Source organism: Podarcis muralis, chromosome Z, assembly GCF_964188315.1.
Source record: "Podarcis muralis chromosome Z, rPodMur119.hap1.1, whole genome shotgun sequence".
NCBI lineage: Eukaryota > Metazoa > Chordata > Lepidosauria > Squamata > Lacertidae > Podarcis > Podarcis muralis.
In genome coordinates, this window is record NC_135673.1 from 931,746 (window position 1) to 1,073,859 (window position 142,114).

At 50.0% G+C, this 142,114-nt stretch overlaps 2 protein-coding genes, 2 long non-coding RNA genes and 1 pseudogene across 5 annotated transcripts; 3 read left to right on the forward strand and 2 right to left on the reverse strand.

Moving 5' to 3' along the window:
• The first annotated feature begins 411 nt into the window (after nt 1–411).
• Nucleotides 412–62,509, forward strand: NR6A1 (nuclear receptor subfamily 6 group A member 1). Of its 2 annotated transcripts, none has more exons than XM_077922498.1 (11): nt 412–829; nt 7,973–8,014; nt 8,170–8,226; nt 25,343–25,573; nt 29,452–29,507; nt 32,364–32,521; nt 47,672–47,902; nt 48,330–48,584; nt 53,769–53,890; nt 58,940–59,092; nt 59,590–62,509. In XM_077922498.1, exons 1-11 carry the CDS (start codon nt 427–429, stop codon nt 59,676–59,678), a joined length of 1,797 nt encoding a protein of 598 aa, XP_077778624.1. In that variant the 5' UTR covers nt 412–426; the 3' UTR covers nt 59,679–62,509. The 2 variants fall into 2 exon arrangements, with proteins under 2 accessions (XP_077778624.1, XP_077778625.1); XM_077922499.1 differs by having other exon boundaries at nt 47,675–47,902.
• Nucleotides 62,510–63,085: 576 nt separating this feature from the next.
• Nucleotides 63,086–64,679, reverse strand: LOC144326175 (uncharacterized). Its single transcript, XR_013391344.1, has 2 exons — nt 63,240–64,679; nt 63,086–63,184 (listed from the first exon to the last, which is right to left on the reverse strand). It is a non-coding gene; the product is annotated as an uncharacterized LOC144326175 (long non-coding RNA).
• Nucleotides 64,680–66,309: 1,630 nt separating this feature from the next.
• On the forward strand, nt 66,310–72,242 carry LOC144326176 (uncharacterized). The gene is made up of 2 exons (XR_013391345.1): nt 66,310–66,369; nt 67,677–72,242. It is a non-coding gene; the product is annotated as an uncharacterized LOC144326176 (long non-coding RNA).
• A 25,355-nt stretch (nt 72,243–97,597) lies between these two features.
• Nucleotides 97,598–142,030, forward strand: NR5A1 (nuclear receptor subfamily 5 group A member 1). The gene is made up of 6 exons (XM_028715357.2): nt 97,598–97,881; nt 103,431–103,572; nt 110,405–111,147; nt 129,973–130,092; nt 130,895–131,042; nt 139,189–142,030. Exons 1-6 carry the CDS (start codon nt 97,777–97,779, stop codon nt 139,434–139,436), a joined length of 1,506 nt encoding a protein of 501 aa, XP_028571190.2. The 5' UTR covers nt 97,598–97,776; the 3' UTR covers nt 139,437–142,030.
• Nucleotides 136,991–137,650, reverse strand: LOC114589184 (U6 snRNA-associated Sm-like protein LSm3 pseudogene; annotated as a pseudogene).
• Nucleotides 142,031–142,114: the final 84 nt, after the last annotated feature.

A 142,114-nucleotide genomic window follows, 5' to 3' on the forward strand; every position in this document is an offset into this window, starting at 1 on the left:
GCGTGCGCAGTCAGCCCGGCGAAGAGTTAATTTTGCGCGTGCGCAGCCAGTCCCTCTAGGAGGGCAGGCGAGGAGGTGGTTTTGCGCGCGCGCAGTCTGCTCGGCAAAGAGTTGATTTTGCGCGTGCGCAGTCAGCCTAGAGATGTTAATTTTGCGCGTGCGCAGCTAGTCCCTGTAGTAGGGCAGGCGAGGTGATTTTGCGCGTGTGCAGTCAGCCCGGCGATGTTAATTTTGCGCGTGCGCAGTGAGTTCCACTGGGCGGGCAGGCGAGGAGGTGGTTTGCGCGTGCGCATTCAGTCCCTCTAGGGGCAGGCGAGGTGATTTTGCGCGTGCGCAGTCAGTCCATCTAGCAGGGTCGGAGGGGAGGCGCTTCTGCGCGCGCGCCGATCCCCGGCGCGTGCGCATCGCCGCGTCCCTGGCCGGACAATGGGGTCGGTCGGGGCACGGAGGCGGAGCCGCGCGTGCGCCCTGGCGGGCCCCTCCTCCTCCGGCCAATCCGCGGCGCCGGCACCACCGAGGGGGCGGGACGGCGCGTGCGCAGTGCGGAGCGGCGCGCTGGGACGGGGCGTGGGCGCTCGCGGTCCCTCAGTCAGGTCGAGTCGCTCGGTCCTGTCAGGTCGCTCGGGGAGCGGCGGCGATGGGCGCCGGGCGCGCCGGGGCGCCGCGGCTGCTGCTTCCGCCTCCGCCTCCCACGCCCGCCTGAGAGACATGGACGACGAGCCGCCCCCGCCGCCCGGAGCAGGACGGAGGACGCCGGGAACCCCGAGGCCGCCCCCGCCCCCTCCGCCGCCTCCGCCTCCTCCGCCCGCGCCGCCGCCGCCTCAGAACGGTAATCCTGAGGGGAGAAGGAAAAGGGGGCGTGGGGGGAAAGGGAGGGGGATAAACAAAGGGGGGAGAAGAAGGAAAAGGGAATAAAGGGGGGAAATGGGGAAAGCGGGGGGGGGGAAGCAGAGGGAGGGAGAAAGAACAGGGGGGAGGGGAAAAATAACGGAAAAGGGGAAAGGAAAAAGGGAGAAGTAAAGGGGCAAAGGAGGGGGGGAGAAGGAAAAGGAAATAAAGGGGGAAAGGGGGGAAATGGGAAAAACAAGGGGGAAGAAGGAAAAGGGGGAGGGGAAGAAGGAAAGGGAAAAACAAGGGGGGAGGGGAAAGCAAGGGGAGGGGGAGAAAAGGGGGGGAGGGGAAAAGGGGAAAGAAAAAAGGGGTAAGCAAAGGGGGGAAAAGAAGAAAAAGAAAATCAAGGGGGGGACAAAAAGGGAAAAGGCGGAAAAGAAGGGGAAAAGAGAAAAAGGGGAAATCAAGGGGAGGAAAAGGGAATGGGTGGGAAGGGAATAAACAAGTGGGGGAAAGGGGAAAAAGAAGAAAAGAGAAAACAAGGGGAAAGGGGGAAAGAAGAAAGGGAAAAACAAGGGCGATAAAGGAAATAAAAGGGGGAAATGAAAAATGAATGAATGAAAGGGGGGAAGATAAAAGGGGGAAGGGAAAAACAAGGGGGAAATAATAAAGGGGGGATATAAAAAAAAAGGGGAAATGAAAAAATGGGAAGCTTTCATTTCAAGAAAAAGAGAAAAAGCGTTCCCCTTTGTTTCTAATCATCAATGGTAACAGTATCATAACATTATTATCTTGTTATTGTAACATTGTAATAATATTTGGTTGTTATAACATAATATTATTATTTCATTGTGAATTGTTTTATTTCTGCAGGCCGCAAGCCAAGTGACATGCGATGGGATGATATTGGGAAGGAGGGTATGGGAAGAATATTGTACAGTGGTACCTCGGGTTACATACGCTTCAGGTTACAGACTCCGCTAACCCAGAAATAGTGCTTCAGGTTAAGAACTTTGCTTCAGCATGAGAACAGAAATCGTGTTCCAGCGGCGCGGCGGCAGCAGGAGGCCCCATTAGCTAAAGTGGTGCTTCAGGTTAAGAACAGTTCAGGTTAAGAACAGACCTCCGGAATGAATTAAGTACTTAACCCGAGGTACCACTATAATAATAATACTTTATTATTTGTACCCCACCCATCTGGCTGGGTTTTCCCAGCCACTCTGGGTAGCTTCCAACAAAGACCAAACATACACTAAAATGTCACACCTTAAAAACTTCCCTGAACAATATAATATAATTATAATATGATAAGTAGAATTTGGAAATGTATAGAATTAGAATATCTTAACAGATTTGCCCCCCCACCCCAAAAAATTGGTCGGTGGGTGAAGAAAGGGGGACATTATAGTTACAACATCATAAAATTAATATGTTATTATTTTGTCATGATCCACTTCCATTCTATACCGCTATATAAAAATCTCAAATAATTGAAGTATCACAATATAATATAAAACTATCTATCTTATTATTATGTAATCTCTAATAATAGATAGATATTTTTGTATTATAATGTAATATAAAACTATCTTATTATTATATAATCTACAATAATAGATGCGGGAGGCAGTGGAAGACAGAAGTGCCTGGCGTGCTCTGGTCCATGGGGTCACGAAGAGTCGGACACGACTAAACGACTAAACACCACAACAATAATAGATAGATAGTTTTGTATTATATAATCTATAATAATAGATATTTTTATATTTCAATTTAATCAATATTTAAACTGTACGCTCTAGAATATCGTACTGCATAGATATGGCTCCCCCTTTATCATTAATAACGATACATAATTACAACACCCTAATTTTATTATTTTATTCCCGTTCGTTTCTAGACTGCTCTGTCTTCTTTTAATTAGAAATCTCAAGGTGGTTTACGGTGCATGGAAATGTTGATACTGCAAGAAGGTGTCAGTGTTCCTAATGAGAAATAATTATAATTTATAATTAATTATACAGAGAATGAGAATATCATAATAATAGATCTGGCTCCCGCATCAAGCAGCTCCATGTATAATTGTCATTTTATAAAATAGGCCTACATTTGTATATCTTCCATCCTTTCTCTTATGAAAATCGGGATGTCCTGTTCAATAATAATAATAATAATAATAATAATAATAATAAGTTTTATAAAATAAGTTTACTGCCACAGACCGTCCAGCCTTTCTCGGTTGAAAATCGGGACGTCCTGTTCCATAATAATAATAATAATTTCCATAAAATAAGTTTACTGCCACAGACCCTCCGACCGTTCTCTGATGAAAATTGGGGTGGCCTGTCCTTTTGTAGGACCAGACCCAGAAAAGGGGGGCACTTGGAGGGTCTTCCTTATGCCCCCTTCTTTCTTTACCCATATTTATATTTATGGGTAAAGAAATACACACACACAAATACACCCACCCATATATATATATATATATATATATATATACACACACACACGCTTGAAATCCACCGCATCTCCCCCTATTTCCTCTTCCTTCACTCCCCCCCATGTGTGTGTGTATACAGTCATACCTTGGGTTAAATATGCTTTGAGTTGAGCGCGTTCGAGTTGCGCTCCTTGGCAACCCGGAAGTAATGGAGCGCATTACGTCCGGGTTTCGCTGCTTGCGCATGCACAGACACTCAAAATGACGCCACACGCATGCGCAGAAGTGGCGAAAAGCAACGCGTGCATGTGCAGATGTGGCCGTCGCTAGTTAAATTTACCTCTAGATGTATACGGGGCTCCACAACGGATCCCGTTCGTATCTAGAGGTACCACTTTGTGTGTACACACACACCCCTCTCCGTGTGTGTGTCAATTCACTAGAAATCTACCGCATCTCCCCCTATTTTCCTTCACTCTTCCCGACCCCAAATATATATGTGTGTGTGTATATGTATGTGTGTGTATAAATCCACTTGAAATCTATCCCCTTCTCCCCCATTTTCTCAGCCTTCACTCTTCCCCCCAAATATATATATATATGTTGTTGTTTAGTCGTGTCCGCCTCTTCGTGACCCCATGGACCAGAGCACACCAGGCACCTCTGTCCTCCACTACCTCCCGCAGTTTGGTCAAACTCATGCTGGTAGCTTCGAGAACACTGTCCCACCATCTCATCCTCTGCTGTCCCCTTCTCCTTGTGCCCTCCATCTTTCCCAGCATCAGGGTCTTCTCCAGGGAGTCTTCTCTTCTCATGAGGTGGCCAAAGTACTGGAGCCTCAGCTTCACGAGATATATGTGTGTGTGTGTGTGTGTGTATATAAAAGTTTGTGTGTGTGTGTATAAATTCACTCGAAATCAACCCCATCTCCCCCCAATTTTCTCTTCCTTCACTCTTCCCCTCCCAAAACCGGCTGGCATCTCCCCCTTCCCCCCTTCCCAGGATGCCCCCCCCGACCATTCTCTTTTCTCCCCCCCCCCCATAAATCATGCAGGGCATGTTTGGACGGGGGGCCAATTCCACTATAAATGGTTCATTTTCCTTCCTTTGAAGGATCCTTCCTTCCTCCTCGGCCGCTTCCTTATTCCCCCCCCCCCGATCAATACCCCCCCCCCGAAGTTTCAGTGCCCGCCTTGAATATTTTACAACCCCCCAGATCAATCGAAAGAGCCCCATGCAAATGCAAAGCCGGCCTTTTATATTGCGGTGGGAAAACCCAAAACAAATAATACCCCCCCCCCATTGCAACCCCTTTATTCTCCTTTTTCTTCCTTCTATCCGGCTTCCCCCCCTCTCTCCGAAGGTCATTCGAAGGTCCTTCTTAATAATAATTATATTTTTTTTACTTATAGCCCACCCTCCCCAGCCGAAGCCCGGCTCAGAGCGACTGACAACAATAAAACAACATGAGATAGGCTTAGTATTTAAATTTGTAAGGATAGGAATTAAGATGTCTAAAGCCACATTAGAAAGAATGAAAGATGTTAAGTGATCAAGATAATTTGAGAAGATTGATTTTGGAAAACTGTTAAAATGATATATAAAACTGTTAAAATGATATATAATGAAATTCAACCAGGGGGGTTTGAGGAAGTCACTTAACAATGTTATCAAGATTGTTTTAATTACAAATAGGATGGATGTTTGTTTCAAAATTTTTTGGACATTTGATAATTTTTTTTGAAAAAAAACCCCCAAAACCATAAAATAACGCATCGTTCTAAAATCTGTTCATTCTAAAATCAGTTCAAAATCAAATTAATGGCAAACATTGGGCTAGAGTTCGGTGAGGTATTAAAGGAGGGGGTCAGGCTGTCCCTTGGCCAAATGTCGCAATTGCACCCAAACCAGATTTTTTGGGTTTGCAGCCCTCTTATCCCTTAGGAAGCGGGCGGCTGCAAAACTGGTCCCCCCCCCCTCCATGCAAGGAGCAAAGCAATCAGAATTGCTGCAAAAAAAAAGCCCCATTGCAAACCAGGCTGATCCTCCAAATTTTTTGCAAAAAAAAGAAGAGGAAAAAAAAGAGAGAACGGCGTTGGAGATTCTATCCCTTTGTAAATCGACATAGAATAATAATAATAACAATAACAACAACAATAACTCCTTTCTCTTCCTTCTATCCCGCTTCTCCCCTCTCCCCCACTTCCAAAGGTCATTCGAAGGTCCTTGAGTCGCAATTGCACCCAAACCGGATTTTTGGGTTTGCAGCCCTCTTATTATTCCCTTAGGAAGCGGGCGGCTGCAAAACTGGTCCCCCCCTCTGTGCAAGGAGCAAAGCAACGGAGTCACGTTTGCAATTGTTGCAACCCCCACCCATTGCAAACCATTTCAAGTTGAATTACTGAAAGAAAGGAACTTTTCAGTGGTATTCTAATTTTTCAAGTGTCACCTGTACTCCAAATTAGTCATGAAATTATTCTGTCCCTTTGCAAATTGACGTTTGCAGACCTTGAGACACAAGCAATCGGAATTGTTGCAAAAAAACCCCAAACCCCATTGTAAACCAGGCTCCAAATTTACGTGCTTTCTGTCGTTTGCATAAGAGAGAGAGAGAGAGAAACAGCGATGGAGATGCAGCCGCCATCGAAATGATTCTTTTTTAAAAAAAATAATTTTTGTTAAGTTTTCCATTTTAACAGTCCAATCTAATCACATGAAGTATTCCAAATTAGACCTGAAATTATTCTATCCCTTTGCAAATTGACATTCAATAATAATAATATTTGTTATGTGTACCCTGCCCTCCCCAGCCAAGAGTGGGCTCAGGGCGGCTAACGCCCGATAGAAAAACCAGTTGGTTGAAATGCAACTTAAAAACAAGATTAAAATACAACATTAAAATATCAAAACATTCAAATACGGCATCGTTTCAATGGAAACTCAAATCAAAAACAAGTACTGTAGAAATTCTTTTTTTTAAAAAATCATTTTTGTTCAGTTTTTCATTTTCGCAATCCAATCCAATCACATTAAGTATTCCAAGTTATACATGAAATTATTCTATCCCTTTGCAAATCGACGTTTGCAGACCTTGAGTGGTGTGTGTCCCCGTCCCCCCCCCACAACTCCCAAGTAGGGCCGGGGGAGGCCGGGCGGCTTGCGTTTCCGGCTGAATTTCACCCAATTTGTTTGTGTGTGTGGGGGGGGGAATTTCCGTTGCAACTTGACTGTCTCCACTCACTCGAACCCGGGACCCTGTGGTCATCTCGGGTCTCTCCTTTGGTCTCCTCTGCTAGTGGTCCAGACCGGGGGCGGGGGGAGACAGGAGAATGAAGCTGTTGTTGCGGCAACAGGAGAACAAGACTTTTTTTATTGTTGTGGCAATACTGAGCTTTTTCTCTTCTTCCTCCTCCTCTTCTTCTTCCTCTTCCTCCTCCTCCTCTTCTTCTTCCTCCTCCTCTTCTTCTTCCTCCTCCTCCTCCTCTTCTTCCTCCTCTTCTTCCTCCTCTTCTTCCTCCTCCTCTTCCTCCTCCTCCTCTTCTTCTTCTTCTCTTCATCTTTTTCTTCTTCTTCTTGCAGCAACGCGAGAACAAATCTTTTCTTTTACTGTTGTGGCAACACAAGAAGAAGACTTTTCTGTTGTTGTGGCAACTCCAAGCCTTTTCTCGTCCTCCTCTTCTTCTTTTTCTTCCTCCTTCTTCTCTTCCTCTTCCTCTAACACAAGAAGAAGCCTTTTCTTTTATTGTGGTTGTTGTTTTGCTGTTGTTATTTTACTTTCATTGCTTAAATTACTATTCCTGTTCTTGAATTTAAATACAGTGGTACCTCGGCTCACATACGCTTCAGGTTACATACACTTCAGGTTACAGCCTCCGCTAACCCAGAACTAGTGCTTCAGGTTAAGAACTTTGCATCAGGATGAGAACAGGAATCGTGCTCCAGTGGCACGGCAGCAGCGGGAGGCCCCATTAGCTAAAGTGGTGCTTCAAGTTAAGAACAGTTTCAGGTTAAGAACGGACCTTGGGAACGAATTAAGTACTTAACCCAAGGTACCACTGTACTGCCATATAGCAGGAGTTCTCAGGGCGCTTCACAGAAAACCCCCCCCCCCACAAAATACACAAAATATAAACAGCAACCCCCCCCCCAAAAAAAACCCCTCACATTTTAAAAGGACATGGGATGTGGGATGTTTTATATTGTCAACCCGCCTGTGATTATATTTCGGTAAGGGCGATAAGGAATTTTAATTAATTGTCATCATTGGGGCTTTTACCCCCCCTAGAAAAAGAGGTGAGGGGTTTTTTACGGGAAGTCGACAAATGTCGGAAGCGGGCAAGAATAATTGGGGATGCAACTTGGACAATGGGGGAGGGGATAATAATAATAGTAGTAGTAATAATAATAATAATAGTAATAATAATAATAAATTTAAGCAATGGTCTTCTCAGTAGGGCCTTCTCGGTGGTGGCTCCCGCCCTGCAGAACTCCCTCCCACCAGATGTCCAAGAGAAAAACAACTACCAGACTTTTAGAAGACATTTGAAGCCAGCCCTGTTTAGGGAAGCTTTGAATGTCTGACGGACTATTGTATTTTAATCTTTTGTTGGAAGCCGCCCAGTTGGACAGAGTATAAATTATTATTATTATTATCCTTGCTTATAGCACCAACCCATGACGCATCTCTTTCCTTACCCCCAGGTTTTTACCGGGAGCCACCTACTGAACACGACCCGCCTTCCAGTAAGTGCGGACACGTCTTATTTTAGGGGAAATGTTTAGGGAAGCTTTTAATGTTTGACGCATTACTGCGTTTTAATATTGTGTATAAATATATTGTTGTTATTATTACTATTATTGGACCAGCATTTCAAACCCTGCCTCCTTTCTCTCCCTAGCTACGGATGTTGAACCGATGAACTCTCCTTCCTCTGTGCTTCCCTTGAACGCCAGCAGTGAGTATATTCCTTTTTCTCTCTTGCCCAGGAGAACCAGGGATTTCCACACACAAACATACATATACACGTGTGTGTGTGTGTGTGTGTGTGTGTGGTACCTTGGGTTACATACACCTCAGGTTACAGACGCTTCAGGTTACAGACTCCGCTAACCCAGCAATATTACCACGGGTTAAGAACTTTGCTTCAGGATGAGAACAGAAATCGTGCTCCGGCGGCGCAGCAGCAGCAGGAGGCCCCATTAGCTAAAGTGGTGCTTCAGGTTAAGAACAGCTTAAGGTAAAGAACAGATCTCCGGAACGAATTAAGTACTTAACCAAGACAGTGAGCAGGATCCATCCCACTGGCTGTCTTGGCATCTGGCATAGCCGTGCGCAGCCTGAGCTTGTCGGGCCTTTAGGGGAAAGCCCGGGGTTTCCCCAGCCAGCCCCAAAGAGCGGCTCAGCGTAAATGAAAATAGGGGTGTCCTACATCTCTTGACATTTCTCCCATTGGAATATGGATGTTCAACTGTGGGGTATAATCCACAAGAAAAGGTCAACAACTTTGGGGTAAAATGGTAAAAAAAGTTCCACAACATCAATCCTAAAAAAAGGGCCTCACACACGTTCCCGTCATCAAATCTGGCCCTCTTGCAAAAAAGATTGGGGACCCCTGTTCTGGGACATTTCTCCCCTAAAAAAATGCACATCATCCCCTCCGATGTTTCTCCCGTGAAAATAGGGACGTTCTGCCATCCCCTCCGACGTTTCTCCCTTGAAAATAGGGACGTTCTGCCATCCCCTCCGATGTTTCTCCCTTGAAAATAGGGACGTTCTGCCATCCCCTCCGATGTTTCTCCCATGAAAATAGGGACGTTCTGCCATCCCCTCCAACATTTCTCCCTTGAAAATAGGGACGTTCTGCCATCCCCTCCGATGTTTCTCCCATGAAAATAGGGACGTTCTGCCATCCCCTCCGACGTTTCTCTCATGAAAATAGGGACGTTCTGCCATCCCCTCCGACGTTTCTCCCGTGAAAATAGGGACGTTCTGCCATCCCCTCCAACATTTCTCCCATGAAAATAGGGACGTTCTGCAATCCCCTCCAACATTTCTCCCATGAAAATAGGGACGTTCTGCCATCCCCTCCAACATTTCTCCCATGAAAATAGGGACGTTCTGCCATCCCCTCCAACATTTCTCCCGTGAAAATAGGGACATTCTGCCATCCCCTCCAACATTTCTCCCGTGAAAATAGGGACGTTCTGCCATCCCCTCCGACATTTCTCCCGTGAAAATAGGGACGTTCTGCCATCCCCTCCAACATTTCTCCCGTGAAAATAGGGATATTCTGCCATCCCCTCCAACATTTCTCCCGTGAAAATAGGGACGTTCTGCCATCCCTTCCGACGTTTCTCCCGTGAAAATAGGGACGTTCTGCCATCCCTTCCGATGTTTCTCCCATGAAAATAGGGACGTTCTGCCATCCCCTCCAACATTTCTCCCGTGAAAATAGGGACGTTCTGCCATCCCCTCCAACATTTCTCCCGTGAAAATAGGGACGTTCTGCCATCCCCTCCAACATTTCTCCCTCGAAAATAGGGACGTTCTGCCATCCCCTCCAACATTTCTCCCGTGAAAATAGGGACGTTCTGCCATCCCCTCCAATATTTCTCCCGTGAAAATAGGGACGTTCTGCCATCCCCTCCAAAATTTCTCCCTTGAAAAGAGGGACGGTCTGCCATCCCCTCCAACATTTCTCCCATGAAAATAGGGACGTTCTGCAATACCCTCCAACATTTCTCCCGTGAAAATAGGGACATTCTGCCATCCCCTCCAACATTTCTCCCTTGAAAATAGGGACGTTCTGCCATCCCCTCAAACATTTCTCCCATGAAAATAGGGACGTTCTGCCATCCCCTCCAACATTTCTCCCTTGAAAATAGGGACGTTCTGCCATCCCCTCAAACATTTCTCCCATGAAAATAGGGACGTTCTGCCATCCCCTCCAACATTTCTCCCATGAAAATAGGGACATTCTGCCACCCCCTCCAACATTTCTCCCATGAAAATAGGGACGTTCTGCCATCCCCTCCAACATTTCTTCCATGAAAATAGGGACGTTCTGCCATCCCCTCCAACATTTCTTCCATGAAAATAGGGACGTTCTGCCATCCCCTCCAACATTTCTCCCGTGAAAATAGGGACGTTCTGCCATCCCTTCCGATGTTTCTCCCATGAAAATAGGGACGTTCCGCCATCCCTTCCGATGTTTCTCCCATGAAAATAGGGACGTTCTGCCATCCCCCCCAACATTTCTCCCGTGAAAATAGGGACGTTCTGCCATCCCCTCCAACATTTCTCCCGTGAAAATAGGGACATTCTGCCATCCCCTCCAACATTTCTCCCTTGAAAATAGGGACGTTCTGCCATCCCCTCCAACATTTCTCCCTTGAAAATAGGGACGTTCTGCCATCCCCTCAAACATTTCTCCCATGAAAATAGGGACGTTCTGCCATCCCCTCAAACATTTCTCCCGTGAAAATAGGGACGTTCTGCCATCCCCTCCAACATTTCTCCCATGAAAATAGGGACGTTCTGCCATCCCTTCCGATGTTTCTCCCATGAAAATAGGGACGTTCTGCCATCCCTTCCGATGTTTCTCCCATGAAAATAGGGACGTTCTGCCATCCCCTCCAACATTTCTCCCGTGAAAATAGGGACGTTCTGCCATCCCTTCCGACGTTTCTCCCATGAAAATAGGGACGTTCTGCCATCCCTTCCGATGTTTCTCCCATGAAAATAGGGACGTTCTGCCATCCCCTCCAACATTTCTCCCGTGAAAATAGGGACGTTCTGCCATCCCCTCCAACATTTCTCCCGTGAAAATAGGGACGTTCTGCCATCCCCTCCAACATTTCTCCCGTGAAAATAGGGACGTTCTGCCATCCCCTCCAACATTTCTCCCGTGAAAATAGGGACGTTCTGCCATCCCCTCCAACATTTCTCCCTCGAAAATAGGGACGTTCTGCCATCCCCTCCAACATTTCTCCCTCGAAAATAGGGACGTTCTGCCATCCCCTCCGACGTTTCCCCCATGAATTTTCAGACACTGTCCCCTCCAACATTTCTCCCGTGAAAATAGGGACAATCTGCCATCCCCTCCAACATTTCTCCCGTGAAAATAGGGACAATCTGCCATCCCCTCCAACATTTCTCCCGTGAAAATAGGGGCATTCTGCCATCCCCTCCAACATTTCTCCCTTGAAAATAGGGACGTTCTGCCATCCCCTCCAACATTTCTCCCTTGAAAATAGGGACATTCTGCCATCCCCTCCAACATTTCTCCCGTGAAAATAGGGACGTTCTGCCATCCGCTCCAACATTTCTCCCTTGAAAATAGGGACAATCTGCCATCCCCTCCAACATTTCTCCCGTGAAAATAGGGACGTTCTGCCATCCCCTCCAACATTTCTCCTTTGAAAATAGGGACGTTCTGCCATCCCCTCCGACGTTTCCCCCATGAATATTCAGACACTGTCCCCTCTAACATTTCTCCCATGAAAAAAGGGACGTTCTGCAATCCCCTCCGACATTTCTCCCATGAAAATAGGGACGTTCTGCAATCCCCTCCAACATTTCTCCCGTGAAAATAGAGACATTCTGCCATCCCCTCCAACATTTCTCCCTTGAAAATAGGGACGTTCTGCCATCCCCTCAAACATTTCTCCCATGAAAATAGGGACGTTCTGCCATCCCCTCCAACATTTCTCCCATGAAAATAGGGACGTTCTGCCATCCCCTCCAACATTTCTCCCGTGAAAATAGGGACGTTCTGCAATCCCCTCCAACATTTCTCCCATGAAAATAGGGACGTTCTTCAATACCCTCCAACATTTCTCCCGTGAAAATAGGGACATTCTGCCATCCCCTCCAACATTTCTCCCTTGAAAATAGGGACGTTCTGCCATCCCCTCAAACATTTCACCCATGAAAATAGGGACATTCTGCCATCCCCTCCAACATTTCTCCCTTGAAAATAGGGACATTCTGCCATCCCCTCCAACATTTCTCCCGTGAAAATAGGGACGTTCTGCCATCCCTTCCGACGTTTCTCCCGTGAAAATAGGGACGTTCTGCCAACCCTTCCGATGTTTCTCCCATGAAAATAGGGACGTTCTGCCATCCCTTCCGATGTTTCTCCCATGAAAATAGGGACGTTCTGCCATCCCTTCCGATGTTTCTCCCGTGAAAATAGGGACGTTCTGCCATCCCCTCCAACATTTCTCCCGTGAAAATAGGGACGTTCTGCCATCCCCTCCAACATTTCTCCCGTGAAAATAGGGACGTTCTGCCATCCCCTCCGACGTTTCCCCCATGAATTTTCAGACACTGTCCCCTCCAACATTTCTCCCGTGAAAATAGGGACATTCTGCCATCCCCTCCAACATTTCTCCCGTGAAAATAGGGACATTCTGCAATCCCCTCCAACATTTCTCCCGTGAAAAAAGGGACATTCTGCCATCCCCTCCAACATTTCTCCCGTGAAAATAGGGACGTTCTGCCATCCCCTCCTACATTTCTCCCGTGAAAATAGGGACGTTCTGCCATCCCCTCCAACATTTCTCCCTTGAAAATAGGGACGTTCTGCCATCCCCTCCGACGTTTCCCCCATGAAAATAGGGACGTTCTGCCATCCCCTCCAACATTTCTCCCATGAAAATAGGGACGTTCTGCCATCCCCTCCAACATTTCTCCCGTGAAAAAAGGGACGTTCTGCAATCCCCTCCGACATTTCTCCCATGAAAATTGGGACGTTCTGCCATCCCCTCCAACATTTCTCCCATGAAAATAGGGACGTTCTGCAATCCCCTCCAACATTTCTCCCATGAAAATAGGGACGTTCTGCCATCCCCTCCAACATTTCTCCCGTGAAAATAGGGACGTTCTGCCATCCCCTCCAACATTTCTCCCATGAAAATAGGGACGTTCTGCCATCCCCTCCAACATTTCTCCCGTGAAAATAGGGACGTTCTGCCATCCCCTCCAACATTTCTCCCTCGAAAATAGGGACGTTCTGCCATCCCCTCCAACATTTCTCCCGTGAAAATAGGGACATTCTGCAATACTCTCCAACATTTCTCCCGTGCAAATAGGGACATTCTGCCATCCCCTCCAACATTTCTCCCGTGAAAATAGGGACGTTCTGCCATCCCCTCCAACATTTCTCCCTTGAAAATAGGGACGTTCTGCCATCCCCTCTGACGTTTCCCCCATGAATATTCAGACACTGTTCCCTCCAACATTTCTCCCGTGAAAAAAGGGACGTTCTGCAATCCCCTCCAACATTTCTCCCATGAAAATAGGGACGTTCTGCAATCCCCTCCAACATTTCTCCCGTGAAAATAGGGATGTTCTTCCATCCCCTCCAACATTTCTCCCGTGAAAATAGGGACATTCAGCCATCCCCTCCAACATTTCTCCCATGAAAATAGGGACGTTCTGCCATCCCCTCCAACATTTCTCCCATTAAAATAGGGACGTTCTGCAATCCCCTCCAACATTTCTCCCATGAAAATAGGGACGTTCTGCCATCCCCTCCAACATTTCTCCCTTGAAAATAGGGACGTTCTGCCATCCCCTCCGACGTTTCCCCCATGAAAATAGGGACGTTCTGCCATCCCCTCCAACATTTCTCCCATGAAAATAGGGACGTTCTGCCATCCCCTCCAACATTTCTCCCGTGAAAAAAGGGACGTTCTGCAATCCCCTCCGACATTTCTCCCATGAAAATTGGGACGTTCTGCCATCCCCTCCAACATTTCTCCCATGAAAATAGGGACGTTCTGCAATCCCCTCCAACATTTCTCCCATGAAAATAGGGACGTTCTGCCATCCCCTCCAACATTTCTCCCGTGAAAATAGGGACGTTCTGCCATCCCCTCCAACATTTCTCCCATGAAAATAGGGACGTTCTGCCATCCCCTCCAACATTTCTCCCGTGAAAATAGGGACGTTCTGCCATCCCCTCCAACATTTCTCCCTCGAAAATAGGGACGTTCTGCCATCCCCTCCAACATTTCTCCCGTGAAAATAGGGACATTCTGCAATACTCTCCAACATTTCTCCCGTGCAAATAGGGACATTCTGCCATCCCCTCCAACATTTCTCCCGTGAAAATAGGGACGTTCTGCCATCCCCTCCAACATTTCTCCCTTGAAAATAGGGACGTTCTGCCATCCCCTCTGACGTTTCCCCCATGAATATTCAGACACTGTTCCCTCCAACATTTCTCCCGTGAAAAAAGGGACGTTCTGCAATCCCCTCCAACATTTCTCCCATGAAAATAGGGACGTTCTGCAATCCCCTCCAACATTTCTCCCGTGAAAATAGGGATGTTCTTCCATCCCCTCCAACATTTCTCCCGTGAAAATAGGGACATTCAGCCATCCCCTCCAACATTTCTCCCATGAAAATAGGGACGTTCTGCCATCCCCTCCAACATTTCTCCCATTAAAATAGGGACGTTCTGCAATCCCCTCCAACATTTCTCCCATGAAAATAGGGACGTTCTGCCATCCCCTCCAACATTTCTCCCTTGAAAATAGGGACGTTCTGCCATCCCCTCCGACGTTTCCCAAATGAATATTCAGACACTGTCCCCTCCAACATTTCTCCCGTGAAAATAGGGACTTTCTGCTATCCCCTCCAACATTTCTACCGTGAAAATAGGGACGTTCTGCCATCCCCTCCGATGTTTCCCCCATGAATATTCAGACACTGTCCCCTCCGACGTTTCTCCCATGAAAATAGGGACGTTATGCCATCCCCTCCGATGTTTCTCCCATGAAAATAGGGACGTTCTGCCATCCCCTCGAACATTTCTCCCATGAAAATAGGGAAGTTCTGCAATCCCCCCCAACATTTCTCCCATGAAAATAGGGACGTTCCGCCATCCCCTCCAACATTTCTCCCATGAAAATAGGGACGTTTTGCAATCCCCTCCAACATTTCTCCCATGAAAATAGGGACGTTCTGCCATCCCCTCCTACATTTCTCCCATGAAAATAGGGATCTTCCGCCATCCCCTCCAACATTTCTCCCATTTAAATAGGGACGTTCTGCAATCCCCTCCAACATTTCTCCCGTGAAAGTAGGGACGTTCTGCCATCCCCTCCAACATTTCTCCCGTGAAAATAGGGACTTTCTGCCATCCCCTCCAACATTTCTCCCTTGAAAATAGGGACGTTCTGCCATCCTCTCCGACGTTTCCCCCATGAATATTCAGACACTGTCCCCTCCAACATTTCTCCCGTGAAAATAGGGACATTCTGCCACCCCCTCCAACATTTCTCCCGTGAAAATAGGGACATTCTGCAATCGAACATTTCTCCCGTGAAAATAGGGACGTTCTGCCATCCCCTCCAACATTTCTCCCTTGAAAATAGGGACGTTCTGCCATCCCCTCCAACATTTCTCCCATGAAAATAGGGACGTTTTGCCATCCCCTCCAACATTTCTCCCATGAAAATAGGGACATTCTGCCACCCCCTCCAACGTTTCTCCCATGAAAATAGGGACGTTCTTCCATCCCCTCCAACGTTTCTCCCATGAAAATAGGGACGTTCTGCCATCCCCTCCAACATTTCTCCCTCGAAAATAGGGACGTTCTGCCATCCCCTCCGATGTTTCCCCCATGAATATTCAGACACTGTCCCCTCCGACGTTTCTCCCATGAAAATAGGGACATTCTGCCACCCTCTCCAACATTTCTCCCGTGAAAATAGGGACATTCTGCAATCGAACATTTCTCCCGTGAAAATAGGGACATTCTGCCATCCCCTCCAACATTTCTCCCGTGAAAATAGGGACGTTCTGCCATCCCCTCCAACATTTCTCCCTTGAAATTGGGACGTTCTGCCATCCCCTCAAACATTTCTCCCATGAAAATAGGGACGTTTTGCCATCCCCTCCAACATTTCTCCCATGAAAATAGGGACATTCTGCCACCCCCTCCAACGTTTCTCCCATGAAAATAGGGACGTTCTTCCATCCCCTCCAACGTTTCTCCCATGAAAATAGGGACGTTCTGCAATCCCCTCCAACATTTCTCCCTCGAAAATAGGGACGTTCTGCCATCCCCTCCGATGTTTCCCCCATGAATATTCAGACACTGTCCCCTCCGACGTTTCTCCCATGAAAATAGGGACGTTATGCCATCCCCTCCCATGTTTCTCCCATGAAAATAGGGACGTTCTGCCATCCCCTCCAACATTTCTCCCATGAAAATAGGGACGTTCTGCAATCCCCTCCAACATTTCTCCCATGAAAATAGGGACGTTCCGCCATCTCCTCCAACATTTCTCCCATGAAAATAGGGACGTTCTGCCATCCCCTCCAACATTTCTCCCATGAAAATAGGGACGTTCCGCCATCCCCTCCAACATTTCTCCCATTTAAATAGGGACGTTCTGCAATCCCCTCCAACATTTCTCCCGTGAAAGTAGGGACGTTCTGCCATCCCCTCCAACATTTCTCCCGTGAAAATAGGGACTTTCTGCCATCCCCTCCAACATTTCTCCCATGAAAATAGGGACGTTCTGCCATCCCCTCCAACATTTCTTCCGTGAAAAAATGGACGTTCTGCCATCCCCTCCAACATTTCTCCCTTGAAAATAGGGACGTTCTGCCATCCTCTCCGACGTTTCCCCCATGAATATTCAGACACTGTCCCCTCCAACATTTCTCCCGTGAAAATAGGGACATTCTGCAATCGAACATTTCTCCCGTGAAAATAGGGACATTCTGCCATCCCCTCCAACATTTCTCCCGTGAAAATAGGGACGTTCTGCCATCCCCTCCAACATTTCTCCCTTGAAAATAGGGACGTTCTTCCATCCCCTCCAACATTTCTCCCATGAAAATAGGGACGTTTTGCCATCCCCTCCAACATTTCTCCCGTGAAAATAGGGACGTTCTGCCATCCGCTCCAACATTTCTCCCGTGAAAATAGGGACATTCTGCAATCCAACATTTCTCCCGTGATAATAGGGACATTCTGCCATCCCCTCCAACATTTCTCCCGTGAAAATAGGGACGTTCTGCAACGTTTCCCCCATGAATATTCAGACACTGCCCCCTCCTACGTTTCTCCCATGAAAATAGGGACGTTCTGCCACCCCTTCCGATGTTTCTCCCATGAAAATAGGGACATTCTGCCATCCCCTCCAACATTTCTCCCATGAAAATAGGGACGTTCTGCCATCCCCTCCAACATTTCTCCCATGAAAATAAGGACGTTCTGCCATCCCCTCCAACATTTCTCCCATGAAAATAGGGACGTTCTGCCATCCTCTCCGACGTTTCTCCCATGAAAATAGGGACGTTCTGCCATCCCCTCCAACATTTCTCCCATGAAAATAAGGACGTTCTGCCATCCCCTCCAACATTTCTCCCATGAAAATAGGGACGTTCTGCCATCCCCTCCGACGTTTCTCTCATGAAAATAGGGACGTTCTGCCATCCCCTCCAACATTTCTCCTGTGAAAATAGGGACGTTCTGCCATCCCCTCCAACATTTCTCCCATGAAAATAAGGACGTTTTGCCATCCCCTCCAACACTTCTCCCATGAAAATAGGGACGTTCTGCCATCCCCTCCAACATTTCTCCCGTGAAAATAGGGACGTTCTGCCATCCCCTCCGACATTTCTCCCATGAAAATAGGGACGTTCTGCCATCCCCTCCAACATTTCTCCCATGAAAATAGGGACGTTCTGCCATCCCCTCCAACATTTCTCCCGTGAAAATAGGGACGTTCTGCCATCCCCTCCGACATTTCTCCCGTGAAAATAGGGACGTTCTGCCATCCCCTCCAACCTTTCTCCCATGAAAATAGGGACATTCTGCCACCCCCTCCAACATTTCTCCCATGAAAATAGGGACGTTCTGCCATCCCCTCCCACATTTCTCCCTTGAAAATAGGGACGTTCTGCCATCCCCTCCAACATTTCTCCCGTGAAAATAGGGACATTCTGCCATCTCTTTCGACGTTTCTCCCATGAATATTCAGACACTGTCCCCTCCGTCGTTTCCCCCATGAAAATAGGGACGTTTCGACGTTTCTCCCATGAAAATAGGGACGTTCTGCCATCCCCTCCAACATTTCTCCCGTGAAAATAGGGACGTTCTGCCATCCCCTCCGACATTTCTCCCATGAAAATAGGGACGTTCTGCCATCCCCTCCAACATTTCTCCCATGAAAATAGGGACGTTCTGCCATCCCCTCCAACATTTCTCCCGTGAAAATAGGGACGTTCTGCCATCCCCTCCGACATTTCTCCCGTGAAAATAGGGACGTTCTGCCATCCCCTCCAACCTTTCTCCCATGAAAATAGGGACATTCTGCCACCCCCTCCAACATTTCTCCCATGAAAATAGGGACGTTCTGCCATCCCCTCCCACATTTCTCCCTTGAAAATAGGGACGTTCTGCCATCCCCTCCAACATTTCTCCCGTGAAAATAGGGACATTCTGCCATCTCTTTCGACGTTTCTCCCATGAATATTCAGACACTGTCCCCTCCGTCGTTTCCCCCATGAAAATAGGGACGTTTCGACGTTTCTCCCATGAAAATAGGGACGTTCTGCCATCCCCTCCAACATTTCTCCCATGAAAATAGGGACGTTCTGCCATCCGCTCCAACATTTCTCCCATGAAAATAGGGACGTTCTGCCATCCCCTCCAACATTTCTCCCATGAAAATAGGGACGTTCTGCCATCCCCTCCAACATTTCTCCCATGAAAATAGGGACGTTCTGCCATCCCCTCCAACATTTCTCCCGTGAAAATAGGGACATTCTGCCATCCTCTCCGACGTTTCCCCCATGAATATTCAGACACTGTCCCCTCCAACATTTCTTCCGTGAAAATAGGGACATTCTGCCATCCCCTCCAACATTTCTCCCGTGAAAATAGGGACATTCTGCAATCCAACATTTCTCCCGTGAAAATAGGGACATTCTGCCATCCCCTCCAACATTTCTCCCGTGATAATAGGGACATTCTGCCATCCCCTCCAACATTTCTCCCGTGAAAATAGGGACGTTCTGCAACGTTTCCCCCATGAATATTCAGACACTGCCCCCTCCTACGTTTCTCCCATGAAAATAGGGACGTTCTGCCATCCCTTCCGATGTTTCTCCCATGAAAATAGGGACATTCTGCCATCCCCTCCAACATTTCTCCCATGAAAATAGGGACGTTCTGCCATCCCCCCCAACATTTCTCCCATGAAAATAAGGACGTTCTGCCATCCCCTCCAACATTTCTCCCATGAAAATAGGGACGTTCTGCCATCCTCTCCGACGTTTCTCCCATGAAAATAGGGACGTTCTGCCATCCCCTCCAACATTTCTCCCATGAAAATAAGGACGTTCTGCCATCCCCTCCAACATTTCTCCCATGAAAATAGGGACGTTCTGCCATCCCCTCCGACGTTTCTCTCATGAAAATAGGGACGTTCTGCCATCCCCTCCAACATTTCTCCTGTGAAAATAGGGACGTTCTGCCATCCCCTCCAACATTTCTCCCATGAAAATAAGGACGTTTTGCCATCCCCTCCAACACTTCTCCCGTGAAAATAGGGACGTTCTGCCATCCCCTCCAACATTTCTCTCATGAAAATAGGTACATTCTGCCACCCCCTCCAACATTTCTCCCATGAAAATAGGGACGTTCTGCCATCCCCTCCAACATTTCTTCCGTGAAAATAGGGACGTTCTGCCATCCCTTCCAACGTTTCTCCCGTGAAAATAGGGACGTTCTGCCATCCCCCCCAACATTTCTCCCATGAAAATAGGGACGTTCTGCCATCCCCTCCAACATTTCTCCCATGAAAATAGGGACGTTCTGCCATCCCCTCCAACATTTCTCCCGTGAAAATAGGGACTTTCTGCCATCCCCTCCAACATTTCTCCCTTGAAAATAGGGACATTCTGCCATCCTCTCCGACGTTTCCCCCATGAATATTCAGACACTGTCCCCTCCAACATTTCTTCCGTGAAAATAGGGACATTCTGCCATCCCCTCCAACATTTCTCCCGTGAAAATAGGGACATTCTGCAATCCAACATTTCTCCCGTGAAAATAGGGACATTCTGCCATCCCCTCCAACATTTCTCCCGTGAAAATAGGGACGTTCTGCCATCCCCTCCAACATTTCTCCCGTGAAAATAGGGACATTCTGCCATCCCTTTCGACGTTTCTCCCATGAATATTCAGACACTGTCCCCTCCGTCGTTTCTCCCATGTAAATAGGGACGTTTCGACGTTTCTCCCATGAAAATAGGGACGTTCTGCCATCCCCTCCAACATTTCTCCCATGAAAATAGGGACGTTCTGCCATCCCCTCCAACATTTCTCCCATGAAAATAGGGACGTTCTGCCATCCCCTCCGACGTTTCCCCCATGAATATTCAGACACTGTCCCCTCCAACATTTCTTCCGTGAAAATTGGGACATTCTGCCATCCCCTCCAACATTTCTCCCGTGAAAATAGGGACATTCTGCAATCCAACATTTCTCCCGTGAAAATAGGGACATTCTGCCACCCCCTCCAACGTTTCTCCCATGAAAATAGGGACGTTCTGCCATCCCCTCCAACATTTCTCCCATGAAAATAGGGACGTTCTGCCATCCCCTCCAACATTTCTCCCATGAAAATAGGGACTTTCTGCCATCCCCTCCAACATTTCTCCCTTGAAAATAGGGACGTTCTGCCATCCTCTCCGACGTTTCCCCCATGAATATTCAGACACTGTCCCCTCCAACATTTCTTCCGTGAAAATAGGGACATTCTGCCATCCCCTCCAACATTTCTCCCGTGAAAATAGGGACATTCTGCAATCCAACATTTCTCCCGTGAAAATAGGGACATTCTGCCATCCCCTCCAACATTTCTCCCGTGAAAATAGGGACGTTCTGCCATCCCCTCCAACATTTCTCCCGTGAAAATAGGGGCGTTCTGCCATCCCCTCCAACATTTCTCCCTTGAAAATAGGGACGTTCTGCCATCCCCTCCGACGTTTCCCCCATGAATATTCAGACACTGTCCCCTCCGACGTTTCTCCCATGAAAATAGGGACGTTCTGCCATCCCTTCCGATGTTTCTCCCATGAAAATAGGGACGTTCTGCCATCCCCTCCAACATTTCTCCCGTGAAAATAGGGACGTTCTGCCATCCCCTCCAACATTTCTCCCGTGAAAATAGGGGCGTTCTGCCATCCCCTCCAACATTTCTCCCTTGAAAATAGGGACGTTCTGCCATCCCCTCCGACGTTTCCCCCATGAATATTCAGACACTGTCCCCTCCGACGTTTCTCCCATGAAAATAGGGACGTTCTGCCATCCCTTCCGATGTTTCTCCCATGAAAATAGGGACGTTCTGCCATCCCCTCCAACATTTCTCCCGTGAAAATAGGGACGTTCTGCCATCCCCTCCCAACATTTCTCCCGTGACAATAGGAACGTTCTGCCATCCCCTCCAACATTTCTCCCGTGAAAATAGGGACATTCTGCCATTCCCTCCGACGTTTCTCCCGTGAAAATAGGGACGTTCTGCCATCCCTTTCGACGTTTCTCCCATGAATATTCAGACACTGTCCCCTCCGTCGTTTCTTCCATGAAAATAGGGACGTTTCGACGTTTCTCCCATGAAAATAGGGACGTTTCGACGTTTCTCCCATGAAAATAGGGATCTTCTGCCATCCCCTCCGACGTTTCCCCCATGAATATTCAGACATATTCAGGGACGTTCTGCCATCCCCTCCGACGTTTCTCCAATGAAAATAGGGACGTTCTGCAATCCCTTTCTACGTTTCTCCCATGAATATTCAGACACTGTCCCCTCTGACGTTTCTCCCATGAAAATAGGGACGTTCTGCCATCCCCTCCGACGTTTCTCCCATAAAAATAGCGGTGTCCTCCATCTCCTTCGACATTTCTCCCGTGGGACTATGGACATTCAACCATGGGGTAAAATCCTAAGAAAAGCTCATCAACTTTGGGGTAAAATCCTAAAAGAAGCTTAACAGTTTTGGGGTAAAATCCTCAAAAAACGTCAACAACCATGGGGTAAAATCCTAGAATAAAGCTCAACAACTTTGGGGCAAAATGGTAAAGAAAGCTCCTCAATCCTAAAAAAGGGCCCTCACACACGTTCCCGTCATCAAATCTGGCCCTCTTGCAAAAAAGTTTGGGGATCCCTGCTCTGGGACATTTCTCCCCTAAAAAAAATGGACATCATCCCCTCCGACTTTTCTCCCATAAAAATACAGACATGAAAATAGGGACGTTTTCCATCCGCTCTGACACTTCTCCCATAAAAATACAGATACCATCTCTTCCGACGTTTCTCCCATGAAAATATATCCCACCCTATCAAATGAAAAATTATTTCTACAGTTGCTGGTTTAAAAAAAATCTCATTCCACCTGCTCCCGTGTGTCTTAGGTGGTTTAAATGCATGTTCTTTCTTTGATGCATATGTAATAAAGGAGGACCACGTTATGTAAAACTTACGTAATTTCTCATGTTGTTTTCTTTTACCTATCCTTTCTGTTAACTTTCCCATCAAAATTAATTCCGTAAATTAAAATTAAGGTTCACGTTTAATGTCCTCCATTGTCCAGCAGCGGCAAGACGTGCGGCAGTTCTAAGATGCACAATGAAGTCTTTTGTCTCTAAGATTTTGTGCTTCATCTGCAAATAGAGAAAGCAATGCCATTTTGGGATCTCGATTGATCAGTTGAGACGGAATTGGTTCCATTTCCTGGGCAGGATCTTTAGGAAAGGAAAGGGAGCCGTTTCTGCTGTTTCTGGACATAATTTTTTTTTTAAAAAAATGCTTTTTATTAAGTTTTCATTTCAAATACACCAACACCAACAAGATACATAGATATTTCAAATATTTTTACATTTGTCCAGACATAATCTAATCAGCCGGTCATGTGTTGCGGGGAAGAAAACGGCCTCCATCTGCAGAAAATTCAGCAATGGAGACCTGGGCAAGGGCAGCGATCGACCCCACATTCGCTCCATAAGACGCACAGACATTTCCCCCTTTTAGGAGGAAAAAACCAAATCAGAACACACCTATCTGTGCTGCAATGGCGAAGGCGAAAGCGACAGCTCGTCATATTAAACCTTATTTTTCCGCCTCCTCCTCCTGTAGGAAATAAATATATCCCAGCCGTATTGCGAGCGATCGATACGAAACTTTGTGCCGGGTGGTGGTGGTGGTGGTGGTGGTGGTGATGATGATGATGATGATGATAATAATAATAATAATAATAATAATAATAATAATAATAATAATACTTATTTATGATTTGTACCCTGCCCATCTGGCTGGCTTTCCCCAGCCGCTCTGGGCGGCTTCCAACAAACACCAAAATTACACGAAAATGTCATGCATGAAAAACATCCCTGAACAGGGCTGCCTTCAGATGTCTTCTAAATGTTGTTTATTTCTTTAACATCTGATGGGAGGGCGCCGATGATAGGATGATGGGAAGCTTTGCTTCTACACATTTTCTAGACATTTGCTTCTACACATTTTCTGCACATTTGCTTCTACACATTTTCTACACATTTGCTTCTACACATTTTCTACACATTTGCTTCTACACATTTGCTTCTACACATTTGCTTCTGCACATGAGTCTGACACAAACTGCTCTGAGTCTGAAACGTTCCTTCCTGGAATGTTCAGTTCATGAAACATCACATCTTGACCTGACCTTCTCCATCTCTGTACATTCTTTTCTTACCAACCTGGAATGTTTAGTTCACATTAAGTGCACATCCTGACCTGTTCTTATCCTTCTGTATATTCTTCAAGTCTCGCTATATCAGTCATCAGTAGTTGTTTAGTAAGGAGGCTTTTAGGCCTGTCTAACTCTGTGTTCCTTTTATCTATCAATGAGTAAGGTCTTATATGCAACCCTCGCAATGTATTTGTGTTAACCAATCAGCAACAAGCGCATACGTGGCAATGCTGTAATATTCAATAAAAGGGACTCCCCGAGAGATGCCTCCCGGATGACACTTGCCACTCGTCTGTCGTTTATTTCAACCCAACACGCCATCACCAAGAAGGCCCTCTGCCTGATTCCCTGTAGCTTTGCTTCTCTAGCTACGACTATTCTCCACACACTATCTGTGTGCTGCAATAGCAAAGGCTAAAGCAAAAGCGCGCCATGTTAAATCTTTTCTCCCCTCCACCTCCTGTTGGAAATAGATATATTCCAGCCGTGTTGCAAGCGGTTGATAGGAAACTTGGTGCCGTGCGATTCCAGCTACAACCTTTGGGGCAGGGGGAGAAAAACATTCAACAATGGAGGCCTGGGCAAGGGGCCGGGGGCCGGAAAGGGAGCCAGCGACGGACCCCACATTCGCTCCGTAAGACACACAGACCTCTCCCCTTCCTTTTTAGGAGGAAAAAGTGTCTTACAGAGCAAAAAATATGGTAGTTGCTTTCGAAGGCACTACTGGACCGTTTGCCTACCCCTGCCCTGAACCGAATCTCCCTGCCCATTTCGAACCTGCGCCTGGGTCCCTTCCCCAGGCGGTGGCACCGAGGTCCCCTGGACCGCCCCTCCCGGTCTGCCCCACAGAGGACCTTAAGGTCCATAAATAGCAACACCCTAGAGGTCCCGGGCCCTAAGGAAGTCTGATTAGCCTCTATTGCTGCAAGGTTCTTACAAGCAACTTGTCCTCAAATATAATGCTCGACTGCCCCTCATTGGCTAAATGTGGATTTGCAGCATGTCCTAATCCTGCTCTTTCTCCCTGAGCTGTTCACACTGTGCTGGGCTCCTGTGATGAGGCTGCATTTTAACGTTGTGTTTTAATCTTGTTTTTAAAGTTGCATTTCAATCAACTTGTGTTTTGTTTTTTTTTGCTTGTTAGCTGCCCTGAGCCCAGTCTTGGTTGGGGAGAGCGGGGTAGAAATAAAATTTATTATTATTGTTGTTATTATTATTAAAACTGCCCCATGTCCCCTTCGTTTTTCTGCGTCCTTGTCCCCGCGTCTCTCACCCACTGCTGTTTCCTCTCCCCCGCCCCCTTGCAGGCGACCGGGCAGAGCAGCGCACCTGCCTGATTTGCGGCGACCGCGCCACCGGCCTCCACTACGGCATCATCTCCTGCGAGGGCTGCAAGGGCTTCTTCAAGCGCAGCATCTGCAACAAGAGGGTCTACCGGTGCAGCCGCGACAAGAACTGCGTCATGTCCCGCAAGCAGCGCAACCGCTGCCAGTACTGCCGCCTGCTCAAGTGCCTGCAGATGGGCATGAATCGCAAAGGTACCTTGGGCGTTATTGCCGGGGGCTGGGCTGGGGTCGGAGGTGGTAATAATAATAATAATAATAATAATAATAATAATAATAATAATATCTTATTTATGGTATTTTTCGCTAAAAAGTAATGGGGGAATGTCTGTGCGCCTTATGGTCCCTGGAGCCGAATTGACCGGGGGCGAAAAGCAGATCATGCTTTTTTTTTTTTTGAAAGAGGGAAGTGGGTGTTGAAACAAAGCCACCAATCGGAAGTGAGATAAGGGACGCTAGCAATAAAGGAGGCTGCCTGGGAAGGGGGGGGGGGAGGTAAAGACAGCAAAAGTGCAAGGAGAGGATACAAGAAGACTAAATCAATGAGGAAAGAAATTAGGCAAAAAGGAGGAGCAAAAAACTGCTCCAGCTAAGGAAAAGACACTAAGGCAAAGGAGGGGAGAAGGGAGTGTTGACAGGAAGCAGCTGATTGGTGGGATCAGGAGAGAGATAAGGGACTAGCATAAAGGAGGCCGCCTGGGAGGGGGGGAGATGAAAGCCCATGGACCCTCAGGATTTTTACATTGGGTCACCCCAAATTTACCATCAGATCACATAGCATGTCCATGGCTACAGCCTACACCAAAAATATCACACACCCACTGTTTCCTGGGGCTGCAATGGTGCAAAAATGTGGATCCATAAGCACGGATCCACATGGATCCTCAGGATTTTTGCATTGGGCCACCCCAAACTCACCGTCAGCACCGTCATGCTGTCTGTGGCCACAGCATGAACCACCAAAATCATACATCCACTGTTTCATTCAGAATATATATTTTTCTTGTTTTCCTCCTCTAAAAACTAGGTGAGTCTTATGGAGCGAAAAAACCGGTTTATCCTACCGTCCCTAGCCAAAGCCGGGCTCAGAGCGGCTAACAACAGTAAAGCCATACAGCATTCTAAAATCAAATTAATGGCAACCATTGGGCTAGAGTTCTGTGAGGATTGCCAAAGGAGGGCGTCAGGCTGTGCCCTGGCCAAAGGCCTGGTGGAACAGCTCTGTCTTGCAGGCGGTGCGGAAAGATGTCAAGTCCCACAGGGCCCTAGTCTCTTGTGACGGAGCGTTCCACCAGATTGGGGCCATGGCTCTGGTCGAGGCCAGCCTAGCCTTCCTGTGGCTTGGGACCTCCAAGATGTTTTTGTTTGAGGACCACGGGACGTACCAGGAGAGGCGGTCCTAGGCCATATAGGGCTTTCAAGGGTTAAAACCAGCACCTTGAACCCGTTCCTGTCCTCCACCAGGAGCCAGTGCAGCTGGTATAGCACCGGGTGAATGTGATCCTGCGGTAAGGAACCCATAAGGATTCTCGCCGCGGCATTCTGCACCCGCTGGAGTTTCTGGGACAGTCTCAGGGGCAGCCCCACGTAGAGCGAGTTGCAATAATCCAGTCTGGAGGCGACCGTCGTGTGGAGGTAGCTCAGCGCACGTATTCCGAGTTTCCTTATCGAGCCCTCTGTGGAGGACTCGCCCCAGGGCCTTTGGGGAGCTCCTTGCTCTTGTGCCCGATAATATATGATAATAATAATAATTTATTACAGATACCCCGCCCATCTGGCTGGGCTTCCCCAGCCACTCTGTGCGGCTTCCAACAAAAGATTAAAATACCGTAACCCATCAAACGTTCAAAGCTTCCCTAAACATGGCTGCCTTCAGATGCCAAGGACCCTAAGGTCCATGAATAAGAATAGCTTAAAGGTTGCAGGCCCTAAGGAAGCCAGATTATCCTCCACCAGGGCCAGGGCCTTTTTAGTGGTGACTCTGACCTGGTGGAACGCTCTGTCTCACGAGACTAGGGCCTGTAACACAGAGCTATTACACCTGGCCTTCACAGTTTGAATTAGCCTGATCCTTCTATGAGGAAACCCTTTCTGAGACCCTACATTTAAATTCTTCCCTGGTCTCCTTGCTGGCCCTAGTAGGACCAACTTGGCCGGTTCGCCCTGGCGATCATTTGATGTCTACGGACTGAGATTCACCCCCCCCCCCAAAAAAATGACCCCCGAATTTTTGAATTTTCTTGATATTGATGCTGCATTTATGTTGTATTATATTCTGTTTTTAAGTCACATTTTAAGTCACAGTGTTTTGTATTTGTTGTTAGCCGCCCTGAGCCTGGTTTTTTAACCGGGAAGGGTGGGGTATAAATTTATTATTATTATTATTATTATTATTATTATTATTATTATTATTATTATTTATTATGCACGGGAAAACACGGTATATATTTGCTGTGTTTGACGTCGTCACGTTGCTTCTTTTTTTCCTTCTCCCCCCTTTCCTAACCTTATTTCCTGACACTGATCCTTTGGTTTTATCTGGCCGGGCTGGAGTGTGAAGTGGATTTTTAACATCTGCCGAGGGGGTTCTGTTGTTGAGAATTTAGAGGAAGGAAGGAAGGAAGGAAGATTCCCCAGAAACTCTTTTAGCAGGGGTCTTCCTAGGTCCTAAGAAAAAAAAGAGATTCCCCCAGACCCTTTTAGCAGGTCTTTCCAGGTCCAAAGAAATAAAGATAGTGGCATCTACGCACAATTTTTTTTTAAAAAAAGCTGTGAAACGTTTTGAAAAAGAAGTTGAGTTTTGTATAGCTCCCTGTCTAGCTCTGGTGATTAAAACATTAATGTGTTAACATTGCATTTCAATCTTGTTTTTTCAGTTGCATTTCAATCCACTTGCTTTGATTGTTGGTTGTCAGCCGTCCAGAGCCCGGCCTTGGCTGGGGAGGGCGGGGTATAAATAAAATGTTTTATTATCATTATTATTATTATTAGTGCCCCCTTTGTATATTGTGCTTTAAAACCCTTGCCTTGCAGCTGAGTCCTGGATGCGAACCCAGAGGCCCTTGCTCGTTTCGCAGGGAGTGGCGTGGAAGCGAAACCCACGTGTTGTTTCGTCGCCGTGGTTCCCCCCCCCCAGCAAAAAAGGGGCAGGGGATCGGGAGCCGCGTGCGAAAGGCTGCGAAGCGGATTGTCTCCCCTCCCGGGGCGCCGGGCTTTTTTTGGGCGGGGTCATTTTACCACTGCGGCTGAGACCGAAGGGCTGTGCTGGCCAGGACCGAAGGGCGAGGGGCGCAGGATTGGGGGGCAGCGGCAGCTGGGGAGAGAGCAGCCGCAGTCCTGGAGCGCAACCACTAGGGGGAGACTGCTTGGATCCCTGGCCCACAGGCAGAGGCCAAACCGCCCCCACTTTCTCTCCTGAGGATTGCCCAAAATCTGAGAGTTATGGGCACCATTCTTTCGCTCCAATTCTCTCCCAAGGATCCGTTGGCCGGATCCCCAGAATCCGAGAGTTACGGGCATCATTCTTTCGCTCCGATTTCTCTCGAATTTCAGGTGATCCGGCCAACAGATCCTCGGGAGAGAAACCGGCGTGAAAGAATGGTGCCCATAACTCTCGGATTTCAGAAATCTGAAATTTACAGGCACCATTCTTTTCCTCCGCTTTCTCTTCCAAGGATCCGTTGGCCGGATCAACTGAAATCTGGGAATTATGGGCCCTGTGCCACGGAGACGATCCTTGCCTGCCGGCCCGTCTTTCCTCTCCTGCTTCAGCCCAGCTTGTTGGCCTTTCCCTTCAGCGCCGCTGAGCGCCATTTCGACTTCTTTACAATTAAAAATATATATACATTTATTTTCCGTTTTTGTCTCGGTCACGGACTTCCAATGCTAATGCGTATTAGGCTTCCCTCCTCCCCCTTTGTGGTTCCTTATCCCTTTAAATCAGGCACCCCCAACCTTCAGTTTCCGGGTGGCCCACCCCGCCCGCCCCTCCGGTGGCAACAGGCGGCGGGAGGCCGGGGTGCCCGTGGGCCAGTCCCTAACCATCTGCTCTCGCTGCCTTCTTGTTTTTCAAGCAATTCGCGAAGATGGCATGCCCGGAGGCAGGAACAAGAGCATCGGACCTGTCCAGGTGAGCGGCCGTTGGGTTTCTCTCAAGTAGGCACCCCCCAAAACCTTCGGCCCTCCCGATGTTCGTGTGCTGCCAAATAGAGCAGTTCTTTCCAAGGATTATCGGGACAAAAGGAACGAGGAGGCGGAAGGGGAAGCGAAGCAGTTTTATTAACAAAACCTACCCGACAGGGGCTACCCAATCTCCCCTTCAGCTGCCCAGAGCCCCCCAGGTAGAGCAGCAGGAGAGAGACCCCAGCCGTCGGGTCTCCCACCATCGGGTCCTTTGATTTGGGTAGAAGCCCCTCCCACCTTACGGCTTGTATAGCCTGCCTTGATGTCATCCAGGGCACCCGGCGTCACTCATGGTCAGCCCCGGACCCCAAGACGGAATTAACGACGGACGACCGATCTTTTCCCAAAGTCGACTGTTCCCGGGCACCCAGTACGGGCGCATGAATGGAACTGGGCAAGGGATAAGAATGTCCAGAAGAGGTGGAAGACCCTCACCCGAAGGATTGGGTTCTTCTGTGCCGGCTGCAGGGAGACTCTCAGCCGCTCTGTCTTGATTGCATCTCAGGGTCCTGGGCTAATCACGAGTCACAGCAGGTGCCCTTGATGATGTCCAAGAAAAAAAGCAAATCAGTAGTCGAGAGGAACAAAAACTAATCCATTCAAAAGTACGCCTTCTGACAAGGATTACAAACTCCAATAGAGATCGCAAACTCGAACAGATTGCAAACTCAAGCTCATAAAGTCGTGGATGTCTTCATTTCAATCATTGAGCAGAAGTCGGAAGTCAGTTACAGATCAGAAACCAGGACAACGTTCTTATCCCTTCATGGGCTTGTCCTTCATGGGCTTGTCCTGGGTGGCCGGGAGCCATTGTCTTTGGGAGAAGATCGGTGGTTCATCCTTAATTCCATCTTCCATTTATTTGTTAATAAAACTGTTTTGGTTCCTCTTCCACCTCCTCATCCCTTTTGTCCTGATCTCCTTGGAAAAAACTGCTGTATTTGGCAGCGCAGTTTGGGACTACAATTCCCATCCTCCCTTACCGCTGCTCCCGTTAGCTAGGGATTCTGGGAGTTGTAGGCCCCAACATCGGGAGGGCCACAGGAGAGCACCAAGCCTTCCCCGGTTGGCACATTTTCTCGCTGCCTCCCCCCGTTTTTGTGTGCGCTTGGGTCGGGGAGGGCACCCTTTTCCAGAACGCTGCTGGCGGCCAGACCTTGGGCCGCGTCGGCGCTCCTGCCTCCCAGTCCTGCCGCCCCAGCCAGCCCCCCGGGAGCTGCTCCTCCCAAAGCCAGCACCAGCCCTTTGGTCCGTGCCGAGCCCTCCGGAAAGCTGGCTGTGCCGCAGTTTCCGAAGCCGCCCGGGGAACGTCCGCTTGGCGGGTGGGGTGACTTGCCCGGAGAGGTCTTGCGAAACTCCGGTCAGTTTAGGTCCTGGCCAAGAGAAGGCGCCCAAAGGCTCATGCCAGGCTGCGGTGTTTTTCCGGGGACGGGGCCCGCGGTGGCAATGTGCAACGGCACCTTTGGGGAGTCTCTGGCCTCGCCCTCCGGCAAGCTGTGCCGTGGATTCTCCCCACAAGGCACGGCTGGAGAATCCAGGTAACGGGTCCCCAGAGAGGTGGTCCGGCTGCCCCCTTTTTCATGGGAAACGTCTGAGCTGATGGGGGCCGGCAATTTTTGGAGCGATCAGGGGAGAGAATTCATTTCCATGAAAGGGATTCGAATTTCTGTTCTGTGTTTTTAGCCGCACGCTAGCAGAAAAGCATTGTTTAAAAATCTGTAACAAATGTTATTTGTAGATAAGCGGCTCCCAAAACAGCCAGTTCCCGGCAGAAAAAACTATACAGTGGACGCTCGGGTTGTGAATGTGATCCGTTCGCAACCTGCAGCGTCTGCGCAGGTTGCGATTCGGCACTTCTGTGCATGCTCAAAGTGCGATTTAGCACTTCCGCACCTGCGCGACTGCCGAAACCTGGAAGTAACTCGTTCCAGTACTTCCGGATTCCGGCGGTCCGCAACCTGAAAAAACGCACCCTGAAGCAGCTGTAACAGCATGGCTGTATATTTGTAGATAAGCAGCCCCCCAAAAAGCCAGTTCCTGGCAGAAAATACTCGTGCGATTACCCTTGGGACATTGTAAGGTTGTTGCAGCAAAACTCTCTCTATCTCTCTCTCTATATATACACACCCCGTATTTTTTGCTCGATAAGACTCACTTTTTCCCTCCTAAAAAGTAAGGGGAAATGTGTGTGCGTCTTATGGCGCGAATGCAGGCTGCGCAGCTATCCCAGAAGCCAGAACAGCGAACAGTGCCTTCACTGCGCAGCGATCCCTCTTGCTGTTCTGGCTTCTGAGATTCAGAATATTTTGTTTCTTGTTTTCCTCCTCCAAAAACCAGGTGCTATTTATATATATATAGTTTTGCTGCAGCAGCCTTACAGTGTGCGAAGGACGTTGCTAAGGCCCTTGCAAGGCTGTTGCTAGAATAAAAACCCGCTTGAGCCGCCAGGTGAAAGAGCAGGCGGAGCTTTCTGGGAGAGGGTTTCCATGGAGGTTGCTAAGGCCCTTTCAAGGCCGTCGCTGGAATAAAAACCCACTTGAACTGACTGGTGACAGAGCAGGAGGAGCCTTCTGGCAAAGGGTGTCATCGGCTGAGCGCTGAGCGCACCTCACTCCACCGCCACCAAAGGCGACGGCAGCGTAGCAGCTCGGAGGCTGGCAGGGAACTGGCGTGGCACAGCAAGGGGGGTCCCGCCCTGAGAACCCCTTCTTCCCTTCGGCTCGCTGTCCGCTCGACCCTTGGAGGGGGCGGCTTGAGTAAAGGCCGGGGCGTGTGCACGTGCCTCCTCTCCTTCTCCCCGCAGATCTCTGAGGAGGAGATCGAGAGGATCATGTCCGGGCAGGAATTCGAAGGCGAGGCCAACATCTCGTGGAGCAACAACGGAGACAGCGACAACAGCTCCCCGGGAAATGGGGTCTCGGAGAGCAACCAGCCCTCGCCCGTCTCAACGCCGTCGTCAAGGTGGGACGCCGGGGGCGCGGGGAAAGGTTCTCGGGCCGGGCGAGAGCGGGAGTCGGGGGGGGGGGGTTAGGAGGCAGCTCTCGCACTCAGGCCCGGTAGCCTAGCAGGGTGCAATCGGCACGTTGATTATTAACATCATTTATTCAATTTATGTACCCGGGGGTCTCGGTTGCCGTCTTCAAGGTGGGGGGCTGGGGGAAGATGCTCCAGTGGGTTTTGGGGGGGGCTATTGGGTCGTTTTTATTTTGATTTGGGTTTTGTGATTGATTCTGTGGTTTCATATAGATTATTGTTGATAATAATAGTTAATAAAGTGGGGGTTTGGGGGGGTTTTCATGTTGACACTATGTTTTTATGCTGATTCCATGGGGCTGCCCAGAGTGGCCGGGGAAATAACAAATTACGGCGATAACGTTTTGGGTTTATAATATATAAACCCACTAATAAATATAATAATAATTGTTGTTGTTGTTGTTGTTGTTGCTGCGTCGTTTAGTCGTGTCCGACTCTATATAAAAATAATAAATTTTTATTTATGCCCCAGCCGAGACCGGGTTCAGGGCGGCTAACACTGAATATAAATGCAGTTTTATATTTTGATTTTGTTTCGTGAACTGTATAGGGCACTGCGGGACAGATGCCCTCCAGCTGTTGTCTGGACTACAACTCCCATCATCCCTCGCTCACAGGACCAGTGGGTCAGGGATGGTGGGAACTGTAGTCCCCAAACAGCTGTATGTTATATGGCTGTAGTAGAAATGTTAAAAGGAATTAAGTATAAATAGATAATAGAGTATTAAAGGGAAAATAAGGTTAAAATGTGTTGATAATTATAGGATAGAAAACAGGGGATGATGGAAAGGAATTGCTGATATAATTAATAGAAGTGGAATACAAAAAGGGAAGTGTGAGGAGGACGTGGAAATATGTGAAAGAAAGATAAGATATTGAAAAATATTTTTCTTCTTCTTTTAATGTGTTTTCAAAGTGGTTTTGTTTCATTAATTTTTGTGTAGTATTTTTGTATTGCAATGCACTGTTTTTTCTAAATGTTTAAATTGTTGTAAAAGTAATAAATATTATTAACAAACAGCTGGAGGGCCAAGGGATCAGGCATAGCCCAAGCTGGCCCTCCAGCTCTTTTCTGGACTACAACTCCCATCATCCCTAGCTCCCAGGAGCAGTGGTCAGGGAAGATGGGAATTGTAGTCTCCAAACAGCCGGAAGGCCACGTTTGACTCCCATCATCCCTAGTTGGGTTAGGGTTAGGGTTAGATGGGAATTGTAGTCCCCAAACTGCTGGATGGCAACGTTTGACTCCCATCATCCCTAGCTCCCAGGCGCAGTGGTCAGGGATGATGGGAATTGTAGTCCCCAAACAGCTAGAGGACCACGTTTGACTCCCATCATCCCTAGCTCCCAGGCGCAGTGGTCAGGGATGATGGGAATTGTAGTCTCCAAACAGCCGGAAGGCCACGTTTGACTCCCATCATCCCTAGTTGGGTTAGGGTTAGGGTTAGATGGGAATTGTAGTCCCCAAACTGCTGGATGGCAACGTTTGACTCCCATCATCCCTAGCTCCCAGGCGCAGTGGTCAGGGATGATGGGAATTGTAGTCCCCAAACAGCTAGAGGACCACGTTTGACTCCCATCATCCCTAGCTCCCAGGCGCAGTGGTCAGGGATGATGGGAATTGTAGTCCCCAAACAGCTAGAGGACCACGTTTGATTCGCATCATCCCTAGCTCCCATGAGCAGTGGTCAGGGAACATGGGAATTGTAGCCCCCAAACAGCTAGAGGGCCACGTTTGACTCCCATCATCCCTAGCTCCCAGGAGCAGTGGTCAGGGAAGATGGGAATTGTAGTCCCCAAACAGCTAGAGGGCCACGTTTGACTCCCATCATCCCTAGCTCCCAGGAGCAGTGGTCAGGGATGGTGGGAATTGTAGTCCCCAAAAAGCTAGAGGGCCACGTTTGACTCCCATCATCCCTAGCTCCCAGGAGCAGTGGTCAGGGATGATGGGAATTGTAGTCCCCAAACAGCTAGAGGGCCACGTTTGACTCGCATCATCCCTAGCTCCCATGAGCAGTGGTCAGGGAAGATGGGAATTGTAGTCCCCAAACAGCTAGAGGACCACGTTTGACTCCCATCCTCCCTAGCTCCCAGGAGCAGTGGTCAGGGAAGATGGGAATTGTAGTCCCCAAACAGCTAGAGGGCCACGTTTGAGTCCCATCATCCCTAGCTCCCAGGAGCAGTGGTCAGGGATAATGGGAATTGTAGTCCCCAAACAGCTGGAGGGCCACGTTTGACTCCCATCATCCCTAGCTCTCAGGAGCAGTGGTCAGGGAAGATGGGAATTGTAGTCCCCAAACAGCTGGAGGGCCACGTTTGATTCGCATCATCCCTAGCTCCCAGGAGCAGTGGTCAGGGAAGATGGGAATTGTAGTCCCCAAACAGCTAGAGGACCACGTTTGACTCCCATCATCCCTAGCTCCCAGGAGCAGTGGTCAGGGAAGATGGGAATTGTAGTCCCCAAACAGCTAGAGGACCATGTTTGACTCCCATCATCCCTAGCTCCCAGGAACAGTGGTCAGGGAAGATGGGAATTGTAGTCCCCAAACAGTCGGAAGGCCAGGTTTGAATCCCATCCTCCCTAGCTCCCAGGAGCAGTGGTCAGGGATGATGGGAATTGTAGTCCCCAAACAGCTAGAGGGCCACGTTTGACTCCCATCATCCCTAGCTCCCAGGAGCAGTGGTCAGGGATAATGGGAATTGTAGTCCCCAAACAGCTGGAGGGCCACGTTTGACTCCCATCATCCCTAGCTCCCATGAGCAGTGCTCAGGGAACATGGGAATTGTAGTCCCCGAACAGCTAGAGGGCCACGTTTGACTCCCATCATCCCTAGCTCCCAGGAGCAGTGGTCAGGGAAGATGGGAATTGTAGTCCCCAAACAGCCGGAAGGCCACGTTTGACTCCCGTCATCCCTAGCTCCCAGGAGCAGTGGTCAGGGAAGATGGGAATTGTAGTCCCCAAACAGCTAGAGGACCACGTTTGATTCGCATCATCCCTAGCTCCCAGGAGCAGTGGTCAGGGAAGATGGGAATTGTAGTCCCCAAACAGCTAGAGGACCACGTTTGACTCCCATCATCCCTAGCTCCCAGGAGCAGTGGTCAGGGATAATGGGAATTGTAGTCCCCAAACAGCTGGAGGGCCACGTTTGATTCGCATCATCCCTAGCTCCCAGGAGCAGTGGTCAGGGAAGATGGGAATTGTAGTCCCCAAACAGCTAGAGGACCACGTTTGACTCCCATCATCCCTAGCTCCCAGGAGCAGTGGTCAGGGAAGATGGGAATTGTAGTCCCCAAACAGCTAGAGGACCACGTTTGACTCCCATCATCCCTAGCTCCCAGGAGCAGTGGTCAGGGATGATGGGAATTGTAGTCCCCAAACAGCTAGAGGGCCACGTTTGACTCCCATCATCCCTAGCTCCCAGGAACAGTGGTCAGGGATAATGGGAATTGTAGTCCCCAAACAGCTGGAGGGCCACGTTTGACTCCCATCATCCCTAGCTCCCAGGAGCAGTGGTCAGGGAAGATGGGAATTGTAGTCCCCAAACAGCTAGAGGACCACGTTTGACTCCCATCATCCCTAGCTCCCAGGAGCAGTGGTCAGGGAAGATAGGAATTGTAGTCCCCAAACAGCTAGAGGACCACGTTTGACTCCCATCATCCCTAGCTCCCAGGAGCAGTGGTCAGGGATGATGGGAATTGTAGTCCCCAAACAGCTAGAGGACCACGTTTGATTCGCATCATCCCTAGCTCCCAGGAGCAGTGGTCAGGGAAGATGGGAATTGTAGTCCCCAAACAGCTAGAGGGCCACGTTTGACTCCCATCCTCCCTAGCTCCCAGGACCAGTGGTCAGGGAAGATGGGAATTGTAGTCCCCGAACAGCTAGAGGACCACGTTTGATTCGCATCATCCCTAGCTCCCATGAGCAGTGGTCAGGGAAGATGGGAATTGTAGTCCCCAAACAGCTAGAGGGCCACGTTTGACTACCATCATCCCTAGCTCCCAGGAGCAGTGGTCAGGGAAGATGGGAATTTTAGTCCCCAAACAGCTAGAGGGCCACGTTTGACTCCCATCATCCCTAGCTCCCAGGAGCAGTGGTCAGGGATGATGGGAATTGTAGTCCCCAAACAGCTAGAGGGCCACGTTTGACTCCCATCATCCCTAGCTCCCAGGAGCAGTGGTCAGGGAAGATGGGAATTGTAGTCCCCAAACAGCCGGAAGGCCACGTTTGACTCCCATCATCCCTAGCTCCCAGGAGCAGTGGTCAGGGAAGATGGGAATTGTAGTCCCCAAACAGCTAGAGGACCACGTTTGACTCCCATCCTCCCTAGCTCCCAGGACCAGTGGTCAGGGAAGATGGGAATTGTAGTCCCCAAAGAGCTAGAGGGCCACGGTTGACTCCTATCATCCCCAGCTCCCAGGAGCAGTAGTCAGGGAATTTGGGAATTGTAGTCCCCAAACAGCTAGAGGACCACGTTTGACTCCCATCATCCCTAGCTCCCAGGAGCAGTGGTCAGGGATGATGGGAATTGTAGTCCCCAAACAGCTAGAGGGCCACGTTTGACTCCCATCATCCCTAGCTCCCAGGAGCAGTGGTCAGGGAAGATAGGAATTGTAGTCCCCAAACAGCTAGAGGACCACGTTTGACTCCCATCATCCCCAGCTCCCAGGAGCAGTGGTCAGGGATAATGGGAATTGTAGTCCCCAAACAGCTAGAGGGCCACGTTTGACTCCCATCATCCCTAGCTCCCAGGAGCAGTGGTCAGGGAAGATGGGAATTGTAGTCCCCAAACAGTCGGAAGGCCAGGTTTGACTCCCATCATCCCTAGCTCCCAGGAGCAGTGGTCAGGGAAGATGGGAATTGTAGTCCCCAAACAGCTAGAGGGCCACGTTTGACTCCCATCATCCCTAGCTCCCAGGAACAGTGGTCAGGGAAGATGGGAATTGTAGTCTCCAAACAGCCGGAAGGCCACGTTTGACTCCCGTCATCCCTAGTTGGGTTAGGGTTAGGGTTAGTGTTAGATGGGAATTGTAGTCCCCAAACTGCTGGATGGCAATGTTTCACTCCCATCATCCCTAGCTCGTAGGACCAGTGGTCAGGGAAGATGGGAATTGTAGTCCCCAAACAGCTAGAGGGCCACGTTTGACTCCCATCCTCCCTAGCTCCCAGGAGCAGTGGTCAGGGATGATGGGAATTGTAGTCCCCAAACAGCTAGAGGACCACGTTTGACTCCCATCATCCCTAGCTCCCAGGAGCAGTGGTCAGGGATGATGGGAATTGTAGTCCCCAAACAGCTAGAGGGCCACGTTTGACTCCCATCATCCCTAGCTCCCAGGAGCAGTGGTCAGGGATGATGGGAATTGTAGTCCCCAAACAGCTAGAGGACCACGTTTGACTCCCATCATCCCTAGCTCCCAGGAGCAGTGGTCAGGGAAGATGGGAATTGTAGTCCCCAAACAGTCGGAAGGCGAGGTTTGACTCCCATCCTCCCTAGCTCCCAGGACCAGTGGTCAGGGAAGATGGGAATTGTAGTCCCCAAACAGCTAGAGGGCCACATTTGACTCCCATCATCCCTAGCTCCCAGGACCAGTGGTCAGGGAAGATGGGAATTGTAGTCCCCAAACAGCTAGAGGACCACGTTTGACTCCCATCATCCCTAGCTCCCAGGAGCAGTGGTCAGGGAAGATGGGAATTGTAGTCCCCAAACAGCTAGAGGACCATGTTTGACTCCCATCATCCCTAGCTCCCAGGAACAGTGGTCAGGGAAGATGGGAATTGTAGTCCCCAAACAGTCGGAAGGCCAGGTTTGAATCCCATCCTCCCTAGCTCCCAGGAGCAGTGGTCAGGGATGATGGGAATTGTAGTCCCCAAACAGCTAGAGGGCCACGTTTGACTCCCATCATCCCTAGCTCCCAGGAGCAGTGGTCAGGGATAATGGGAATTGTAGTCCCCAAACAGCTGGAGGGCCACGTTTGACTCCCATCATCCCTAGCTCCCATGAGCAGTGCTCAGGGAACATGGGAATTGTAGTCCCCGAACAGCTAGAGGGCCACGTTTGACTCCCATCATCCCTAGCTCCCAGGAGCAGTGGTCAGGGAAGATGGGAATTGTAGTCCCCAAACAGCCGGAAGGCCACGTTTGACTCCCGTCATCCCTAGCTCCCAGGAGCAGTGGTCAGGGAAGATGGGAATTGTAGTCCCCAAACAGCTAGAGGACCACGTTTGATTCGCATCATCCCTAGCTCCCAGGAGCAGTGGTCAGGGAAGATGGGAATTGTAGTCCCCAAACAGCTAGAGGACCACGTTTGACTCCCATCATCCCTAGCTCCCAGGAGCAGTGGTCAGGGATAATGGGAATTGTAGTCCCCAAACAGCTGGAGGGCCACGTTTGATTCGCATCATCCCTAGCTCCCAGGAGCAGTGGTCAGGGAAGATGGGAATTGTAGTCCCCAAACAGCTAGAGGACCACGTTTGACTCCCATCATCCCTAGCTCCCAGGAGCAGTGGTCAGGGAAGATGGGAATTGTAGTCCCCAAACAGCTAGAGGACCACGTTTGACTCCCATCATCCCTAGCTCCCAGGAGCAGTGGTCAGGGATGATGGGAATTGTAGTCCCCAAACAGCTAGAGGGCCACGTTTGACTCCCATCATCCCTAGCTCCCAGGAACAGTGGTCAGGGATAATGGGAATTGTAGTCCCCAAACAGCTGGAGGGCCACGTTTGACTCCCATCATCCCTAGCTCCCAGGAGCAGTGGTCAGGGAAGATGGGAATTGTAGTCCCCAAACAGCTAGAGGACCACGTTTGACTCCCATCATCCCTAGCTCCCAGGAGCAGTGGTCAGGGAAGATAGGAATTGTAGTCCCCAAACAGCTAGAGGACCACGTTTGACTCCCATCATCCCTAGCTCCCAGGAGCAGTGGTCAGGGATGATGGGAATTGTAGTCCCCAAATAGCTAGAGGACCACGTTTGACTCCCATCATCCCTAGCTCCCAGGAGCAGTGGTCAGGGAAGATAGGAATTGTAGTCCCCAAACAGCTAGAGGACCACGTTTGACTCCCATCATCCCTAGCTCCCAGGCGCAGTGGTCAGGGATGATGGGAATTGTAGTCCCCAAACAGCTGGAGGACCACGTTTGATTCGCATCATCCCTAGCTCCCAGGAGCAGTGGTCAGGGAAGATGGGAATTGTAGTCCCCAAACAGCTAGAGGGCCACGTTTGACTCCCATCCTCCCTAGCTCCCAGGACCAGTGGTCAGGGAAGATGGGAATTGTAGTCCCCGAACAGCTAGAGGACCACGTTTGATTCGCATCATCCCTAGCTCCCATGAGCAGTGGTCAGGGAAGATGGGAATTGTAGTCCCCAAACAGCTAGAGGGCCACGTTTGACTCCCATCATCCCTAGCTCCCAGGAGCAGTGGTCAGGGAAGATGGGAATTTTAGTCCCCAAACAGCTAGAGGGCCACGTTTGACTCCCATCATCCCTAGCTCCCAGGAGCAGTGGTCAGGGAAGATAGGAATTGTAGTCCCCAAACAGCTAGAGGACCACGTTTGACTCCCATCATCCCTAGCTCCCAGGAGCAGTGGTCAGGGATGATGGGAATTGTAGTCCCCAAACAGCTAGAGGGCCACGTTTGACTCCCATCATCCCTAGCTCCCAGGAGCAGTGGTCAGGGAAGATAGGAATTGTAGTCCCCAAACAGCTAGAGGACCACGTTTGACTCCCATCATCCCCAGCTCCCAGGAGCAGTGGTCAGGGAAGATGGGAATTGTAGTCCCCAAACAGTCGGAAGGCCAGGTTTGACTCCCATCATCCCTAGCTCCCAGGAGCAGTGGTCAGGGAAGATGGGAATTGTAGTCCCCAAACAGTCGGAAGGCCAGGTTTGACTCCCATCATCCCTAGCTCCCAGGAGCAGTGGTCAGGGAAGATGGGAATTGTAGTCCCCAAACAGCTAGAGGGCCACGTTTGACTCCCATCATCCCTAGCTCCCAGGAACAGTGGTCAGGGAAGATGGGAATTGTAGTCTCCAAACAGCCGGAAGGCCACGTTTGACTCCCGTCATCCCTAGTTGGGTTAGGGTTAGGGTTAGTGTTAGATGGGAATTGTAGTCCCCAAACTGCTGGATGGCAATGTTTCACTCCCATCATCCCTAGCTCGTAGGACCAGTGGTCAGGGAAGATGGGAATTGTAGTCCCCAAACAGCTAGAGGGCCACGTTTGACTCCCATCATCCCTAGCTCCCAGGAGCAGTGGTCAGGGAAGATAGGAATTGTAGTCCCCAAACAGCTAGAGGACCACGTTTGACTCCCATCATCCCTAGCTCCCAGGAGCAGTGGTCAGGGATGATGGGAATTGTAGTCCCCAAACAGCTAGAGGGCCACGTTTGACTCCCATCATCCCTAGCTCCCAGGAGCAGTGGTCAGGGATGATGGGAATTGTAGTCCCCAAACAGCTAGAGGACCACGTTTGACTCCCATCATCCCTAGCTCCCAGGAGCAGTGGTCAGGGAAGATGGGAATTGTAGTCCCCAAACAGTCGGAAGGCGAGGTTTGACTCCCATCCTCCCTAGCTCCCAGGACCAGTGGTCAGGGAAGATGGGAATTGTAGTCCCCAAACAGCTAGAGGGCCACATTTGACTCCCATCATCCCTAGCTCCCAGGAACAGTGGTCAGGGAAGATGGGAATTGTAGTCCCCAAACAGTCGGAAGGCCAGGTTTGACTCCCATCCTCCCTAGCTCCCAGGACCAGTGGTCAGGGAAGATGGGAATTGTAGTCCCCAAACAGCCGGAAGGCCACGTTTGACTCCCATCATCCCTAGCTCCCAGGACCAGTGGTCAGGGAAGATGGGAATTGTAGTCCCCAAACAGCTACTAGAGGGCCACGTTTGACTCCCATCATCCCTAGCTCCCAGGAGCAGTGGTCAGGGAAGATAGGAATTGTAGTCCCCAAACAGCCGGGAGGACCACGTTTGACTCCCATCATCCCTAGCTCCCAGGAGCAGTGGTCAGGGATGATGGGAATTGTAGTCCCCAAACAGCTAGAGGGCCACGTTTGACTCCCATCATCCCTAGCTCCCAGGAACAGTGGTCAGGGAAGATGGGAATTGTAGTCCCCAAACAGTCGGAAGGCCAGGTTTGACTCCCATCATCCCTAGCTCCCAGGACCAGTGGTCAGGGAAGATGGGAATTGTAGTCCCCAAACAGCTACTAGAGGGCCACGTTTGACTCCCATCATCCCTAGCTCCCAGGAGCAGTGGTCAGGGAAGATAGGAATTGTAGTCCCCAAACAGCCGGGAGGACCACGTTTGACTCCCATCATCCCTAGCTCCCAGGAGCAGTGGTCAGGGATGATGGGAATTGTAGTCCCCAAACTGCTGGAGGGCCACGTTTGACTCCCATCATCCCTAGCTCCCAGGAGCAGTGGTCAGGGAAGATAGGAATTGTAGTCCCCAAACAGCCGGGAGGACCACGTTTGACTCCCATCATCCCTAGCTCCCAGGAGCAGTGGTCAGGGATGATGGGAATTGTAGTCCCCAAACTGCTGGAGGGCCACGTTTGACTCCCATCATCCCTAGCTCGTAGGACCAGTGGTCAGGGAAGATGGGAATTGTAGTGCCGAAATAGCCAGAAGGCCACGTTTGACTCCAATACTCCCTAGCTCTCAGGAGCAGTGGTCAGGGATGATGGGAATTGTAATCCCCAAACTGCTGGAGGGCCACGTTTGACTCCCATCATCCCTAGCTCCCTGGAGCAGTGGTCAGGGGAGATGGGAATTGTAGTCCCCAAACAGCTAGAAGGCCACGTTTGACTCCCATCATCCCTAGCTCCCAGGAGCAGTGGTCAGGGAAGATGGGAAATGTAGTCCCCAAAGAGCTAGAGGGCCACGTTTGACTCCCATCATCCCTAGCTCCCAGGAGCAGTGGTCAGGGAAGATGGGAATTGTAGTCCCCAAATAGCCGGAAGGCCACGTTTGACTCCCATCCTCCCTAGCTTCCAGGACCAGTGGTCAGGGAAGATGGGAATTGTAGTCCCCAAAGAGCTAGAGGGCCACGGTTGACTCTTATCATCCCTAGCTCCCAGGACCAGTGGTCAGGGAATTTGGGAATTGTAGTCTCCAAACAGCAGGAAGGCAATGTTTGACTCCCATCATCCCTAGCTCCCAGGACCAGTGGTCAGGGAAGATGGGAATTGTAGTCCCCAAACAGCTAGAGGGCCACGTTTGACTCCCATCATCCCTAGCTCCCAGGAGCAGTGGTCAGGGATGATGGGAATTGTAGTCCCCAAACAGCTAGAAGGCCACGTTTGACTCCCATCATCCCTAGCTCATAGGACCAGTGGTCAGGGATGATGGGAATTGTAGTCCCCAAACAGCTAGAAGGCCACGTTTGACTCCCATCATCCCTAGCTCCCAGGAGCAGTGGTCAGGGATGATGGGAATTGTAGTCCCCAAACTGCTGGAGGGCCACGTTTGACTCCCATCATCCCTAGCTCCCAGGAGCAGTGGTCAGGGAAGATGGGAATTGTAGTCCCCAAACAGCCAGAAGGCCACGTTTGACTCCAATACTCCCTAGCTCTCAGGAGCAGTGGTCAGGGAAGATGGGAATTGTAGTCCCCAAACAGCTAGAAGGCCACGTTTGACTCCCATCATCCCTAGCTCCCAGGACCAGTGGTCAGGGAAGATGGGAAATGTAGTCCCCAAAGAGCTAGAGGGCCACGGTTGACTCCTATCATCCCTAGCTCGTAGGACCAGTGGTCAGGGATGATGGGAATTGTAGTCCCCAAATAGCCGGAAGGCCACGTTTGACTCCCATCCTCCCTAGCTCCCAGGACCAGTGGTCAGGGAAGATGGGAATTGTAGTCCCCAAAGAGCTAGAGGGCCACGGTTGACTCCTATCATCCCCAGCTCCCAGGAGCAGTAGTCAGGGAATTTGGGAATTGTAGTCCCCAAACAGCAGGAAGGCCATGTTTGACTCCCATCATCCCTAGCTCCCAGGACCAGTGGTCAGGGAAGATGGGAATTGTAGTCCCCAAACAGCTAGAGGGCCACGTTTGACTCCCATCATCCCTAGCTCCCAGGACCAGTGGTCAGGGAAGATGGGAATTGTAGTCCCCAAGCAGCCAGAAGGCCACGTTTGACTCCCATCATCCCTAGCTCGTAGGACCAGTGGTCAGGGAAGATGGGAATTGTAGTCCCCAAACTGCTGGAGGGCCACGTTTGACTCCCATCATCCCTAGCTCCCAGGATCAGTGGTCAGGGAAGATGGGAATTGTAGTCCCCAAAGAGCTAGAGGGCCACGTTTGACGCCCATCATCTCTAGTTCCCAGGAGCAGTGGTCAGGGATGATGGAAATTGTAGTCCCCAAACTGCTGGAGGGCCACGTTTGACTCCAATACTCTCTAGCTCTCAGGAGCAGTGGTCAGGGATGATGGGAATTGCAGTCCCCAAACTGCTGGAGGGCCTCGTTTGACTCCCATCATCCCTAGCTCCCTGCAGCAGTGGTCAGGGAAGATGGGAATTGTAGTCCCCAAACAGCTGGAGGGCCACGTTTGACTCCCATCATCCCTAGCTCGTAGTACCAGTGGTCAGGGATGATGGGAATTGTAGTCCCCAAACTGCTGGAGGGCTACGTTTGACTCCCATCATCCCTAGCTCCCAGGACCAGTGGTCAGGGAAGATGGGAATTGTAGTCCCCAAAGAGCTAGACGGCCACGGTTGACTCCTATCATCCCCAGCTCCCAGGAGCAGTAGTCAGGGAATTTGGGAATTGTAGTCCCCAAACAGCAGGAAGGCCATGTTTGACTCCCATCATCCCTAGCTCCCAGGACCAGTGGTCAGGGAAGATGGGAATTGTAGTCCCCAAACAGCTAGAGGGCCACGTTTGACTCCCATCATCCCTAGCTCCCAGGACCAGTGGTCAGGGAAGATGGGAATTGTAGTCCCCAAGCAGCCAGAAGGCCACGTTTGACTCCCATCATCCCTAGCTCGTAGGACCAGTGGTCAGGGAAGATGGGAATTGTAGTCCCCAAACTGCTGGAGGGCCACGTTTGACTCCCATCATCCCTAGCTCCCAGGATCAGTGGTCAGGGAAGATGGGAATTGTAGTCCCCAAAGAGCTAGAGGGCCACGTTTGACGCCCATCATCTCTAGTTCCCAGGAGCAGTGGTCAGGGATGATGGAAATTGTAGTCCCCAAACTGCTGGAGGGCCACGTTTGACTCCAATACTCTCTAGCTCTCAGGAGCAGTGGTCAGGGATGATGGGAATTGCAGTCCCCAAACTGCTGGAGGGCCTCGTTTGACTCCCATCATCCCTAGCTCCCTGCAGCAGTGGTCAGGGAAGATGGGAATTGTAGTCCCCAAACAGCTGGAGGGCCACGTTTGACTCCCATCATCCCTAGCTCGTAGTACCAGTGGTCAGGGATGATGGGAATTGTAGTCCCCAAACTGCTGGAGGGCTACGTTTGACTCCCATCATCCCTAGCTCCCAGGACCAGTGGTCAGGGAAGATGGGAATTGTAGTCCCCAAACAGCTGGAGGGCCACGTTTGACTCCCATCATCCCTAGCTCGTAGGATTAGTGGTCAGGGATGATGGGAATTGTAGTCCCCAAACAGCTAGAGGGCCACGTTTGACTCCCATCATCCCTAGCTTCTAGGACCAGTGGTCAGGGAAGATGGGAATTGTAGTCTCCAAACAGCCGGAAGGCCACGTTTGACTCCCATCATCCCTAGTTGGGTTAGGGTTAGGGTTAGTGTTAGATGGGAATTGTAGTCCCCAAAGAGCTAGAGGACCACGTTTGACTCCCATCATCCCTAGCTCCCAGGAGCAGTGGTCAGGGAAGATGGGAATTGTAGTCCCCAAACAGCTAGAAGGCCACGTTTGACTCCCATCATCCCTAGCTCGTAGGACCAGTGGTCAGGGAAGATGGGAATTGTAGTGCCGAAATAGCCAGAAGGCCACGTTTGACTCCAATACTCCCTAGCTCTCAGGAGCAGTGGTCAAGGATGATGGGAATTGTAGTCCCCAAACTGCTGGAGGGCCACGTTTGGCTCCCATCATCCCTAGCTCCCTGGAGCAGTGGTCAGGGAAGATGGGAATTGTACTCCCCAAACAGTTAGAGGGCCACGTTTGACTCCCATCATCCCTAGCTCGTAGGACCAGTGGTCAGGGAAGATGGGAATTGTAGTCCCCAAACTGCTGGAGGGCCACGTTTGACTCCCATCATCCCTAGCTCCCAGGATCAGTGGTCAGGGAAGATGGGAATTGTAGTCCCCAAAGAGCTAGAGGGCCACGTTTGACGCCCATCATCTCTAGTTCCCAGGAGCAGTGGTCAGGGATGATGGAAATTGTAGTCCCCAAACTGCTGGAGGGCCACGTTTGACTCCAATACTCTCTAGCTCTCAGGAGCAGTGGTCAGGGATGATGGGAATTGCAGTCCCCAAACTGCTGGAGGGCCTCGTTTGACTCCCATCATCCCTAGCTCCCTGCAGCAGTGGTCAGGGAAGATGGGAATTGTAGTCCCCAAACAGCTGGAGGGCCACGTTTGACTCCCATCATCCCTAGCTCGTAGTACCAGTGGTCAGGGATGATGGGAATTGTAGTCCCCAAACTGCTGGAGGGCTACGTTTGACTCCCATCATCCCTAGCTCCCAGGACCAGTGGTCAGGGAAGATGGGAATTGTAGTCCCCAAACAGCTGGAGGGCCACGTTTGACTCCCATCATCCCTAGCTCGTAGGATTAGTGGTCAGGGATGATGGGAATTGTAGTCCCCAAACAGCTAGAGGGCCACGTTTGACTCCCATCATCCCTAGCTTCTAGGACCAGTGGTCAGGGAAGATGGGAATTGTAGTCTCCAAACAGCCGGAAGGCCACGTTTGACTCCCATCATCCCTAGTTGGGTTAGGGTTAGGGTTAGTGTTAGATGGGAATTGTAGTCCCCAAAGAGCTAGAGGACCACGTTTGACTCCCATCATCCCTAGCTCCCAGGAGCAGTGGTCAGGGAAGATGGGAATTGTAGTCCCCAAACAGCTAGAAGGCCACGTTTGACTCCCATCATCCCTAGCTCGTAGGACCAGTGGTCAGGGAAGATGGGAATTGTAGTGCCGAAATAGCCAGAAGGCCACGTTTGACTCCAATACTCCCTAGCTCTCAGGAGCAGTGGTCAGGGATGATGGGAATTGTAGTCCCCAAACTGCTGGAGGGCCACGTTTGGCTCCCATCATCCCTAGCTCCCTGGAGCAGTGGTCAGGGAAGATGGGAATTGTACTCCCCAAACAGTTAGAGGGCCACGTTTGACTCCCATCATCCCTAGCTCGTAGGACCAGTGGTCAGAGGTGATGGGAATTGTAGTTCCCAAACTGCTGGAGGGCCACGTTTGACTCCCATCATCCCTAGCTCCCAGGAGCAGTGGTCAGGGATGATGGGAATTGTAGTCCCCAAACTGCTGGAGGGTCACGTTTGGCTCCCATCATCCCTAGCTCCCTGGAGCAGTGGTCAGGGAAGATGGGAATTGTAGTCCCCAAACAGCTAGAGGGCCACGTTTGACTCCCATCATCCCTAGCTCCCGGGTGCAGTGGTCAAGGAAGATGGGAATTGTAGTCCCCAAACAGCTAGAGGGCCACGTTTGACTCCCATCGTCCCTAGCTCCCAGGAGCAGTGGTCAGGGAAGATGGGAATTGTAGTCCCCAAACAGCCGGAAGGCCACGTTTGACTCCCATCATCCCTAGCTCCCAGGAGCAGTGGTCAGGGATGATGGGAATTGTAGTCCCCAAACAGCTAGAGGGCCACGTTTGACGCCCATCATCTCTAGCTCCCAGGAGCAGTGGTCAGGGATGATGGGAATTGTAGTCCCCAAACAGCTAGAGGGCCACGTTTGACTCCCATCATCTGTAGCTCCCAGGAGAGGGATGATGGGAAGTGTAGTCCCAAAAAATCCCCAAGGCTGGCCATCATTGGTATAGGGTGATATATTGATTCAATCAAACAATCCATCATGGCATGGAATGGTGGAAGCTCTGGACCCCCCCTCTTCCACTTCGTGCGCCCCCTTCCCCTGCCTCTTAACCCTCGCCTTGCCTCTTCCAGCAGATCTGTTGAGCTGAACGGATTTGCTGCACTCAGGGATCCATACCTGGGGGGCCCGGGGCCCGCCCCCTACCAATACCTCCCGCACCTTCAGAGCTGCCCGGCGCACTCGGCCCTGCTGCCCCCGCCCCCCCGGAGCCTCGACCCCCAGGCTCCCGCTCTCCTCATCAGCCAGCTGGTCTCGGCCGAGGACCTGGACCCCCTCGGCACCCCCATGCTCATCGAAGACGGGTGAGTGGCGCACCCCCTTTCTGCCCGCTGGTGGCCCCCTCAGAGCAGCACAGTGGGGAGCCTTGTCACACGGGGGGGGGGGGGGACAAAGCCGCTTCTGGCAAACCAGAGCAGCGCACGGAAATGCCGTTTACCTTCCCTCTGGAGCGGGACGTATTGATGCACTTTTGATGTGCTTTCAGTCTGCTAAGTTGGCGGGAGCAGGGACTGAGCGACGGGCGCTTGCCTCGTGACGGGGATTCGAACCGACTGCCCTAGGCTCAGTGATTTAACCCTCAGCACCACCCGCGACCTTTAAAAAATGCAAAGCAGACCCGTGAAAAATAAACCCACGGAGGGGTGGCATTAAACGGTGCGAACGCAACGTCGGCAGGCGGGCCCATAAGCGGCACTCGCTTTGGTCCTCTAAGCGCTCTCCCTCCCGCAGGTACAAAGTGACCCAGTCGGAGCTCTTTGCGCTGCTGTGCCGCCTGGCCGATGAGCTCCTTTTCCGCCAGATCGCCTGGGTCAAGAAGTTGCCCTTCTTTGGCGAGCTGTCCATCAAGGACTACACCTGTCTCCTGGGCTCCACCTGGCAGGAGCTGGCCCTCCTCTCCTCGCTGACCGTCTATGGCCACCAGATTTTCGGAGACCTGGCTGACGTCACCGCCAAGTACTCCCCGTCCGACGAGGAGCTCCAGAGGTGAGGCTGATGGGGGGGGGAAAGACAGTGGCGGAACTGAGAAATGGCACAGAAACATTACCTTTACAGAACGCTACGTTACGGAAGCACCTCTTACATCTCATTTCTTAGAAGCTAAACGTAAGGCAATGGATTTCAGATGGTTGATCATTTATAAACCTCAAACTCCTGAGATAAATGCAGATATTTTGAGAAAGAAATTGCTATGGAAAGAAACGTATTGGATTTTCAGATTTGGTTCCTTAATTCCATCAGGTCTCAATTCTTATATCGACTTTGGTTCCTTCTTGTAATAATTTCTTACGACTCTATTTAATATTATTTTGGTTATTCTTTACAAATCTTAGCAATCCCACCCTTTGTTTGAACTAGATGGTCTGTCCCTTTAAAAATTCTTTTGCCTTACAGTATAAAAACCTGTGATTGGAAACTCCCTGTACCAGTCTTTAGCATCAGCAGTCAGGAGCTTTTCAGCCCTGTTGTTGAGTTTCTTTGAAACTTAAAGAGCTTATCTCGTATTCCTCTGTAAGTTTTTCCTAAAACCTTTTTGTAAAGGCTATACTAGAATTTTTATAGCTGACCCCTCAATTTCTTATTACTACTGCTTGGCTCTCTTAAATAGGGCTACCGTATTTTTCACTCTATAAGAAGCTCCGAAGGCTTTGGGTTCCTTTTGCTGAAGCCAGGAGAGCAAGACTCTCCTTGGCTTCAGCGAAAGCAACTCCAGCTGCGCTCCGAAGGCTTCAGGGATAGCTGCCCAAAATTCTGAAGTGTTATAATCCTGGCTCGACCCCCCAGGTAAAGCAAAACACAGTAATAAAGGGTTGAGGACTCAAAAAGTACCGTTTCCGATACTGAATTTACAAAAAAGCTAAATGGCATTTTTTAAACAAATCCCAGCTTGAAGAAAGCAAAGTACAGTAATAAAGGTTAATTCTAGTGCTGCTTTTTTAAAAAAGGTTTAAAAACCGAAATGGCACAAATTCAAAGAAAGGAATACAAGATAAAGCCATTTTAGATTTTAAACACTCAAGAACGGGGCTGAAATGCTCCCATGGTCTAGATGTTACTGCTGATGTCAAAGACTAATACTGGATGTTTCCAATCACAGGTTTATATAATATAGGGTGAAATTTTTTTTTTTAAAGAGACAGGCCGTCTTGTTCAAACAATGGGTGGGATTTGTAAAAGTTTGGGGGGGGGGAAATAACAGAAATGATATTGAACGGAGTTGTAGAAATTTATAGGTTCAAAAATACAAGAATAGTTTTAACTCGGTGCTGGCATTCGAGTGATAAAGGAACTAAAGGTGGACAACAATTAAGGATTTATTATGTTTTCAGAACGGGTTGGAAAATTGATATAGAAAGGTTTATTGTTTGGTGTACATACGGTTGTGAGATAAAATATACGCAAAGGGACTTGACGGGAAGTCAAAGTTGAAGAAAGGGTTTTGTAAGATAAAAGGGGGGTTATTATCATTTTGTGTGTGTGTGTGTGTGTGTGTGTGTGTACACATATGTGTGTTTTCGTATGGAAGGTTTGGGAGGAAATAAGATGGTAGATAAAAAGTAACCAGCTCAATATAGATGTATGTCATTTTTATTTCTTAAATTATATTTAGTGGTGGTATGGTTGTCTTGTTTTTGGTAACAGAAAACCATTCAATAGAAATTATTTTTTTTAAAAGAAAAAAATTATAAAAACGAACTAAAGTCAATCTCAGCATTGAGACCTGCCCCGTCTCGTTTCGGGTCCGGCGTTGCATCAGGACGCCACTCGGGAAAGTCTCGCCAGTAATCCGTAAACAGCCCCCCGCGAACAAAATAACGCAACGTGATGGCCAATAACAATGGCGCTAAACGCTATTTATAGGCAGAAATTGCAAATGGCAAAGTCTCTAAATCTTCTTCACCAATGTAAGAATCTTTGGTGATCGGCCTTCTTTATTTTTTATTTTTTAAAAGATATTTATTAAAATTTTCAAAATATTACAAAATGAAAAAAGAAAAATACAAAATAAAAATAGTTAAAAACAATTCCATCTTTCCATCACTTATCTTTCATTTGCTTGTTTCCCGGACCTCCTCACACCTCCCTTTTTGTATTCCAGTTCAATTTGTTAGTTCAGCAAATCCTTTCCCTCTTTGTTTATCCTAGTCTTTAATCTTAAAATATTGTAACATTAAGTTTTTACCTGTTAATAATCCATTTTTTCATATTCCTTATAGCGTTATAGCTAAAAACCACATAACTTTTTATCCAACATCATTCTAACGTTCATTAATTTTACAATATTTCTGTAGATAGTCTTTAAATTTCTTCCAATCTTCTTCCACCGACTTTTCTCCCTGGTCTCGGATTCTGCCGGTCATTTCTGCCAGTTCCATATAGTCCAGGCGATCGGCCTTCTTTATGGTCCAGCTCTCACTTCCATTCATCACTACTGGGAAAACCATGGCTTGAACTATACGGACCTTTGTTGGCAAGGTGATGTCTCTGCTTTTTAAGATGCTGTCTAGGCCTGTCATTGCTTTTCTCCCAAGAAGCAGGCGTCTTTTAATTCTGTGACTGCTGTCACCATCTGCAGTGATCATGGAGCCCAAGAAAGTAAAAACTCTCACTGCCCACATTTCTTCCCCTTCTATTTGCCAGGAGGTGATGGGCCCAGTGGCCATGATCTTGGGTTTTTTGATGTTGAGCTTCAGACCATATTTTGCACTCTCCTCTTTCACCCTCATTAAAGGGTCCTTTAATCCCTCCTCGCTTTCTGCCATCAAAGTTGTGTCATCTGCGCATCTGAGGTTGTTGATATTTCTTCCGGCTTGGGCTTCATCCAGTCCAGCCTTTGCGTGATGAATTCTGTATATAATTTAAATAAGCAGGTAGACAAATGTACAGCCTGGTTGTACTCCTTTTCCAATTTTTTCATTTTTTAAACATCATTTTTATTAAGTTTCCCATTTTAACCATCCAATCAAATCACGTTGTTGTTGTTGTTGATGAGTCGTGTCCGACTCTTCGTGACCCCCTGGACCAGAGCACGCCAGGCCCTCCTGTCTTCCACTGCCTCCCGCAGTTTGGTCAAACTCATGTTTGTAGCTTCAAGAACACTGTTCCACCATCTCGTCCTCCGTCGTCCCCTTCTCCATGTGCCCTCCATCTTTCCCAACATCAGGGCCTTTTCCAGGGAGTCTTTTCTCTTCTCATGAGGTGGCCAAAGTATTGCAGCCTCAGCTTCAGGATCTGTCCTTCCAGTGAGCACTCAGGGCTGATTTCCTTCTGAATGGAGAGGTTTGATCATCTTGCAGTCCATGGGACTCTGAAGAGTCTCCTCCAGCACCAGAATTCAAAAGCATCCGTTCTTCAGTGATCAGCCTTCTTGATGGTCCAGCTCTCACTACTGGGAAATCACATTAAATGTTCCAGATTATACAAATACGTGTCCATTAGTCCAAATATTCTGCCTAAATTGTAAAAAAAAATGGTTCAAGTTTGGTTTGGGGCTACTCCTTTCCCAATTTTGAATCAGTTGGTTGTTCCGTGTCCAGTCTAGGGCGAGGCTAAAGAGGATCAAAACCGGGGGCCCTCTTGCCTGTGCAGCTGCGATGCTCCCCGCTTTCTATACGCACGCTGTCGTGTCCGTGCAAAGGCAGCAGGGGGGCTCTTGTTCCCACGCCTTGCGGGCAAGCGGGCTTCCTTAGGACCCCGTGCCCCTCTCTCCTGCTGCTGCTTCCTCCCCAGCCTCCTTGCCAGTCAGTTCCCAGCTTCACCCAAAGAGCGTGAATCCGAGCTGGGTTAAGCGTCTCTCCCCGCCCAGACCTGGGGACCTCGGAGCCGAGCTGGTGGAATTTCTCGATGGGGATAGTTCCTCGCAGGGGCCACCTTTGCAGCTCAACGGCTAACAGATAGGGGTTGAATCCTGGCAAGACAGAAGTACTGTTTTGGGGGGACCGGAGGCGGGCAGGTGTGGAGGACTCCCTGGTCCTGAATGGGGTCACTGTGCCCCTGAAGGACCAGGTGTGCAGCCTGGCAGTCATTCTGGACTCATAGGTGTCCATGAAGGCGCAGGTCAATTCCGTGTTCAGGGCAACTGTTTATCAGCTCCATCTGGTATGCAGGCTGAGACCCTACCTGCCCAGAGTGGTGCATGCTCTAGTTATCTCCCGCTTGGACTACTGCAATGCGCTCTATGTGGGGCTACCTTTGAAGGTGACCCGGAAACTACAACTAATCCAGAATGCGGCAGCCAGATTGGTGACTGGGAGTGGCCGCCGAGACCACATAGCGCTGGTGTTGAAAGACCTACACTGGCTCCCAGTATGTTTCCGAGCACAATTCAAAGGGTTGGTGCTGACCTTTAAAGCCCTAAACGGCCTCGGCCCAGTATACCTGAAGGAGTATCTCCACCCCCATCGTTCAGCCGAACACTAAGGTCCAGCTCTGAGGGCTTTCTGGTAGTTCCCTCACTGCACTCTCATCAGATGTCCAAGAGAAAAATAACTGCCAAACTTTTAGAAGACATTTGAAGGCAGCCCTGTTTAGGGAAGCTTTTAACGTTTAATAAGTTATTGTATTTTAGTGTTTTGTTGGAAGCCACCCAGAGTGGCTGGGGAAACCAAGCCAGATGGGCGGAGTATAAATAATAAATTATTATTATATTATTATTATTCAAATCAATCTTGATTACGTTCCGAGACCCAACAAATTGTTACAAAGCGATGCACAATTCAGACAGCCTGCCTCCAGGTTAAACGAGCGTTTTGTTCAAAAGAATAGGGATCCTTGGTTCTCGCAACCACCGATAAGAACTTCGCCACTGCTGATGTTCTAGCGTTTGTCCGGTCTTCCAAGAGGAACCTGGCATAGAGAGCTCCTGATTTTCCTGGGAAAAGCTACCAGCAAGGGGAATATCAGTTCAGCCCTGGTTTGCTCATATTTTGCACTGTGCAGCAAAACATGTTTTATACGTGTGATTGAGATCGCAAGTCACTATGTGCATGATCCCATAATCTTTGCTTTAACGTCTTTAGGGCGCTTTCATAACCCTGATGATGATGATGATGATTTATTTGTTGAATTTAATACCATCCTATACCTGGAGGTCTCGGGGATCTAGGATAGTTCCTGGAGGGCTTGCCTGATGCCAAACTCCCTCCCTCCCTGCCCGCCTCCCCTCTACAGGTTCAGCGAAGAAGGGATGGAGGTGATGGAACGGCTTATCTACCTGTACCGCAAGTTTGGCCAGCTCAAGGTCGGCAAGGAGGAATACGCCTGCATGAAAGCCATCAATTTCCTCAACCAAGGTGAGCCTCCGCAGGAGACGCCCTCTCTCTTTTTTTATTTGCATTTTCAAAAAACAGGAATAGTGCGTTATATTATTATGATTATGATTGTGGTACTTCAGGTTACATACGCTTCAGGTTACAGACGTTCAGGTTAAGAACTTTGCTTCAGGATGAGAACAGAAATTGTCCTCCGGCGGCGTGGCGGCAGCAGGAGGCCCCATTAGCTAAAGTGGTGCTTCAGGTTAAGAACAGTTTCAGGTTAAGAATAGACCTCCGGAATGAATTTAGTATTTAACCTGAGGTACCACTGTATTATGGGACGCGGGTGGCGCTGTGGGTAAAAGCCTCAGCGCCTAGGGCTTGCCGATCGAAAGGTTGGCGGCTCGAATCCCCGCGGCGGGGTGCGCTCCCGTTGTTCGGTCCCAGCGCCTGCCAACCTAGCAGTTCGAAAGCACCTCCGGGTGCAATTAGATAAATAGGGACCGCTTACTGGCGGGAAGGTAAACGGCGTTTCCGTGTGCGGCTCTGGCTCGCCAGAGCAGCGATGTCACGCTGGCCACGTGACCCGGAAGTGTCTCCGGACAGCGCTGGCCCCCGGCCTCTTGAGTGAGATGGGCGCACAACCCTAGAGTCTGTCAAGACTGGCCCGTACGGGCAGGGGTACCTTTACCTTTACCTTTACCTTTACCACTGTATTATTATCAACTGAATTTATATACCGCCTTACACCCAGTGGTCTAAGGGCGGTTCACAGAAAACTCCCTTCCCTCCCTCTGCCCCAGTTCCTACCAGGTAAGCCCTGTAGAGTGCAGTGGGGCTTACCTGTGGGTAAGTGTGTGTATGATTTGAAGCATGGCCTCCCATTAGTCCACTTTGCCTGTGAAGAAGGGATCTGCTTCATCCCATATTTTGGGGTCCCAGGCGGAACAACAGACCCACATGGACCGTCTCCCTCCTGAACCTTATAGAAGGGCAGGTGTGCGTGTGAGAGTGGAGGGGGCCACTTCTGTGCTCAGCCCTCAGCTGAGAGTGGATTCGGGACCTCACTTGGGCCTGGGGAATCCGAGTTCGAATCCCTTTCCGAAAGGTAAAGGGACCCCTGACTGTTAGGTCCAGTCAAGGACAACTCTGGGGTTGTGGTGCTCATCTCACTTTATTGGCCGAGGGAGCCGGCATACAGCTTCTGGGTCATGTGGCCAGCATGACTAAGCCGCTTCTGGCGAACCAGAGCAGCACACGGAAATGCCGTTTACCTTCCCGCCGGAGCAGTACCTATTCATCCACTTGCACTTTGACAAGCTTTCTGCTAGGTTGGCAGGAGCAGGGACCAAGCAACGGGAGCTCACCCCTTGCGGGGATTCGAACCACCAACCTTCTGATCGGCAAGCCCTAGGCTCTGTGGTTTAGACCAGGCATGGGCAAACTCGGCCCTCCAGATGTTTGGAGACTACAATTCCCACTATCCCTGACCACTGGTCCAGCTAGTTAGGGGTGATGGGAGTTGGAGTCCCAAAACATCTGGAAGGCCGAGTTTGCCTATGCCTGGTTTAGACCACAGCATCTCCCGCATCCCTACAACTTCCCTTCCACACTTTCCCTGTTCTCTTTCCGACCATCCCATTTGTTATCGAATCAATACTCTTTTATCAATTTCAACTTGGCTGGATATACACAAAGCTTGCTAAGCTACGTTGTTTGTCTGTGCCGGTTCTTGAAATAGTACATGAACATTATACATTCCTTCTTAGATTCCTTGTCTTCGTTTTCTCTTACCCTGTTCATCAACAGGTTGAAACATTTTACACTGCCATTCTTCCTTAGTGGGTACTAGATTTGTGCCAATCTTCCCTTCTTCTTCTTCTTCTTCTTCTTCTTCTTCTTCTTCTTCTTCTTCTTCTTTGGTGATCACTTGTAGCCGAGTAAGATTGTATTCCATAAACACGGTTTTAACAATGAGTTCGTAAGTGACTGTGGAGGCCAGTTCCTGATCCACACGTCCTTCCACAGTGGGGACATTAGTTTCCGGGCGGGAGTTGATCCCGGTGAGGGTTTGCCAGGCATGCCTTCCTCTTAACACTTTTCTCCCTTGCGTCCTGAGTTCGAGTGTCTTCAAAGCCCATGACACCTTTGGTCAAGGCTGTTCTCCAACTGGAGTGCTCACAGGCCAGTGTTTACTAATTGTCAGTGTTTATACTACATTTTTAAAGATTTGCCTTGAGAGAGTCTTTAAACCTCTTTTGTTGACCACCAGCATTACGCTTTCCATTTTTAAGTTCAGAATAGAGTAGTTGCTTTGGAAGACGATCATCAGGCATCCGCACAACATGTCCAGTCCAACAAAGTTGATGTTGAAGAATCATTGCTTCAACAGTGGTGATATTTGCTTCTTCCAGTGATATTAGTTCGCCTGTCTTCCCAAGTGATGTGTAAAAATTTTTGGAGACACTGTTTATGGAATCTTTCAAGGAGTTAGAGATGGTGTTTATAGGGGGTCTATATTTCACAAGCATTTGGTAAGGTTGGTAGTACAATAGCTTTGTAAACAAGCATTTTGGTTTCCCTGCGAATGTCCCGGTCCTCAAACACTCTGTACTTCAATCGGAAGAAAGCCGCACTCGCAGAGCTCAGGCGGTGCTGGATTTTGGCATCAATGTTGGTCCTTGTGGAAAGATAACTGCCTAGGTAGGAGAAGTGATTGACATTTTCCAATGTTACACCACTGAGTTGGATTTGTGGCACTGCAGAGGGGTTATTTTGTACTTGTTGGTGCAGCACTTTGGTTTTTTGGATGTTGAGTGATAGAAGCTTTTCGTAAGCTTCTGCAAAGATATTTAGGATGGTTTGGAGGTCATCCTCTGAGCGTGCGCACACTACGTTCTAGCTGCAGCGGAGGCGTGTAGTAGTACAATAAACCCTTTTTTTGGGGGGGGGGGACCTCCGTTGTTACTATCCCCCATCTCACCTGTTTCGGGGAACGTATCTTTTTCAATTCATTATTGCAAAATCGCACCTACCAGCCAAAGTCACTGGCTGCTGCCAAAAGGAAGCAGATCTTCAAACGAGGTAAAACTATATCCCAAACTTGAGGACATTAAATTAGGATTAATAAAAAATTGGGGGGGAAACGGAAGGTGAAAAAAGGAAGTCAACTTCCGTTCTCCGAGGACAAGCGCTGCAGATTGCAATTTGTGAACAGGAGAGGGAAATTAATTACGGCCTCTTTTAGTTACAGGTGGGTAGCCGTGTTGGGCTGCCATAGTCGAAACAAAATTAAAAAATTCCTTCCAGTAGCGCGTTAGAGACCAGCTAAGTTTGTTACTGGCATGAGCTTTCGTGTGCATGCACACTTCTTCAAAAACATTCTTCAGGGTGTTTTTTGTTAATCTTTTTGCTGCACGTTCTGACGTTTAAAAACCTTCCAGCTCAGTGGGCTTAATGGACTTAATCTGAACTTGATTCATATTCTCCTTTGAGACATATTTACTAGCCGATTGGTTCAATGGGAGGAGAAGCAGAGAGAGACAATAGAACATTTCTTTTGGACATTTCTGCCAATCTGGTGGGTGTTAAAGACCATCTGGGTATTTACCAGTATTTTCACTGGTAAATGAAAATAATAATCTGTGGGCCGTTGTCGTGTTTTCTTTGATCGCGTAACAAGGCGTAAAATTCATATTCCCCCCCCCCCAATTCATAAACAATATTGTGACCTCCTCTCCCTCGCTCAGCCTGTGCGCCCGGTGTCTCTGGCAAGGACTGGAATGGACATTGTAGGAACAGCGGCTCCTGTTCCCTTCGAGCGGAGCTGGGACCGGCCCTTGGCAGCTGGAATTGGGAAAACCCCACCACAAACTTCTCTTTCTCTTTTTAATGTGATTTTTATAAAATTTTCTGTTATACAATTTCAGCTAAACATTTTACATACTTAAGATCTCAGTGACTTCCCTTCTTTGCTTTCAGTGTTTCATTCCATATCTGAGATCCCTGCATATTTAACAGAAAATATACCCATCAGTTTTCCATTATTTACATCCATCCAAACTTATTTACACTGTTGAATTTATCTTAATGCAGACAGCATTTTCAGCTACACACCGTTATTTTCCGTATATTTTCCATATATTCAGTAAATGTTGTCCAGTCTTCTTTAAGAATAAGCTCTTTCTGTTCCCTTATTCTACATGTTAAGACTACAAGTTGTGCATATTCTGTCAGCTGAAGTTGCCAATCTCCGTTGGTTGGTCATTTTCCATTTTTGGGCTAACAAAACATTGGCCGCAGCAGTAGCATACGTAAATATCCTTTTCTGACACCTGGGAATTTCAGCCTGAATTATCCCAACAGAAAGGACTCTGCTTTTGGGGGGGTTAGAGTAATTTTAAACATGTTTTTCCATTAATTATAAATCATTTCCCAATACCCTTTTATGGCCTTGTACTTCTCACTCCTTCTGTGGGACTATGGGCCAACTCCTTTCCCTGTTCACACAGACAGGAGAAAACAGGATTATCAACCTTGCTCTCCTCCTGCCAGCTGGAGACATTGTGGGGCTGGCAAGACACATCCATAAATGTGAGGGGGGGGGTCTGTTGGGAACACCTGCTCTTGGCTCTGGGGGGAGGCAGGGGGTTTCCTTTCCTCTCTCCCACCTACTGCTGCTGCTGCTACTACTACTTGCCCTTACTCTTCCACGTTCGGGGCAGCCTGGCCCACGGGGGATTTCCACAGAGTCAGATTTACTTCACGGCCTCGCATACAAAGCCTAGCGGACAGGCGGAGTTTCAGCAGCCACACTGTGGGAAGGGCTGCCTGCCTGGGCCCAGCGAAGTGGCTGCCAGTTGGGTTCCTCCTCTTTGCCTCCAGCTTGCGAGTGGAGCCCCGGGTTTCCTTTCTGGTGGATTCAGAATACAAGACCTGTGGGGACTTGCTTCTGGGGCCCTTCGTCTCCTTCTCAGCCCCTGCATCTTTTATTGGCATCGTGGCAGTTGGCGGGAGGGCGGGGAGTGGGGACAGGACGGGGCGCTTGTTCCTGCCCCACTCGTCACAAGCGTGGTTTCTTCTGCTCAGATATCCGAGGCCTGACAAACACCTCCCAGCTGGAGCAGCTGAACAAGAGGTGTTGGTACGTCTGCCAAGATTTCATGGAGTTCAAGTACCCGCACCAGCCGAACCGGTTCCCAGATCTGATGATGTGCTTGCCGGAGATCCGCTACATTGCAGGTGAGACTCTCTCAGGGGTCGTTCTGGTTCCCCTGCCCCTTGAAGCTTGGAGGGAGAAGCCTCTCTGCCTCTCTCCGGCTGCACTGCCAGCGTGTGGGAGCCTCCGTCCCGCCTGCAGAAGTGCAGTCCAGGGCAGCTGGTGGGCAGCTCCAGGGCAGGCAGGGAGGTTGCTGAAACAAACTAATAGCTCACCTAGCCCCTCATCCTGGAGGCTGTGGGGCCAGCCAGAAGCCCACCATGGGAAACCCAGAAGCAGGCGTGCAAGAGCCCTCTCCCCGTGGGGGCAGAGGTGGAGCCTAGCCACCCTGGAGGCAGCAGTGCTTCTGAATGCCAGCAGGGGGAGAGAGGGTTGTGGGTTCGCCTTTGGGGCGCCTGCTTGGCCCCTGGGAGAGCAGCCTGCTGGACTCTGGTTGCCACGTGAGCCTGACCTGGCAGGGCTCCTTCATGCCGCCTTCGACACGGGGCAGCTAACCAAGATTGTGTTCTTGTCTTGACAGGGAAAATGGTGAACATCCCGTTGGAGCAGCTGCCTCTCCTCTTTAAGGCTGTTCTGCACTCCTGCAAGGCCAGCGTGAGCAAAGAGTGAGCAGCCGCCTCTTCCCCCCTCCCTCAGGAGTAAGAGGAGGGGGAGGAGGAGGAGGAGGCACAGGCCATTGATGGAATGGCTGCAGCTGGGCAGTGGGTAGCCTTGCTGTGGCGGTAGGAATCTTTGTGGGGTTGGTTGCTTTGTTTCCTCTGTTTTTCTTGTTCTTTTTACTATTTTCCTATGATATTTATTTCACGACAAAGTTGAATGTATGATCTTCAACCCCGTGCACAGCATTCCGTCCGAATGCAGCCATTGAGTCCTCTCACAGTTTACAGAATGTGAAGATGTTTTTTAACAGTGTTTTTTAGGGTTAGACCTCTTTTTTTTAACCAGGGCTGGAGGCCGATGACTTAAGACTACCTCAAGGAGAAGGCGCTGGGCTCCTCTCTTTCTGTGGGACCTGCACCCAAAGTGTCCGTTCTGTTGGGGCAGTCGGCCCTTCCTTGGAGGCCGGAATCTGCTCTCCCCTAGAGAAGTGCCAAGTGCTGTGGCTGCCCCACTCCCCCCCCCCTTCTCAATTGGCTGCCCACAGAGCACCTCAAATACACACCCCACCTGCTTGAGGTCCCTCTTGGCACTCCAGACCCAGCAGCCGTTAACCCCTCACTTTACCACAAAAGCGCAAGGTTGCAAGGATGATGGCTGAGTCTCAGCGGGTGAGATGGCAGCCCCTTCCTCACAGTTCTGAGGGGTCTGCTCTAGACTTTCCCTCGCCCTGCCCCCCACCTGTGAAAGAAAGCTGGGACAAGCAGGGAGGCAGCTCTGTGGCCTTCAAAGGGGAAGTGAGTTTCCGGGTTCCCTCTGGACACCCCTTCAGACTCTCATTCTTAGCCCTTGGAAAGGGGCCCTCGCAAGACTCGCCAGGTTGTGCTTGGTCTTTGCATGGTGGGAGGCTCTCTCCCCTATTCACACTCAGTGGGCTCTCCAGTTCCCAGAGGCCCCTCCTCCTCCTCCACCCATGTCACACTCCTTCTTAGCTCCATGCTTAACAGACGCTCACAGCAAGAGAGGCTTCTCTGTGAGTGTCTTCTTCTAAGGCCTTCAGGCGGGGGGTGGGAGCCCCACACACTGGCTAAAGGCCGCAGTCGGCAGACACAAAGAGAGGCTGGAAAGGACTGACCTGAATTAGCCCATCTCACCTGTTCAGCCCATCTCATAAGCACACGCAGAGGCAGCCCCAGTGTTGCTGCCACGGCCAGCGCCCCCCAGCCTCGCTTTTTGCTGCACCCCACTGCACCCTGTTTACATTTGGAGGCTTGGCATATTTCTAGGGGAGATCCTGACACAGGTTGGCCTGGGAAGCGCAAGTGGGAAAGGCGACTGCAGCCTGAGCATCAGGGAAACTCACAGGCCCCTCCCCACAGCCAGCCCCGCCTAGAGCTCCTTTGGACCCCTGGCATTTGCTTTGTGGGGGGGGGGTGTCACCCACAGGGCTCTCTTTGCTTGACTTCCCCACACTCATCGCTGCTCTTGCTGATTCCAGCAAGGTGAAACGGGTAAATGGCCCTGCTGTGGCCAGCGCTCTGTGGCCTTTTGTGCGTCACAGACCGGTGTCACTGCCCTTTTGCTTTTCCCATTGGTCCAAGTAGCATTTGTAACCCCCCCCCCTCCCCGCCACTTTGGAAAGCCTTCTGCTTTGACACGATATACCTCAAGGGGTGGGAGGGGCGTGCAAGTGCTGCGTTCCCTATCTGCCCTTCTGTCTGTCTGCCTGTATGTTGTCTGTGTCGCAAAACTAGAAAGTGCTGCCTGCCAGGACATTGGTGTTATTTTTGTGTTTTGTGTTTTGTTTTGTTTGGGGGGGGGGGGAGAGCTGTCCATAATACCTCTGATTGACCCATTCATTACCTTCTGGTTTGCTCCTTTTACGTAGCAGGGATTCTATACATTGCACAAGACTGCGGAGTTTAGCCCATCACTCGGCATTTCATAGAAACCTCACAGATCTGTGGCCGTGGGATTTTCCAGGACCTCTCTGCTGTCCCCACACCCCCTCCCCTCCCCTCCTGCATGTTTCAAAGGTGACTTGACTCAGGAAGGAGAGAGGCATTGCAGCCTGTGCAGGAGGAGGGGGGCGGTGGCTGTGTGACCGCTGGCCATTGTTTAAGCCCCCCCCCCCCTTTTGCCTCCGCATTCACAGCATCCCTCCGTTGACACACAAAAGCCTCTGTTTATCTCTGGGAGCAGGGAGAGCCAGGCTGTACTCAGGCGCAAGCCAAAGGCTAATGCAGTGAGCCAGAAGGTAACTCATTGGGCTGTCGTTAATGCCTCCCGCAACCAAGCCCGCTGACGGCTTGTTTGGTTTTGAAACAGGGTAAAGTGAATGTAATGCTTTGCGGACTCAGGTATTATGTGAAGAAAATAGGAACTGTAGCTTAGAGACGTAGGGACCGTAGGTCACTCATGTAGATGGATTTGTGAATTTGGTTTGAAGGACACTGTGCAAAGGTTGGAATTCTCTTTCTGTGCTATCTTTTGTTCAATGGTCATTTTGCAAAAACAAAAGGGGGAACTGTATAATAACGTGCTTAATGCTGTGTGGGAGAGGAGGGAGAGAGGAGAGCTTTGCTATTTCTGGTTTCTCCCCTGCTGGGCCCAGCAGCCCACCTGCCACAGGGAGATCCCTGCTGCAGTTTGTCTGGGCTTTTTCCTTTAGCATGATTGATTGGTTGAGTTTGTTTGCTGCTTTTCTGCAGTGAACTGAGGCCAAAGCGGCCCACAGTATACCAGATATACTGAAATAAAAAGCATGTCAGTAAAAACCCCAAAATGACAATAGTCCCCAGCAATTTGGCAAATGCAGAATAAATTCAGTATTACCCCCCCCCCCCTCAAAAATACCTAGGCTTATTAAGTACACAAATACAAAGCAGAAATGGAAGTTTACTGGCAATAAAGTTTCTTACTGCTCTTCCAAGAAGCCTGGCATAATGCAGTTTGGAGGTGAGGGGCAGATGGCATTCAGCTGGCTCCCACAACCTTACTCCAGAGGAGGCTGGCAGCAGGAAAAGCCAAATGTCAGGGAGGGCAGTGATGGCAGGTCTCTCCCCCGGCTTCCTGGAAGTACCAGTTCCTGGCGCAGGTCTTCCTGCAGGTTTCCAGCCTATTGCCACTCATTTTGAAAGAGAGAGAGACTATCAAGTCCCTCCCCCCTCCTGTACCTGAGCACCCCAAGAAAAGCCACCAGGGCCACAGCACAAGCTTCTTGGGCCCATTGTGACCCCCAAAGGCCGCCCAGTTGCCGTTCTCCTCCTCTCCCCCTTCTTCCCCCAGCTGAGCAGGGAGGCTTGGAATTCCCCTTTTGCCATTCAGTGGCACTCCTTCAAACCAACCTTTCATTTTGTTTTTGTTTTGTTGCTGTTTATAAACTTGAACTACTTTTTACCTTTTAAATTTTTTTAAAAATTTCTAAATAGGAAAACAACCAAAAAAAGGGGTGGGGTGGAGGGGGACCCATCAACGCCCCCTCCCACCCCCCACCCATCACTGCGCTGCCACCGCCCCTTGCCTCCGCCAGCTCTGCAGCTGTGAGTCTGGGGAGACCAAGGTGGCAGTGGCCTTGCCCTCTTCCTCAGGCTTTGACATGGCAGGAGCGGAAGAGGGTGGGGGTGGCAGCTGAAGTCTGACGCGGATATTTTTGTATCTCAGGTGATACCCGTCCAAAGCGATGCTCCACCTTGTGGCAGCAACCTGAGGGGTTTCTCTGGGTTCTCTGTGCGCCCTTTGCGCCGCACGCAGAAGCTCAGGGATATGTATTTAAACTGGACCCAGGGAAACCCCCCTGCTGCCCCTGCCCCAGCAGGAGGGGGCTCTCTTTGCCCAGGCCTGCTTGGGGCCTTGTGGCCCCCTGGCATCGCCTGGGGAAGGAGCCCCTGTCTGGACTTGAACCCGCCCCGCTCGGGGCACCCATTGACCTCAACTGAGCCGCCTTTGCGATAGATGCATTCTTTCTTTCTTTCTTTCTTAAGTATGAAAATGTTTTGTACTAGTTTGTTGATAACATTATTGACTCAGTTTCCATAACAAAACTACCTCTTGTGTGGACATCCTGTTTATCATCTCAAAGGGATTGTGCGGGGGGAAAAGAAACAAAAAGAAATCCCTCCCCCAACTTTGGAAAAAACCTAAAATAACCCTGCTTCCCCTTTGTACGTGTTTCTGAGTGGAGATGCAACAGGGTTGTTTTTTTTTTTTGGGGGGGGGGGGAGATGCTGCTTTGTCAACTTCTCCAGAGATTCTCCATTCCTCAGTGCTGCTGCAGGAGAATTCTTTGCCCCCTCCCTCCCTCCCCCCTTGGGGCTGCGTCAGAAGGAGGTAGCAGGATGCATGGGGGGGGGGGGTGAATGAAGGGAAGGGACACCTGGAATCTTGAGGAGAGTTGTTAGAGAAGAGGCCGTGCGGTGTCCCCAGACGCAAGACCACCCTGCCCTCTGTAGCAGCATGTGGAGAGGGGGTGCTCTTGCCAGCCTGAGCCCAAAGCTGCAGGCCCCCCTCCCACCCTACACGCGCCCATGGCTCCTGCCACCTCCTTCTGCCCACCCTGCTGACTTTTAGACCTGCATCTCCATGCCCCCGCCATGGGCGTCCTGGGACTCTCCCAGCCGGAGGGAGGAAGGGAGGGGCAGCAATGCCTTGCCCAAACAGCCCGCAGCGCGTTTCCCCTACAATCCCGTGTAATAAATCAGGGAAGCAGGGTGTCACTGCAACATAACAAATAGTGAATGTTTAGCTGTTATGTTTCAACATACCTGGAGCTGGAGCATCTGCACTGCTGGGAAGCCACTCGCCCGGTGGTGCCTCCTGCCTCAGGAGGTGTTGACAACAACAGTGTTCTGACCGGGTGTAGTTTTGGCCGTGGGGCCGGCGCCCCTCGCTTTCGCCCAGCAGCCTCGGCTCCAAAGTTCTACTCTGTGACTTGACTACCTGTGGAAATGTGACCAATAAGTGTTAAACGCATGTTTAGCAAGTGTTAGATCTTTGAACTAATAAATGTGAAATGGTTCTGCACTGCTTGACTCTTGAGTGTCCTTTCTTTTGCTTGCTTGCTTGCTTCCGTGTCCCACAGGTGCGCCCTCCACACGCACACGCACACACCTCTACCTGGCAGTCAATGTGTTAGGGGAGGGGGTGCTTGGAGCAGGGGGTCTCTCCAGTGCCGGCAGGACGCATCTCTGGCAAGCTGGAAGCTGCCTTTGGCCCTGATGGTGCCCTCACAGCGGAGCACAGCAGGGTAAGGGGAGGCCAGAGAAAGGGAAACATGCCTTCCACCCAGTCCCTTTGGACGGGGCTGGCTCCCCTTTCTCCTGGTTATCCAGATCTCAGCCCAGGCTTTGATGGGGAGGTGTTAGGAATGAGCAGCAGGTGTGAAAGGAGCAGGTTATTTTAGCCCCTCTTGCCTTAATAGCTGCCAAACACCCTCTTTTACAAAAAATCCAATATGCAGACAAACCTGACTGCAAAAACAGCCTTGACCAGAGCACTGCAGAGGGAAAGGAGAGATCAGTTAAAGATATCTTGTGTAGAGCGGCAAGCCGTGAGGAGGGACTTGGTATTTTTAGATTTCTACACATCCTGGAGTGCACACATCAGGGCCCATTCAGCCTGGAGCAGGCGGCACACTCACAAAGCCATTGTGCGCCTCTCTGTGTACGTCTGCCTGCCACACTGAGTTGGCAGTGGCCACGTCACCAAAGTGAGCAGCTGCTGCTCCCCCCCCCCCACTGTGTCCGTGGGCTGCGCTGCCTCCGTGCCTTTCCCTGATGCTTGGCGCTTCTGGATTGGCCTAGTTAATGGACCACATAAATGCGTTTGGGTTCCCTTTATTCCTTTCAAAGCAGCCAGAGTATGAAAATCCCTGCTTGCTGCCAGCTGGGCCTGTGGTAGGGACCCAGGAATTAAATGTGCCTTTGTTCTGCTAACACTCCAGGCCCCACATTCCCTCCTCAGCAGAATGTCTTTCCACCCTGCTCTTTGGAATTAAGTTTAGCCTCAGCACATAGAAAGCTGCCATTGCACCATCTGTGCTGACTTGCGGCAAGCAAGGTAGTTAAGCAGGGGCCTCTCCCTGCCCTGCCTGCGAGGCTTCTGACTCAAGGTGAGCAACACACTCCCCTCCTGTGGCTTCCAGCAACTTGCAGTCAGAGGCATCGCTGCCTCCAACTGGTGGTAGAGCAGAGCCATTCTGGCAAGGAGCCATTGATGGCCCCTCCTCCTCCGTGAATTTTTCTGTTCCTCCTTAAAGCTTCCCCAAGTTGATGGCCATTGCCGCCTCCCGTAGGAGCAAATTCCATAATTCCATAATTCCCTTACAAGTCTGCGGTCCTTACATGCTCCCTCCCAGAAGACCAGCCAGCAATCTTCAGGCCAATCCCAGGCTACAAATCGGCAGCCTGGCCTCCAGGTTGAGGGTGGTTGTGCTGTGAAGCCACAGCCCGTTCTCCCCAGAGATCCTTGAGGAGTCTTCATGGGTCTGATCCAGCTGCAGTAGTGACAGGAGGCTGCTGCTGGTGGCTTGACATTTGCTGCTTCAGGCTTTTCTGCTGCCCCCCACCCCAGCAAAAGCCAAGCTATGCAGAGGAGGGAGGACTTGGGGGTGCGCAAGAGGTGTTAACACTCTTTGGCTTGATCTCTTTAGGTCCCAGAGCGGCTCTTGGATGTAGAAACCTGTTCTTGACTCCTCCAGGAAATGGTAATTCAGCAAAGCCGGATCTGCCCCCAGCAGACGGATCTTTCAGAAATTGTTCCCCTGACAACAAGGTCCCCATCAGAGCCATCGCCATGGAGATACAAGGCCTGCCTCTCCTTTCTCCAGTGTGTGTGGCTGGCCCCGCACTTGGTGGAGGCACCCCAAGTGTAGCGCACACTTGGCAACCATGTTAGCAGAGGCTCCTGGTCTGTCCTCCTCCCTTGCCCTCCTTCCCAGGAGCCCCCTTGCTGTATAAAATGTGCCCTTTGAAGACCCAAGGTGCTGGTGTCCTGGACCACCTGAGCAAAGTTTTGAATTGAAGCAGGTAGAATCTAGATGGCATAAAACTGGAATTGGGGCCAGTGGCTTTAAGCAAAGTTTGCCTTTCACCCAGCTGCTCTCTATGTGTTTGGACAGCAGCTGGACCCAAGAGACCATGTTCTGCTTACGCAATGTGGGTGAAAAGGAGGCTGCTCCCCCCGCCCCCGCCCCCCGGTAGGCAAGGAGCCATGTGGCTTCTGTATTTCCAGGGGGTCCTTCCTTGACCCGTGTGCTTACGTGTAGAGGAATGTTGTGGTTTTGCTTGCAATAAGCATGCTTCTACCAGCTGCAGTGACTTTGAGGACATCTGAGGTTTCCCCCCTTGAGAATGGTTCCTTTCCTGTGTCCCGCCTTCTCGGTTGTCTTGGGCTACAAGTCCCATCAACTGGGGCTGGTGGGAGTTTTAGCCCAAAGCACCTGAGCTACAAATTCGGGAAAGCTGAGTGAGATAGCTAGGAATCCCACCACCTTCAAAGCCCTCTCCAAAACTCACCTGTGCAGCAGCACCTTTATTAGGTGAGAAAGGCTTTGGGAGGAGAAAACCCACTGCCTTGCAAGACATCATTGGGAGAAGAAAAGACTTGAAGGAGCAAACCCCGTGACGGTTTGATGGCGCTTTGTGTGCCTCATTCAGGCAACCCTTAAACTTAAGCTGGTGCCAAGCGTCTTGCTCTGCTTTCCTTTAGACCACGTCAGTCAGGTTGAGAGGCAGCTAGAGCAGCCAGGGCGGGCCAGGACCTCCAGACACACTGCCCAGGCTTTGCTACCCCAGCAGAGACACCTGGGAAGCAGCAGTACAAGTCACCGGCCTCCAGGGGGCGCTTAGATTCCACCAGTTTGATTTCACCCACAGAGATGCACTTCCTCGTCTCTTGAGACAGGTTGGAGCCAACAGGTAGCAGTCTAGTTTGCCTCAGGCATTTTGCAGAACCCAAGCCCTCCCCCTGCTTTTTTCAGGAATTATTAATATTCCGCTTTTCTGCTTGCAGCTGACACGCTGTAGAGCTCTGTGCTGGCCCCACCCTCCGTGATGTCTGCTGGAAATCCACAAGCATGATTCAAGAACAGACTTTCCCCTCCTGTGGTTTCCAGAAACTGAGATTCAAGAGCGTTCACTGCCTCTAACTGTGGAGCCAGACCAGAGCCATCGCAGGAAGTAGCCATCAATAGTTCGCCTCGCCTTTTAAAGTCATTGTGTCACAGTGCTGTAGCTGCTTTAAAAACATAGCAAGCCTTCGGATGCAGCTCCTTTGTCCTCAAGTCCTCAAGTAACTCAGATTGACTGTGGGTTTCTCCCAGATCCGCTCCCTGCATTGGAATTCAGGTGGGTACCTTTGGAGGAAGTCGGGATCGGAGGAAGACGGACAACCTGTGTTTTTCTTGTTACTTTGCCTCATTGAGCCCAGCCAGGACAAGGGTATATTCACTGTGCCTTGGGTGGGGTGGGAGTGTACATGTGTCTGGATGTGAGTAACGGGGGGTGGGGTGGGGGCTATCTTTAACTAATCTGACGGTCTTTTGGGGATCTGTGCTCGCTCCGTGAGCTGCCCCTCCCTGATCTTTGGACCCACAGAAGTGGAGGAGGCACCAACTTCTCTTAATTGCCACATTTCCCTCGCTTGCTCATCTGGCCAGTGACAGCAGCTTGTTGTGCGGAGGGCCCTGGCATGATGGTTTACTGCCGAAGGCCGCATGGCCTGTGATTCGGCCGGGGAGGATGGCAGCGAACAAATCACACTGTCACCAGCGTCAGCCTCATTAACCTGATCTTTGGTGGATCACCAAATGTCAACATTGCCTGGAACATCCATTATCGGGCCCAAGGACTCGGGCCAGGCATTTTGTCAGGCGTTTCTGTCACTGGCTCATGCTCTGACCTTCACAGAGGGAAAGGCAGCCTGGGGTGTGTGTGTGTGTGTGGAGGGGGCTGTTTGCCCACTAGCCTGCCCCCACAACCCTCACACAGCCCGGCCATATTTGTTCACATTCAGGCCCTATTTCCAGCTAGTGCCTCACGCCACGTTGACAAGTGCAGGCTGCAGTTACACACAGCGCCACCAGCCATTGTTCTTCACCAGCTTAAGGGCCTCAGCATTGGCCGTGGGAGGAGAGGGAGACAAGATGAGGGACGGAGAAGCCCCACAGGACCAACTTTCCTGAAGTGGCTCCTGACACCAGTCGTGTGTGCACAGATCAAGATCCAAAAGCAAGTTCTCCACCAGGGGGTGCCAACTTGAATAAAAGGTTGGTGGGGGCAGGTAAGCCCTGCCCCACATAATAGATCACAAGGCACGATGCACACACATTGTTTAAATGACAATGCCCATCAGCTGTCAGAGGAAGCAATGCTTCTGAATACCAGTTGCTGAAAACAGCAGGAGGGAGGAGAGCTCTCATGTGTGGAATTCCCATAATGGGCATCTGGTCAGGCCCTGTGAGAACAGGAGGCTGGACCCGATGGGCTTCATCCAGCAGGCTCTCCTGATGTTCTTAGGTTGACCCATAAGCCCTGTGATGGGTTTGAGACCCCACGCCCTTCAGACTGCAGCTTCCCTCCCTCCTAATGTTTTTTTTTGGGGGGGGGGAGCTGGTAGCTGTGGAAGCACTTGTGAAAGCTGTTTGAGGACCAGATTCCACAGGGACAGCACCAACGCCACGTAGGAGCCAAAGCGTTTTACATCCCAGAATATACACATACACGGCTCTATGCCAGTGGTTTTCAACCAGTGTGTTGTGGCCCCCTGGGGTGCCTTGAAGGATGCTCAGGGGTGCGGTGGGCAACCCTGGCCTCTGTCCCTCTTCCCTTCCTTCCCTCCCTTCTCTGATGCCCTCTTGCCTCCCCAAGGCTTGCACAGCTGTTTGTTGCAGCAGCCCTGGCTACAAGCTCCCCAGGTGAATGGTGTACCTTTGGCTGGCCAGGGGGTGCTTCCCCAGCCCCTGTGGGGCAGTGTGAGGAGGCATCTCTCTTTGGGGCAGAGGGGGGACAGCTCAGAGACCAGGGACAGCAGCTGCCCAGAGGACTCCCAGGGAGAGGGGAGGAGGCTTAGGGAACACATGCGCTCCCACTCTCTAGCAACTAATAATAATAATAATAATAATAATAATAATAATAATAATAATAATTAATACCCCACCCATCTGGCTGGGTTTCCCTAAGCACTCCGGGCAGCTCCCAACAGAATATTAAAAACACGATAAAACATCAAAACACGTTAAAACATCATATACAGTGTCAGACCTAATACTGGGAACACCTTCCAACCTCTGCCTTAAAATCCCAAGGGAGGCCATTCCACTGCTGAACAGCTCTTACCATCATAGCCTTAGCCAGTCCCAACACTGTTGCCAATGGCCGATTACCAGCTATGTCTGGAAAATTCCAGATGCACGGCAGCCGTAGATCCAGCACTGCAACAGCAGAGAACAAGTTTGCTCCATCTTCCATGGGATAGCCTTTCAGATAGCGGAAGATTATTATCATGTCACTTCTCGGTCTCCTCTGGGCTAAACATGCCCAGCTCCCTCAACCGTTCCTCATCAGGCTTGGTTTCCAGGACCTTGATCATCTCAGCTGCCCTCCTCTGCACACCTTCCTGCTTGCAGCATCCTTCTTAAACCCTATATTTTGAAACCCTTGACTGACAGCAGCTGCCCAAGCTGCTAGGCTGCCTGCTACCCTTTGGCCCGTAAGTGGAGAGAATTCAGCCCGAAACTTTATACCTCATGGTATTGGTCCTGCTGGCTGGAGCTCCCTGAGGGACCTCAGGTTTCTCATTCCTGACCTAGATGCAGAGCAGAAATCCTGGCCCTTCCCAGGCTCAGGCACTTGGCACTTAAGCCGCATCACAAGCTCCAGGGCTTTCAAACTGCGCTGCTGGGACTGATGGGAATTGTAGTCCCAAACAGCTGGAGGACACCTGGTTGCTGAAGGCTGCTATTGTGAGATGTAACACCACGCTGGAGTTATTCATGTTGGAAAACTGCATCACTTGCAGCAGCAAAGAGGATAGGGTCACATAATCAGTTGGAGAGGTTACATCTCACCATATGGATACTACAGATAACCAACCTCCTATGAAGTTTTGTGCCCATCTTTGGGTGGGGAACCTCTGTCCCTCCATGTGTCCTTGGACTCCCCCAGCTCCCAGCAGCCGCCATGACCAATGGTCAGCTCTGGTGAAAGTTGAGAGTCCAGAACTATCTGGAGGAACCAGATTTCCCACTCCTAGAAAGAAGAACATAAAAGGAGCTCTGCTGGATCAGACCCATGTCCATCTAGTCATGCATCCTGTTTTCACAATGGCCAAATAGACGCCCCAGTGGGAAACCCTTGAGCAGAATTCAACCACAAGAGGCCTCTCTCCTCCTCCTGTTTCCAGCAACTGGTATTTGGGGGGAAATGGCTGTCTCCATCGATAGTCCTCTCCTCCACCGTGAATTTGTGCAGTCCTCTTTTATAACCATCGAGGTTAGTTGCCATCCCTGCCTCCAGTGGGAGTGAGTTCCATAGTCCAACTATGCACTTTGTGAATAAATCTCTCCCCCACTGGAGATAAGTTCACAACTCGCAGTACTGCTGCATAAAAAGCTTGGAACACAAGAGGCCGTTGATCTGGCTGCAGGCAGCGTTGCGCCAGGAGAGGTTGAGCCCCAGCTGAGCTCAGCTATGCAGCCCACAGGCCCCTGAGAGGAGGACCACCAGCACCAATCGGCCCCAGGGCCCAAGTAGTGGAGGGACCTCCTGGCCCAAGTTTGTGAGACCTGGAGTGCTTCACGCAGCTCCTGCCTTATCGCTGGGAGGTCTTGCGGTCAGGGACCCAGGCCTTGGCAGGCAAGGATTTTGCAGCCGCTCTCATAGGCCACACCTGCAGCGAGCGCATTCCAGGAACGTGGCAGCGGGAAGAGGCACAGAAAGGCTGCAGATAACCAAGAGAGGATGGGGACTGGCCATATTTATCTCTCTCCTGGGACATTGCGGAATATCAAGGATAGGAAGAAACGAGGAGATCCTGGCAGTTTTTCCTCAATGCTCACTGGAGCCTTGTGGCGGCTGCTGATCTGCTTTTGAGCTCAGCTGAGGGATTCTCAGTGCATTGGGGCATGTGCAGAGCGTGCTCTCCTCCCACTTCTAAGGGTCCGGTTGCAGCTCAGCAGTAGAGCTTTGTGTGCATTAACTACTGTTCAGTACTTGGAAGCACAATTCGCACTTTCGTTGCTTTTGGGTGACAGGTGGAAGCATCCCTCGTTGCTCAGGCTTTGGGTCGTTAACTGGTGTCTTACTGGGGTGGGGGGAGATTTATTGTCTGTTCCGTGGGGTTTTGTGTAAGTGTCTGTTTTGTGTATGTGTGATTCCTTCCCCTTTTAACAGTAATTGTTGTATGAAAACTTTCAGGAATTTTGTTGTGCTGTGTTATCTTCGTCCCCGTCCCCACCGCCCATATATTTGGTGTTATTGAATGTCAAGCTGTTTTATATTTTTTTATGCATTTGTAAATAGCTTTGGAGCATTTTCTTGTTGAAAGCAATGGATAAATAAATAAATATTTTTAACCCTAGAGGTTGCAACCTTCAGCCCTTGGCCCTGTTTCAAAAGAGGGGGACACTTGGTGTACCAAGTCAGACCACTGGTCCATCTGCTTTCTCATTGCTTTCTGCCCTGACTGACCTCAATGGCTCCCCAGGGATTCAGAGAGTGAGCCTCCTCCAAATCCGCCTGGAGGTGATGAGGATTGACCCTGAGATCTTCTGCATGCACAGCAGGTGCTCTCCCACTGAGCCCATCAGCTCACAGCCCTGGCAAGAGACACCTGCCGCTCCTCTAACATCCCACTCAGGGAGGGTCAAAGAGAGCAGACAGAATTAAGGGTGGCCCCACCCACTTTTATATGGCCCCACCCACTTTATATGGCCCCACCCACTGCCGGAATGCAGTCCCCTCCCATTTTGCATAAGCAGCTTCCTTACGGGTAGAAGGGCAGCTTTTCAGGCAGGCTGAAGAGTCCGAACAGTCAAGAGAAAATGCTTTTCCCTGCAGCACAGCGTTAAACCACGGATTTTTCTCCCCAGGGGGCAAATTCATGGCTGATAATGCTGTCAATGGCTGCTAACCGAAAGGGTCATGTTGCTGGGAACTACGGGTGGGTGGAGGTGCCCTCATGCCCAGGTCCTGTTTGTGGGCTTCCTGTAACGGGCACCTGGCCGCTGCAAAGACAGGATGCTGCACTAGATGGCCTGATCCAGATTTACTGGATAGAGCACAGTGCTGATCACAGTCCCCATTTGGGACTGCTGCATATTCCTACATTGTAGGGGGTTGGACTAGATAGGGGGTCAGCAAACTTTTTCAGCAGGGGGCCAGTCCACTGTCCCTCAGACCTTGTGGGGGGGCAGACTATATATATATATTTTGGGGGGGAGAACAAATTCCTATGCCCCACAAATAACCCAGAGATGCATTTTAAATAAAAGCACACATTCCGCTCCTGTAAAAACACGCTGATTCCTGGACTGTCCGCAGGCCGGATTGAGAAGGCCTTAGTTTGCCTACCCATGGACTAGATCAGCGGCTCTCCACCTGTGGGTCCCCAGATGTTGTTGGACTACAACTCCCATCAACCCTGAGCTCTGGCCTTGCTAGCTAGGGGTGATGGGAGTTGTAGTTCAACAACATCTGGGGACCCACAGGTGGAGAAAGGCTGCTCTCTAGCTAATCCTAAGCCTCCCTCCCAACTCCGCCATTCCATGCTTCGTTCTATGACTCTTCTTATGTCCTACACCCTCTGGGGAGGCGGGGAGCCTCTGACTGCCAGTTGCTGGAAGCCACAGAAGGTGTACCCCCAGGAGTTCAAGCCAGCCAGCCAGGTGATGTGCAGGTGTGGAGATGCAAATGACACCTGGAGAATGAGGGCTTCACAAGCCATCCAGCAGGCTCTCAAGTACAGTGGTTCCCATACTTAATCCATTCCAGAAGTCCGTTCCAAAACCAAAGCGTTCTAAAACCAAGGCGTGCTTTCCCACAGAAAGTAATGCAAAATGGATTCATCCATTCCAGATTTTTAAAAACAACCCCTAAAAGAGCAATTGAACATGAATTTTACTATGTAACGAGACCATTGATCCATAAAATGAAAGCAATAATCCACGTACTGTACTATAAAATAAAAAAGACTGTATTGTGGATGTTAAAAAATAATCTTTTTTTTTCTTACGTGCTCCGATGATAGTCATTGTTTGGATGGGTTTTTTTTTATTATTATTCATTTCTGCAGTCACACAATCAATCAGTCAGTAGCTGAACTGGGTTCCACACAGTCACAAAAACAAGTCACAGTAAAAAAAACCCGAAAAAGCCACACAAACAAAAACACAGAAAAGCAAAACAAAAGCTCCAAAGATCGCCTCTGTGTTGTGTGGGTGCTCAGGACTCAACAGCCAACAGACTCAACAGGAAGCCTCTGAATAGCAGTGGGGGACTCAATTTACAAAAGGAACACACTCAACAGGAAGCTGAACATGTTCGGCTTCCAAGGCGAAGTTCACAAACCGGAGCACCTACTTCCAGGTTTGCAGCGTTCTATTTCCAAGTTGCTCATAAACTAAGCTGTTCTAAAACCAAGGTACCACTGCTGCTTAGGCATTAAAATAAATAAGCAAATCCCAGAACCATGGCATTCAGATTTGGGACCTATGGCGCCTAGTCTTTGAGCATGGGCAGACTGCCATTCTCCCAACACTCAAGCAACCAGTCCAAAGCAGCTCCTCACAACATTGGGAGCCACTCTCCAGGTGGCTTGAGCCCCCCCCCACCTAATATTTCCCCCCTTAGTCCCAGTAGGCCTGAACCGAAGAGCCCAACCCCTGCGGGAAGAGGGGACTTTCCCACTGAATCTTCATCACCAGCCGAGTCCTTGGGAAGAGGAGAAAGCGCCCAAGGATGCCCCCCCTCCCTGCAAAGCCCCTCTTTGCCCAAAATAGCCGGCCACTTAGCGGCCTGCCCAAGGAAGTAGCCACTTTGTCCAGGAGCTTCCAGGCTCTCTGCTGAGGAGCAGAGGCAGTCCTGCCCACCCAGCCAAGGCCTTGAACCGGCTCAAGATTTATTTGCCACGACATTGGCACCAACTCCGAACATCTGGCATTCAGCTGATAATGGCCTGCGGTGCAGCGGAAGCAACACTTTCCCTTTTCTGCGTTCTTCTCAGCGGGGTAGCAGGCGAGGAGCCGCCAGGCGGGGTAGGCTTTCTGGCTGGGGTGCAAAAACATCTCGGCTCTGCTCTGGTGGGAACTGGCTGCAGCACTCTGCACGCGCTCAGAGGCACCCTGCATCCCAGCCAACAAAGCAGTAAAACACACACACACACACACACACACACACACACACAAACCTCTGGGCCAGAGTGTTCGAATCTTCGATTCTTGTAATACGGGGAGCTGCAGTTCCCAAACAAAATCCTGCAGGAGAAGCAAGTTCACAAAATCTTGATAAAAGCATCAACTGCTGTTGGGGCCACCAAGCCAGGACACAGGGATTTTGGGGGTGGGTGGGTGGGGTGTCCCAGGGATGCAGTAATGGCACCCCAGTCCAAAAGGGTTGCTGAGGGCAGTCAAGTGCAGCTCTACATTTTGTGCAGAAGGAAAATCATGACGACCGACCCCCCCCCACCCCATCCTGTGTCTGTAGCCTCACGGAGGAAAAAGAGAAGCTGCTTCCCCAGATGGTGCTACTGTTTGAACCTTGAACTGTCACCCAGGAACATGGATGCTACGTATTGGTTGCTTAGCGACAAATTCATTTCCTGGGCTGCTGGTGTTGGGGTAGAGGGAAGGTCCCCGGGGGGTGTCTTTCTGCCCCCGTCCATTCCTGCTTGCAGCACCAGCACCATCCTGCCATCACAAAGGCGGCACTGCTAAGAACCACCAGTGACATCCTGGAGGTGAAGTTTTGACTCCCGGGGGGGGGGGGCTGTATCCCCCCCCTCCTCCCCTGACCGCTCACCCCATCATTCACAGCTCTTTTATCAGCAGAGCCTCCTCTTGAGACATTTCTCCCTGCAGTTGCACAATTCACACGCACGCCGTGCAATGCGCTGCTTCTCTCCCTAGTGAATTCTAGATGTTGGTGGCCTTCAGCTGCAGGCTGGCCAGGGCTGGGGGGGCGGGGAGTTGCAGCCTCTGACGCTATGGGTTCCCCATTCCTGATTTGCTCTCTAATCTTCTCCTAGGCGCATTCACTTCCAGGCTCCCCAGTGCTCCCCCAGGTCCTGCCCCCACAAAGCTCCCATCCTTGTGCACATTCCATGGCTGCCCTTCCTCAGCAGGGGATTCGAGAGCTGTGTGAGCAGCTCCAGTGGGAGGGAGCAGCCGGTTTAACATCCTATTTAATAGGCACCAAGACTTTCTGTCACCATTTTGCTTGTAACTGCTGGTCATAACACCCTGGAGAATTGCACCGCTCATGCTGCGTGTGACTTAACTGGTGCAAGGCTTGCGTGGGGAATCAGGCAGAGCAGAGTGAGGCCTCAGAGGGGTACAGAGCCCTCATTCTCATGTGCCAAGTTCTCTCGGTCCCAAACATTGGGAGGGCAGGTGGGGTTCTAGGGACACAGGTGGCATTGCACTGAAATACATACATCACGGACAGAAATGTTTTTACTTGGGAGATCACCTTGCCCCATATATGCCCACTCAACGCCTTCAATTGGCGGAACTGGCACTGTTACAGGCATGCCATAATATGCATTCCACACTTGTAAGAAATTGGTATTTTAGTGTGGCAGCAACTACACTTTGGAACTCCCTACCTATTGATATCAGGCAGACGCCTTCCAGTCTACTTTTTTAAAAGGTAAAGGTAAAGGGACCCCTGACCATTAGGTCCAGTCATGGCCGACTCTGGGGTTGCGGCGCTTATCTCGCTTTACTGGCCGAGGGAGCCGGCGTACAGCTTCCGGGTCATGTGGCCAGCAGGACTAAGCCGCTTCTGGCGAACCAGAGCAGCGCACGGAAATGGCGTTTACCTTCCCGCCAGAGCAGTACCTATTGATCTACTTGCACTTTGATGTGTTTTTGAACTGCTAGGTTGGCAGGAGCAGGAACCGAGCAAAGGGAGCTCACCCTGTCGTGGGGATTCGAACCGCTGATCTTCTGATCGGCAAGCCCTAGGCTCTGTGGTTGAACCCACAGCGCCACCCGCATCTACATTTTTAGGCACCTGCTAAAAACATTCCTGTTTGGACAAGCCTACCCAAGTTGCTGCAAGTTCCCATCTGTTTGAGTCTATTGTTATTTTCACTTTTCCAAAGTCTTGAATTACTCTTGTTAATTCTTCTTATTGATAATTGTATTGTTTTATAATTATTTTTAAAACTGCTTTGAGGTTCTGTTTTGGGCTTCTTTAAAACAACAACAACAAGCAGTGTATAAATCTTACAAAATTAATAATAAGCAAATAGTATATTAAGCGTACAAATCTGTCAATTGACTCAGGGCATGTCTGTATCTGGACTGCTGGGCTGGCAGGAAAATGATGTGTTGATTCCATGCTGTCAAAGAGAAAGGATACCCACCCAGTGTTTCTTCTATGCAGACTGACAACCCTACAAAAGAAGGATAAAACCCAGAGACCCCTTATGCGAAGAAGACAAGGTTCAATCTCCCAATCCCCTTTCAAGACTTGGATTCTATGACTTAGGTAACTTTACTTATTCTACATGCCTATTTCAGGGTCCTATAAGGACCTCCCCCAGGCCATCTGCTTCAACCCCTTGCCATTCAAGAATCGCAGCTAAAGAATTCCTAACAAACTGATAGCCAACATCTGCTTAAAATGCTCCAATGAAGGAAAAATCCCCCACTTTCCCAGGTGGTCCGTTCCACTGCTGAGCGACTCTTGCTGACAGAAAGTTCTTCCTAGTGATTAGTAATATTCTCTTTTCTTGTCATTTGAAGCCATTGGTTCGGCTCCCGCCCTCTGGAGCAGCAGAAAACAAGCTTGCTCCATCCAATATGGGAAAGCTCTTCAGATATTTGATTATGGCTACCATATCTCCAGGGATGCGGGTGGTGCTGTGGGTTAAACCACTGAGCCTCTTGGGCTTCCCGATCAGAAGGTCGGCGGTTCGAAGCCCCGCAATGACGGGGTGAGCTCCCGTTGCTCGGTCCCTGCTCCTGCCAACCCAGCAGTTCGAAAGCACGTCAAAGTGCAAGTAGATAAATAGGTACCGCTCCGGCGGGAAGGTAAATGGTGTTTCCATGCGCTGCTCTGGTTCGCCAGAAGCGGCTTAGTCCTGCTGGCCACATGACCCAGAAGCTGTACGCCAGCTCCCTTGGCCAGTAAAGTGAGATGAGCGCAGCAACCCCAGAGTCAGTCACGACTGGACCTAATGGTCAGGGGTCCCTTTACCTTTACCTGCCATATCTCCTCTCAGTCTCCTCTTCTCCAAATTGAACATACCCAACTCCCACAACAGTTTGTAAGAAGCTGTGCAAGGGGCTAGTTAAAGATTCAGAAATATTTAATTCTGACCATAAACATACTGTACTGCAAAAGCTTTTTAAAAATTGTTTTGTTTTTTCATCTTTCAATTTTCACCTGTTGTTTTAATTGTTCTCTTACACACATTCAAAAAATATTTCCCAAAATGCCAACATCACCCCTAACCCCAAAGACTTCTACAAACACATGGAAACCTTCAGAGAGACTTGCTAGAGTGAAACTGTTCGAATCTTCCATGTGACATGATCATAGAATTGTAGAGTTGGAAGGGAGGGACCACAAGGGTCATCTAGTCCAACCCCCTGCAGTGCGGGGATTTTTTTGCCCATCATGCGCTTGAACCCACAACCCTTTAGATTAAGCGTCTCATGCTCTGCTGAATAAGCTTCACCATGTCTGCATGCACCTGTGTTCAGTCTTCATGGGAGAACCTCCATGTTATATTTTGTTGTTTGTTCATTAAGTTTTGACAACTTAATAAAAATATTTGGTGTGCTTTTTTTAAGGTGGAAAGATTTATGAACCCAAAACATTCATGTCTTTGAGTCTTCCTTAGGGCTTTCATAAATAATGTAAATCCAATCTCTTAACAAACCTCAGTTAACGACATTCGTCAAAACTAACGAGGGTAGCCATGTGTCCTACTTTACAGAGGAGAGAGCTCTGTTTTGAAGGACAGCTCTCTGTTCCGAAGGGCCACTGGCTCCAAGTCCTAATAAAGAATGACCAGAAGGCACTTTTGCAGAGCTTCTGCAGCTGCTGACCAACAAACTGAGCAGGCAGCCACACAGGCCAGCCCCTTCCATGATATTTATTATAGTGGTACCTCGGGTTAAGTACTTAATTCATTCCGGAGGTCCGTTCTTTTTTTTCTTTTTTTGGGGAAAATAATATTTATTACTTTTCCAACAATTTAAACACCACAAAAAAGAAAAAAAAGAAAAAAAGAAAAAAAGAACAATACAATACAATACAATACAAAAACACTACATGACACTAACATATTCAACTAACAAAACACAACAAAAACAGTTTAAAACACATCAAACAATTTCAATATCTTATCTTTCTTTCACATATTTCCACGACCTCCTCACACCTCCCTTTTTGTATTCCACTTCTGTTAATTGTTTCAGCAATTCCTTTCCATCTTCCTCTGTTTTCTATCCTATAGTTATCTTAACACATTCTAACCTTATTGTTTCCTTTAATATTCTATTAATCTATTTATACTTAATTCCTTATAACATTTCTACTAAAGCCATATAACTTCATTCCAACTATTCCGGAGGTCTGTTCTTAACCTGAAACTGTTCTTAACCCGAAGCACCACTTTAGCTGATGGGGCCTCCTGCTGCTGCCACGCCGCCGGAGCTTGATTTCTGTTCTCATCCTGAAGCAAAGTTCTTAACCTGAAGCACTATTTATGGGTTAGCAGAGTCTGTAACCTGAAGCGTATGTAACCTGAAGCGTATGTAACCTGAGGTGCCACTGTAAACTTCTGTCGAAATTGCAGTCATTATTTCTAAATTTGCATTGATGCTATCAGTTGACATACGCAAATTTTATGCAGACCTCTTTCTCCCTCCTTCTGGTGCCGATAACGCCGAGGTTGCAGGTTTGATCCCCCAAAGGGGCAGCTGCATGTTCCCACATGGCAGGGGGCTGGACTAGATGGTCCTCAGGGACCCTTCCAACCCTATGATTCTCTCTCTCTCTCTGGCCATGTGGAAGCCACCACCCTAAAACAAACCTTTCTTTTCTTCAAATAATCCTTATTAGTTTTTCAATTAGATACTCCACATACACATATTGTATTACATTTTACATTTATACTTGCTCTTCAGAGCTGACTTTCCTCCTTCCTTCTTCTGGTTTTTTATATCACATACAATTTTATCACTTTATTTTCTTCCATTTTATATATTGTGATTCATTTTCCATATTTGTCCATAGTGTATCCATAAACAAATAAGTCCTCATGTTTATACAATTCTTGTTGTCTGTCTGTATTCATTTACCACTACTGTTAGTTAAACTGGTTTCCTTATACTTTTTGCTTCTTCTTATTTTCATTATCCATCACTGTTCTTAATCTTTCCCGTTATGAGGTTTGTTTCCAATTCTACTGGTTTTACTATTTCATCTTATCTTTCCTATATACAACATAAATTTTTCCCATTCTTTATGAAATGTTTCTTCGCCCTGCTGTCTAATTTTCCCTATTAATTTGGCTATTTCTGCATATTCCATTGCCTTCTGTCGCCATTCTTCTGCTGTTGGTAACTGCTGCTGTTTCCAAACCTGGCCTAGCAGTAGCCTCTCCGCTGTTGCTGCAGATAAAAACAGTTTCTGATCATTCTTAACTCTATCTTCTCCTACCATTCCTAACAAGAACGCCACTGGCTTTTTTCAAAAACGTTTATCTAAAGGTCTTCTTTAGCTCATTGTATATATATTTGACTTAGATTGTATCTTACTGGCCCAGTGGTTTTTCCTACTTTCTTCAGTTTAAGCTTGAATTTTGCTATAAGAAGCTGATGATCTGAGCCACAGTCAGCTCCAGGTCTTCTTTTTGCTGACTGTATAGAGCTTCTCCATCTTTGGCTGCAGAGAATATAATCAATCTGATTTCGATGCTGCCCATCTGGCGATGTCCATGTGTAGAGTCGTCTCTTGTGTTGTTGGAAAAGAGTGTTTGTGATGACCAGCTTGTTCTCTCAGCCCTGAGTGCTCACTGGAAGGACAGATCGTGAAGCTGAGGCTCCACGACTTTGGCCACATCATGAGAAGAGAAGACTCCCTGGACACAACCCTGATGGAAACTGAAGGTACATTCTTTCACCTTTGGTGGACGTGCCCAAAGATTAAGGCTTTCTGGGAGATGATCTATAATGAAATGAAAAAGGTATTTAAATATACCTTCCTGAAGAAACCAGAGGCCTTTCTCCTGGGCATGGTCGGCCAATTGGTGTTAAAGAAGGACAGAACTTTCTTTATGTACGCTACAACAGCAGCGAGAATACTCATCGTGAAGTATTGGAAGACACAAGATTTACCCACACTGGAAGAATGGCAGATGAAAGTGATAGACTACATGGAATTGGCGGAAATGTCTGGCAGAATCTGAGACCAGGGAGAAGAGTTGGTGGAAGAAGACTGGAAGAAATTTAAAGACTATTTGCAGAAATATTGTAAAATTAATGAATGTTAAAATGATGTTGGATTGAAATGAAACGGCTTTAGCAATAAGGTTAAAAAGAATATGCAAAAATGGATTGATAATTAGATGAAATTATGAAGCTATAATATGTTAAGATATAGAATTAAGATAAAAACAAAGAGGGAATGGATTTGCTGAATCAATTATGTGAACTGGAATACAAAAAAGGGAGGTGTGAGGGGGTCAGGAAACAAGTAAATGAAATATAAGATATGAAAATACTGCTTTGTTTTTAATTGGTTTTTCATTTTTTCATGTATTTTGTATTTTTTCTGTTGCATTTTTGTACTTTTTATATACATATATTTTTAATTTTATTTTTATTTTTCCTTGTTACTTTGTTATTTGCTCCTTTTTAATTTTGTAACTCTTTTTTGTTGGTAAAATCTTAATAAATATCATTAAAAAAAAAGAAAAAAGAAAAAGACCCTGATGTTGGGAAAGATGGAGGGCGCAAGGAGAAGGGGACGACAGAGGATGAGATGGTGGGGCAGTGTTCTCGAAGCTGCGAACATGAGTTTGGCCAAACTGCGGGAGGCAGTGGATGACAGGAGGGCCTGGCGTGCTCTGGTCCGTGGGGTCACGAAGAGGCGGACACGACTAAATGACTAAACAACAACAACAACATATATTTTTGGGGAAACAAACCTTTCTTCTTGGTGGGCTGTGTCTCCTTAATGTTACTTGAAGTGCTATCTCATATGTCTACTCAGAAATGAGCCCCAGATACTTCAAGGATGCTTATTCCCAAGCTAGGGGGCCCAGGACAGCTAAGTTAGCACCACAGCTCAACAGGGCACACGATCCGCATTCAGAAGGCCACGGGTTTGATCAGCCACACTGATTATTTGTTAAATTTATATCCTGCCTTTCCATGTATGGTAGGAATGTGTATAGATGCTAGGTGATAATATTTATTAGATCTTATCCTTCCTCCCTCATGTTTGTGAGTTCAGCAGAGTGCATCCCTTTGCATCTTAAAAGGGAAGCCTAGATATCATTGTCCAGTTTTAGCCTTTTACTTTAAGTAATGCAGGATGCTTCAAAGCAGGCTGGATTTTCCTGGTATTTCCTCCTTTTCTCCCACTTAAAACAGTAATCACACAAGCAGTCTTGCAAAAGATAAAAATAGCATTTACTCACTCAGGATACGTGTTGGAGAGTAACAGATACAGCAGCTTTGTTCAGGCTTAACATGGCAATTCAGTTACAAAGACACACTTAAATCCCGCTTAGGATGGGAGCTCAGACACGCAGGTTGTTCTCACCTTTCTGGCTTGGTGATGAGATGAAGAAGTGAGAGTGGCGAGGGGCCAGAAAGAGCCCAGGGGACGAGCCCGGCCAGGTGAGGAGGCTGCCTGTGGCTACACCCTTCCGCTGTCAGGGCTCGGAGGGAGTGGCTCTCGCAGAGGTCTCTCTGGCAAACTTTCAGGAAAACTTAGCAAAACATAACTATACAGCTTTTAGAAGACATTTGAAGGCAGCTCTGTACAGGGAGGTTTTTAATGCTTTACAGTCATACCTCGGGTTACAGACACTTCAGGTTGCGGACCGCCGAAACCCAGAAGTACCGGAACGGGTTACTTCCAGGTTTCAGTGGTCGCGCATGCGCAGAAGCGCTAAATTGCACTTTGCACATGCGCAGAAGCACCGAATCACAACCCACATGCGCGCAGACGCACCGCTGCAAGTTGCGGATGCTGCGGGTTGTGAACGTGCATCCTGCACGGATCATGTTCGCAACCCAAGCGTCCACTGTATTATGTTTTGCCAGATGGGCAGGGTATAAATAATGAAATTATTATTATTATTATTTAAATAAGAATAGCTAAGGACATAGAAAGCAATAATTAAAAAAACAAACATTGATAAAAATTTATATATGTTATATACGTATATATCTTCTTAGAATTGTAGAGTTGGAAGGGACTGTGTGGGCCATATATTTGTGTGTCTTAAAAGCATACAGATAATACACTAAAAACAGCCCAGCACCAGTCCTTTCCTTAAAAACAGTCAGCCAAAGGTCTGTTGGAATGAAACCGTCTGCCAGCAGAAAGACAGGAAGGAAGGAGCCATCCTGGCTTCTCCAGGGAGGGAATTCCTAAGTTTCCTCGGAGGAGCCACCACTGAGAAGGCCCTCTCCTGCATCCCCACCAAAGGTCGTGGGGGCCAAGAGAAGGTCCTGAAGACCTCAGAGCCTGGGCAGGTTCTTTTGAGGTCATGTGGTCTTTTAGGCTCACCTAAGCCGTGTTGCTTTTGGGTTCAGCTTCTGTTAGTTTTTAGTTACATCCTTGCATGCATATGCAAATATAAAAGTTTAGTGTTTATGTGGCGATTCTGTCGGGCCTTTTAAACTTCACATAGCTTAGGGCCTCAGCATGTCTTAAACGAGCCATCCGAGTCACCCTCACCTGGTGGAGCCTTCACAGCGTCCAAACCGGCCCCTACAAATCAACCCGGAATGTCAAGTACCTTTCATACATATTTGTATCAAAAAACCATAAGAAGGCAGTTTGTGTCTGTCGAAAGGAACCGTTTTGGTCCACTGTGGGCCAACTGCTGTGGTTTGACCAGTCCAGAGGAAGCCAGACCACAGTGCGCGGTTTAACTAGGGAACTCCCTGCCACAGGAGCAGAGGGCTACGGGAGGCTCTTGGGCGTGATGGCTGTGCTCTGCATCCACAGTTGGAAGCTGCAGGAGGGGAGAGGGCTCCTGCGTTCAGGCTGCGATTGAGGGCTTCCCATTGAGAGATGTGGCTGCCCACTGGGCTAAACAGGCTCCTTTGGCCTGATCCTGCAGGCGCTCAGGCACCAGCCTCCATCTCGGCAGAGCGTCTGGCTGGGCAGGGCACCTCTCTGCCCCGGGGGAGACCTTGCTAGGGCCCAGCAGGGCTGAGCAATAAATCAGGCTGAGTTCCTCTCCCTCCCTCAATTTTTTAATGAGCTTCTTCTCTGGCCATGAAAGCCCCCGCAAGCATCCTTTAGCAACTTCCTTTCCCCTCCTGCTTGAGCTATGGCAAAGGTCCCACTTTATCTTCCTGGCTGCCACATTCTGATGCTGGTTTATGAGCCCCGCTTCATATCACAATTTCTTTTCTTTCGTGGAGAAAGCCAAGGAGGCAACTAATCTGTGTCCACCTTGGCCACCATTGGGAAGTGAATTGGATGAAGGTCCAGTAGGGGCTGGGACTCCTGACCCGGGGGTGCCCACGTTGTGAGGGTGAGGGGAACCCCAGTCAATCCTTTCCAGGCTGAAACCTAAGCCCAAGGATCTGGCAGTATCCACTCCTGGAGACTGACGTGAGGGCGCTTGCCTTCTCCAGCTCAGCGAACAACGCAGAGCAAGAAGGCTTTCCCAATTAAGTGATTTAAAGCAGACTATGCCAAGGCCATCTGCAACAGCCGCAACTCCTCCACTCCTGAAACCATCCCTCACCTATGTCATGGGATGAGGTAGGCTGGCACCACCAGTTGAACCGTCCATCCTGCACTATCTGTGCATTGGTCGCTTGGAAGATTTAAACCCCAGTAAAGCACGCGGGTGGCGCTGTGGGTTAAATCACAGAGCCTAGGAATTGCCAATCAGAAGGTCGGCGGTTTGAATCCCCGCGACGGGGTGAGCTCCCGTTGCTCAGTCCCTGCTCCTGCCGATCTACCAGTTTGAAGTGCAAGTAGATAAATAGGTACCACTCCGGCGGGAAGGTAAACGGCGTTTCCGTGCTCTGCTCTGGTTCGCCAGAAACGGCTTAGTCATGCTGGCCACATGACCCAGAAGCTGTACGCCAGCTCCCTCGGCCAATAAAGCGAGATGAGCGCCGCAACCCCAGAGTCGGTCACGACTGGACCTAATGGTCAGGGGTCCCTTTACCTTTACCTAAGGTACTGAACTGGGCCTAGGTTTCTGCATTGGCTTCCTGCCTCCTGCACAGATCCTCTTTTTCACGGTGTTGGCTTTGCAACTCCAGCAAATCTGTGCCTGTCAGACCAGGAGGTGGGAAGTGGGAAGTGGGGCGGAGAGGCTGAGCTGCCTGCCTGCCTGCTCCCCGCACAAGGGGGGCCAGTGCTACTCTCTTCCCCAATGGGCAGGGTGGACACTAAGCTACAATTCAGGACAGCTTTTGCAGGATCCGTCTCAGCGCCAACCTGGACTTAACATGAGTCCATATGCAGCCCCCCCCCTTTAGGTCGCAAGCTCTGTTCTGGAACTTACATGTGAAAGAAGGAGGTTTCTTTGTGGATAAGCAATAGTGCCTTATATATAACCACAGCCTTCTCACACCTGGAATCCACCATGTTTCAGTTTAGGAAGTTAGTGCTCAAAGGGAGTGGAGAATGGCTCAAAATGCTGTAAATCCAGACACCAAGTGAATCTCCTTGGGTGGGGCTCTTTTGCGCTTGACTTATCTGTAAGTGTTAGTTGTGCATCTTATTATAGCCACAGCGATGCATCACAATTTTATGTGTGGTCCTTCTGTAAGCTTAAGACTTTTGCAATAAAAATATACAGCAAGGAGGGGGAGAGATAATAATAATAATAATAATAATAATAATAATAATAATAATAATAATAATAATAATAATTTGTTGTTGTTGTTTGTACCCTGCCCATCTGACTGGGTTGCCCCAGCCACTCTGGGTGGTTTCCAAGACATGAAAACTTAATAAAACATCAAACATTAAAAACTTCCCCAAACAGGGCTGCCTTCATATATCTTCTAAAAGTCAGGTACTTGTTTATTTCCTTGACATCTGATGGGAGTGCGTTCCACATGGTGGGCGCCACCACCGAGAAGGCCCTCTGCCTGGTTCCCTGAAAGCTCACATCTCGCAGGGAGGGAACCGCCAGAAGACCCTCAGAGCCAGACCTCAGTGGAGGTGGAGACGCTCCTTCAGGTACATTGGGCTGAGGCCATTTAGGTCTTTAAAGGTCAGCACCAACACTTTGAATTGTGCTCAGAAACGTGCTGTTGTTGTTTAGTCGTTTAGTCGTGTCCGACTCTTTGTGACCCCCTGGACCAGAGCACGCCAGGCACTCCTGTCTTCCACTGCCTCCCGCAGTTTGGTCAAACTCATGTTTGACCAAACTCATGCTCGGAAATGAACTGGGAGCCAATGCAGATCTCTCAGGACTGGTGTTCTATGGTCCTGGCGGCCGCTCCCAGTCCCCAGTCTAGCTGCCACATTCTGGATTAGTTGTAGTTTCCGGGTCACCTTCAAAGGTAGCCCCACGTAGAGCGCATTGCAGTAGGCCAAGCAGGAGATAACAAGAGTGTTTACCACTCTGGCAAGACATTCCGCGGGCAGATAGGGTCTCAGCCTACATACCAGATGGAGCTGGTGAACAGCTGCCCTGGATACAGAATTGACCTGCACCTCAAAGGACAGCTGCGAGTCCAAAATGACTCCCAGGCTGCGCACTTCAAGGGCACAGTTACCCCATTCAGCGGCAGAGCAAGCCGATTGGGTGCCAGGGATGGGGCCAGCCGCCTGTGGGGCAGGGCAAGCCAGGGCAGGGCGCTCCATGGGGCCTCCCAGGAGTGTGCCTGCCTCCTCCCACTCAGCCGCCCTACAGCTGAGGGGGAGGTGGCGGGTGGACGATTTGGGGCAGGCAGAGCCTGCACGCGCCCAAGCCACCATGTCTCTCCCAGAAGAGATGTGTGGCTCAGGCGCATTGCAGGCCCCACCAAAGCTCACTATGGCCAATGGCAGGACTCTTCTGGCAGATGATGATGATGATGATAATAATAATAATAATAATAATAATAATAATAATAATAATAGATGTTTATTTATACCCCGCCCTCCCCAGCCAAGATCAGACTCAGGGTGGCTAACAACCAATAATAAAAACAAGATTAAAATACAACATTAAAACATTAGGATGCAGCCTCATCGCAGGAGGAGAAGGAAAAGAGAAAAGAAAGAGAGGGAGGGAATCAAATTGGCTCCAAGCCAAAGGCCAGGCAGAACAACTCTGCCTTACAGGCCCTGCGGAAAGAAATCAGATCCCGCAGGGCCCTGGTCTCAGGAGACAGAGCGTTCCACCAGGCCGGGGCCAGTGCTGAAAAGGCCCTGGCCCTGGTTGAGGCTAATCTGACTTCCTTAGGGCCCGGGACCTCTAGGGTGTTGCTATTTATGGACCTTAAGGTCCTCCAGGAGAGGCGGTCCCGTAGGTACCAGGATCCTAGGCCGTGATCCACAACATCCGTCTGAAGCACATTGAAAGCACAACTAAAGCACCTGAGAACTGCAGTTTGTGGAAGGTGCCGGGAACTGTGACTCTCAGTGAGGGGAAAACCAAATTTCCCATAATTCTTTGGTCATGTATGTTGAATAGGCTTTCAATGTCTGGTGTGTAGATGGGCCCGAAGTCTCCAAAACAAGCCTTTCTCCACTTTGCAGGAAACCTGTGGTCAGGGATGATGGGAGCTACAGCCACCGAGATTGGCAGGTGAGAGGAGGGGCTCCCCATCCCGGCATGAAATGAACCCCTCAGCAAGCACCCCTGCCTGGGCGTGGGAGGCTCCAAATTAGTGGGATGGCCTCATAAACCATTGGTGCAATACCTATAAAGCGCATTTGAACACTGTGTCCACACACTGTCCCTCTGAAGCACGTTCCAAACACAGCCTTTCCCCCAGAGAATTCTGGGCACTGTAGTGGACGGATTCCCAGGAACCCTGAACTGAATCCAGTGCCCAGAATTTATTTGCAGAGTGGAGCTGAGGAGAAGAAGGGCTTCAGACCTGGATTAGAAATATGCAGTCTAGTAGCTTTGCTTTTTGACCCTCCAGCAGAGAATTTCACTGTTTGTTCATGTGCCGGCATAACAACCAGTGCCGGATTTACGTATAAGCTAAACAAGCAAAAGCGTAGGGCCCCACTCTCTTGCCCCCCCAAAAAAATTATGAGTCTTTGTAAATTGTAAATGAATTTTTGTTATTGCCCAATGCCAATGTGTTTGCATTATTAAGTTTGTTATGAATAAAAAAATCATTTTAAGTTAAGGTAAAGAGAAGGATGGCTCCTTCCTTACTGTCTTTCTGCTGGCAGACGGTTTCATTCCAACAGACTTTTGGCTGACTGTTTTTAAGGAAAGGACTGGTGCTGGGCTGTTTTTAGTGTATTAAAAGGTAAAGGTACCCCTGCCTGTACGGGCCAGTCTTGACAGACTCTAGGGTTGTGCGCCCATCTCACTCAAGAGGCCGGGGGCCAGCGCTGTCCGGAGACACTTCCGGGTCACGTGGCCAGCGTGACAAAGCTGCATCTGGCAAGCCAGAGCCGCACACGGAAACGCCGTTTACCTTCCCGCTGGTAAGCGGTCCCTATTTATCTACTTGCACCCGGGGGTGCTTTCGAACTGCTAGGTTGGCAGGCGCTGGGACTGAGCAACGGGAGCGCACCCCGCCGCAGGGATTCGAACCGCCGACCTTTCGATCGGCAAGCCCTAGGCGCTGAGGCTTTTACCCACAGCGCCACCCGCGTCCCTCATTTTAAGTTAGAGCTTAATAATTATTTCACTATTAATATACTTCTTCTTAACTGTATTTCAGTGTTAATATACTTCTTAAGTGTATTTCGGTTACACAATTACTTTGATAAAATACATATTTTGTTATGTGCAAATGGCTTTAGATACCTATTAGATCCATAGTTCAAGTTACAGGTAGGTAGCCGTGTTGGTCTGCCATAGTCGAAACAAAATAAAAAAATTCCTTCCAGTAGCACCTTAGAGACCAGCTAAGTTTGTTATTGGCATGAGCTTTTGTGTGCATGAAGTATCTGAAGAAGTGTGCATGTACATGAAAGCTCATACCAATAACAAACTTAGTTGGTCTCTAAGGTGCTACTGGAGGGAATTTTTTTATTAGGTCCATAAAGCATATATTCAACACACAAAAAAGCAGTGACAATTTGTTGTTGACAAAGGACAGCTGGACATAGAAAGGGCCCCATTACCTTTGGGAGCTGAGGGCCTCACCAAACCTAAATCCGGCCCTGATAACAGCATAAGAAGAGCCTGATGAATCAGGCCATTCATAGAATCACAGAATCTTAGGAGCTGAAAGGGTCCCCAAGGGTCATCTAGTCCAACCCCCTTCAATGCAGGAATCTCAGCTCACACATCCATGACAGATGGCCATCCAGCATCTACTTAGAAACCTCCAAGGAAGGAGAGCCCACAACCTCCCAAGGGAGACCGTTCCATTGTTGAACAGCTCTTTTTTTTTAAAAGATATTTATTAGAATTTTACAAAAAGAAAAATACAAAATAAAAATAGATAAAAAACAATTCCATCTTTCCATCACTTTCTTTCATTTGCTTATTTCCCGGACCTCCTCACACCTCCCTTTTTGTATTCCAGTTCACTTTGTTAGTTCAGGAAATCCTTCCCCTCTTTGTTTATCCTAATCTTTAATCTTAAAATAATGTAACATTAACTTTTTGTCTGTTAATAGTCCATTTTTTTTCATACTCCTTATAGCGTTATAGCTAAAAACCACATAACTTTTCATCCAACATCATTCTAACATTCATTAATTTTACAATATTTCTGTAGGTAGTCTTTAAATTTCTTCCAATCTTCTTCCACCGACTCATTGTTGAACAGCTCTTACTGTTCTTACCTTACTGTTCTTACTTTACTGTCAGAAAGTTTTTACGTTTGTTTAGTCGGAATCTCCTCTCTTGTCACTTGAAGCCATTGGTTTGAGTCCTGCCCTCCATAGTAGGAGGAAACAAGCTTGCTCCCTCTTCCACCTGACAGCCCTTAAGATATTTGAAGATGGCCACCATGTGTCCTCTCAGTCTCCTCTTTTCCAGGCTACACAGACCCAGCTCCTTCAAGTGTTCCTTATAAGCCTTGGCTTCCAGACCTTTGATCATCTTGGCCTCCCTCCTCTGCACACCTTCCAGCTTGTCAACGTCCTTCTTAAATTGTGGTGCCCAGAATTGGACACAGAATTCCAGATGTGGTCTGACCAAAGCAGAATAGAGTGGGACTATGGCTTCCCTTGATCTGGACACTAGACTTCTGTTGATGCAGCTGAGAATAGCATTAGCTTTTTTATTTCTGCTGCTGCATCACACTGTTCACTCATGTTCAGCTTGTGGTCCACTAAGAGCCCTAGATCCTTTTCACATGTACTGCTAGTCAGCCAGGTGTCCCTCGTCTTATATTTGTGAAGCTGGTCCTTCGTGCCTAACTGAAGAACCTGACATTTGTTCATACTGAAATTTGTTTTGTTAGCTTCGGCCCAGTTCTCCAATCTGTTATAAGGTCATTTTGAATTCTGGTTCTGCCTTCTGAAGCATTAGCCACCTTTCCCGTTTTGGTGTCACCTGCAAATTTACTTCCTTCGCCTAAGTTGTTTATAAAGACATTGAACGACAACAGGCCCAGGACAGAACCCTGCGACACCCCACCTGTCACTTATCTCCAGGATTACAAGGAACCATTAGTTAGCACTCTTTGTGTTCGGAAAGTTAAAGGTAAAGGGACCCCTGACCATTAGGTCCAGTCGTGGCCGACTCTGGGGTTGCATGCTCATCTCGTTTTACTGGCCAAGGGAGCTGGCGTACAGCTTCCGGGTCATGTGGCCAGCATGACTAAGCCGCTTCTGGCGAACCAGAGCAGTGCATGGAAATGCCGTTTACCTTCTCGCCAGAGCGGTACCTAGTTATCTACTTGCACTTTGACGTGCTTTTGAACTGCTAGGTGGGCAGGAGCAGGGACCGAGCAACAGGAGCTCACCCCGTCGCAGGGATTCGAACCACCAACCAAGTCCTAGGCTCTGTGGTTTAACCCACAGCGCCACCCGCGCCCCTAATATATGCTCTTAGGCTCCACTTTTTCTGGGTCCAAATGCCCGAGGAATTCCTTTGAGGGGAAAGGGCTTTCACGTCAGTTTTCCTTTCACTCTCTCCTCTCCTGCATTTCCACACGTGATCTTTCCTTTCTCATGAGCTTTGAAGGTGAGCCTCTCCAACGGTCTTTGAAATGGCTGGTCTGTTTGGCTGACCTTTCCTTGCAGGTAGCCCAGTATCTTCTAAGATGACCCTACCCTTGACCCTTTGCTCCCCAGGAGTAGAAGTGCGACGTGTCTCTCTCGACCGAGCAACAGCTGATGGCGCTGCGTACATGATGCTGAACCAAGACGCTCCAGACCAGATCGAAGTCCCACGGGAAGAAGTGGAGAGGCTGAGAGTGAGAGGTGGAGAGGGGATTGATTTATCTTTAACGTATAGCATTCTGATGCCACTTTTCTTGATTCTGCCCCCCTCATTAGGACCCTGTGAGGGAGGTTAAGCTGAGAGGCAGTGACTGGCCCCCAAGGTCACCCAGGGAGCATCAGGGCTGAGCGGGAATTCGAACCCTGGTCTCTTCCAGGTCCTGGTCCAACACTCTGACCCCTGCACCCACCGGCGGCAACTGAAGGCCCATGGGCCAGAAGCGGCCCACGAAGGCCGTTTTACCGTCCCCCAAACTACCCCCAAACCAACCGATGTTGTGAATTACTATGTTAATGTTAAAATGAAAAGAAAGAAAGAAGAAAATTGACTAAGTAAATTTTATGTGAAAATAGTTTTGGAAAACCGCTACAATGGAGTATATGGAAACTGAGCGAGGGGGATTCAAGGAAGCCATTCAACAATGTTAACAAAAGTGGAATTATTATGGTTTTTTTGTTTTTTTGTGCATGCCCAGACACCGGAAATCGCTTCTGCGCATGTCCGCAGTGCCAGAAATTGCTTCTGTGCAGGTGTGCTTTTCAGCATCTGGGCATGCGCAGAAGCATTTTCCGGCACCACAGACATGTGCAGAGGCAATTTCTGACATGGCACTGCGCTGGTCTGGGTTAGGGTTAGGTTTAGGGTTAGGGTTAGGGTTTAGGGTTAGGGTTAGGGTTAGGGTTAGGGTTAGGGTTAGGGTTAGGGGTTAGGGTTAGGGTTAGGGTTTAGGGTTAGGGTTCAGGGTTAGGGTTAGGGTTAGAGATAGAGATAGGGTTAGGGTTAGGGTTAGGGTTAGGGTTAGAGATAGGGTTAGGGTTAGGGTTAGAGTTAGAGATAGGGTTAGGGTTAGGGTTAGAAATAGGGTTAGGGTTAGGGGTAGGGGTAGGGTTAGGGTTAGGGTTAGAGATAGGGTTAGGGTTAGGGTTAGGGTTTAGGGTTAGGGCTCTCATCACCAAACTCTGGGGTTGCGGCGCTCATCTCGCTCTATGAGCCAAGGGAGCCGGCGTTTGTCCGCAGACAGCTTCCGGGTAATGTGGCCAGCATGACTAAGCCGCTTCTGGCGAACCAGAGCAGCGCACGGAAACACCGTTTACCTTCCCACCGGAGCGGTACCTATTTATCTACTTGCACTTTGACATGCTTTCGAACTGCTAGGTTGGCAGAAGCAACAGGAGCTCTCCCCGTCGGGGGGATTCAAACCACCAACCTTCTGATTGGCAAGTCGTAGGCCGTGTGGTTTAACCCACAGCGCCCCCCGCGTCCCGTTCGGTCAGTTAACCAGCTACAAATCCACCTAATAGTTTCCTTGTTCAACCCACATTCCACCAGCTTCCTTCCAAGAATATCATGGGGGACTTTGTCAAAATCAAGAGACACTTTGCTTAGAGTGTAAGGTCCAACAAATTCCTCCATTGCCTCGCTGACAATTTCATTTCCGAGAAGGTGGAGGAAGCAACAAGGGGATCACCCACCTTGGACCTGGTCCTCACCAACAGGCCCATCTATTCCAACATCCAGTTCTCACAGTGGATAAACAGTTACCTCTGAGAAACCAGCAAGCGGGACTCAAGCACAAGAGCCATCTCTGCTCCTAACAACTTCAAACTATGAAAGCAGAGCACAGCCATCAAGGCTGGTAGCTATCGATAGCCCTCTCCTCTTCCATTAATTTGCCTGATCCTCTTTTAAAACCATCCAAGTTGGTGCCTCTTGTGGGAGTGAGTTCCACAGTTTAACAATTTGTTAAAGTGGAAGGGTGCAGCTTCAGGCGTTCCCTAAAATGGGCCAATCACCAGCCAGGGAAAAGGGGGTTGGTTTTTGGGTGCAGCAACCTGGACACTGAGGAGGCACTTGGGGTGAGTGTGGGGCACACAATTTGTGGGGTGCACCAAAAGCTCACCTTCTTCCAACTCACCTAAGCCTTGGGGGGGGGGGATTTCCTCTCTTTCCTCTGATTTTTTTCCTGCCCTAGAGGTTATATCAGGGGTCAGCAAACTTTTTCAGCAGGGGGCCGGTCCACTGTCCCCCAGACCTTATGGGGGGGTGGACTATATTTTGAAATAAAAAATTAAAAAATGAACGAATGCCTATGCCCCACAAATGGCGCTTTAAATAAAAACACACATTCAACTCATGTAAAAAGACGCTGATTCCCGTACTGTCCGCAGGCCGGATTTAGAAGGTTTTTGGGCCAGATCCGGCCCCCGGGCCTTAGTTTGCCTACCCATGGGTTATAATCATTTGTAGGAGGAGCACTGCATTCAGCTCCCTCAGGGCTCGTTTTTCAATTGTGCACAAAGGTATTTCAGGAATAACCCTTGCTTTGCTTGCTCCTTCGCCTTTTCTGCCTTTTGTTTGTGGTGCTGAGGTCCATCTGGTTGTTTTCTATCAGCTGTAACTCACTAAAAAGATGAATACATTTTCTATACAGTTGTACCTCGGGTTAAGTACTTAATTCGGTCTGGAGGTCCGTTCTTAACCTGAAACTGTTCTTCACCTGAGGTACCACTTTAGCTAATGGGGCTTCCTGCTGCCACAATTTCTGTTCTCATACTGAAGCAAAGTTCTTAATCCGAGGTACTATTTCTGGGTTAGTGGAGTCTGTAATCTGAAGCGTCTGTAACCTGAAGCGTCTGTAACCCCAGGTACCACTCTATAAGATTAAGCTGTAGGTGTAAAATTTAAAATGAAGTGCATTTTCACTTCGTATGTGTGTGTGTGTGTGTGTGTGTGTGTGTGTGTGTGAGAGAGAGAGAGAGAGAGAGAGAGAGAGAGAGAGAGAGAGAGAGAGAGAGAGACATAACTACCTAGCAAGTCTACGGTCTGTTTCATTTATACATAAAAAAGAATTCCAATGTATGTACTAATTGAAAACTGATTGCCTTCTTCAAAATATAAAATAAAAGTAAACTATGATTAGGAATGCATAAGATATAACAAAAACCAGGCCTGCGCCCTAGACGGCCTGACGAGAGCCCCAGCCCTGTGCGCGTGTTTGTGTGCGTGTGAGCGGAGGTTGCGGGGAGGCTGCCTCGAGCGCCTTCAGGGGTTCCTTCCCGGCCTCTGACGAGGATCTCTTGGCCCTTTCGGCCTGGTGGGACTCCGACTCCCACGGGGAAGCACGGACAATGGCCAGGGACGTTGAGAGTTTGACGCGCAGCTGGCCCTGCCGGAGAGTGGCGCGCACGCCGAGGAAGAGCGCAGGGGAAGAGCCCAGCCAGGCGGGAGCGCTTCAGTCTGTCGGTAGATGTTCCCGGGGATGCTGGAGGCCTTCAGAACCCGAACCAAACACCTGGGTCCGCCTTGCTCAGCGCCTCAGAGGCTCTCCAAGCCAAGGAGGGTCTTTCTCAGCCCTGCTAGGAGACGCGGAGCGGGATGAGGACGTCCTGAGCGCCAGGCGGACGCTCCGCCACTGAACCGCGTTGGTCCTTCTCCTCTGCGCCCCGTAGCCCATCAGCAGCCCCCAGAGGAGACCTGGTTGGGGGAAATACTCTTGTGCAAAGGGGAGAACCGCTGCAGAAAGAGGGGCTGCGCTGGCCACTCTCTTTTCTTGCATGGATTTCCCCATCCCCGCGTTAAAAAGGACAAAATACTAGGAACACGTTATTTTAAATTGCTCATCCCCTCGTTTGAAGGTGGTTCGGAATCCTTTTTTCAGGCTTGCTATGGGACGTTTGTTTGGCGCGTTCCTCCGCCCCTGCCGCGCCGACCCTCCGTCTCCCTGCGCTTCTTTATGTTACGAGGATCATGTTTAATGCATCTATTAGCGATGCGCGTGTGCTGCGGCTGCTGCCCGAGAGCATAACGCGCTGGTGGCTTACCATATTATTATTACACAATAATAAAATTAATACATTACAATATTTTATCATAATTACCGTTTATAATATGTTACAAAGTAAAAATTATAATATTATATAAAATGTATAGTATACAAACATAGTATAACAACAATGATTTTAATGTACCCTCTGAATATATAATAATAATAGTAATATATAAATATTTTATGATATTTTTTCGTATTAACATTACTATGATATCTTACAAAGTGTGTTATAAATTATATAACACAATATTGCATAACAACTATAATATTTATATGTCTTCTGCCCTCAATATATTATTACATAATTATCATACATTATAATTTATGTTAACATTATAATTGATAATGTATTACAAGCATGCTATGAATTGTAATATAGTATGTTTAAGTATATAATGTTATGGTATAACAGCAAGATTGATATTTCTCTCCGCCTTCCGAATTACCCAAATCTCTAATAATTTGGAGCGTGATTTGCTGAGCGGCTGGAAGAAAATAAAAACGGCACATGAGGCTGGGCGCGGGGAAAACAAATAAAAACCGCCGCCCCCGTTTTATTTCCACCGGCGGTAGAGGCACGAAGTTCTCCGGCTGACGCGTGTTCTCTTTCAACGCAGGCAAAGAAAAGATGCTAACGAGTCTTTTCTGAAAAAAATCCGAAACATTTTATCAAGTCCCTCCGAAAGGATGAATTACACTTTTTAAATGGGGGTGTGTGTGTGTTAATTTTCCCTCCTCCCTCCCCCAATCTCAAATTAAGCAGCAGTGACTGACTCGGTGTCTTTTGCTCGGTCCCGGACTCCCCTGAAATCCAGGAGTTCTCCTGGCCGAGGCGAACCGGCCCGGCTGAATCTCCGCGGCGCCGCAGTCTGCGCGCTTTGGGCCGCTGGCCAGTTCCCCGGGCTGACCGTGAGGAGCGAAGCGCGCCACTGGGGAGGCCCGGTCGACGTCACGCGCGCGCGCACCCATCCAACCATCCAGGGTGAGGGGAAACAAACCAGGAGGGAGACTTTTCCCCCCAAGAGGAGAAGGCCGCTGAATACCCCCCATGCCCCCCCCCCCCGTGGAGCACAGTTTCGGTCGCTTCAGTCTGGAGCGGGACCAGGACAGCACCGGGGCCATAGCTGTGCGGGGGCTGCGTGGGGGGGAAGGAGGGATGGGGGGGGGGTGTCCCGTGGCAACTACTCCCGCATGGGGTGGGTGGGGGGAAACCAGCCCCCAAGGGCCCTTCCGCACGCGCTTTGTCCTTCTCAGTCCTTTCGGCCCTTCTTGTAATAGTAGTAGTAGTAGTAGTAATAGTAATAATAGTAGTAGTAACAGCAACAGCAACAGCAACAGCAGCAGCAGCAGCAGCAGCAGCAACAACAACAACAACAACAACAACAACAACATTTATACCCGCCCATCTGGCTGGGTTTCCCCAGCCACTCTGGGCGGCCTCCAACAAAGTATTAAAATACAGTGGTTTGTTAAACATTAAAAGCTTCCCTGAACAGGGCTGCCTTCAGATGTCTTCTAAAAGTCTGGTAGTTGTTTATTTCCTTGACATCTGGTGGGAGGGCGTTCCACAGGGCAGGCGCCACCACTGAGAAGGCCCTCTGCCTGGTTCCCTGTAACCTCACTTCTTGCAGGGAGGGAACCGCCAGAAGGCCCTCGGAGCTGGACCTCAGTGTCCTGGCTGAGCGATGGGGGTGGAGACGCTCCTTCAGGTATACAGGAGAGAGGCTGTTTAGGGCGTTAAAGGTCACCACCAACACTTTGAATTGTGCTTGGAAACGTCCTGGGAGCCAGTGTAGCCCTTTTGCCTCTGCCGCTGCTCCTGAGTAGCCGGTGCGCCCCGTCGGGGCCACAAGTCCATGGAAGCCAGTCCCGAGCTGGGCTGATGAGGACGGGACGTTTCGTCTTCGGGCTGCGCGGGGAGGCGGGGCAAGCGGAGATCTGCTCAAAGGCCGCGGTGGGGGGAAGCCCTGCCCCCACTGGGTGGGTGGGGGTTCTGACTCCCGACGCCCCACCCCGCGGGCATAGTGGAGCCCTAACTCTCCACTCCTCAGCGCCCTCCTTCCCCGGCTGGGCGCTTCTTACTCCCGCCCACCCCCACCCCACCTCCACCCCCCAAGGCTCAAGAGGCGGCGGAGGAGACTGGGCAAGCACAGTCTTCCTCGCCCAGCTACATAGGCGGCTGCCCTCCCTTGCCCATCGGTCGCTCGGTCGGTCCCGCTGCCAGTCTCCCCTTAGGTCCCGGTCCCGCCGCCGCCGCCATCACCGCCGGTTAAGGCTCAGACGCTGCCCGCCTCTCCTACTTTCCCAGAGATGATGGATTACACCTACGACGATGATCTGGACGAGCTTTGCCCTGTCTGCGGGGACAAGGTATCCGGCTATCACTACGGGCTGCTCACCTGCGAGAGCTGCAAGGTAAGGGCCGGCCGTCGAGGGACAGCGACCGGCTCGGGACTGCCTCCCGCAGCCGAGAAAGGGGCTTAGGGGTCGTCTTCTTAGGAAGGAGAGAGGGGAGAGCGTTGAGATCAGGGACCCCCAAATTTGGACCCCCAAAAAATGTTTCAGGGCAGCAGGGTGGGCTTGTGGGGTCGGATGCCCTTCTTTTAAAAATTTGCAGGGTCCCCCTTCCCCAACGAACTCCCCTCCACCCGCCGACTGAATAATGACCCCCGGGTGGGATTATCATAATAAATGCCGCATTGAAATTTTGATGTCGCCCTGGGCGTCTTAACTGCAGCGCCCTAAAACACCCCCGAGCAAAACCGTCCGTGCAGAAAATTATGGTGGCGTATTTTAATACATGACGATAGACGCGCGTATTCAAAAGAGCTTCATCTCTCGGCTAGGGACGGGGTTTACAAATATTTGCAGGGCAAAACGGCGAGAACAGGACTGAAAAGAAAATAATTAGGACGCAAACAAAATTTGAATTATCATCGCTATCACTGCTTCATTGTTATATGAAATAGCGGTAACTGCTTCATGATTATTAAAGTTAATCATTAAAATTAAGCCATGCTACTAATATGAGCAACATAGACGCAAATAATTATATTGATTAAAATAGCTCCAAAAATATTGTTAAACGTATTTTTCTTAAACACCAAGCCATCCTCATCGAACTCTGGATTACCCAGAGCTTCCGAACAGTATTTAATTAATCCCAGAACCTTACCATATTCTGTTGAAAATCCTGGTACATATTTCGACCTGTAGAAGCTTCACTCGTCTTAATTTTCTGGGGCCCATCTCTGTCGCTCAGCCCCGCAACGCTCGCCCTGTAGAACCCACAATACGGCCTCAGTTCCTTTGGGGTTTTTGTTTTCGATCATTTGTGATATTTTAGAGGACTGCGAATGTTTATCACTTCTCCTCGAACCCCGATTTTACGGAGGGCGAGTTTTAAGGAGTCCGTGATCCGGAGCCAAAAATCGCATGTAACGCCGATTTGATGCCATTCCCGTTCAGGAGCGATAGGTTCCCTAAGTCTGTTCCGGGGAGGGGGCCGGGGGGGGGGGAATGCTTCCCCTGCGCGGCCTTTTCGTCCCTAAAACTCTTTTCGAAAAATGCGCGGTAGGAATTCTTTGGAATTCTTTTCTGAGAATGAATAAAATGCTTCCGGAATAAACGAAATCGACTGGTTTGAGGGCGACTCGATCAGGAAATGTGTCCCGGAAAATGCATCCCGGTCTGGAGTTCCCAAGAGGTGATTCAAATAAGGAAATTCGTCTTTTGGGGAACCGCAAGTCTTAGCAGTTAATATTATTAAGAGCCTACCGAAAACTGAACCTAGGGGCGAGTTTGGCGGCTGGGGATCTGGGGACACTTTCCGGTGAGCAGCGTGTGGACGTCCGGGTGTGGATGTGAAGGGGCAATTATTTTCCAAGAAATTGTAGATTTTTAGGCGCGGGGAAATATATGGCTGCGCGAAAGACGCGCGAGGATCCTGCGCGCCTCTTTCCCTGGAGCCGAGCGGGGGGTGGGGGACAGAATGGAGCCCCGGAGCGCTGCTCTCAGCCCCTCTGTGCAAAAGGCCTGGCGGTGCTCAGGACCAGACCCGGCTGGCGCGCTCCGTCCTTCTCTCCAGGAACGGAGAGGGGTCTCCGGAGGCCGCCAGAGGACGGTGCTCGGCTGGGCCCCTGCTGGGAAGGGCCGCTTTGCAAGCGGCGGGTGCGGGAAGGGTTAAGGAGAAACTGGGGTGGGGGGCGAGGCGAATATTGAATATTGCCCTCCACCCCCTGCCGGATGATGACACCCGGCAACGGCATCCCTGTTCTTGGTCATTTTTCTGCTTTGTGGTTTTATTTATTTGCCTGACGTCCTTCTGTTTTTCTTCGTTCAGTTCGGTTTAGTTTCTTTCCAGTTCCCGCGTCCTCACTTGCTGTCCCTAACGGTGTTTTAGCTTGCTTGCTTGCTTGCTTGTTTTGAGACGGTGTTTTTGAGATTCCTGCCTTAACTGTGGGACCGAGGAAGGTGGGGGAGGGAGAGGCCCAGAGACGGAAGCCTCAGTTTACCAGGATGCGTCTCGGGGTATGTCTGTCACATTTGTCGTGAGGCCCCCACAAAGGAAGGCCAAGGTCCATGGAGTCTCTTCAAGCTTCTGGAGGTGCCCCCCCCATCATGTGTGTCGGGGGGGGGAAGAATCGGCAGCTCCAGCTTGAACTATGCGATCGCCCCCACCCTCACCACCAGCGAAAGGGAGGGGACTGACAATGCCCTAAGCGCCTTGCGGGGGTGGGTGGGTGGGAGGGTGCCAGTTAGGTCCTGAGAGAGACTCTAGTCTTAAGAAACATCTGCCACCCTGTCTCAGTCTCTGCCTGGAAAAAAGTGTATTCCTTCACTTACACTCCAGAATTATAATTAGGGTCATTAAATGTATCGCTCCCTCTTCACCAGTAGGTCCCAGGGCGGCTTACAGCAATCTGAAATTCAGAATTAACAATTGTGTGGTAAGCCGGCACTGCTCCCCCTCCTCCCGCGTGGTTCTTGCAGTTTAACATCCTGGCTGAAGGTTAGATTCCAGGAGGCAGAATATGGCAGGGCCTGGGGTATCTGCAGACAGGTGCCGGGGCTGAAGCGAGGGGGCCGGGGCGGTGGAGCCAACCGAGGAACCGTGCGCGACTTGCCTTCTGAGAAGAGGCGCGCTCTTGAGGCTCCCTTTCCCCAGGGTGAGGCCACCTCTTCTAGGGATTCATCCCCGCAGCTGAGCCGCCCACCTTATTCTGAGTCGAAGATCTTTTTATTTAATTGCCTGAGGTTGTGACGTCACCGGCGGCTTGCAGAAGTTCACAAGACAAAATGAGTCGCTGAAATGTGCTTTATTTTAAATAATCGCAATATAATATGATTCTCCTCCTTATGTGGAGGTGGTGATGGAATAATAATAATAATAATAATAATAATAATAATAAATTATTTTTACACAGCCCATTTAATTGGATTGCCCTAGCCACTCTGTGGGTGGCTTCCAGTATATATAAACACATAGTAAAACACAGTAAAACATTACACCTTATAGAGCTTCCCTATACGTACAGGGCAGCCTTCAGATGTTTCATAAATGTTATATAATTACTCATCTCCTGATGGGAGGGCGTTCCACAGGGCGGGCGCCACCACCGAGAAGGCCCTCTGCCTGGTTCCCTGTATCTTCACTTCTCGCAGGGAGGGAACCGCCAGAAGGCCCTCGGAGCTGGACCTCAGAGTTCTGGGTTCTTGTCGCCCCTCCTTGATAGGAGTCGGGGTGGGGGCCATGGTGGGGGCCAGAATAGGACAGATTGATTAGACGCTAATTATTATTGGAGCTGTGGTCCCCAAAGGGGTCCCTGGCCCCCCAGTTCTCCTCTGCTCCAGCCAGCATGGCCACCGGACTGGTTAGGGGTGATGGGAGTCGTCCCCTTTGCTATCAAGTGCTGGGGGGGTCCGGGGTGCCGCGGTTATTGCCCCCCCCAGCCCTGAAACTCCCCGGTTGCTCCGCATTTCCCCCCCTCTCATCGTTGCTCCATCCCTTCTTTGCTCAAAAGTCTTCCTCTTCCATTTCCGAGCTGCCTCATGTGTGATTTATATTATTATATTATATTATATTATATTATATTATATTATATTATATTATATTATATTATATTATATTATATTATATTATATTATATTTATTATATTATATTATATTATATTATATTATATTATATTATATTATATTATATTATATTTATTATATTATATTATATTATATTTATTATATTTATTATATTATTATTATAATTATTTTAACTCCTGGTGCGATGTGTGGTCTTCTGCATGTAGTTCCAAACTGTGATAATTTACAACAGGTACTTTATAATAAGCAAACATCCAAACATGGAAGCTATTATTTTATTTTAAAAGCCACACGTTCGATCCCCAGTAGGGTGGGAACGTCCCCTGCCAAAACCCCGTGAGCTCTGCTACCAGTCCATACAGGCAGCGTTGAGCCAGGTGAACCAAAGTTCTGCCTAGGTATGAGGCAGATTTCCATTTTCCTGACCAAAAAAGTTAACATGGTATAATCTTCTTCATCAGATGCATATGGGGACATGACTCTTGGGTTGTGGTATTGTTTAGAGATTGTTGTTTATTGTTTACGACTACTTTTGTAATGTTTGTAATTGTGTTGTTGTTTTTACATGTTGTAAGCTGCCTTGAATTATGGTTTTAACTTTGGAAAGGCAGCACACAGATAAAACCATTGAAAGACAGAGAGGACGTTAAGTGTGAAATCAGAGGGAAATAAAATGGATTTATGATTATGAACAGTATCACTACCATCTTACAAAGGGCCCAAAAGTATAAAGTACAGTGGTACCTCAGGTTACATACACTTCAGGTTACAGATGCTTCAGGTTACAGACTCCGCTAACCCAGAAATAGTGCTTCAGGTTAAGAACTTTGCTTCAGGATGAGAACAGAAATTGCACAGCAGCAGCAGGAGGCCCCATTAGCTAAAGTGGTACCTCAGGTTAAGAACAGTTTCAGGTTAAGTACGGACCTCCGGAACGAATTAAGTACTTAACCTGAGGTACCACTGTAAAGACAAAAACAGTCTATGCCGACAGACTCACCATCAGAGAGACATAGCACAAAAGAAATAAACAACGCGGAAGGCAGAGGAAAGCAAGTGTTGGAGCAGTTGCTCCCCGATTGGCCCACGGATGGGACCGGGGTGGTCTCCCCTTTGCAGTGTTGCTGTTCCTTGAACAGTCCCTCAGATAAAGGATGCAGAAATGGTTTCAGTCGCCCTTCCCAGAGCAGAGTTGATGATCATAATGCTTTGGTACACGTGTCCTGGGGTACACTCTCACACGCATTCAGGTCTCCCGATTCCACCCTGCCGCTTTCCCAGTTGCCCCCCCCCCCTTGTGTCCCAAAGAGCGCCAGAGGGAACTGGGTTTTGAGACAAGGACCAGAGCTAGCTATCTAAGCCCGGAAGCAGCACAATTATTTATTAAATTTGTATAGTGCTCTTCATCCAAAGATCCCAGGGCGGTTCACAACAGGAAAAACACAAAATGAGGGCACAAATACATAATAAAACATAAACTAACAAGCAAACAGCTCCCCTCGCAGCAGCACCTTTAAAAGGACACAGAATGTTAATCGGCTGACAAGAAGAAGGGCCGCAGGTCATGTAGTCTTCTCCCGCCCGCACCCGATCTTCATCTGTGTCGGGGTTCCCTGTGAGTTCCTCAGAATCATAGGCTCTGCTCTGGAAGGTCTGGCAAATTCACTAAAGCGAGCGTTCCTCTGGGCATACTCAGAGCGCATGTTTGAATCCTCCTCCCAAGTGTGACAGCTGCTTTGGGCAGGGCGGGGCTTGCAAGGCGAGGGGTGTGGGACCCACCTGTGACCCCCGTTTGTGGGGAATTCTTCGCGCTTCCAGGCTCCTTGAACTTCTCACACTCCCCCCCCCCCGCACATCTTTCCCTCAGGGCTTCTTCAAGAGAACCGTGCAGAACAGCAAGCACTACACGTGTACGGAGAACCAGAACTGCAAGATCGACAAGACGCAGCGCAAGAGGTGTCCCTACTGCCGCTTCCAGAAGTGCCTCGTGGTGGGCATGAAACTCGAAGGTGACTTCCGTGGGCAGAGTCTTGGGCGGGCGGGCGGGAGGGGGGCGAGTCTTTGCAACACGGAAGGTAGGTGGGGACGCGAAAGCGCCTTCTGCCAAGCGGGCGGGGAGGGATCCTGACATCCAGCCTATGTCCTGGATGCTGCTGCCTCTGAGCTGACCGCGGCCAGGAGGGCTTTCGCTCCGGCCCAAACAGGACGTGGGGACGTGGGACTTGACGTGGGCGGGAGTCGGTGGAAGGACTGGCGACGTGACCCCTACCGGCCAATTTTCTTCCTCGTCCCCCCTCTTAACCCCCGTTGCTTTTCTACCTCTGAGATGACGAGGAAGCAAAACATATAGGTATACATGCATTTCCTGCCTAGGTCGTGAGAATGCAACACCTTCCTTGGCCAGGAGGCGCGTTTTTGAAAAGAGCGCGCCTCCACGCACAGCGTCCACCCAAACAACAGTGCCAGGCGGTTTAAAAGAGGCTTTTTGAGATGTTCTAGATCTGCTTCCTTTATATATTTAGCCTCTTTCCCCTCTACCCACCCCGTCCCCTAGTAACCCCCCACCTGCTGGGTTTCCATGTGTCCCGTGTGGGTCTCTAGAAGAAGGGCAGGGACCTCTAGAAGAAGGGCAGGGACCTTGGAAGTGAGACCCTGTAAAATGCAAAGGAGCCGAGTGCTTTTCCTGCCTGTGCTGTCAATCTTAGTTGCAAGCCACAATCTCCTTATTACTATTAATTCCGTGTTCCATTTGAGCCTAAGGCCGTTATCACTGGGAAAGTCGGATAATGATGACAGTATTCTTGTGGTTCCTCAGTAACCAACTGGAAGGCTTTAAAAGAGGGCGGGACGAATTCATGCAGGATTATAAGGCTATCCATGGCAGCAATGCTTTCAGACGTGCTCAGGTCCTGCTCGCGTGTTTCCCGTGGGGGTATCTGGGTGGCCACTGTGAGAACAGGATGCGGGACTGGACCCCCCCCCCCCCCTTGGGCTCCTCTTATGTTCTTGAGGCAAAATGCCTGCGCAGCCTCTTCTGACGCTCTTATGTCCAAAGAGCGTTTCGCGCCCCCCCCCGCGTCATAATGCTGACTTTTTAAGAGATAGGGCGATAATAAAATCTGGCGGGAGTCCCGTCCGCCCCCGTCTCATTGCCCAGGCCCAATTCCTGATGCTCGGCTCGCTTTGCTGGAGAAGTCCTGGGGAAAAAAACCCCGCATTTATTTTTATATTGCTTTTAAAGCCCGACTTCCCAGCTCTGTTTCCACTGAGTGATCTGAAGACTGGTATAATTCCCATTTAGAGCCTAGGCGATTAAAAAGCCGCAGTACCGATTCAATGCACACTATTTGCTGGTACTCCCAGTTTAAAACCCGACTCCCCAGCTCCGTTTCCGCTGCGGGTTTGCTGTCATGTTCGGGGACTTTCCTGCCTTAGAGAGCAGAGCGGAGGGCGGCCTGGAGAGCAGGCTTTGAGCGACATAAAGTGAAAGCGAATTCCTCCATGGGGTGGAAAGGAGGGGGCGAGGCTGGGCGCGGGTCCCGGGGGAGGCCTGCTCCAACAGCATAGTAGTCTAGGTCTGGAAGGACACGACGTGTCTCCGGGAACCAATTGGGGTTTCAAATAATAAAAACAGGATAAAAATAAACACACAGAAAGATCACGTGAGAGCCATCTTCAAATACCTAAAGGGCTGTCGCATGGAAAATGGACCATGCTTGTTTTTTCCTGCTCCGGAGGGCAGGACCCGAACTCATGGTTTCAAGCGACAAGGCAGGAGATTCATTCAGGCTCAGCAATCAGGAAGAAATTTCTGGCGGCCAAAGCTGTTCGGCGGTGGAAGGGTCTCCCGCGGGAGGTGGTGGTCTCTGCCTCCTCGGAGGCTGGAGAGCCACCTGTCAGGGGTTCCGTAGTTGTGATTCCAGGGGTTGGACTAGATGACCCCTGGGGAACCCTTTCAAGAAACCCCAAGTAAAGGCTACCAGTTTTATCAGATCATGAAGGCTAGTTCCATAGTTGCCAGGCTTGCGGGGGGCGGGGGGGGGTCGTCTTGAACAGGATGCTTCTGTTGCCTATGTCACAAAGCAATGCCAAATCATATAAAGTGTCCGGAGGTTCTACTCGTTGTAAAAATCTCAAATATGTGCGTTTCTCTCCATTAAAGCTGTATCCCAGAGTAGTGTGGTACAAAGCGTCCAGTGTAAGATTTTGGGCTGTTTCCCACTGAGTTGCAATTATTATTAATATTAATTAATAAATTAATTACATTTCTAGACTGCCCTTCTTCCGAGGGTCACAGGGCAGTGTACAATATAAAATCTCAAAAAACACACTCCTTAGTAACAATTAAAAAAACAATATCTCCCCACAGCTTAAAAGGCCACAGATGATGATTATACCTCACCCCACCTGGTTTGGTTTCCCCAGCCACTTTGGGTGGCTTACAGCATATCTAAAAACTGGCTGGAGAGCAGTGTTTTTGCCTGGCACTTAAAGATATGTAGAGATGGCACCAGGCTAGCCCCACCCCCCCCATGGGGAGAGCGTCCCACAAGTGGGGAGCCAACACAGAAAAGGCCCCTTCTCATCTTGCCGCCCTCTGGACCTCTGGTGGAGGGGCCACGTGAAGAAGGGCCTCAGAGCTTCTGGACAGAAGTGGTCCTTGACGAGTTGTGCTCCTGCGCCATTTAAGGCTTTGTAGGTCAAATCCAGCACTGAACTGGGCCCGAAAACTAAGTGGCAGCCAGTTGAGCCACAGTTGGCATTATATGCTCAAACTGTCTTATTCATGCGGCCAAGGTCATATATAAGACCACTTCTTTTGACAATACATTTACATTTGCATCATCAAAAATATTCAGTAACATTAATTTTGGGCAACGAACAATAGTTTCTTTAGCAATATTTATCATTCATGTCAAGAATAAATTCCAAAAATCTTGCACCAAATTACAGTAAATGGTAATATGTACGAAGTTTATTGCAGTCCCTCCAACTAGTAGGTGATAAAGAAGGAAATATTTTTGACATTTGCAAAGGAGTGCAATAAGATCTGTGCAATAATTTCAAGGAGTTTTCCCAAAGAAATCTGGAAGCAGATTTTTAAGGGCTGTGATCCCCTAATTTTATTCCCATCCTTGGGAATAATTTGTGTGCAAATATCTAGTTCCCATATCTTTTTGAGGGGGTTCCATAGATCCATTGATAACCTACATTAAGCAATATAGAGTATAATTAACATCTAATCCCTTCCCTCCTGTATCCATTGCAATTTTCAAATTTGGTTAAGGGTGACTGTTTTTCTACACTCCTCACCCTCTCCATTTGCACATCCAGACTCAGGCACGCTCATGGGTGAGCTGTGTGATAAGCCGGTGGAGATAGGGTTTTCGTGTATGGGGGGTACTTTGTACATGCTCAGAAGCACCCTCCACACATATCCCAAGGCATGTGGATGAAAGCAGGCAGTGCCAAGAAGGGGTGTCTGTGTGTTTGTGTGGGCAGTAGGGGTATAACAATTTCCTGTATCATAAAGGGATGCACTTTTGCTTAAAAACACTGAAAAGGGACTAATTATTCTCAGTTATGGAAAAAGCTTGCCCTGAAATGAAAAGTTGGAAACATTGTATATGTAAAGTTACTACTCATAACTATGAGCACTTTTTAAAGCTTCATGGAACTGTTTATAACTTTTACAGCTGCCTGGAACTTCCTAAAACTGCTGAGAATGTTCAAGAAGAATCCAGATATTGGTCGGTCTATATGGAAAGATTTCTGGACAAACAACTAAACTTCTTAATTTTTAATATTTCTTTCTGTGGCAATATACAATTGTGGTTGGAGAAACCCAGTTGGACGGGCAGAGTATAAATATAATCATAATCATTACAATGTCGCACAAGATCCTCAATTTATTCTCAGCAATAAGAAGTGATGGACCATGTATAAAAACATTGTACATGTATTAGAAAATTTGCAAGCTCCATTTTTCCTGTATACATGCTATGCATAATACATTATACAGTTACATATACAGAAATCGATGTATTGATTTCGGGGTGACCTTTTTTCAAAAGGTTTGGAAATGACAGTTCATTCCTTTGTTTTTAGGCAAAAGTTCATCTAACTAAGCTACAGGAACATGAGGTTGTAAAAAAGTTACAACCCTAGCGGGCACTTCCCTTTCCAGAGATCCCAGGGGAAAGGAATAAAAATAATACTGTATTCAGATTTGTTTTTTGTTTAAATCCCAGCAGTCCGGACATTTATTCCGGCGGGTGCTCAGCTTTTTCTACCGTTGCAAGGAAATAGCCTTCTATCCTGAGCAGTACTGAGTGTCGGCCACGCAGTGGACTGGGATGCGGGCCTCACTGGAGTCCCTTGGGCACGCCCATTGCGCAGAACCTGGCTGACAGCAGGCACCATGGGGGGGGGGGGGGAGAGATCTGCTCGGTGGTGAAGTGCCCCCACTTTGCATGCCAAAGGCTCCAGGTTCAATCCTGGCACCCCCACCCCCCTTAAAAGGACCCTTGGCCGGAGAGCTGGTGCCAGCACAGCAGACAATACCGGTGCGTTAGATGGACACCAGTGTCCGCCAGATTCTTCTGTTCTGTGCCTTGGCGGAGCAGCTGTGATGAAACCTTGGGCCTCACCCCGGAGGTTTCTGAGCTACAATTCCTCTCAACCCCAGCTGATGGGAGTTGTAGTCGAAAATATTTGTTTGCATTTGTATCCCACCTCGTTCTCCGAGGAGCTTAAGGTGGCAGAGGTACAGGGTTCTCCCCTATTTAATCCCATCTAGCAATACCACTGCAGTGCCCTTGAGCGCATGCAGAGTGCCCGTACGCTTTGATGCCTTGCGACTGGCCTTAGCCTTGCCCGTGTCTGGTGGGCTTCGCGTGGCTTTATCCGCCAGGGGTCGCCGCGAGGGGCGGAGAAGGGCTATAGTTCAGGAGTTCTCCCAGGCTTAGACCCCAGGGACATCTCCAGCAAGCAGGGCTGGGAGAAGACTCACGAGGAGACGCTGCCAGTCAGTTGTAGACAATACTAAGCTCTATAGACCAGGACTCTATAGACTGACTTGGCATAAGACAACTGCCCCACGTTCTTCTGTTCTTCTGCGTGGAGCAAATAGGCGCACGAAAAAGGGAACGAAAGAGAAGGAGGGGCACACATTCCAACACAACACCCTGGTCGGGTGTTATTTATTCATTATTAATTAATTAATTAATTAATTGCATTTATATCCCCTCTTTTCCTTGGAGGAGCTCAATGTGGCATCCACGTAGCGTCCAGAGTGGCGCAATTTAATCCTAACGACAACCCTGTGAGGGAGGCTAGAGTGACAAGCAGTGACTGGCCCGGGGGGTCGACCACACCTGAACTCCCCATTCTCATTTCCCGTCGACCGGCTTGCAGGAATTGGTGGGACTTTGCTGGGAGGTCCCTTCCCCAGCTTTCTGAATGATTTAATTTGTAACGCACTGCCTTTCTGGCCAAGGAACCCAAGGCGGCTCACCATTTCCGAATGCAGAAACCAATAAATTACACAGCATAAACCAAGAAGTTCTCGCTGAAGTAGGAACCAGACCGAGGTGAGGAGTTGAGTTTTGGCGTGCCTCTTCCGCTCCAGATGTGGTCCCCAGGCTCCAGCAGCCTCTGGAGAGCCGCAGGCCCCTCATCCCCGGCGCTCCGAGCTTGGGGGGGTGGCCTGTTGCGCCAGCAGCCTGCTTCCAAGATACACCTGGAGGATGGGCAGCGCCAGAAAAGCATCTCGGACCACCGAGGTCTTTGGCTGGACCTCCCAATGTCATTTGCTGGCTGGGCCGCTGGCTTCTAGCTCATGCGCAGACCGCTGGGGCGCACAGATGGGGCGGGTCGGTCCCCCCTCCAAAGTAGGAACAAGGACCTCCAGAAAGTTAACACCTGAGCACGTCGTTCCTCCTTTTCAAGTCGGCTTCAACTTTTAATAGTAGCTCGGGCTTACTAGCCCCGAATGGCCCTTGGCCCCAGGAGGAGCTTCGGCAGAGGCGTTTCCGCGGCCAGTGGCCGCCGCCGCCGCCTGCCTTCCTTCCTCGCTCCGGAGGAAGGTGGGAGGCGAAGCCGCGTCCTCTGCCAAGGGACCCCGCGGGATGGCCGGGCCTCCTCTTCTCCCGGGTTCGTGGGAGTCGCTCTTGGCGGCTGGAAGCCTCTCCTGGCTTCTCCCTCCCGCTTCCCCTCTTCTCAGGGACTAGGGCGGGAGGTGGGATATGGGGCGAGTTTCTTCTTTTGGAAGCGGGGGAGGAGAGCGCTCGCTTCCAGGGCGCGCTTCCAAGGCAGCTGCTGCGCTTTTGGGAACAGTGTCGGCATCGGGGATGGAGCCCGGGGGAGGTCAGCAGAGAAGCACCTGCGCGGGTTTCACAACCGTGACACATTCTTGCGCTCTGCTCGAGGGTCGCGGCGCGGGCAGTGGCGCGAAATAACAACAGGGAAAGGGGAAAGGGGCCTTTACGCCTAGGACCACGCGCTCCGTCCCCCTCGCTAGGACCCTCCTGCAGTCATCCTCTTCCCCCTGAAGCCCCGAGGGTCTAGCATCCACACAGTGTTCAGATGCGCATTAAAAGGGCTAGCCAGCACGCCCTGTTTACATTCAAACGTGTTTCAAAGTCACAGTGAGTGCACGCAACCTGCAGTGTCGCCAAAGCGGGGCGGAGCAGGGGCCAGATTCGTGGCGTTCCCCCACCCCGCGTGCAGTCGTTTGAACGCAGCCTGGGCCTTCCTGGTCGGATTTTGTCTGACGCCTTTTCCCCGCTTTCTCTCCCTTTCCCCCTCCTCCTTCTTCTCCTCCCTCCCTCCTCCCTCCAGCCGTGCGCGCCGACCGCATGCGGGGTGGCCGGAACAAGTTCGGGCCCATGTACAAGCGGGACCGAGCCATGAAACAGCAGAAGAAGGCGCTGATCCGCGCCAACAGCTTCAAACTGGAGACCGCCCAGCCGCCCATCGTGTCCCCGGTGCAGGCGGCGGCGGCGGCGGAGTACGGCGGGCTGTCGGCCTCGCTGCACGGCCTGAGCCACCACCACCACCAGCAGCAGCCTGGGGTGGCAAAGGCGCTGCCCCCGTCCGGCAGCGGCGGCGGCAGCAGCTCCGGCAACGGGATAAGCAGCTCCACCGCCATGGCGCCCGTCGACTACGAGCGCAGCTCCTACGGGACGCCCGCGCTGGCCATGCCGGTGCCCTCGGGCCACGGGCCGCTCTCGGGTTACCACTACCAGTCCTTCGCCAACCGGGCCATCAAGTCCGAGTTCCCGGACCCATACGCGACGCACCCAAACGAGGCAGCCCCGCCGTACCCCTACCCGGAGGTCTACCCCAGCGGCGGCTCCGCAGCCACTGGGGGCGACTTGCCCGACGTGATCCTGAAGCTGCTGCAGCACGAGCCCGACGAGGCGCAACTCAAGGCCCGCATCCTGGCCTGCCTGCAGGAGGAGCAGAGCAAGGCCCGCCACGAGAAGCTCAGCGCCTTTGGCGTCATGTGTAAGATGGCGGATCAGACCCTCTTCGCCATCGTGGAGTGGGCACGCAGCTGCATCTTCTTCAAAGAGCTGGAGGTGAGTGGGGGGGGGGGGCGGGGTTGCTGCTTCTCGCTGGGGGGGGGGGCGAACCCCGAGAGGAAATGGCTTCCCACGACCTACATCTCCCCGACTTGGGCATGTTTCCAGCGGTTGCTTTGTTTGGTCCCGGGGGGGTGGTGAGGAGGAAGGTTGAACTGTGGCTGGGGCGAGGCCTGCTTTGAGCACGTGCAGAGCGCCGGCAGCGAACGCAGGGTAAGTCTTCTGCCAGGTAAGGACTCCCACAGCTTCACCTGCGCTCAGTAATTGACCTTGGGAACCCTCTTTGAGGTGCCCGTCTGGCTCAGGGGCTGCCACGCGAAAGGGCAGCTGGTGCCCAGTTCTCTCTGCGGAGGTCGAGGCTGCCCCTTGCCCTCCTCCCCAGACCCTGTGGGCAAGCGGTGGTGGGAACCTGGGAAGCCTTGGCCAAGGGCAGTTGATTGTTCGCTGTGCCCAACAGCCGCCCTTTCAGGGACTTCAGCTCAGAGTTGCTCAAGAACAGCCTGAAAGAATGTCCTGCCCACTGTGCCCCATGGTTACTGGTGTCCATTTGGGCTGATGGGACAGGAGGCAGGGCCGCCCCCTGGACAGGTTGCAAATGAGAACGGGGAGGCTGCTGAGAGCGAGTAGAGGCTGGTGGGCCCACAGGTGCCTCCTTGGCCAAAGGTGTCTTAAGAGTGAGCCCCATAGAGTGCAGTGGGGCTTACCCGCAGGTAAGTGTGCGTATGATTTCAGGCATGGCTGCCTCCCTCAATGCTTGGAAAGGGGTGTGCGTGCGGATATTGAGGCATGGCCTCCCCTTAGTCCACTTTGCCTGTGCAGAAGGGATCTGCTTCATCCCATATTTTGGGGTCCCAGGCGGAACAACAGACCCACATGGACCGTCTCCTTCCTGAACCTTACGGAAGGGCAGGTGTGCGTGTGAGAGTGGAGAGGGGCCACTTCTGTGCTCAGCCCTCAGCTGAGAGTGGATTCGGGACCTCACTTGGGCCTGGGGAATCCGAGTTCGAATCCCTTTCTGAAAGGTAAAGGGACCCCTGACCGTTAGGTCCAGTGGCAGATGACTCTGGGGTTGCACGCCCAGAGCAGCGCACAGAATCTCTTTCCTAAATGGTGGGCTTATTCACCACTTGGAAAAAACGCATTATGAGCGGCAGAGAGCTGCCCTTCCTCTTTGAAAGTGTCATTCAGTGTGAATCTGTGGTGGTGTGAGATTTGCACCCGGGACTCCTCTGCATTGTACAAGCCCTTGAGGAAATGGCTACAATAAATAAGACCAAAGCAATAGCCGCTGTAGAAATGCTTTCAAATGAATGAAAATTCATGTGTTCAGGGCAGCCTCTTTCAGTAGCAATGACGGGGCTTTCACATTTAAAATACCTAAATGAGCTCTCCCCAGTGTGGCTTTATAGTGTCCCACTAAAACTGCTATCAGAGTTTTAAAAAACCCACTAGCCAGGCAATTGATGGGCATAACTCATTTGAGGTCCGGCCGATGTGGGAGGAAGAGGGCTCAGCTGGCAAATGGGGCTCTAGGAGATTCCTCCGTTAAGGAGCCAGAGGCACCGCCAGGGTCCCTGGGCTCTCACTGCCTGCCTTCCTCCAAGGCCAGTGGATCTCTGTAGCCCTCTCTCCTCACTCCAGGCAGGCAACAAACTGCTCTCCGATTGCAACTTCGCTTTTTAGATCTGGGTTTAAGATCTTCTGCACGAAACAGGTCTGCCATTGGAAGGCCATTGCTTGGATGTATAAATAAAATCTCAGAGCACATCACAACAATTGTGCATAAAACCATACAAGAAAAGCTATATAACAAAGTTAACATTAAAGTAAAGGTAAAGGGACCCCTGACCATTAGGTCCAGTCGCGACCGACTCTGGGGTTGCGGCACTCATCTCGCTTTATTGGCCGAGGGAGCCAGCATACATCTTCCGGGTCATGTGGCCAGCAGGACTAAGCCGCTTCTGGCGAACCAGAGCAGCGCACGGAAACGCTGTTTACCTTCCCGCCAGAGTGGTACCTATTTATCTACTTGCACTTTGACGTGCTTTCGAACTGCTAGGTTGGCAGGAGAAGGGACCGAGCAACGGGAGCTCACCCCGTCGCGGGGATTTGAACCGCCGACCTTCTGATCGGCAAGTCCTAGGCTCTGCGTCCCTAAAGTTAACATTATTAATCAGCTAAAGGTTGTGGAAAGGTGTGTTCTTAACTGCCTGCATAAGCCTTATGGGATAGAAAAGAATTTAGCAGGTATGTGAACGTTGAAATAGAAGGGGCCTGGATTCCATGCTGTGTGAGCAAAGGAAATAGTTTATTATTTGTTTGTTTGTTTTTACATTTATAGCCCACTTTTCCCTCCAAAGAGCTCAAGCTGTTACACATAGTTCTCTTCCTATCTCTTTATTCTCGCAACCACCCTGTCACTTAGGGTAAGGGAAAGTGACTGGACCAAGGCCACTTAGCAAGCTCCTTCAGGCCTTGTTCAAAACTGCAACCATGACGGCTTCAGAGAGTTCTCCTGACTGGGGGGGCGGGGGGGGGAAGGTGATCTCCAACACCTGTTTTCAATACCAGTGCTCACCAACTTGGGACAACATGGTGTAATGGTTAGAGTGTCAGACTAGGAAAAAGTTAACAGTAGATTGGGAGCAAAATTCTCTAGGCAGTTTGTCCTGAAATTATGACAAACTTAACACCAGTGTGTACCTCACAGGGTAGTTTTGAGAATAAAATAGAGGGGAGCCAAGGGGGACCATGGAGGCCAAGGTGGAATATACCGTATATTTTGCTCTATAAGATGCACTTCCCCCTCCTAAAAAGTAAGGGGAAATGTGCGTGCGTCTTATAGGGCGAATGCAGGCAGCGCAGCTTTCGCTGAAGCCAGGAGAGCGAGAGGGATCGATCCCTCTTGCTCTCCTGGCTTCGCTGGAGAGGCGCTGCACAGCTTTCCCTCTCTGCGCAGCGCCCCTTCAGCCAAGCGGGAGGAGAAATGGAGCCCCTTCCGTTTCTCCTCCCGCTTTGCTGGAGAGACTCTGAGCAGAGAGGGAGAGAACATTTTTTTTCTTGTTCTCCTCCTCTAAAACTAGGTGCGTCTTATGGTCGGGTGCGTCTTATAGCGCGAAAAAATACGGCAAGTGTAATATAGCAGTAAAAGGGGGGTTAGGGGAATGCGTGGGGTGTAAGGTGAACAGTGGCTACTAGTCATGATGGCACCTCCAGAGTGAATACTAGTTACCTGGGGCTCAACAGTGGGAGAGAACTGCTAACACCCCCCACCCTGCAAATGTCCGGCTTGTGGTCTTCCCAGGGGCATCTGCTGGCCACTCTGGGAAATGGGCTGCTCTCCTGCAAGCCCCAAATCCTCTGGAATAGACAGGAAGGCTAATCTTGTTCTAGGATAAAAGTCATTCCCCAGCTATTGCTAATCTCTCTTGACTGTGATGTAGACATCACAGTTCCCGTCTTCAAAGACACAGCCCCCCCTCCCCAGAAACGGGGGCTTTTTACATGGTGAGGGGGAGGCATTAGTCCCTGATCTGGACTTTGTGTAGAAATGAAATCTCTCCACCATGATAATGAGCTCCAGAACTTATCTCAATACTAGCCACACTAAGACAAACACTGCAGAATATCAAAGAAAGACGTTGCAAACAGGAGGTGGGCTCCAGTCCTTTATGTAGTTCAATGGACTCCCCTCTCTCTCATCCTGGAGGGAGATCCTGTGCCGGTTCATCAATGCAGAACTTCTGCAACAACTGCTGCTCCTAGCCATCTGCAGCAAGCACATGCCATGGCTCCCCAAATTTCAGCTTCCAGCTCATCTTTCCAGAGGTGAGTCATCAGGTGCTGAAATGGAGAAATACCAGCCTCCTCTGATGCTTTTGCTGGAGTGGAACCTCTCGTCTAAGGTAAACGCCCCTTTACAGCGTTTCCAATACAGTGCACTCAAACACAGCAATTTATTTACATTAAAACTTACAACTTTAATTGGGGGCTGGGGGAGGCAGAGAGAGCAGGCAACTTGGTGGTTAATACTTCGTCTCGCAGAACCGTTGCTCCAATCTTGCTCCAGCCCTGATGAGAGTAAGTGGTGCAGCCTGGTGCCCTACATCCTTGCTCAGAGTTAGTGGCCAGACCCACACTGTAGATTTAAAGTCCTCTTAAAGGTAAAGGGACCCCTGACCATTAGGTCCAGTCGTGGCCGACTCTGGGGTTGCGGCGCTCAGCTCGCTTTACTGGCCGAGGGAGCTTCCGGGTCATGTGGCCAGCATGACTAAGCCGCTTCTGGCGAACCAGAGTAGCGCACGGAAACGCCGTTTACCTTCCCGCCGGAGTGGTACCTATTTATCTACTTGCACTTTGAGGTGCTTTTGAGCTGCTAGGTTGGCAGGAGCTGAGACCGAGCAACGGGAGCTCACCCCGTTGTGGGGATTCGAACCACTGACCTTCTGATTGGCAAGTCCTAGGCTCTGTGGTTTAACCCACAGCGCCACCCATGTCCCTTTTAAAGTCCTCTTACACCACTTTAAATAGCTTTGGCTTCCCCCGAGAATTCTGGGAGTTGTAGTTTTTAAGGGTGCTAAGAGTCATTAGGAGAGCCCTCTCTCTCCCAGAACTTCAGTTCCCAAAGTGGTGCAACAGTCAGAAACTTAGCCAGGGCCTGGGCAGCCTGATGTGCTGCAGAAGCGCCAGCCCAAAGAAGACTGGATGTCTGGATTGGGACCAAGCCATTCTCTAGCCGTGTGCTCTTCTCCCGGCAACATACATACTCTGTTCCTGCAAAAGAGGCATCTCTCTTCATGGAGGAGTGGGCTAGGACAGCGATGGCACTGGGTGGAAGCTGCAGGAGGGAAGAGGGCTGGCTGCTCTTGGGCTGAAGTCCTGGTTGTGGGTTTCCCCTTGGGAGGATGGGCCATGGGCCTGATCCAGCAGGCTCTTCCTATGTTCTTACGGCTACCAGCCCTGATGTCTCTGCTCTGCCTCCCACACCCAGAGGCAACAATGCTGTTGAATACCAGTTGCTGGAAATTGCAGGAGGGGAGAGAGATGCTCTTGGCAGCGGCGGAGGAGGCCGCTTGGGCGCCTGGGGCAGCACACACAGGGGCAGGGCACACCGTGGGGCCTCCAGAGTCTGCCTGCCTCCTCCCACTCAGCCGCCTTGCAGCTGGGGGGAGGTAGCGGGTGGACCGTTTGGGCAGAGCAGAGCCTGCACGTGCCCAAGCACCACGTCTCTCCCAGGAGAGACGCGTGGCTTGGGTGCGCTGCAGGCCTGTGGTGAGCGCCGCCTGGCATTTTGTCACCCCCTCAGTGGTGACACCTGGGGGGGCTGCACCCACCGCAGCCCCCTTCCTCCGCCACTGGCTCTCGGGTTCATGTCCTTCACAGGTTTCCCAGAGAGGGCATCTGGTGGGTCACTGGACAAGGTGGGCCATTGGCTTCATCCAGGAGACTCTGATGTTCTTGTGAATGTCCTCCTGGCCAGCCCTGGGTGCTGCCAAACCCTGAGTTTGAACCCAGGGTGCCCTTTGTAACCCCTCCCAAACCGCTCCTTTCCTTCAGGGACTGCAGCAGCCCATGAACTCTGCAATGGCACCAAACGGTGCCAGTATGTCAGAACCCTCCAGCCTCCCCAACCCCTTTTGGTACATAATTGTGCAGAAGGCCGAGGGGACCGGCTGTGTTGCCACTGGGCTAATTGGCCTCTTGACACCAGTTCCCAGTGCAATATTCTGCCCCCCCCCCCCACCCGCCTTCTCCCAGGGCAGCCAGATTGAAATCAGATTTAACCTCCCAGATATATCGTTTCATTTAAGGGCTAGTAATTCTGTCAGTCCGACTCTGACAAACGAGAGCCTCGCCTGCCAATCTGCGGGCAAGAGTGATGTGCTGCTGTTCCTGGGGTGTCAAGCGCCGGAGAGTTACAGGCTCCGCTGGCCTTCAGGAGGCAAGACTAATAACCGGCCAGGCCAGGGGAGATTTGGGCGGGGGGCGGGGAGGCGGTTTCTTGTTTATGGAGGGAGGTGTGTGGCGAGGGATAGGTGGGGGCGGGGGGAGAGGTCAGAGCTGATACCCATAAATACCCTCTCTTAAGTGAGCTGAGATGAGATGTGTCAAGGCTTGAAGGAAGATTTGCGGGGATGGAGTGTCTGGGCAGGGAGGTGGAATAGATTGCTCTTGGGGTTGTCCTGGGTTTGGGCTCTTCTGTCCTCTTCCACTGACAACCTATAATTTAATAAATTATATAGAGATGGATTTCTCCTGGCGATGGGAGGCTTGAGGGTGGCTCCAAGCAGTGGGGACCTGGCGGGATGGGTGCTGTGGCTTGGTCTGGGCTGAGGTCTCGTGATTTGTATTTGAATGGCCAGCAGGGTGTGGATGGAGAAATCTGAGGCTGCCTACAAGAAAGAACCAGAATAGTCATTAAGAGTGTCAGACTAAGACCTGGGAGAGACCAGGGTTCAAATCCCAAACTGGCTGCCGTGAAGCTCACTGGGTGTGACCTCAGTCCATTCACTGCCTCTCTCAGCCCAACCCACCTCACAGGGTTGTCGTGGGAATTGAATGAGGAAGGGGAGAAAACCATGTACACCACCTTGAGCTCCTTGGGGGGGGAAAGTTGGGATATAAATGCTAATGCTAATAATAATGCTAATAATATGGGACGTGGGTGGCGCTGCGGGTTAAACCACAGAGCCTTGGGCTTGTGGATCAGAAGGTCGGCGGTTCGAATCCCCGTGACGGGGTGAGCTCCCGTTGCTCGGTCCCTGCTCCTGCCAACCTAGCAGTTCGAAAGCACGTCAAAGTGCAAGTAGATCAATAGGTACCGCTCCAGTGGGAAGGTAAATGGTGTTTCCGTGCGCTGCTCTGGTTCGCCCGAAGCAGCTTAGTCCTGCTGGCCACATGACCCGGACGCTGTACGCCAGTTCCCTTGGCCAATAAAGTGAGATGAGCGCCGCGACCCCAGAGTCGGCCACGACTGGACCTAATGGTCAGGGGTCCCTTTACCTTTACCTTTTTAATGCTAATAATAATGCTAATAATAATAATAATAAATGATAAAAATTTGAAGATATTATTACTGTGCAAGTGATCAGTGCTGTGAATTGATGAGTCGACACAGGGGGGAGTGGTGTTGTGTTCAAACTGTGGGAGAGGGGAAATGTTTTGCAAAAGCGACTCTGAAATAATTGGAGAGGGCAGGAACGCGCCTTGGGGGTAGAAGCAAAGACCCCCTTCTGTGGATAGATTGGACAATTGCAGTGTCTGGGCCCTCCCTCCAGACTGGTGTGTGGGTTCGATCTTGCAGCCTTTCACTGGCGCAGTAAGAGCGCGTTCGCGGTGGAGTTGCACCGGACTGTCCCAGTATCATTCTAGTTTATTAGTTGTTCTGCAGTGTTATTGTGCTATTACTATCTGAAGGAGCAACTCTTGTGCAACAGATACTGAATGAAAAGACACCCCAGCCCACCGCTCCACACAATAGCCATCACATTTTTGGCATGAAATATTATAGGATTTCAGCAGGGGCCTGCACCAGTTGTGCTCCGCGAAACTTTTGCAGGGGCAAACTGTCCTGAAAGCGGGATAACATATAACCACCCTGATACCTAAAGATGGGAAGGCCTCGAAAAAACCCGGGAAAATCGGAACCCCCCCCCAGGTTTTTTCCATTCCCCCCCAAAGCCGTTTCCCCCCTGAATTTTTTTTAAAAATAGTTTGATATAGTTTGAATATTCCACACATTTTTTTTAAAAAAAAATTCTTGAAAAAAACGGCTTTGGAAAAAAATAGAAAAAAGCCTGCCAACTGACACCAGGCAGGTGCTCTCACTGAACTCTTTCCAGCAACGGCACAAAACGTTTTCGTTAGGGCTGTTGTAAACATCTGATCGCGTAGAAGCTTCTTGCGATTTGCTTCCTTTTAATAACTGCTGACTTTAATCACCTTTTGAATACTCTTAAATACCTGCTTTTAACTGTGTTTTATCAATCGTTTTAATGTTCTGTTGTATATCTTTGTTAACTGTTTAGAAGCTCTCTTACTACCATGCGGTTTATAATATATAATCACAAATTCAATTAAAAAAACCGCACACACTCCTTTTCGAACAGAGTTTGAACCTTGGTGCCACGTACTATTCAGTAACCGGATGTTGGTTACTTCTGGGCCCGGCATGCAGAAAAATTGAAAGCTGTTTTTTAGTAGTCCATGAGAAAACTGACAAATAGGAAGAGGAAGACGAAATGGAAATGACAGCAGTAGTTCAGAAAATGAGATAGAAGAAACTGCATGTATATGTTGTGTCTTCTGTTTCTTTTCTTTTAAAAGGGTAGACCTTCTATGGAGCTTAAATATTGAGGTGTCATATAGCAATGTGTCTACAGGAACAACAACAGCAATATTATCTGATACTAAAACTGAAAGTTATGATACATTTACGGCTCCATCTGGATGGGCTCATTTTGTTGGTCTGCCTATAGATTTCTGGCTGGGGCAGGTGGGGACATCCTTTCCGCTGTGGAGTTTGTGCTTAACTTAAGTGGATGGTTTTTGAATCTGGTTGAGCTAAACCCAGAAGAAAGCACCTGTTTCCCTTGGAATAGGGGGAATCTCCACTCCCATTAACTATAAGGGAGAGGTGATATTTTGTCTGCATTTTGATGGAAAAGTACCCACTCCATACAACTTGAACCAATACAATATCCCGAAGAAGGGTTTTGAGAAGCTGGAATGGGGTCAGAAGAAAGCGACCGAAGATAAAGGCTCTTGCGACCCAGACTTAAAATGAGTGTCTGAGGGATATGGTGGTGTTTAGACTGGAGAAGAGGAGACTGAGGTGGCCATATTCAGATATCGGAAGGGTTGTTGGAAGATAGAGCAGGCTGCTCCTGATGGTAGGAACCAAACTATCAGATTCAAGTTACAAGAAAGGAGACTCAGCCTAAACATTAGAGAAGACCTTTCTGACAGTAAGAGCTATCCAACAGTGGAGCAGATTTCCCCAGAAGGTGGCCGACTCTCCTTGGAGGTTTTTAAGCAGAAGTTTGGTGGCCATCAGTCATGGATTCTTTAGCTGAGATTCCTGCATTGCAGGCGGTTGGACTAGATGGCCCTTGGGGTCCCTTCCAGCCCTACAAATCTGTGATTCCAAGTGAGCTGAAACACAATTATCTTTCAAAATTCGTACTTCTCTGAATTAAGTAATGCGGTTCCCCATCCAGTGTGTACAATAATGCATACATTAGGAGGAATTGTGCCTAAAAGGCATGCATTAGTAAAATTAGATATAAAAATGCATTATGTTAGGGGAAACTGATTGCAGAGATGTTTTAAGTTCATCAAAGTTGCATGTAAAAAAATAGTGCTTATTAGGTGAAATTCACAATTAAATGCTGATTAATTTTCATGAGGATTTCTTATTTGTTTACTTGTGGAAATGTGGAAAGCCAGTGTGGTGCAGTGGTTAAGAGTGGTAGTCACGTAATCTGGGGAACTGGGTTTGCGTCTCCGCTCCTCCACATGCAGCTGCTGGGTGACCTTGGGCCAGTCACACTTCTTTGAAGTCTCTCAGCCCCACTCACCTCACAGAGTGTTTGTTGTGGGGGAGGAAGGGAAAGGAGAATGTTAGCCGCTTTGAGACTCCTGAAGGGGAGTGAAAGGCAAGATATCAAATCCAAACTCTTCTTCTTCTTCTTCTAATATTAGAAAAACAAGAAACTGAAATTGACAGATTCATCTCATTAGCCCCAGCCAACATGGCTAGAGGTCAGCAGCGATGGGAATTGTAGTCTGATAACATCCATTGGCAAGGCTGTGCAAGGAGCAAAGTTAGTTATTTGCATTTTTTGCTTTCTTTCAGGCAGGGTTAAATGTCCTGCACACCCAGTTCTTGGGACTGAGAAGGGGAAGGAGAAAGTTGCAAGCCTGTTGTGCTGGGCTGACATCTAGGCAGGCAATTAAACAACATCTTGTTTTCCTGATGATCTTGGTGGTGGTTGGGGGAGGGGAGAGGTCAGTCGCTGCGACATCTGAAGGGTGTTAACCTCTTATTAACACCTTCAATTTGTGAAAGGTTTTGATTGTCATCTCCTGGCCCAGCTTTGTCCCTTCCCAATTGTCGAGGGGACACATCCAATCTTCACCAAATAATTGTGCCCTCTGCAACTCCCCCCCCCCCCGCCCCCGCCGCAGTGGCTGCATCCGTAGCAGCCTCTCAGAGAGACTTGTGGACACGTTTCATTTTGAATGATCATAACAGCACAAGAAGAGGCTGCTGGATCAGACCAGTGGTCCATTGAGTCCAACATCCTGCTCTCAGATGCCTCGGATGGGAAACTTTGGCACCATCCTGACCAGAAGACATTGACAGCCCTCTCTACCTCCTCCATGAATTTGCTCGGTACTCTATTCAAGCCATCCAAGTCGGTGGCCATCACTGCCTCCTGTGGCAGGGAGCCCCATAGTTTAACTTTGCTCTGTCTTCCAATATCTTCCGATATTCAACTTCATTGGCATTCCTCCACACCATGTGTGATTTTATAAGCTTTCGCCGTGACGCTTCTGACTTGCCTTTTCTCTCCAAAGTTTCCAAAGTCTTTTCAAAGTCTCCAAAGTTGCAACCTTTCTTCGTAGGCAAGTCACTCCATCCAATCTGTCCTTTGTGTTGCCCTTTTCTGCACCTTTCGCACCTTGTGGTTGGCATCCATCTGTCTCGAGAAGGCAAGCCGCTGCTTTTTAGCAGTGACCTCCCCGGGGTGCAAACCCAGGCAGTGTGTCTGGAGGTCCTGGGCTGCCCAGATGATGCGCTCAGCCGGCTTCCAAAAGAGAGCACAGCAAGACGTTTGGCACCAGCTTAAGTGTAAGAGTTGCTTGATGGAGGCATACAAAGAGCCACACTCCACATTTGTGTCGGGTTTGCTCCTAAGCCTTTTCCCCTCCCAAAGATATCTTGCAAGGCAGCAGAGTTTTAAGGTCAGTTTTCCTTCTCCTAGATGGGGTCCCTTCCCAGGTGGACAAGCCCCACCTGCACCTCACTTTCCTCTGCAGCGCAGGCAGAAACTGCCTTCTTGACCGTTGGACCTGCTCTTGGTCTCATCTGCTCAATGCGTGAGAACCTTGTCTACGCATGCAGGGGAAGTTCATAACTCACTGTGGGTTTGAAACCCATCGGCTCCCCTCACCTGGCTTGGCCGGCCTGTCGAGGCCATTGCTGCTGGGCTTGTGGCTCTTGTCTCATGCTGGCAGCTTCTGGGAGCCACAGTTGAGAGCTGAGTGCAGGGTGGCTACCTCAGAAGGAGCATCATGTGTTCCCCCTGCCCAAGGTCCTGCCCCTCCCCTAACATGCCATACACCCCAACTCTACAATGTCCTTTTTTTAGATGAGGCAACAGCACCTGCAGACATCTCTGTGGCTTGGAGAACAGGGGGTTGGGAGAGCCTCTGCCTCTCCTCTGCCTTCCCCCCTTTTTGTGGCTGCTCTCAGTGGCGCAGAAGCAAGGGCAGTGGAAGCAGTGCGCAGCCCCAAGCTCCACAGGGCTCTCCTTGGTTTGGGAGCAGAGGCAATGGGTGACCTGTGCAACGCCCAAATTCTGCACCCCTCTGCCTCCCTCCCTTCTAAATCATAGTTGCAGTGTCCCCAACGGAGCTCTGCACCCAGCGCAACTGAACTGGTCCCCGCTCCCCTAAAGCTGCCTCTGGCAGAGACTACACATCTTCCAACACACAGAGGCAAAACTGGTGTGTTCAAAGAATTTGGAAGAATTTGGCTTGAGGTTTTCAAATCTCCTGGAGTTCTTGGTTCATGGATAGGAGGGCTGTTGACATCCACGTGCCACGATGGCTCTGCGCTGCCTCCGCAGCCGGAGGCAGGAATGCTTCTGCACGCCAGTTGCTGGAAACTGGCACAGGAGGGGGCAGAGGGCGGCTGTGATGGAATCCTGCTTGCTGGTTTACCAATAGAGCCACCTGGTTGTCCAGCGTGAGAGCTGGACGTCCTTCTGGTGTCCTTGGCCTGTTCCACTTGCAGTTCAAGGCACCCATTTCCTCTGTACTCCCTGAACTCTGCGGCACCCTTGTTGCACAAGCCAGGCACATTACGCAGACCTTGAAACAATTTGCACCTCTAAATAGCTACTTGGGACCAGTGCTCTTTGTGTTGGAGTGCTGTGCACCAAAGGTCATCGGTCAGAGGGACACGGGCTTGTAGGTGTCTCCCACCCCCCCACCCCAATTCCTCTTGGAAAGCTTTGATGCCAGAAAAGACACTTTCTGTAACTACCAAGGAGTTAATTGTCAGCTTCGAGCCGTGGAGTCCTAGCCCACATTGCATCCTGCTGTTATGAAGGTTTGCGAAGACAATTAAGAGCCCTTCTCCTTTCCCCACTAGCCTACACACACACACACACACACACACACACACACACACACACACACGGATTATACCTCTTTTTGGCTGCTGTTGATAATTGGTGGGTCAGGGGTGTGGAGAAACTCTGCCTTTCCTAGCAGTTAGAACTGACTCTTTGTGAACCGAGGTTCATTGCCTAACACCATCAAGCAGCGGACTCCACTAGCATCATATTTTGATTGGTGTGATCTGTCTCTGCTCTGGTCTCCTGGACGAGATCTGTGCCTCGGCCATTAGCATGGAGGTCCCTAAAGCAAACTCTCAGTCTGCATGTGCAAAGGGGGTGATCTCATGACAAAAAGAGACTGTGGGAATTTCACTCTGTTCATGTTCATTTCTTCCTTGTTTGCACCATGCACACACTTTGAAACAGGTATTGCTTTGTTTGCACCCCGTGGGGAGATAGTGCTTTGCTTACACCCTTGTAGGACAGGGAGGGAAGAGGAGACCCCCCCCCCCCCCGGCAAGGTTGAAAGAGAAAGTGGTAGTCTCTGAGGTCTGGGAAGGCTGGCTGCAGGTTCAACCGCTGCCCTCGTTCTCAGTTGCTCATCTGCAAAATGGCAACTATGGGAGCCTACTTCCCCTCTAGGTGGGCAGGTGTAATTAACGCCTTTGCAAATAAGGAGCGCATAGACATTGCTAGCAACAGGAACTGCTTGAGTGGGGCAGCTCCCGGGATTATGCATTGGCTGAGGCAGGAATGTTGAGTCCTGGAAGTCTCCTGCAACTCCACCTCCCATTCCCTGAGCAATCTGTCTCAGGGTAAGTGTGCAAACCCTATAAAAAGCTTTTCTTTTCTCCCTGCTTCATTGCCACTCTCTGCTGGGGAATCCCGGCGTCCTCTGCTTCCCTCCTTCCACATCTGTCTTTTTTCTATTATAAGTGCCTTGCACAATGGGTGCAGAAGCGTGAGCTCTCGGGAGGAAGTGTAGGGCTGTGTGTGTGTGTGTGTGTGTGTGTGCATCTTCACAGTCCATGAAATGCTCTGCTCACTTTTGCCAACACTGTCAAGGTGTCTGCTGCAGGAGAGTAGCAACATTTTGGGGAAGCAGGTGGACTGAGGGGAGCTTGAAAGAGGGGCAAGGCAGCAAGGAGCTCTCTTTTGTAGGGCAGAGGGAGAAATGAGGGAAAGGCACAATGTCCAAACTGACACTGCCCAGAGCTTTTGGGACTTTGACAAGCTCGATTGGGAGTCAGTTTTACGTTCTCTGTTAGATTTTGGATTTTACTGCGGTATTTTCGACTGTCCTGTGTTTCAGCTGAACCCTTTTGGGGGGTTGGAAGAAACTTTTTATTCTGCTTTGCCCAGAGAACTATACAATGGGACAATTCACAATTATCTAAGTACGTAAACTAAACTGATAATAAACTGCCCTGCTTACTGAAGTGTTCCCTTTTAGTGTGTGTGTGTAGGGGGGAGGTGACCCCTGACACTCACCCATCCATCCTCAGTTTCACTTCTGCCTCCTAGACTGAAGACTGTTCTCTGCGGGTGGTGTTCCTGGAGCAGCTGAACCCCTGGCTTGGCTGTGCTGGCAGCCGCCTTGAGAAGCGGGGATGCCAGGATTTGCTTTGCATTTGAAGGCGTGTTTGTGATGACCTGTCCTCCTCGTGGAGGCATCTGGGAGCTTGTGGGCAATCTTGCTATACTTGGTGCCGTATGTCCTCACTGAAACGTTTGCAGGTGCAAACTGCTTCCTTTCCTTTTGGTTTTTTAAAGATATTTATTAGAATTTTACAAAATGAAAAAAGAAAAAAGAAAAATACAAAGTAAAAATAGATTAAAAAAAAACAATTCCATCTTTCCATCACTTTCTTTCGTTTGCTTATTTCCCGGACCTCCTCGCACCTCCCTTTTTGTATTCCAGTTCAGTTTGTTAGTTCAGCAAATCCTTCCCCTCTTTGTTTATCCTAATCTTTAATCTTAAAATAATGTAACATTAAATTTTTGTCTGTTAATAGTCCATTTTTTTCATACTCCTTATAGCATTATAGCTAAAAACCACCTAACTTTCATCCAACATCATTTTAACACTCATTAATTTTACAATATTTCTGTAGGTAGTCTTTAAATTTCAAACTGCTTTCTTTCCAGTCAGTGCCTGTCCCATAACTTCCTGCTGAAATCCTGCAACATTGCATACCACAAATGCTCCCATTTGCTTATTTGTTTGTTTTGTCCCACTTTTGTTGAGCTATATAGCACAAGAGATGCCCCTCCAGGTGTCAACATTATGGGAACTTTGGGAGAACTATGTCCAGAACAAACCCACCACTAATGAGCTATTACTATTGCAGAACACACCTGACAGTGTGTGTGTGTGTGTGTGTGTGTGTGTGTGTGTGTCCGTCCCTGGTCTGGAGAGGCCCCGAAGTGTTTTTGGGGGTGTTTCATTTATCCAAAACGCATCTTGCAAGTCTTGACAGAGGAAGGGCCACAACTCCGGGGGTAGAGCACCTGCTTTGCATGCAGAAGTTCTCCTGTTCAATCCCCAGTGGCCCCATCTCCAGGTAGGGTTGGGGTCACCCCCTTCCTGAGACCCTGGAGAGCCACGGCTGCCAGTCAGGGTATGCTGGGTGTGCCAAGTGGACCAGCGCTCTGACTGAGTACAAGGCAGTAATCCTTTCCACAGTCCAGTAGGGTAAAGGTACCCTTGACAACTCTGGGGTTGCGCGCTCATCTTGCTCTATAGGCTGAGGGAGCTGGTGTTTGTCCACAGACCGCTTGACTAAGCTGCTTCTGGCGAACCAGAGCAGCGCATGGAAACGCTGCTTACCTTCCCGCCGGAGTGGTACCTATTGATCTACTTGCACTTTGATGTGCTTTCGAACTGCTAGGTTGGCAGGAGCAGGGACCGAGCAACGGGAGCTCACCCCGTCGCAGGGATTCGAACCGCCAACCTTCTGATTGGCAAGCCCTAGGCTCTGTGGTTTAGACCGCAGCGCCACACCACGTAAGACGGCATTATTATGATTATCCTCCTGGGTGGGTGTGAGAGAGGATGCAACTTGTGGAAGCCACCAGGTGGAGATCCTTGGAGGTGTCCTCTGGCCCCCAAACCTCCACAAGACTGCTGTGGATTTAGCAACGCAGCACCCCCCCTCCTCTGCAACCTGCCCCCGTCCTTCCTGGGCATGCAGGTGAGGGGGAGAGGGCACCCCGCTGGCACCGGGGAGTGAAGTGGGGGCTTTCCCGGTTCCTTCCACTCTGCATTCCTTCACGCCGGAGGAGGAGCACGTCCTGTGTCCCGGAGGGCAACATGTATCGACAGCAGCCTCCCGAGAGACACTGGCCTTTTTGTGTGCAAACAACGGGGTGGTTCTCCCTCCCTCAGGGATGGGGGATGCGCCCAGCAAGACACTCTGTTGAGAACTGGGCGAGATGCTTGGCCCGGGAAGGGATTCAGATAAGAGCGCAGATGAGCCAAGCAGCCATTGTGCTCTCCCGCTGGGGGCTGTGCTTGCTTTGCAGCTGGGGGCTGGGGGCGGGGTCTCCAAAGCCAGCCTTGCTGAGCTGCCCCCACAAACTGCCCCTGGAGCCTGAGGAGGAGGGAGGGAGGCCGAAAAAATTCATTGCACTTCCTTCCTTCCTCCCTGCCTTCCTTCCAAGGAGCTCTAAGCGGTGCACATGGTCTGTGTGCGTCTTCCTCGCCTGCGTTCTTATCCTCGCAGCAACCCTGTGAGGTACGCTAGGCTGAGAAGCAGCGACTGGCCCAATGTTCCTCAGTGGGTCTGCCCTACTTTCCAAAAGGCGCTTTGCTGTCCTTACTCTCTGCATTCATGTCCCCCCTGTTCCTCCAAGGAGCTCAAGGCTCTCATCCACAAAACAGCCCTGCCAGGAAGGCTAGGCTGAGAGGCAGAGGCTGCCCCCCCCCCCCGGGAGCTTCATGGGGGAGGAGGGATTAGAAGCCTGGCCTCCCAGGTCCTTGTCCGACCTGCTAACTGGCTCTCAGAGCCCCTCCTGGTCCCTCTGCGGAGTGGGGCCCTGGCCCTGGATGCCTGCCCCAGATGCTGACCCACAGAAGCTGGTGTCCTAATAAATTTGCCCATTAAAAAAGTTGCAGCAAGGGACTGTTTTTGCCACAGCAGATAAAGCCATAAATCTTTTGATGGTTTATCAACCTGTGTCCCCAAGTGCTGTTCAGCCCTGCGGATTGGAGAGCCCTGGCTCTGTCCTGTTCACACAAGCACTTGGCCGAGTGAGGCACTTGCAGGATGTCCCGTGCTCAATTTCCAGAATCATGCAAGTCTAGAAGGCGGCGGGCAAAGTTGTGACTTGGGGGAACAATCAGAAAGTCTTGTGGAACCTTAAAGGCCAAGAAATGTATTGCTGCGACTGCAGCTCACTCTGCCAGGTGCCTGAATTGAAATCTTAGTTGGGGGAAGCGGTATGGTGGGAGCAGAATGGCAAGGAGATGCAATAATTAGTCAGTGACAATTAAGGCTTAAAGGTAAAGGTAAAGGGACCCCTGACCGTTAGGTCCAGTCGCGGACGACTCTGGGGTTGCGCGCTCATCTCGCTCTATAAGCCGAGGGAGCCGGCGTTTGTCTGCAGACAGCTTCCGGGTATGTGGCCAGAAGGACTAAGCCGCTTCTGGCAAACTAGAGCAGTGCACGGAAACGCCATATACCTTCCCTCCGGAGCGGTACCTATTTATCTACATGCACTTGGATGTGCTTTCGAACTGCTAGGTTGGCAGGAGCAGGAACTGAGCAACGGGAGCTCACCCTGTTGCGGGGATTCGAACCTCCGACCTTCTGATCGGCAAGCCCTAGGCTCTGTGGTTTAGACTACAGCGCCACCCACGTCCCTTAAATATATTTTAAGGCTTAAATATATGTTAAACTGGCACAGCTTTAACCTTTTACACTAGCAGGTTGGTGATAATTGACCTAGAAGCCACTGATGGACACTTTGCATTTGCCCCATGGAGTTATGGCAGGGCTGGCTCCAGGTTTCAAGTGGGGCCCAAGTGTTTGCTGGTGGGTGGCTTTCTCTGTCAGGTGGGCTTACCTGGCTGTGGGGACCAGCCTTCTAAGCACCTCTGGTTCTTAGGTGCCTTTGAAAGATCCCAGAATGGTGTTAGTCAGGTGCTGTGTGCAAAATTTTTAAAAAGTGGCTGTGTGTAGCCACAAGGCACCTATCAGTGTGCTCAGCTGGGGGGAGGGAGATTACAGGGTGCACGGTGGGCAGGCATCCTCAGTAGGTCTTGCTGAAGTCCTGGGGCCCTGCCTATAAAGTGAGAGAAGAGTCCTTACATCAGATGCATAGCCCTGTGGCCTCTCGTTTAACAGCTAGCAGGATCTGGACGTGGAAAGGGCTCAGTGGCAGAACATCTGCTCTGCATGTTGAAGGTCATGCCACTCTTGTCAAAGCCCCAGAATATCTGAATGACTAAGACCATTGACACAAATGCCCCGGAGTTCCTTCTCCTCCTTCATGGAGCCCACCGGGCTTAGGAAACAAGCTAGGAAGTGGCTTGAACACGAGTGGAGAACTCCGGTCAGATTCTTGCTCTTGATGGGGTCACACTCCTTCTGAAGGAGCAGGTATGTAGCTTGGGGTCCTTCTGCTGTCACCTGAAGCTAAGGTGGCCTTGGTAGTGTGGAGCGCCTTCCATCAGCTTTGGCTGGTGGCCAGCTATGTCCTTATCTGGACGGGGAAAGCCTAACTTCTGTCAATAAATGCATAGTTCAGCCTCTGAAGATGGTTTGGAAACTTAAGCTGGTGCAGAATTTGGTGACCAGGTTGGGCTCACTGGGATGAGACCATTTGAGTGTGTTACACTGTGGGTGATCCAGTGGCACTGGCTGCCAGTTGGTCTCTAGGCCTGGTTCAAAGTGCTGGTTTCGGCCTCTACAGCCTGAATGGCTCAGGATTGGGGTACCTCAAGGACCTCAAGGGCTGCCTCTTCCCACACGAACTAACCTGGACCCCAAGATCACCCTCCGAGGCCCTTCTCCATGTGGCTCCTCCATGAGAGGTCCAGAAGGTGGCAACACGAGACGGGGCCTTTTCTGCAGTGGCTCCCCATTTGTGGGATGCTCTCCCCAGGGGGGAGGCTCGTCTGGCGCCTGCGTTCTATATCTTTAGGGGTCGGGTGAAAATGTTTTTCTTCAGCCAGGCATGCTATGTCCTTTTAAATGTCTTTGTGGGAGGAAGGTTATTGGTTTGTTCTTTAGTTTTTTTAAAATGCATTTTGTGTTCTCATTTTGTATTTTTATGTTGTGAATTGCCAAGAGATTTTCGGATGAAGGATGATATACAAATGCCATTATTATTATTATTATTATTATTATTATTATTATTATTATTTATTATTACTACTACTACTACTATTACAAAATCCTCTTTGGAGGAAGCTTCTCAGCTGTTTCCTCCTCCTCTTCCTCCTCTTCCTCCCTCCTCTTCCTCCCAGGTGGGTGACCAGATGAAGCTGCTGCAGAACTGCTGGAGTGAGCTGCTGGTCTTTGACTACATTTTCCGCCAAGTGCATCATGGGAAGGAGCACAGCATCCTGCTGGTGACAGGCCAGGAGGTAAAAGCACGAGTCTCTGCAGGTTCCGCAGTGGCCCTGTTCAGAAATGCTGCAGCAAAATGTCGTAGCGCGAAGTGCCACCGCTGTTGCTCGGGATTCTGGCCACTTCCTTTCCTTTCCCCATGCCCACCCCCCTTGTCTCATCGCCCCCCACCCCCAAAAGTTGGTCAGCCTTCTTTGCCCACTGGGCATCTGGGTTTTTTTGGGGGGGGGCGTGGGGGGGGGCATTCCCTCCACATTCTTCCGCCCCAAAATCCCACCGCCAAGCATGGCTGGGACAGTTTTGGCCACATAAAAAACAGCAGATATGGAGGGCTGTTATTGCTGTGGGTAGATAAGAACGATGACTTGCCAGGAACGTACAGAGTGTAAGAGGACACAGGTCCCCTGCCCCACGGCAGAGGGAGATAGAGGCCGGGGGTGGGGGAAGAGAATTTGCAAGTACTCCATTGCACATATTTAGACTTTGGGTTGCAGTTCTCTGCACACTTACTTGGGAGGAAGCCTTGTGGGATGCTAAGGGACATCACTTGTGAGTCAGCCTGCGTTGGATCGCCTGGCTAGTTAGACTTTGGTCGTTATTGCTTATCCTTCTGTGTACAGCCAGCACCCAGATATAACCATATTTCTTGTAATTTAGTCAACATCTCAGCCCATTAACTGCTGCCTTAACAGCTGCTTGCTCAAAAGTCTTTCTGGTGGAGGTCGTCCCCCACCGCCCAGCTCTTGAACATCCTTGTTCCCCTGACAAGATGGTACTTTTCGGGGGTCCTGAACCCTGCCCACCTCTCCTTTCTTCCAGGTGAACATGTCGACCGTCACCATGCAGGCGGGATCCATCCTGAACAACCTGATGCTGAGAGCGCACCAGCTGGTGGCTCACTTCCATTCTCTCCAGGTGGACAGGCAGGAGTTTGTCTGCTTGAAGTTCCTCATCCTCTTCAGCCTTGGTAAGTGCCGAGGGGAGGGGCGTGGGTGGGGCAGCGAGGGACCTGGGAAGAGCAAGCAGGGGCTGCCATGGAGAGCCCCCTCACACCCTGGGATCTCAACCACAAGAGGTGTTTGGAGGAGACTTGCTTTGCTTGTGGGTTCGTCTGTCTGGCGGATGGGGCTGGAAGCCCCCTTGGTCTTTGCTTTCTCCCCACTGCCAGAAGGACGTTTTAAGAGCATGGTTGCTGGATCAGGCCCGTCGAGTCCAGCCTCTTCCTCTCACAGTGCCCAGGCAAGCAGGACTTAAGCAATGAGGGCCCCACCCCCGACCTCTTGCGGCCTCCAGCAGCTGGTAAACTGGAACATTGCTGGACAGGCCTTTCCAAAAACATGGATGTTGGCGGTCTCCTTGAGCGCGTTGTTGAGAGCTGAGGCCATGAAACAGTTACTGTTCATCTCTGTTTGTGCCCCGAAGAATTCAGGGACAGCCTCGAATGTGGTCAGCCATTGGAGATTACAGCCTATCGCCCAGAGGAACTGTGCACAACTTCTGACCTTGACAGGGAAATGTGGGAGTGCGGTCTGCAAAGGAGTCAGTTTTGTCTTGACTGGTACCTGCCTCTGATCCCTGCCCCCAAAAGACCCCTTCTCTCTGCTCAGAAGTTGATTTGCACCAGTTCAGGCAGCCTTGCCTCCTCCCCCTCCGCTGCGCATGGCAGTGGAGCAGGGCCGTCTGTGTGGGTGTGAGCGACACTTCCGCCCCCTCCACAACCTCTCCTACAGATGGTTGCACTAGGAGTGGTTGAGGGTGGCATTGGCTGCCTCTGCCAGGCCTGCAAGTTTGCGCACCAGCCCTGGGGCGGCAGGGGTCAAGCAGTGACCGTTTCTGCACTGGGAAGTTAGTGCTGAAGTCTCAGGCTGTTGGTCTGTCCGGCCCAGCATTGCCTACACTGACCGGCAGCAGCTGCTGCTCTGTGGGGTCTCAGGATTGCGGTTTTATCCCAGCCTCTACCCACAGAATGCCATTTGGCAGCTGAACCCAGCGACTGAAATGCAGAGCTTCTGCCTGTTCTGTGGAAGTGCTCAGCGCTGCCGTTCTCTGAGGGAAATGACACCAGCAGCAGTATCCTTCCTGGACGTCGGCCAAAGCTGTAGTCCAGGCTCCTTTTCAGAAAAAAGGTTCAGAAAAGTTTCCTCCTTCCAGCAAATGCTGGGTTTGCCAGTTTCATGCCTAAAACCCGCCCGGGATTCTGTACCTGAATTGTGCAACCTGGATGCAAATCAAGCCTCTTTATTTTGCATAAATCGAGGCTGGATGAGACCAGTGGCAACCTCCTGTTTCCACATTGTCCAGGCAGGTGCCCTGGTGGAAAAACCACAACCAGGGCTTGAGCACATCAACACTCTTCCCTCCTGCAGGAGCTATAGCTAGGTGATCTTGTGCCCCTGGCAGAACCGTCCAGATTGCACCCCCGAGCCACGGACAAAGTTAGCTCTTCTTTCCACCTCTCCTCCACCGCCCCATTCAATTCACCCTCTATTCTTATGAGGCAATAATCAATATTTATATTTATGGACATATTTTAAGCTGATTTTGCCCCCCCCCCCCATTGCTTGCACGCCTGGCGGGGGCCCACCTCACCACCCCCTAGCTATGGACCTGCCTCCCCTCAGCCAGTTATGACCCGGCTGCAGAGTGGCCCAGCTGTGAAACCGTTCCATGCTACATTCTGTACAGCATCCCTCTAGGGACACTTCCTGCAGTGGTCAAGAGACCGGGGTATGGAAGTCAGAACCGCCAGCTAAAGGTTGCAACTTGAGCAATAATGGAAATTAAGAACTGGTCTAGACACATGCAGCTCTTCTAGCTCCTTGATCTTGAACTCAAAGCTCCATAAACAGGCAAGGGAACATTGCAGGTTTGGCTGCTTCGGATTTAACACACTCAAAAGATGCTAAATACCACCCACTCCCAAAGAGGTTTCAAGCTCCGGAACTGAGCAAAGGCAGCAAACAGGGTTCTCTCCACACAACTGGAAGGCAGAGACACCTCTGCTTCTGACGGTGGAAGTGGAGCATAACCATTGTGACTAGTGGCCTTTGAGAGCCTCTTCCTCCTCCTCCTCCTCCTGGACTTTTTCCAGTCCTCTTCTAAAGCCATCTAAGTTGGTGGCCGTCCTGGGGGAGAGAGATCCATGGTTTAATCATGCACTGTGTGAGGAAGGGCTTCCTTTCCTCCTTCCAGAAGAATCCTGGGTCAAATGATCTTCTCCAGAGCATATAAGATTCCACCTAAACATTAGGAAGAACTTCCTGACAGTAAGAGCTGTTCGACAGTGGAATTTGCTGCCAAGGAGTGTGGTGGAGTCTCCTTCTTTGGAGGTCTTTAAGCAGAGGCTTGACAACCATATGTCAGGAGTGCTCTGATGGTGTTTCCTGCTTGGCAGGCGGTTGGACTCCATGGCCCTTGTGGTCTATTCCAACTCTATGATTCTATGATTCTATATAAGACAAGCTCTGCCGTTGGGTCAGGCCCGAGGGGGCCCATCGAGTCCAGAACCCTGGTCTCACAGATGCCCCGATGGGCAGCCCATAGGCAGGACCTGAGTGCCAGCGCACTCTCGCCTCCTGTGGGTTTTCAGGAACTGGTGTTTCTCTTTGGCTTTGCGGCAAAGGACCCCCCCCCCCGCCTCCATGATGCCTTCCCTTCCCTTTTTGCGCATTGCGTTAAAACTTCCAGCTGCCGGTGTGGAAGCTTTTCTCCTTCCCCGAAGAAAACCAGGAACAAAAGGTTGCCCTCTGCCCATGCCCCGTGCCCAACTTCCCTCTCTGAGCGTTGTGCCGATTATGCTGCAAGCCGTGTGCCCTCGGCTGTACGGGAGCTGCCACCTCCTCGCTTATATATGCCGGCTGCATTTGCCCTGAAGAAAAGAATGTCTTCTCTCTCTCTCTCTCTCCCTCCAGCTCACAATCTGCACTTGGCATCTGTGTGTATGTGTGTGTTTGTGTGTGTGTGTGTGTGCATGCACAAACACAGGCGTGCGAGAGCGGGGAGGAAAGGGCGCCATTTGAGTCTAAATAGATTTTTCTCCTGAGCAGGTAAAAGAGGTTTAATTAAAATTAGGGCTTCTCTGAACAGCAATATTTATGAGGGACGGCACAGGTTAGCTTTGTTCTCCAGAAGGGCTTAATAGAAGCTTAATGGATTGACCCCCCCCCCTCCACACGCGCCCGCCTGACTTCCATTCTCCAGCCAGCCACTTGAAGGGATGCGGAGCAAGAGCGGCTTTTATGCGCCTGCATTCCCTTAAGCGATTGCAATTTATCAGAAGCCTCCAGCAGACAAAAGCGGCGCTGAATGCAAAGAACTCTTGAGGGCATAGAAATTGTCCCGGCAGCTCCGCCTGTGTGTGGGGCGGCTTTTGTCACAGGACGGAGTCTTTGCAGCCGCTCTCTCAATGGAGCGCGTCGATGTTATTTGGACAACATTCTTTATGCCTTGCAGGAATGAAAAGATTATTCAAATATTCAATTAAACCGTGAATAGGGTTTCTTCTGCAAACCAGGTGAGTTGATCAAGATGAACCCTCTATTGTTGCTCCACCTCAAAGTGTGTGGGGTGGGTGGGGGGGGCGGGGTGGGGGGGGAAGAGAAGGCTTCGGCAGCGTAACTTCTAGGGTGTGCGAGTGCTGCGTGTCCCCCTCCCCCTCTTTCTCCTGGAAACGAAAACCACGATAATGTTATGCAGATGAAGAGATTCCATAATTGCGTGGCCTGATTATCCCAGCAGTGACTCAGAAATGAAAGGAGGCAGTCAGCACCTCAGGTGCTAAGCACAAGGCCCAGGTCAGGGGAACGTGGAAAAAGCCCTGAGGCAGGATGGGGCCCGTTGTCTGTTCTCCCAGGGGCCAGTGAGACGCCCATTATGGGAAACCCAGAAGCAGCGGCCAAGTGCCAGAGAGCGCCTTCTCCCCTCCTCCTGTTTCCACCTGTGGGTCCCCAGGTGTTGTTGGACTACAACTCCCATCATCCCTGAGCTCTGGCCTTGCTAGCTAGGGGTGATGGGAGTTGTAGTTCAACAACATCTGGGGACCCACAGGTTGAGAAAGGCTGATACGGTGGTTCTCCCCCTGTGGGTCTCCAGATGTCGTTCCAATCCTCTTGGAAAGCCGTCCATGTCGGTGGCCATCCCTGCCTCCTGCAGGAGGGAGTTCCATAGTTAAACTCTTCTCTGTGTGAAGAAGTACTGTATTTTTCGCTCTACAAGACGCACCAGACCACAAGACCCACCTAGTTTTGGAGGAGGAAAACAAGAAAAAAAATATTCTGAATCTCAGAAGCCAGAACAGCAAGAGGGATCTCTGCGCAGTGAAGGCAGCAATCCCTCTTGCTGTTCTGGCTTCTGGGATAGCTGTGCAGCCTGCGTTGGCTCCATAAGACGCGCAAACATTTACTTTTTAGGAGGGAAAAAGTGAGTCTTACAGAGCAAAAAATACAGTATTTTCTTTGATCTGTCCTGAATCTTCCAACTTTCAGCTTTGTTGGCTATCCCCGAGTTTTGGCGTGAGGAGAGAGGAAGAAAAGTTTTCCTCTGCCCACTTTCTCTGTGCCACGTGTAATTCTATGAGCATCGATGTTGCTGCTGCCTCTTTCTCACTTTCCCTCTACGCAAGAAAGTCCCAATTGCTGCAACCTTTCTTCACAGGGGAGTCCCTACGTCCCCAGTGAACTTTGGGCTTCCAAATTTCAGTGGCGCCCTGTGCAATGCCAAAATCCAGCCCCCCCCAGTTGCCTTCCGTTTCACATTGTTGCAGCACTCGCCACGGTGCCCTCTCAGCTCAGCGCCCAGTGCAGAGAAACTGGTTGCGCTCCCCTAAATCCAGCTTTGCCATTCCCTCATCCTTTGGGTTGCCCTTCTCCGAACTTTTTCCAGTTGCACATCCCTTTTTGAGGCCAGGGCACCAGAAGTGTTGCACCACAGATTTGTCCAATGCCATTGTGATACTGGCACTCCACCTTTTGGGAAGACCTTGTTGGCCTTTAGTTGGGCTGGGCCCAGAACTTGGCACGGCTGAGAGAAGCAAGTCCTGAGTGTTTTATAGGGATGAGAGCCATGCAGTCCTCTAACTGCCATCAGCCCTGGCCAGCCTGGTCAGGGACTATGGGAGCTGTGTGTCCAGCAATGCTTTGAGGTGCAGAAGGCCACCCAGAACTGCTTTGCAGAGGACACAAGGGCAGGTCCCTGCCCCAAGGACCCTGCAGCCTACAATTCTACCCAGGTGGGATGCAACAGGAAGCGATATGTTGTTGTTGTTTTCAGTTACAGGTGGTTAGGCTCGGTTGTATCCCATGGGAACTGTGTACAAGCCTTAGAGCGAGGTATTTAAACCAGCCCTTTCTTCAGAACCCTGAGGACTGAAATCTCACTGCTGTTTTTAAGGGAAGTGCTGTCGTTTTGCAGGAGAGCACCTTCTTCACCTGCAGGAGGTCCCAGGTTCAGGGCTTGGAATGTGCTTTGCCTGAGGCTCTGGAGCTCTGCTGTCCTTCAGTGCCAGCAAACTCCAGTTTCATTGGAGTTCTCTTGTTTTGAGAGAGGGAGAAAAACTTCCCTCTTTCCTCTGTGCCTTCCATCATTTTACACAATTTATATGCCACGCTGCCTCTTACTCACCTTTCCTCCAAATCAAAAAGTCCCCAGGGCTGCAACCTCCATCCATGGCTCCACCCTCACCTTGGTCATTCTGACGGCCCTTTTCCGAACCTTTTCTATTGCTTCAATGCCCTTCCCGCCCCACCGCCGAAACGGGAAAAGTGCTTATAAACACATACATACAAAAACCCCCAAACCCAAACAGATTTATTTCTTTAAAAAGATCAGCAGCCACAAGCGCAACTAAAATGGTTATATCCACTGATTTGATACATAAAGACACCTGCACTTAAGTTATTTCGGGGGAAAACCCTTGTATCAACTTATATGCCAAATGATCTTACGCCTTCACAACAATCAGGTTTGGATGGTCTTTCAGAATTAAGGGTGGAATCTTAATGTTTAAGGGTATCAGAAGACAGTGTCCAGAGGTCCAACATTTTTGAAACGATGACCATTTTTTTTCATGGTTTCAGCCAAACCCTCAGTGGAGCAGCTACAAGTACAACTCCACCTCAAGCATCAAAACATTCCTTTTAGTAGATTTATAAATCTCTTCATAGGTTTCTTCATCCATTTCTATTGTTGTCACAGTCTCCTCAACATCACCCAAAATCTTATTTAAGTGCTGGTCACAAGCATGTAATCTGCCTCGAAGTTGTCGGTCATTTCTCATTTTCACATCAATTCGTTCATCAAGACCAATGAGATCCAAGGGCTCTTCTACAGTATTTGTGGTTTGTTGCTGCTCCACCTCGTCCGCCATTTTTTCAAAGCCCCTTCAATGCCCTTTGGGAGGTGAGGCCAGAATTCTGTGGTTCTAGGCTGAGTGTTGGGAGTGAGAGGGAGGGAGGAGAGGTTTTGGTGGCACCCCCAGAGCGCCCGCTGTGTCTTCCCAGTTAGCCTTGAAAAGGCTCTGCCTCATCTCCCCCTTGGGAGCGTGGCAAGAACAGGTGGCTGCCCACCATTGAGCTGGAGCCCTCTCCCACTGCTGTTGCTTGGCCCCTGTGGCCACGCTCAGCGGATGAAGTCAGGCCCAAGGAAGGACGCTGGCACTGGCAGCTTTTGCCGAGTTTTCAAGAGCAGTGTACACGAGCAGGCACATTTTCAGGCAGGTGCACAGCTTAAGAGGGATATGCTTATCGCTACACCTTCACACCTGTCTCTCTCATCCTCCTACCCCTTGCTTTTTGGCTGAGCTGCTTCAGGCACCTTGGATCACGGTTTCCATGTTAGCTGAGCCCTGCTGTCACCTGGGAAGGCCAAACAGATTAAGCCCCAATCCCTCCAGCCGGTGTTTAGAGAGGAACACAAGAGAGTGGCTTTGAAGTGAAGGTTTGTTTAGGGAACACCATAATGTAAGAAGAAGAAGAACTGATTGTCCGATACGGTTTGTTTGTCTCGCATAGCCTTCACCAGCCTGATGCTCATCTGCAAAATATAAGGCTGGCGAGGTCAGTCCTTGTTCATCCAGGCAGATGAAGCTTATGAAGGTAGGAAGAGCCATTAGCTGGATCAGGCCAAGGTGCTATCTAGTCCTCTTCTCACAGTGGCTGACTAGATGCTTGTGGGAAACCAGCAGGCAGGATCCTTGCACAAGAGCAGGTCTCCTCTCCTGTGTTTTCCTGCATCTGGTATTCAGAAGCCTCGCTGCCTCTTGACCACGGAGGCACAGCGCAGTAACTGTGGCTCCTCTCCTCCTCCTCCATGGGTTTGTCCAAACCTCCATCAAGGCTCATCAAGTTGGAGGCCATCATTGCCCCCTGTTGGGACGCGGGTGGTGCTGTGGGTTAAACCACAGAGCCTAGGACTTGCCGATCAGAAGGTTGGTGGTTTGAATCCCCGCGACGGGGTGAGCTCCCGTTGCTCGGTCCCTGCTCCTGCCAACCTAGCAGTTCAAAAGCACGTCAAAGTACAAGTAGATAAATAGGCACCACTCCAGCAGGAAGGTAAACGGCGTTTCCGTGCACTGCTCTGGTTCGCCAGAAGCGGCTTAGTCCTGCTGGCCACATGACCCGGAAGCTGTACACTGGCTCCCTTGGCCAGTAAAGTGAGATGAGCGCCGCAACCCCAGAGTCGGTCACGACTGGACCTAATGGTCAGGGGTCCCTTTACCTTTACCGCCTCCTGTGGGAGGGAGTTCCATAGTTTAATGTTGCGCTACATGAAGAACTACTTCCTTTTCTCTGCCCTGAATCTCCCAACATTTAGCTTGGTTGGATGTCTACGAGTTCTGGCGTCATCAGGCGAGGGGGGGGGGGCTCTGCTTTCTCCACACCACATGCAATTGTATATGCTTCCGTCAGGTCACATCAAGTCCCCTTTTCTCTTTTCCCCTGTGAGCCTCTCCATCAACCTCCGCCGTTTTGCAGATATCAGCCAATGGCTTGTGCGAGCTTTGCAAGGGACACCTTCCATGCCTGTGCGCCCAGGAGGAAGTCCCTCCGTTCAAGAGAGCTTACCCCATTCAATGCATGTCCCCCCTTATTTCCCCTCCTCCCCCCCCCCCGCTGCAGATGTGAAATACTTGGAGAATTCCAGTGTGGTGAAGGAAGCCCAGGAGAAGGCTCACGCAGCCCTGATGCAGTACACCGTCTGCAACTACCCGCACGCCACGGACAAGTTCCGCCAGCTTCTGATGCAGCTGTCTGACATCCGGTCCCTGAGCATGCAAGCGGAGGAGTACCTGTACCACAAGCACCTGAGCGGGGACGTGCCCTGCAACAACCTCCTGATTGAGATGCTTCACGCCAAGCGGAGTTGAGAGCGCCCAGAAAGGCTCTCCATCCCCCGTTCGTCTGGGGAAGAGACTCATGGCAGCAGAGGGGCAAGGGTGGTGGCAGGGAGGATTGAGGGGGTGCGTCGGGTGACAGGGAGGAAGGGTGAGTGTCTCATCTTCCCCTCCCCACAGGCGACCTCTCCCAGTTCCGACTTTCCTACAGAGCCCAACCCTTGCCTGCCTTCTGGTGTGATTCCTCCCGAGTCCCAGGCTCTCGCTCTCTAAAAGCCATGGGGCTCAGCTGTGTGGGGACTGCCCTTGGAGGCTGTCTAGGGGACACTTTTGGTGGGAGTTTGCTTTCCTAACTGGGCGGAAGAGAAGTCTTCTCCCAGGGTGTGTGAGAGTAGAGGCACCTGCCCAAGCTCTCCACCGGTTCTCCAGGCATGGTCCTCTAGCTAGGTGGCTGGGAGAAGAGAGAAAAAGGCCCAGCACAGCTACCCATTGGAAGGCCCCTGCACCTCACCTCACCTGTCCCTCTGCAGGTAGTGGCCTTGTTGGCCACAAGGATGATTTCTGTGGCCCATGGGCCACCACGAGAGCGAGTTTGTTGTGCCTCAGATACACTGAAACCACTCTCCCCCTTGGGGCTTCATTTTGGGAGACCTTTCTCCGAGGCCTTGCAGCTATGAGTTGAGCAAGTCAGGTGCTCCTTTTATTTTGATTTTGTTATCTGTTTATTGCATTCATATATCTATATCTATCTATATATATTCTTCCCCCTCCCGTGCACATCACATTCCCTGAGCCTCTACTCTGCGTTGGGGGGATACGACAACCGATGTTTGTTTCCTGAATGTATTTTTGGCCGTTGTACCTTTGGAGCAGGTGCTCAGGTCGTCTTTCTGTGTGCTTCCTGGGGTGGGGTCTTCCTTCGTCTGCCCCTGGACACAACCACTACTTTGGCTGGACAAACAGACCCAGCTGGAAGCACTGCTTGCGCAGCCCACGACCTAGGCAGCTCTTACTACCCCGAGTGGTTTGATGGAGACCCAGACACACGTGCCCCTCTCACAGGGTTTCCCCATCTCCTTCTGAGGAGCATCACACCAGGGTGTGACCCACAGACACCAGTGTGCTTGTGGGGCTTGGGAGAAGAGGCTGCAGTCCTGTACAGTGGTACTTCTGGTTACGTACTTAATTCGTTCCGGAGGTCCGTTCTTAACCTGAAACGGTTCTTAACCTGAGGTACCACTTTAGCTAATGGGGCTTCCTGCTGCCACTGCACTGCCATTGCACGGTTTCTGTTCTCATCCTGAAGCAAAGTTCTTAACCCAAGGTACTATTTCTGGGTTAGCGGAGTCTGTAACCCAAAGCGCCTGTAACCCGAGGTACCACTGTATTGCAATATCTTTTTGAGTGTTTTTGTCAGGGAGGCTCCGCAGCCTTTGCCAATCCTATGCCCCAACTACTGGGACTGCATCTTATGTGCATCTAATCTGGTGTGATTTCAACCATACACGGTTGAAGGTCGGCTGATTCAAATTTCAATATTTAAATCCAGGCAAGGATCTTAAAACCCCTTTTTGTGCCATGTCTGCTTGGGCTTACCTGGCAGGCAATGTGCTTTCACACTCTCTGCTTCAGTTGGGGAGCTCTGGTTTTCATCTACATGAAACTACTGATGGGGATCATCTGGAGTTTAGTCTTGTTGGCCTTCCAGAGGGCCTGCTGTGGTTTGGTACGAGCCCTCCTGGAACATGGCTTGAACCCCCGAGGACATTAGAACTGTAAAGTTGGAAGGGCCATCTAGTCCAGCCCCCTGCAGGGCAGGGGATCTCAACTACGTCATACATGACAGGTGGCCACCCAACCTCTGCTTAAATATACCTCCAAGGAAGAAAGTGTCCAGCATCTCTCACAGAAGTCTGCTCCACTGTCAAGCAGCTTTTACTGTCAGGAAATTCTTCTTGGTATTGAGTTGGAATATCCTTTCTTCTTGAATCCATTGGTTTGGGTCCTAACCTTTGGAGCTGGAGGAAACAAACTTGCTCTGTCCTCCATGTGACAGCCCTGGAGTTATTTGAAGATGGTGAACTCTCAGTCTCCTCTTCTCCAGGCTAAACATACCCAGTTCCAACAACCGCTCCTCATAAGGCTTGGCTTCCAGACCCTGTGTCATCTTGGTCACCATCCTCTGCACATGTTCCAACTTGTCAACATCCTTCCTAAACTGTGGAGCCCAGAACAGGACGCAGTCTTCTCAGTGTGGTCTGACCAAGGCAGAATAGAGAGGGACTATGACTTCCCTTGATCTGGACACTAGACTTCTGATAACTCAGCCTAGAATAGCTTCGGTTTTTTTGCTTCTGCATCACACTGTTGACTCATGATAAACTTGTGGTCTTCTAAGACCCATATATCCTTTCCCCATGTATTACTTTTACCCCCCTCTTATATTTGTACAGCTGTTTCTTCCTACCTAAGTGTAGAAGCATATTTGTCCCTATTGAAATTCATTTTGTTAGTTTTGTTAGTTCTTTGATATGTTAAAGTCATCTTGAATCCTGAGTCTGCAGCATTAGCTATCCCTCCCCATCTGCAGATTCCTTAATCCAAGTCATTTATAAAGATGTTGAACAGGACAGAACCCTGTGGAACACCACTTGTCACTTTGTTCCAGCATGGTAAGGAACCATTAGTGAGCTCTCTTTGGGTTTAGTCGG

Bases quoted from the DNA above. Each gene is read 5' to 3' on its own strand.
- NR6A1 (XM_077922498.1), top strand. From the start codon at position 427: ATGGGGTCGGTCGGGGCACGGAGGCGGAGCCGCGCGTGCGCCCTGGCG. The intron at 25,574-29,451 runs GTACCTTGGGCG...TTGTTTTTCAAG, and splicing joins GATGGGCATGAATCGCAAAG to CAATTCGCGAAGATGGCATG. The intron at 59,093-59,589 runs GTGAGACTCTCT...TTGTCTTGACAG, and splicing joins GGAGATCCGCTACATTGCAG to GGAAAATGGTGAACATCCCG.
- NR5A1 (XM_028715357.2), top strand. From the start codon at position 97,777: ATGATGGATTACACCTACGACGATGATCTGGACGAGCTTTGCCCTGTC. The intron at 130,093-130,894 runs GTAAAAGCACGA...CCTTTCTTCCAG, and splicing joins TGCTGGTGACAGGCCAGGAG to GTGAACATGTCGACCGTCAC. The intron at 131,043-139,188 runs GTAAGTGCCGAG...CCCCCGCTGCAG, and splicing joins CCTCATCCTCTTCAGCCTTG to ATGTGAAATACTTGGAGAAT.